We start from the raw sequence: 103,714 nt of genomic DNA, 5'->3' as shown, positions 1-103,714 counted from the left end.
TACATTCATTCCTAGTTTTTGCTCTGTCTATTTATTTCTTGCTTCACACAACCTTATACACACCAGTTAACTCCGTTGATCATGGAGAGGTGAGGAAGAAATTCCACCTCTCTCTAGGGAGTTAGATATAATTATTTAGAATATATTTTTCTCTATCTACTATCTGATTCTGGCTTTTTTCTGAGGTGGGACACTGCCCTAGATGCCTCCTGGCTTTGCAGTGGTGTGGGGAATCCTTACATGGCCCAGGCCTGGGTGAGTGTTTAGGAGCTGAGCTTGGATTGTGCAATATTCCTTGAAAGTAGAGGTCTGGATCTAGGGAGGTTCAGTTTGGGCATTCACCTGGAAGAGAACCTAGTCCATGAATGACCAACACGAGGCCTTTCAACTCTGTAAAGCATTCTAGGCCCAAGATGGTCTTGAAAACCTCTGTTTTCTGTTTGTTTATACCTTCAGTCCTCTGATCTCCCCGAACATGTCAATGCTGACAGCTGGAGACCTGGCACTTGATGCAAACACAGTGCTGTAGTGGGATTAAGACTATTTACAATAACTGGTTACTTGCTTTATATTTGAAGCAGATGGAAAGTGCACTGATGAAAATGTCATTTGTAAGCGGATTAAGAATAATCGCAGTGCATACTTCTCAAGACTGTAGTGAAACGTCTAAGAAAAACAACCATCCAAAAAAACTATCCCAGCACATCCCCCACCCCCTTCTTCTCCAAGCATCATGGTCATAGTTCTTTTAAAGGTGGGAATAGAAAGAAGAGAAAAATAGTCTTCTATGTTCAGATTGTTATTAAACCTTCAAACCTCTGTATGCATTTGCACTCACCCTAATACATCTCTGATGGAGGTCAGTGAATAGCATGATAATTAATAACTGTTCAAGATCTTCATGGATGCAAACAACCTCAGTGTATTTCTAAAGACTCGGGGGAGCCCTGTACTCCCTTCTTCTGTTCTGCACTGTGCAGAAGTTGTTGCCTCTCCACTGCAGAAAGAGCCTCTTTGGAGGCAGAGACCAAGGTTTGCTTCCAGGCTATTCCAGTACCAGCAATATCCTGAAGAGAAACTCAAATTTGTAATATTAATTTAACAATATAATTATGAATGAACTTAAGGAAACAGTGCATCTTCTTCCTACATAAACAGTATAAATAAAGCTTCTGTTAAGCACTTTACTACATGGAATTTCTCATTCTTTTTTTTGAGAATGTTCCAAAATTTAGTGTGTGGCTTAATCAACTTCATACGTGCTTGAGTTGGGCAAGTCAAAACTAACATGACCCTGCGTAAGGAAAAGCATCCCTTGCACGAGAAATCACATTCTGCTTATTTACTATATATGAAAACAGCCTCAATCATTCCTTCCCTGAGGCAACAGGAACATTTCCATGTTTCCTTAACCACCGTCACCCTTCAACACTTTCCAGGATGCAAGCAGTGTTCTCAGGATCACCCTGGTTGCATGGTCATTAAAGCTGAGATGAAGCCGATGCAGCAAAATGACCAAATCCTCAATGTTAATATATTCAAATGCAATAGAGTTACCAACTGCAAAGTGTGGTGCTGTTTAACCTCTCTTTTCTGTCAGCTATTGATCACACTGAAATTCTTTTGGATATAAAAATTTTTGCCCTTTTTGGCAAAAATTGAGCACAGGATTAGCTTCATCTGTAGGTTACAATTTTTAAATTAATGAGGCTGTTTGCATGGGTTAAATAAATACATATGTAAATTGATATAATATTTTTAATTAAAAAGATAGCAGTGTGTTGAGATGGTGCTCTGGGGGTGGCAGGCATTAAATCAAAGGCAGGGAGATGAGTTAAGCAATTCAGGTAGTGAATCAGATCTGCACTTAGTGACAAAAGTTTTGGAAATAAACCACCTTTTTGGAAGCATACTTATGAAAAAAATCCAAGTCCCTCTGAAGTCATGACACTTGGGCCTGGGTTGGAAATCCTCCTAAGGATTTCAGCATTGTGGTCAGGTATGATCCAATTTCTTTTAAAAAATGGAGCTTTTTGGGAGGGACTGTGATCACTTCTGGAATGTGTTAAATTAAATCCTTTGTTATCTATAGACAGACATCACAGGGGTTACAGCAGTGCAAACCACTCTTCATTTCAGACCTTGTCACTGGATACTTTCTGCTTGAAGCAGGAGGGTAAGGAGCATGATGTGGAGACAGGTGTCCTGAGCTCTTGGGTCCAAACACCGAGGTCTTGTTTTTGTTCCTATTATCTCTAAACAGGGAAAGGCTGTCTGGGAGAGATGAGGGCTTAGGCCGGTGAGAAAGACCTACAGTTTTCACCAGCTTCGAGACTTCGAGTCCTGTCTTTGCTTACTCATTATTTGTATAGAGGAAAATAGAAGTAATTCTGACAGAATAAACATCAAAAACATCCTCTCAAGACCAAAAGCCAAAATAACGAGGGGGTGGGGTGTGGGAGGGGTGGGGTGGGAATTCTGCCTTGCGGCGCTCCTTTTCTTAACTGAGAACAAGAGTAGAGACAGTATGCAGTTATGTAGAGGAGTTACCTTCAAGCTGGCAGTTCACAGCAGATGCTGTGTAAGTGAAGGAAAATTTCTGACAAGTCCCAGAGTTTCCCAAGAGTTCGTCTATCATTAGCCTTCTTCTGGGTACCGGACAACATACCACAGGGATTAACAGCTTAATCATAGCTGATTCATATATGGGGATCTGTGTTGCTTGTTTATTTATTTTGCTATTAGGGTCTTCCTGTTAGAGACAAGGGAAATTGAGGCACAGAATGGTGGAGTGACTTGGTTAAATGTTACCTGTGGCAGGACAAAAAATAGAAGTGTATTGCTGAAGTCTCCTTATACCCCTTTATTACTTCCGTGCTGGTTTAACAGAGGAGTTAGTTTTTTACTTACATATCTCTGACTTCTGGCTGCACTAATATAGGAGTAATCTGTTGCTCACTCTTCCCTGATTTTTCTGGCTGCAAAATGAGGTCATTTATACTGCAGGTGAAAGTGCTAGTAAGCCTAATTTGCACACTGTCATTTCCCTGTAGCTTTTCGTACTTGAAGGAAGTTGTGTGGTGATCAAAGCCAATGCATCGGCCAAACCCTTTGCAATGGCACGGTCATTTTGCAGGTTTGCTCCTCTGGTCCCAGGCAGTTTAACCGTGAAAACAGGACTTGGTACAACGGACCAGACCTGATGCGCTACTTTATCACAGTCTGTTGTCGTTAATCTTCTTTGTGAATGGTGGGGAAGTGGCAGCCGTACACAAGGATAAACAGCCGTCACAGCAGAGATGCTTTGAACTGCTGTGTTCCTTTGGGAAAGATATTTGAGATAAAGACGAATCTGGAAAGGATCAGTGATGGTGCATCGAGAGCCGCTGATCATCCCCACCGTTTCGGATCTTTCCACCACGTTCCTCCCCGCTCATCCCGGGGTGGGCACCCTCCTCTCCCGCCTTCCTTGTGCTCTCCGCAGCCCGGGGGACGGGAGAGGACCAGAGAGGGTGAAGTGGGGATGTTGATGTCCTCTCACTCCCAAAGCACATCTGCCGCGACCCTGCCACATCTGGCCACCGCCCCGCCGTGGGGCAGCATCTGCCGGCACATCTGGGCGGGCGAGGCCCCTCCCCGCGGGTACATCTGGCGGCGGCGGGGGGCGGCCCCGCGGCGGGGCGGGAGGAGCGGCGGGTCGGCGCAGCCCCGCCGCCGGCCGGGGCGGGCAGAGCCGGCGCGGCGCGGAGGTGAGCGGCGGCCCGATGGGGCGGCGGGCCGGCAGACTGGCCCCGCTCTGGCTGCTGCTGCTCCTGGCGCTGGGGCACGCCTGGACCTACCGGGAGGAGCCGCAAGACGGCGACAGGTGGGTGTCGCGACAGCGCGGCAGTTTCCGTGCGTTACCTCCCCACCCACCACCCTGTTTTTCTTTTTCTTTCATTTTTTTAATTAAATACTACGACTCCACGCCTTGTAGGGAGGTTTGCTCCGAGAACAAAATCGCCACCACCCGCTACCCCTGCCTGAAGCCCACGGGCGAGCTCACCACCTGCTTCAGGTGAGCGCCGCGGCCGCGGAGGACGGTGGGGAAAGGGGACGCGGGGCACACGCGTGTGCGCGGCTCGGGGCTCGCTGCCCGCGGAGAAGGCAGCGAGGGACACACACGTGTTGGTGTCAGGCGCAGGGGCGGCACCGGGGGCTGCTGCTGTTTGACTCCTCCGCTGCCCTGTGCTGACCCAGTCCGGCATTCCGGCCACGCCGCGCACCGGGGAGCCAGGTAACGTGGTCGCATCCCTCTCTCGTTCGGCATCTCCCTTGGCAAGTCCAGCGGTTGTCCCAGGTTTTAGTAACTCGTTGCAAACGTCATCCCCGAGACATCGCTGGAGTGGGCACGTGTGGTTCCTATTACCGTATGCTGGCCGCTGGCAGTCTCTGATACTGTGAGAGGACTTCCCCTGACCTGGGTGTCCTCGAGCATAGTGGAGCTACAGCTGCATCAGTTGCAAGATTCAGTGAAGTCAACTGGATTCGTGCCACAAGAAAGATATTTTCAGTTAGGTAGGTGAATCATACCCTCAGAATGAGTAACTTCTTCAGCAACCAGCTCTGAGGGAGAAACTCGGCAGAGGCCTCACAAATCTTACTGAATTTTCAGTTTTCAGCTGTGTATTTGAGAAGAATCATCGGATTTAATGATGACAGCTGTCCAGAACTGTTGACAGTAGATGTGCTTTTGAAGAAATGTACACAAAGTATGAGCACACACGTATCCCTTTACTGATGCCCTCTGGTTAGTCCCCACAGATGAGACGTGTCACGCATGGAAGCTCCTTTTTGTCAGCAGTTGCATTGTAGAGGCAACTGTGCTCTGCCTGTGTGTGTGTGCTTGTGTGTGGTAAGGAGCCACTTATGTATACCAAAAATATGACAAGGCACATGAACGCATGTGAAAAGTGTTACAGAGATTGGCCATTTCTTCCTGGCGTGTTTTCTGTTTGGCATAAATTCCAAAAAGCTGCAGGCACATGGTGCAGCAGCATTGTTTGTCCCTCTCATGCTCTCAGGACTGGTTCCTGCCCTTTGGCAGCCATGGCCACCTGGAATAGTGTCCTGCCACTGCCTAGTTCTTAGCAGCACTAGCTTCCTCACAGTCCCTGGGAAGGGCTCTGCAAGGAATGGAGAACACCCTTCCCTGTGTTCCTTATCTTCCTTCTCCTCTCCCTGTGAAGGTGAGGCAGAGCCCAATTACAAGCAGCTCTGTAGCACCCAGCAGCGCACAACACCTTGTGGAGAGGGACAGTGTGTAGGATTTTCAGGAAAAGCAGGTACTTTGTTGAACCTGCGGCGTTTCTCTGGTTTGGGAGCAGAGCACTGGGGTGGACAAGGTTGTCCTGAGTGGGGAGTTAGTAAATGAAAAACCCCGAGTAGGAGCTGCATAAAGCAGCATGCACATGACCATTCTACCCCTTACCCAGCTGAGGAAAGTGGTTCTGCTTTGTGTGTGATGGATGAGAAGACTCCACGAACTGCTGTGGACCACTATGCAAAGAAAGGTAGGGATATTCAGCTGCCAAGTCCCACTTGTATTTTCATTCTTCCTTGCTGAGGTATTTCTGACCTTTGGGCTGTAATTGTGCCGAGCCCTTCCTTGCTCCTCAGCTCTTCCTCTACACAATCCCAAGTGGTCTTCACCATTTGAAATCAGCGCAGTCTGTGAATGAGCACTTCCAAATTGCTGCATTGAACTCTCAGTTGGTTCAGTTCATGTTTTCAAACCTTTTAGGTATCTATGATTTCTATGTCTGCCTTGCTTTAAGAAGGAAAAAATTTGATTTCCAAGTAATCATGTATTTTCAAGGTCTAATGTTTAGGATCAAGTGGGTGCTCTATTCCCCACCCTGCAAGCTCTCTTTCTTGATGTCCATATGCAGAAGAGCAGGGTAGCAAATCTGAAGCAGAGGTGTGTGGCTTAGCAGAGAAGCTCTGCACAGAGTACTTACCTGTGCTGCTGAGTGCTGCCAGTCCTGCCCCTCGGACCTGTGCCATGCTCTGACATGGACGAGCAGGATCACCCACCTGTAGTGGTGAACCTCAAGGAAGAGCAACATCCCCATTGCTCCTTATACCCAGGTATGCTTCCAGCAGGCATGTGGGATTACCCTTGGCATAACACATTTTAATATAAGATTCATTAGTATTTTGAGGTTGAGGTTGTTAGCAAGATGACAAGAAGCTTGCAAGTGTTGACTAATCCTCTGGTGCCTCAAGGCACGTTTTGTTTCGTAGGACATTTAGGAACTTTAGAATTCAGTTTTCATTTCTGTAATGACAACTAACACTTAAAGAGCTTCAGCTTGATAGAAACTCAGCTGTGGTTTAAGGAGCTTTTCCTCCAGGCTCCAGATAAGCTTGATTTCGATGTTCTAGCAATTTTTCTTACAACATTGCATTTTTTATCTTCCTAGACAGCTTTTTCGCAGTATTTCACAATGACAATAGTTATGTAACTTATTTACATCGTTAGAGGTAGATAAAAAGATAGTTAATGTCAGCTTCTGTTTACTATTAGCATGCACACCTAACTTCTTTTCTAGGTCAAAGTACCCGTTGTGTAGAAATTAAGCAATCTGACACAAAATTTATCTCATGTCATAACACATGAGGCGTAAGGCAACATGAACCACTACTGATGATCTGCTGTGCAATTAGTTAAATAAAAAAAAAAAGAAATAAATATGAAGTCGGATGTCAGAATTCCTGAGCAAAATTCTTGACAGAGAGCAATTTAATCCTTTTGTTCCTCCTCCTGGAATTTGTCATGAAAATCTGAAAATCAGTATGTTTTCAGAGCACTTCAATAAAAATAGCATCTTTTCATCACAAAAAATATTTCTTGATTTTAGGGTTTTTTTAACCACATTTACTTATGAATAAAGATGAGCCAAACTGGAGGGCCAAGTCAAAAGTGGGACCAAACACAGAATATATTGGCATCTTTCCCTGCAGACATAGGAACCTTGTTCGCAATAGGATGTATTTTTTGTTTTGAATGTGTGCAGTCTGGCCCTTGGTTTAGTATGATTTCTATTTGATGTCCTCTATTTATTTTCACAAGAGTACAGAGGAACAGATGCAAAAAGCAGTGTGAGGTTATACGCAATCTTTCCAATGGAAATCTCATTTGAACTCTTGTATGTAACTGCACCAGGTACCCAATACTAGTGTCCCCATCCAGTAGGTACAGAAAAGAATTTCTGCAGATTTGTTGATAATGGAATGGTCCAGTAAGACTTTGAATTCCTACTGTATGGAAAAATTAATCAAATTTGATGAAATATGGGCAGCATGAGAGTATGGGGCCCCCCCGTCCCTTGTTACTGTCTTCTCCAGCTGTTTGGATGTGATGTTTACCTGTTTCACTCTCAGACAGACTTCTAAACAACTTGTTGGCATGATAAATTACATATGTTGTAGTTTTCTCCAATGCTTCTTGGGTTATCACTTGTCTGTGACAATTCAGTTTGTATATCTTAGCAGCAGTCCTTTTCATTATGGTCCTTCCTTCATTTTCATTTTAAATAGTGCTACTGTACCTTGTTGCTGTGGTCCAGAAGGAATAGCAGCATCTGGGACACGCATCCCCTTGCTTTGTCCTGATTGTGTAGCTGTGTTCCCATAAAGGAATGGTAGTGGTTGTGTTGCTTCCAAGTTCAGGAGGATCAACATCTAATCTGGTACAATATATTAATTGGAGTTGCTCCCTTTTTAAAAAGCAGCTTAGGAGAGCTAAATACTATATTCAGTTAGAATTCAGAGAGTGTATTGAAAATGATTCAGGAGAGCAATATACAGACTTAACAGAAATATTTGAAATGGAAAGCTGTTTTCCCATCACCAGTTGTAAGAAGATTCAAGCATGAAACAGATGGAAAAATGACTGTGCAAATCCCTTTGCCTACTAGACACTTAAATATTGTTGCTAGTTGGAGTGAAAGAAATAGTTTTGCTCCTTTTCAGAAAATTTTTATAAAAATAAAGTGTTGAATTAAGGAAACCATGCATGATTCAAACAGATGAAAATTTGAACCTGGATCTGCATAGCCTGGAAGAACACTTTAGCTGTTTGTTTCATGGGCTAAGGGAAGGTTTGGGGTTTTTCTTTTATTCAAATGAAACCATTAGTCTAAATTAGTTGACAAAACTAAGCAGACTATTGACATGGTGAGAGAAATTACCCATCTTTCTCTGATGTCACCATAAGCACTCTCTTTCCTGCATTTTTTGCTGAACATGAAGCGTGCAAGGAACATGTTATATGCTAATTCTGTGTGTGTACTAATGGAAACTGCTCCTGGTCCTTCCTTCCGTGGGACCAGCAGGGAGTAGGAGGTTTAGAAGTGGAGTGCTTGGCAGAACAGTCCTAGCTAATGATGGTAAAATCTTTGTAAAGATAGCACAAATCTTTATATATCATATCTACAAATAATCCCCATGTTGTCAGACTTAAATCTTGGCTTAGAACTTGATCAGTAACTTTTTTTTTCTTTTGGTAGGATTTTTGGAAGGAAAAGGTCTTTTAAATAGAGTGAATACATTTCAGTGTAGGTTGTCAGTGTCTTCATCTGATAATTAGAAGCTACAAGTATTTTACGGAGGCCCTCCCTGCATTCCGGGTTTTAAATTCTGCTGTAAAAATTTGTTCTACACTTCATAACAAAAAGACAATTCAAATGTATTGCGGAAGAGAATGCATGTATACCTACACCCTGCTTAGTTCTGATGCTAACCAGAGATTGCATGCCTCAAAAAGCATTTCTTTTTACCCTCGTGAATGCTGATACTGCTAGTGAAGCCTACCATTTTTATAGACTGTATCACTGCACATTCTTAAAAGATAAAAGTAATTGCAAGTATGTTGAATTGTAGCTGTTTCACAAAGAGCAGCACTTTCACTAATATGCCCTTGGGGACAATATGCAATTCCTGGTTCCTAGATACTTGATGAGCATGTTGCAGAGCTTTCCAACATGAGAAAAAATTTCTGTAAACAATTTTTGAGCTTACAGCTGGAGTAAGCAAGGATAACATTTGATCCTCTTATCTTCTGACTTTTCTTTTTATAAAAATTTCTCTCTTATATTTGCTATTGCATTTCCTCTCTCAAGTTTTGCTGACCATTCCAGTTTTTTAGTAGCATTGAAAGAGCATCAACTGATACATTGTAATATTACAGTTAAACAGGAAACTTACCTGATTAGAGCAAACTACTGCTTAATAATCTACAACTATCTTGCAGGGAAATGCACTGCATGGTAGAGTTTTGCTGAAAATTTAAGAGAGCATATGATTTCAAATTTTGTTTTTGTTTTAGAAAGCTAAACATACACAACCACTGAATTCAACATCTGCCAGAAAAGTTTCTCTACGTTTCAACACAAGCAAATCTTCTTTTGCACATAGCTCTGTGGTGAAGTGCCACGAGCTGTTACCCCTGTGCATCACACAGGGTAGACTCATTTGAAACATGCCCTTCTAGACTGTGAGCAATATTGAAAAGAGCTGCAGGTACTTGGGTGATCGGATTGAAAAATCAATAATGTCAGAACTTACGAATTTATTCATCCTGTGAAGAAGCCTGTGAAAGTGTTTATACTATCTGGCCTTTTAAATTCCATATCAAACCATCACCATGAAAACTATGTGTTCAGCTGTTCTACAATGTGGTACATCCGTGAAGGAGTGCTCTCCAAGTCTCACTTGGACTTGCTCTCCAAGTCTCATTAATACTAATTCTACTAGCTCATTCACTAGTATGGTGTTTATGGAGAAATGCAGGAAACTTAAGTGTTCCCCACATTATTTGTTGTCTTATATATAATGTTTTTTAAATCTTCCAGGAAATTGTCATCATAGGTAAAATTTCACATGTATCAATAAATAAAATTTTGCTTCAGTGCACCACTTTTTTACAAAACAGTATATGCTACAATGGTGCCAAGACATTTTTCCTAGCTTTCTTTGTTCCACTCCTGCCCCCCTCACTATTGCTTTGGAAGTAGCACATACATGATTGTGACTGTAGTTTTGTTTGTTTTCTTTTGCTGTGATTGCCAAAGGAGCAGATTGGTCACAGCCACTGGAAACGTTGTGAATATGTGCTGGTTAAGAGTACCACATGCTGCTTAAAAGTAACACAATGACACACAGGTATCTCTAGGTTTCCATACAACATTTGGGTGGCTGTCACTTTCTGGGTATCTCTTCTGTCTCAGACGCTAAGGCTAGGAAACTTAATTACCGCTGAATTTTGGTGAGGTTAGGGAGACTTGAGATCTCAGTAGATGTGGATGCTACTGAGTGCAGCAGAGATTCCTGCAGTAAAACACAGTGCTGCTGCAGGTTTCCTGTGCAGTCTCTCCTGCGCAGCCAGTTCACTCCAGATTGAAACGATGTCATTAATGGTCTTCAAGAATATTGCCTGATTACTGTAAGTGGTGCTCTCAGGTAGGATGTGCTAATTAAAGGATGAGGTCAGGCAAGTGGTCACTGATGTAGTTCTGAAGTTTTTGATGTTCACATCAAAGCAGTTTGGAGAATTTCAAAACTGGCAAGCCAAGAGCTTTATGATAAGTGCCCTCCCTGGCGGCTTGATTAATAATGAAATCCAGGTGCATTGTATTATGGTTTTCATCTACAGAATATAGGGTTAAATATGAACTGACTTTCCTGGCCATGTCGTCTAGTTCAGAGATTCCAGACAAACAAAATAGTAGCCCCAGGGCCTCCCATGGCTGGTACGAAATATGTAATAAAAATAGGCCGCCAAAGGGAACATGACTTCTGTAATTATCCTAAGTATTGTATATACTCCCTAAGGTCAGGCTATTTTGTCCTTAAAAAAGTGATTGAGGTCTCTCTTGGTAACAGGAGGATATTATTAATACTTGTATTACTGCTCCCATTGTGATAGAGACATGTTTAGCAGGGTTGTTCTATAGTGATTGCGGTCAAAACACGCAGGACAGAAAAAGCAGGAGTGAAAGGATAAAGATAAGGAACTGCAAGGAAGAAAAAGAACAAAAAAACCTGAGGGGCGTGGAGCTGGCAGAAAAAATAATACAGTCATAAACAGAGAAAAAATCCATCTTGTTTGTGGTTTGTGTGACAGATATGTGTATGACAGAAAGGAGGTAGTCAGTCCCCAAAGACATATAATTAAAATGTTTCCAGGCTTCTATTTAAGTAGAACCCAGGAAAACAAAACATCAGCCAAAATCAGTCAAAAACCCACACACATGCACCCCAGGGAGGATTCCTGTTCTCCCAACTTGGAGATTTGGAGCTAAGCTACAGGCGCTGTTGCATCTTCCCTTGACAGCCTCTCCCCTTCCTTCCTTCCTCAGTCTGGGAAATCTCTCTCCCTCTCTGTCTCTCTCTATAAACTGCAAGTCTGTGCAGAGGCAGGAGGAACAACTTACAGGCAGATATTTAAATTGCCCATTCAGTCTTTACTCAGTTCTGATTGCCTGTGCTCCTCCTCATAGCACAGAGTTAATGGGAAGTAGCTGAGCATGAAATATTTAAACTACTTGTGGAAAAGTAGATCAGGCTTGCTAAACATCCCAGGTAAGATGGGATTGCCCGTATTCTGCTGTGAAAGCCATTGCCCAGTGCAAAGGGCAGCAGGTTTTCTGAGACCTCTGCTATGCTGACCTGTTTTATTTTGCCACTACATGTTTGGGAGAGAACTTGCTGTATGTGCACAACAAGGTCACACAAAGCAGGTAAGTACGAGATGGTGTGGTCTGTACCACTGATTTACCAATGTGCAGTTACACTCTACCTGAGATATATCTCATTTCTGATTGCACTCGCTCTTGTGCAATGCTGGTTATTTGGGGCATGTGTTATTTTGGGTTTCATTGAGATTGTGCTGAATTCTCACAATCCTGAGTTTGTTTAATCTTTTGGTTTTGCCTTCGTTGCGGTGCCCCAAGTCCTGAGATGACTTGTCTCTCAATGTGTGAGTCACTGCTGAGTGTTAGATACCCGTGTCACTTCAGCTGGAGCTATTGGGATGGGACAGGGCTTTGTAGTGGATCAGTGACAGAGAGATCAATTTTGGAGACCTTGTCTTGTGTTGCTCTCATCCCCTACAGACCCACATGGGTCACTCCAGGGTTCCTGTTTTTAAATGTGCCTACCATCCAAACAAGCAAAACTGACTTTGATTAACAGTAAAAGAAAAAATCCTTGCCCCAAAGTCTGCCCACAATTTTTTTCTCTGTATTGTTCATTTTCTGCTTGCCTGGTTTCAGTTTTCGGACTAATAGTGGCTTCTTTTGTAAACTAACAGTAGCAAATGTCACTCTGCTGTTCTACTTTGTCATTTCTTCCATGTGGTTCCCAATGTAAGCAGAAACAATGGAAAGCAGAATCCATGCAATGCTGACTTGATTACTTCTTGGCCTAGTGAAAGAAAGCAATGAGGAGAAAAACAATTTCAGTTTTAGACAATAATCTCAGAGCTTAGCTGTGTTTGGAAAATCCTTCTCACTTAAAGAGTGTTTTCCATCATTTTGTGTTGATTTCATTGTTGATCCTGGTTCAAAAAATGAAATACAAGACTGTCAAGCATTTAGTGTACATCCAGCTCTTAAAAATATGTTCTTCTGAGTTTTTTGTTAAATATGAGTTCTAATCACATTCATTTTAATTGATGAGTTGTGCTGGAATTTAAATAAGGTGAAATACACAGTGGTTGTACTAACTGTATTAATTTTAGCAGCCACACATGTAGTAAACATGCCGCAAGCAAAATTTTTCTGCATCCTTTTCAAGGGATCTGGGAGATAAAGTGGTACATGCACAGTGTGTATGTGGAAAAGAGAGGCAAAATCAAAGCTATAATCTGTTTTTAAATGGATTGTTCTTGGAAAATGAATAAGCTTATTATAGGTCAAACGCAAGTTATGCTAGAGTGAGAGTTTGGAGAAAAATAGGACAGTATTCATCAGGGCTAGCAAGGGTATTACAGACAATAGTCTTTCTATGGAGAAATTACTGGTGCACAGCTTCCAATGTAAAACAGCAGTGTTCGTGTTGGCTTCACTGAGTCACTATCATCCCTCGAGGGGGAAGGTCAACCACCTAATTCTCCATAAAAAGGCAAGTAAGTCCAAGAAGTTAGATGGTACAGTCTGCAAAATGGCTGAAGACATACATTAAATATTATCATAATTTGTCATGAGCAAGGGCAATATGCTGCAAATACAGACATTTGTGATAATACCCCAAAAAAGCATGCTCAGAATCCTATTCATAAGAGAGAGCAAATAACTTTATCGGATGCATTTTTTCATTGTAAATAACTTCCTACCCAGAGCTCCATTGTCCCAGTGGAATGTTAATAACTCTATGATCACATTCAGCACATTCAATATACGTTGTAAATCTGACATCTTGCCTATTTAACAAGATGTTATTATCATACTCAATTTTCATTATAGAGTTTGTTATCATAGCTGCACCAAAATAGTGATGTTGTTTCCTAAAGATTACACTCTGGAATTCTGACAAAACCCCTTAGTTTAGAGATTATTGCCTGTGAGAGTTGAAATGAGTTGTAATTCAAGCAAAAATAGCCAAAGGGAAAATTATTTAATCTCTAAAATAGTATCTGTGGGAAAGGAAAAAAATGGGTGAAAATGGGGTTGAGAATCTTTGGCAGATCTAAGTGGTTGAGAAGTGTCAAGTGAGAAAGAGACTTGAGGGACCATGGGCTACTGTTTGGTAAATGCTTAATCCTACTGGGAATATGTACTTTTAACTGCAGCTTCTTAGGGCAGGAGCAAGGAGCAGTGGCACAGACACACTGGCAGTCTCGGCTGGGTTGTGGATGCTGCTTGGGAATCTGTTGCATGATGAACCCAACTGTGGTCAGTCTGTTGGTCTATACAATGGCCTGGGCAGTCTACAGGCAAGTGTTGCCTCAGACTGTGGCTCTCATGCTACCTTGTTTGTTGGCTTCTTCCAATCCCATCAGATCTTGGAAGCTAAGCAGGGTCAGGCCTGGTTAGTATTTGGATGGGAGACCTCCTGGGAATACCAGGGGCTGTAGGTTCTAGTCCTGAGGACTTCACTGTCACCATCCAAGCTCTCTCTGCCATGGCAGATGAACCTTTGGAATGAAGGGTGGGGTGGGGCCAGTTCTGTGCACACTGTGCCTCACCTAAAAAATGCACTGCTCGAAGAACACACCCACATGGGTAGAGCCCTTCCCAAATCTTCATTCATAATGCCTAGCCATATATACACTTAATGTGATGCCTGTATGGAAAGTGGTATGTTTGCTAGGGAGATGTGTAAAAGTTGTTTTGATTTTAAAAGCTTATTAGAGGTTTTTTCTTTGCTTCTTTTGCTTTTTGCCTGAAGAAAGTATGTCTGCTCCACTGGGCTTTCTACTCCCTGGAGGCCCGGAGAGATGCGGAGTCTATAGCAAATAGGTCATTTTCTTTAAAATGAAGAAACGCCAAATGGAATGTGATTAGAAATGGAGAACGTAGGATGCATTTTTATTCTGCCTTATCCTGCTTGCCTTCTAGCTTATCTAGTAGCAGAGCAGAATTTACTACACAAGTAACTTCTGAGAGTATTTCCCTGTTCAGAGTGACAATTCAGTTCCCCACATTTATATCAAAACAAAATGCAGTAAGTTTGGGATGACAGAGGGAAATGGGGACACCCTGACACCTCCCAGTTTTCAGGCATTACTGTTAAGAGTCTGTTTTAGCAATCCAGGTTCAGATTCCTCTTTCTTTATGGGGTCAGTGAGGAAAAAGGGAAAGTGTTAGCCTTCAGACCAAGCTAAAACATCCTATTTCCTCTTAGTTTTAAAACTACCTAAAAGAAAATGGAAATTTTGCTCTGATGTGACCTCAGTGAAGAGCTTTACCTACAAAAGTTTTATAAGGACAGACCTGCATACCTGTCACCTTCTCTGGGTTTGAGATTCAAAGTGCAGTCAAACTTTCTCCTTGTATTTGATCTTAAATTAGGTCCTTTTCCTGCAGAAATTTCTCTGTGTGGCACAGGAGTTTAAGAAAACGACTTGCATGAATGTGTCTGTAGGACCTGTCCCTTTTTGAATTTTCTTATAAGCTTACCTCTGTTAAACAAGGGCTGTCTTGGACCCTGCATGGGCACTAAAGAGGCTGTATGAAAAGATTTGCAGTGGTTTGCAATTCCATAGTTCTGCTGGCTTCCCTGGACCTACACCAAAGTGTGTCAGTTTGGGAATTCTTCATAATTATTCTTAGCATTCCATGAAAAAAAAAAAAAGAATGCAAAAAGATGTTAAGGCAGATTGAATGCATCTTACCAATGAAGCAAGTTCTCTGCCTGGTTTTCCAAGTTAAGATTCTTGGCCAGAGTCTTGTTTGTGCTGTTTGTTGTCCTCACACTGACCCACACTTGAGTTGTGGTTTTATTGACTGTGCCTGGAAAGGTCCTGGAAGGTGCCCCTCCAGATTTACATCAGTGGGAGCACTGCAATCTGGAGAGGAGTTGTGCTTTAACCTTAGGATGGACTTGTCAGCAGTTCAGTTGTAGTTCTAGATCCTGGGGTAAATTTCTGTGCTCCTCAAGGAGCTGTGTCATGCCACATTCTGCTTTCAGTTACTGACTAAGGTTTTCTATAGGATGTCAGTATTAGGTCTTTCTCCAGCTATGAAATGGAGAAAAAAAAAAGACTAATTTGTGCCTCACAGGGAAAAAAAGAACCTGATAGCTGACATTGAAGATGCAGCATTTCTATTATAGCAAAGAAGATTGCCGTAAATTAAATGTTCCAATAACTCCCTGGACTTTGTTTACTTTGGTGATTTGCTGTCATTCCAGTTCAACAAAATACTACTGTTTGAGATAAGAAGAAAAAATGCTCATTTTTAAAAATACTTTTTTTTCATATCCACCAAGAGACAAATTAGATTTGTGTGATGTTTTCTTATGTTTCTAAAGTATCCAGAGTATTTCCACAGTGGGAGTAAGCTTATGGTGCATCACTGGAACATCTCCAGTGAAAATAACTGTGGCAGAGTGAAAAGAGCAGTAGAAGACAAGCAGTCAGGACCAAGACTGGCTAACATACACATATATTTATTTACACATCCATGTTTGCAATACAGACTGCTGGATATTTTTAAGTACCAGGAAAAGTAGACTTCAAACATTTTCATTGACCTTACAGCCATTACAGTTATAAGTAGTTCCAATAAAAAGAAAACTCTTCCAAGAAATTTTCCTTAAGGACTTGACAAAATTTTCAGTCGGGACAAATGTATCTTCAGGATGGAAGCAGAGGGGAAACTTTCCTGTGTTCAGATTCTTCTTCATTGTGTATTAGGTCTTAAAACTCTGGCTGTATTCCATATTGTCCCATTTGTTGCCTTGCTCTGTAGGGCTTCTCTTTTGGAAGAAAGAAACAAAGATATCTAACAACACTTTTATTAAATGCCATCTTGACCTTCCTTCTTGTAAATATAATGGCCCTCCCTGCTGCAATGGGATGCATCTGGAAAAGAGCTGCAAAGTCATGGAGAACTGGAAAAGGCTGTGTAATATCTTGCTCTGTAAGCATGTGATTGGTATTTATGGGAAATGCTGGAGCACATGAATTTCAGAAGTCATCCTGACCAAATGCCACTATCCCTGATTGCCCTGTCAGCTAAACAGGGCTGCTGTGGGGAAGACTTGGACCATGCATCCTTATGTTATCCCAAACTGCCCAATGATACTGGCAGAGAAGCCAAAGATGGGTTTGAAAGTGTTTTGGTTTGAATACACCTACTTAAACCCAGGACAGGAAGTCAAATGGAAAGTTGGTGTTCTGCAGCTAGGTAGCAATATCGGAATGAAAAGCTACTTTACCCCTGATTTTTTTGTATGAAAACTGTAGTCCCTAAGCATATTTTATTTGAGGAAGGGTTTTTTGGAGGAGAGCTTCTTGATAAATACAGAAGTAGATGCTAGCTAAAATAGTATTTATTTTTTAAATGGTTAAATTGCAGTCTTTAAATAATTCCAAGCATTTTTTTTGTTCTTGGAGATAAGTTGGTTTGTCTTTTAAGATGCTTTTCCATCATTTACTCTAAAGCTGGAAAACATTCCCATTTGAAAGACTCCCTAAAACCTTTCATGATACCTTTATGAAATGTAACTTAGTTTATTGAACAGATTATATATTTTTGTAGCCCTTCATACTGAAATACGAGTTTTACAATAAATGCAAGATGTTTTTTATTATTTGGCAACAGACATGTAGAGCATGACAGCTTATTTGCCTGCTTTATTGTGACCAAATGCATATTTTTAAATGACTTTGAGAGGCACAGACACCTGCTGCTTTTTGGGTTTTTTTTTCCATATTGAGTTTTTTCATACAGGTTTTTTTTTTAATTTTCTTCTTGAGGAGTAAATTTTCCACAATATACTTTTCTGTTAACTGCTCTGAGGTAGTTCATAGACTACAGTTTGATGGCCAGTCATTCACTTCATAAAGTCAATGTTCAGATGGAAGATTAGCCATGAAGCCTTTAGTTTTTCCTTTTACAGCGTACAGATGAAAATCATAACAGAAGGAAATTATTTATAAACTTACCATCTCAGCTGCTGAAGTTAGAAAGGTTCTGGCACTCTCTTAGCTGTCTATAATGGATTCTTTTGGAAGAAATTTTTAGGTTGAGATATGACAGCATATACACCTGAAAATGTTCCATAAATTACTGTCCGATCCAAGACAGTAAGAGTATTTCACATTTGTCTTTTAGGGCCTGTAAACAAAAAAATTATGTAGAGTCAAAACTTGGTTTGCACCACCAGTGCAAGTTGGATGTAGCTCCTTTGGCTTTGATTGAACTTCTCTAGACTTATGCTGCTTGAAGTGATGATGAAAATAAGATTTAGCTCCTGGAACTCAGCTTTTGTGAAATGTCTCCCAGTTCCCATTAGGATGAAATAATTTGATTGTATTTTACAAGGAAACACCTAACTCAGCAGTTGTTGTGTATGAGCAATTAAGTTTTGTTTTTATAGCACTCTTCTGTTGCACCATAGATTTTTAAAGTTATTTTTGATTGTGGGTTATACAGGATTTAAAAACTAAAAAAAACCCCACAAAAACAGCAGCAGAAAAAACCCTAACAAAACCCCAACAAATCCCAGCTTTCTTACATAATTTGTTTGGCTAGTCAGCAGTTCTGCGCTGCTTCAAAATAAATAAATAAAAGATGTGTAGGGGATTTTTTAAAAAATTGAAAATCTTCAGTGGGCTGAGATGTCTTCAGAAAAGGCTACAAGATTTTGTGGGTTTGGCCCTGTCTTGTCAAGATCATCATTAATTTGTTCTCAGCCCTGTGATGCCCAAAGTCATGAATAATCAAACCATTTCAGTGCTTCACTCTATTGACTTAGGTGGGAGTCAGATGCCTACTTATTATCTGAGGACTTGTGCTCAAGTAGACAGCATATGGAATAAAAAGATTAGGAAGGATCAGGTAATTCTGTTATGTGGTAGCACTTTGTAACTTACTGATGTGAAAACCACAACAAAACAGGTCACAAATGCCATTTTAGAATATGATTGATGTCTGCGTTCAGTATCTTTGTCAAGCCAACTAGGATTCCCTCATCTTCAGATCACTTTCACAGTTTCCTGAATTTTCCTACATTTATCAGCATCCCTGAACTGCAGAGAGCAAAGATGCTTAATTTTAAGGTTTTGCCTGGTCCTTCCAAGTGCCAAGGCAGAACATACTCTCTCTTTCTCCTTATTAATTATCCAAGAGTCTCAGCAGTGGTTTTTTGTTACAGATTGCATTTTTGACTTCCTAAGTATGTGACTTTAAGTCATGCAGTTCTATACAGATCACTGCAAAGCTGCCCCCAAGTTTTCTTTTTATTTGCTTGCAAATACTGTACCTTTGTTAAAACACTGCTGCAAGTAAGAAAAGAGATGAAAAACCTGTGAGGAGGTGCTCTGAAGAACTCCTTGTTCTGTAATCTGAGAAGAGCCAAAGTCTTGGGAGAAAACATAATTTTCTGTCTGCTTTAAAGATTTCATTCTGCTCAGACTTTTTCCAGTGTTTTCCTAGAGAAATATATGCAATCCCTAGAATGTTTGTGCTTTTCTAACACTCTTGCTTGGTGGATAATCACCTCTGGTACTTATATGTCTGGAAATGAGAGAAAATACATAGTGGGCTAAACTTGTCAGGAATTGATCCCCAGTAGGGATTACCTAAAACCTTTGCTGTTCCATGTATCCTTCAAAGAGGCAGCTCGTTGTAGGTAAATTTATGTGGCCTAGTGGGAGGATTGGGGCAATTGTCTCTACCAGGAGATGATGCTGCAAGTGAGAAGCTCACCAGCTGGCCAAAGCTCAGGAGGAAAGGTCTGTTTACTGGGCAACCAGGAACTGGAAAATGTGGTGCCACAGTATATGTGGTGGAGTATTTTCAGTAGTGCTGAGAAGTTTGTAATATTACTGTGCAAACCCTTGGTAAGACCTCAGCTGGGACAGCCTGAGCAATCCTGGTTGGTAACTTGCAAGGATGAGGAGGCACACCTGCCACAAGGCTTTCAGAAACGATGATAGCCCATGTGATGGAAGAGGAAAGTGGTTTGGAGATGGAAAGAAACATCCCTCTTGCAAGGGTACAAGCCAGTCCTAGTTAACAAGTTTTATAGCTGTTTGACTGATGAAGAGTACCAAGCTTTGAGACATGGGTCTTGTTAGGTGTAGTGTCATATTCTTGTGAAAATCAGCTTCTAGATTTGCAGCTGGTTTGCACTGGGAATTCTAGACGTGATGATGGCACCTTGCAGGCATCTACATGCAAGTACCTAACTTGGAGTTGTCTTCCCTGGGCTGCATAGCTCAGATGCTTTCACTTTGCTGCAAAACTGTGTATAGAGTAATTTTCTTCCTTATATATGTCATGTAACCAACTGTCTAGTGGCTAGGCTGAGCCAGTGTATTCCTAGTTCATGTGGGAAGTGCCATTGCCACACTCACATCTAAGAAATCATCAAACCCCAGACTGTGGTCATGCTCACTGCAGCCTGGAGGTGTTTCTGTCAGTATCAAGGAGGACACCAGCTCTATCCCTCACACATGCACTGGTGCCTTTGATTTTACCTCTGATGACTTCAGCTGGATGGAAATCCTCAGACTCACACATCATGGCCTGGTGCCTTAAAATGGGGTGCTCCTTCCTTTTTGGTGTTTTTTGTCAGGGCTTTTAGCTTTGTTATTGAAAGTGGTGAATGTGGGAAATCTTATCTCTTGTCTGAATGACTTCCATGGCTGTGGTCAACATCCTGTGGTGGTGTTGTCTCTTTATGAACATCTCCTTTGTCATTGTTACCCTGGAACAAATACTCCTGGAAATAAACAAAACAAGGAAATATAGAAAATATTTGCTATGAAACAGAATTGTGTTTAAATTGAAGGTTTCCCCATGAAGCTTACTGATACACACTTAGAGCAGAGCATGCTTTGTCTAGCCCTGAATGTTGACTTTTCCTTTTGGATCCTAGAGGATAACATTGGGCATTTTAAATGTCAGTCTCTTTCATGGAGCTAAATCATGACAAGTCTTTGATACAGAATGTTTTAAAAGCTGAAATGGAGTTAGAGCCTTAATGTCATGAAAGTACTATTGAAAAATTATGTTTTTAACTAGTTAACAGTATGGTATTGCACTAATTTTGAGAGTGGGGAGAAATGTTTGGGTACGTTTTTCTCAGTACCTGATCCACAGATCTAAACATAAATCATACTGTGTCTCCTGGGACACAGTTTTAAATAATAGCCATGATGTCATTCAAAGAACAGAACTTTTGCTCTTTATGAAGTTGTTCCAAGTGGCAATTTCAGGATTAAATATCTCAAGACACATGTAAAAAGAGAATCTTTTGTATGACTGCTCAAATCCATTCTGGAGGCTGCTGGACAGGTTGGGATAATTTGGCTTTGCTTTCTTTCATTGGGAAAGTGAAGAGGTGGTTGTCTTGTTCAGGTGATTTTCACAGCTGCTTGTTACCAGATAGTAAGAGAGCAAAGACTTAATCTGGAGGTTGACTTTCCAGTGACCCGTAAAGTTGGAATAACTGAGAAAGCAGCAGTTGCACCAGTAAAAGCTGAAAATTAGTTGAGGGCTAAGAAAAGGGAGATTGTTTCTGTAAGAACTGAACCAATGCCAGCAGAAAGCTGATACAGGAGCGACATGAGTGATACTATCTCACCAACAGTCGTGAATGTGTTCCAGAGGCTGCAAGGTCAGACCCCGGGTTTGCTTAAAGCCACATGGAGACAAAATACATCCTTTCTGTACTACTGTAAACTGGGATCTACTGTAAACAGGATAATTAACATTATTATAATGAGCTCTCTGCTTTGTGGAACTTCTCGGTATATTTCTCAGCCAAGAAGGACAGAGAGTCTTTGAAAATTGTTTTCCACCAAGTCTGACATGACACATTGGCCAGAAGAAATGTTTTCTGCCATTTGTAGAAATTGCTCCATCTAGATGATTTTTACCATGAGTAGAATTTTACTATGGAATGAGGATGAAGTCAATTCGAACATATCCCAGATGTCCACTTAACTTCCAACCCAACATTTAGAGCATCTTTCTCCTGATCTTCTGTATTTAAGGGTCATTACCACAAATACCAGAGATTTAGGGGCAGATTCTGCACTTTTTATTCTCTCTTAGACCCTTGGGACGTGAATGAAGGACAGTTGAACCACAAGTCATGGCAGCAAACCATCACCAAAGGCATTATGATCACTTAACAGAAAGAAGCCCAAGCTTGCCAAGTATTTGCAAGCTACTGACACATTTTGTGATAGTTACAGCTATGAATAACTCTTTAGAAATAGCCACCATATAAGCTGGTATCTAATTGTAAGGAGGGATCACAATACTGGAAGGTACTGGAAGAATAATGCAGTCTCACAGGTACTTGATTTTGGCACATGGTGACAGTCCTGTAGCGTCACATATAAAACAAACAGAATGGAAAAAGTAAAAGTAAATAAACAATACTGGTTACTTTTCAATGAAGTTATTAAGTGAAATGTAATACTCTGTGTCAATTTAACAACCTGACAAGTCTGAGACTAGGAGTAAAATGAGCTAATTTTAGAGAAAAGTGATGTATTCAACTTAAGCTTCTGGGGTTTTGTTTGTTTGTTTTCAGGTGGGTTTTTTTCGTTTTTTTTGTTTGTTTGTTTGTTTGTTTTAATAAGAATGTTCATGTGATGAAGTTACTTGTTGTAGGTCAATGTGTTCCAAAATGCAATGCGGAACTAAAGCAAATTCCCCACCTAAACTCCCTGAGTTTGGATACCAGCAGGCAGAAGCTGAAACTTCTATGCCACTGAGGAGCCAAGCCACCTTTTCAGATGGATCAGGTGGCTTGAAACACTTCCCACACCTGTATCCTGTCTCCGGTTTTTCTTTTTGTTTGGTTGGCTGTTTTGTTTATTTTTTGTTTTGTTTTTTGGGGGCTTGGTTTGGTCTTTTTTTTCATTATTTCCCAGCACAGAGAGGAATATTATAGGGGGTTTTTTTATTGTGGCACCTACCAAAGGAAACTAGATATAAGCCAAATATTTTTACTGTAATTACTTGTTACAGACTAAGAGCAGTTATTGTGTCTAGTTCTCTATTTGAAAATACAGTTCCATTTCTAAAGCCAATAGCTATATCTCATGCTGTTACTTTGGCAGGGATCTCCAGAGGGGGTGCAGTTGAGCAAAGGTGGGTGGAGACCTCAAGAAACATTAACTTACTTGGAAAAGGCTAAAATGACCAAATACTATGGAGACATTTGAATAACACAAATTCTCATCTCTGGAGAGGTATCAGAAATAAGGCTTTCTCAGGCAATATGTGATCTCTTGTGTCTATAAACTGAAATGAAAATCCAAAGGTAAAATCAGGGCTGGGAATCACTTTGTAGACTCTGACAAGCCCTTATATCCATAATTTATACCTGGGCTACAGGGAAATGTGAAACAGTATTTTAAGCTGTGACAGCTGAAACTTGCTGTAATTTTTAAGAAAAGGCAAAGTGAGGAAGTGCTGTAATTTTAGTAGGTTTTAGGATCTTTGTTTCACTTGTCTTGAATGTGATCTTAATGCATGGTGCTGAGTGAAATCAGCACAGGAAACTGTGCTTTAAATAGAAACTAGGTACATTTTCTTACATCCCTAAGCCATGCAGGATTTGGAGGGCTCGGGGGGTGGGAGGCAAGAAATTACTGTTGCTAACTTGTGTAAAATATTGTTTTTTCCTCCAGTATAGATTAGTTTTTACCACGTCACAAACTGGTCCATGCAGAAGATTTTTAGGCACTCATACGGCATTCATTCATTTGTTGAGTTGGTTTGTTGTTTGGTGGGGTTTTTCCCCCAAACTTGGCTGGTATTTTTATGTGCTGTTACATAGCACTAATAAAATAAATGAAGCACCCTGAGGACAAACTGGTGTTTTGTATTCAGGGGAAGCTGGGGAAGCTCTAAATCCTCTAAGGACATTTGTAGTCTGAGGAAAATGGTTTTGAACCTCCCTAAATACAGCCTCTGGTCTGAGTGTGCAGAGCCTGCATCCTTCTGCGTGCTTCCCAAGAGAAGGAGCTATGGGCTGTTCCCAAGTGGGCACAGTGGGTATGGGATGCATCTCACTGAGGACACTATTTCACAAGAAACAAGTCCAAAACATATATGTGCCTAGTAAAATGAGCCACCTCATGCTAACATCAGCATCTCCCACCAGCTGACATTAAAACTGACTGGGTAGGAAGTTTTGTGAAGTGCTCTGGAAGCCTTAACAGTGATCTGTTTTCAGGGGCAACAGGATACAGGCTGTGGGATAGAAACCTAAATCGCTTGCATTTTCGCTGACATTTTGCCAGTGGTGTTTAAGAGCTCAGACCACACAAGGAAAATGGGTTCCAGGATATATCGCCTCCTTAAAGAGAGGCTGAGAGACTATGACCTAATGTTTATAATTGTAAGAGTTATTGAGAGTCAATTGAAAATGCAAAATTCCCAAGTGACTGCATTTATCACTTGTGTGATTAGCACGCTTATGGAGTATAAACAGCTGAACAAATCCAAATGGTTGATGAAGTTCGTCAAGGGAAAGAACATTTAAAATGTCAGAAATTGTTGAAAATTTAGGTAAAGTCATGATTTTAACCCCTGCTCAGAGAGGATGATCAAAGGGGTTTGTAAGGAGCTTTGCAACATTGCTGTTCCCCATAAATGTCTGAGCAAATAGAATTTACTTGGAAACTGATAGGAATATTGATAACATCACTGTACTTGGCAGGATTTTACATGTTCAGATATGAAAACTTGTTATGAATTAGTCCTGAGAAGGTCTGGTTTTTGCAAAATGCTACTAAGACAAGCTTTACTTTTAGCATAAATACACTAAAAAAGGTAGGATAACCTTTATAATGTCTATAATACATATTTAATACTAAATATTTATGGGTTTGTATGTATATTACTTTTATATATATAACTAAAATATCTGTATCATCCCCTAAGGCACCATTTATAGCATTGTATTTGTGCAAGTGTAGCAAAGGTTTCTTTAGGTGAGATTACAGTTTGACATCTGTAGCAATTTAAAAATTAATTTTTAATTTAGATTTCAGAGTATGTAATTGAAATCATCGTGTCTTAGATGACAGAAGATCAGATATTTAATGCTACTCTGTAAAACCTGGAAGACCTGTTTTGTTGTAAATGAAACACAGCAATTTTTGCATTCTAGTTGTGTCTTAATTTTACGTCTTCTTTGGCTCAAGGAAGAACACAAAATTATTTTTATTTTTGTTGAGTTTCCTTTAAAATGATTTATTATTTTTAGGCTTTGGCTAAGGTTGAAGTTAAGGATTTTTCCCAGCTTTCTCCATTTCCGTATGCCTGCAACCTGGAGAAGGAATCTCAGAAAAGTGGCAAGAAAGTAAAAGTATGGTTACTGAAAGTACATAAGTACAGTTACTGAAAGTACAAAAACTGAAAATTGCAAGCAAGTTCACTGACTCCATAACAAATTTTACTTTGTGCTGTTTTATCCCTTCTTGTTTATATGTTTTTATAGTATGTCAATGATAATTAAAAACTAAAATCCTCTTTTTCAAATAATAAGGTGAATGGGGACGTTCTTTTTCTAAAGCATTTATCCGTAAAAGAGTACTTTGCAAGTTGAATTATTGGTGGTAACTGCTGCCAAAGTTATTATCCATACAGCTATGACTGTATTTCACAAGCAGTGCCTTCTATATCTTTGTTCATTTATGAACGTAAATTCTGCTGATCCAGAAACTGCGGAGATGTCTACAAGGCCTTTACTGGAAACCCAGTCTGGAAGATGCTGGCTGAGGGGACAGCTTCAAAACAGATTTATGTAGCCTTCTGTTTGCGTGCAGATGGAGTGTGCTGAGAGGTTGGGAACACTGTTTTTATTGGTTTTGTTCTACTTTTTCTTTTGGCTGACTTTGCCAGTCTTTTTTTTTTTTCTCGGTCCCGGGAGTGTGCTTTGGTTGGGACCTTGCACTTAATTCACATGAGCAGCTTCAATAAACACATAGTAAGTAACACATCATGCTTTAAAATAAAAAAAGTTTTGGGATGCATTTTTTAACAGCATTTTACACCTGTATTAGTAGCATTATTTAAAGATGCTATCTGTCACATGACCATAATCCAAGAATAGTCACACATAGATTTTTGAGAAATAAACACTCACAGGCCAAGGGGATCTTCTCTGTCTGCTCCTTTCTACAAGGCATCAGATCTGCCCATTGTAATCTCTTATGGTTTGGATGACTTTGAGTGACGGGGAGTCAAACATCTCATGTGCACATGGCATGTCTAACTCCCTTGGTTGTGGTGGCTCGAGGTGTGGGGACTGCCTTAAAGCCACCCTCTTCTCCTGCCAGCCAGGTGTCTCAGCTGCTTTCTGCAACACTGGTGGTTTTCTCAGAAAAATCCATGACTAACATTTTCTCTGCTTAGTTTATGATTTATTTCTCAAAATGGCCCTAACACACATTTCTTGTAAATGGCCTGTTGCCTTGTGAGAGTGCCTTGGCTCATCTGCTGTGGCTTTTGAAATCCTAATGATCATTTAATCAAGTAAATGTGAGATAAGTTGTGAGCTAGAGCTGTTTTCATGGCTCTGCTTGCATTTAACAGTGTCATGGTCTTCAAACAATACATATCCTGAAGCATTAAACCACCCCAGGCTCTGATAGCATTAAGCTATTTTCCATACCTGCAGTCTAGCTGTGCATCTGCTACTCAGTGTGAGTTGCCCCACAGTTGAAGAAGTCACAAATACCCATGTACACTGTCTCTTTCGTTACACAGCTTAATGAGATTTCCACATCCCCTGGGAAACCAGCTTGGTCCACAGATGGGTAATAACCACAGTAGCTTGTTCTACAGCTGCCACATCTCCCTACTCCTGAAATCCTCTCCATAGGAAAGGCATGGTTATATGTAAAAGATTTTAAAAAAGGAAGTTACAACACATGCCAATATTTCAACTTCATATTGCTAAAATGTATTCTAAACAATAGAGGGGAGGAATATATTACAATCTTTTTTGTCTATCTGTTTGTTTCTGCATGAACCTCCAGGTAGTGTTGAGAGGCTGGTTTGTAGTTTCCATGCTCATGGCAGGTACCCAGAAGGAAATAATTACCTTTCAAGAGTGCCTGGTTCTTTTTTAGGGACTCAAAATAACTGGCCAGCAGAGAATAAATTGCTCCAAAGTTTCATGCTTGGGAAGAGATTTTCCAAACGACAAAGTTTTATCAAGAACAAATGAGATATTAAATGACTGTACAGGCAACTGCTTAAGATCTGACTAAAGGAAAATTCTGCTCCAAACAACACAAAACTACAGGAATGTGTTTTGTCAAGGTCACAATTAATTGAATTAAAATTTCTCAGATCTGACTGCTCTCTTCTCTTAGGAGACATATTTTTCCATTTTTAAACCTTCTGTGTCTGGAGTTGACACAGCCATCGGAGAGAGAGGAGCTTACTTGTGTACTGTGTTGGGGAATGTAAATATTCTATTAAAGTTCATGTTAATTTACATGTGCATTGTGAAAAATGCTGGGATATCAAATTTGATAAAACAGAGCATCAACAAGTCATAGAAATTACAAGTGACTTTTCTCCTCATATTTACAAGATGTGAATTTGTCCTTCTGCTGTCACTAGACTGAAGTCTGTATTTTACCTGTCTTAACAGAGTTCTTTCTACTTCCTTGCTTATAAAGCTAATGTAGTATCTAATATTACTAGATCTTGCTATGTATTTTGTGTAATCTCTTTTCAGTAATGTTGCAAAAACATTAGTTACTAAAAAACATTAGTTTGCCAAAACCTTAGATACTGAACTAAATCATAGAAAGGTAAATTTCATTAAACTCACTAAGAATGACAAAATTGTGCTATTAAACACACATTTTCTTGTTTGATTGATAAGAAAGCTTAGGCTTCTTTCTTCTAAAATCATGATCTGAAGTTGTGTAATTTCCAATTATTTTCAAGTGAAGAATTGTTTAGAGTATTTTTCTGTTTACATAGGATGCCATGCCCAGAAACAGGGGAGTAAATCTGTTTCTCTGCTTGTACTGTGCACATCCAGAGAATATCCCCAGACAGCCAAACACTGTCCTAGGCTGTAACTAAAATGAGATTGAGTGCTAGAACAAGTCTAACCTACTGGATGTGTTTTAAATGTCAGTAATGCAACAGCATTTTCTCCAGATAGGAATAGGGCTTGCTATACATGAGATTTTCTATGGAATTGTGTACTTTTTAGGGTAAGGTTCCAGTATTGTTAAAGTCGGCATGGTATTTTGAATTTAAGAGTGTAAAGGGTGTGTGATTTGATTATTTATTTCTGTCTTAATCACAGTGGGTGTTTTGTAACACCTGTTTTTGATTTTGTAGTGATAAATGAATGCCTGACAGACATATGTGATAGGAAATAAGGTTGTGTTCCAGACAAGACAGGACATCCTTTCCTTGGGCAAAACCAAGAGTCTGATCTTTTCCTGGTTGTGCTGAATTAATACTGAGTTATGTTCTTGACTAGGGGATTTTTGTACGTGGAATAACTTTGTGGTTTTAAACGCAGGCACAGGAAATGGAGCAGTCATTAATGAATTTTGAGTAGATGAGTTTGCAAACTGGAAACCAAAGAGGACTACCTGTGTTGAAACTGTTAGCAAATACTGAGTGAAAAACCTGTTTTGTGAAATCTTCAGTCATACTGTGTGCTGCTACCTCAACTTTCAGCTGCTGTATTGTTTCTCAAAAGGCTTGCCGTTCCCACATAATTAGAGACTACAAATAGATTCACAACCCTCCTGGCAGAAGCGCTGCTTTTTCAAATTTTGCCTCATATGAATGATGTTAGCTTTTCCATTTTTGGACAAGATTATGTCCATTACACAGTCTATTAATACTTCTCCTGCGGGGAGCAAATCCTTACACCCCAGTGATCTTTTGGGTGTAATTTCTCATGCAAATTCAGATTACATATTTAAAGACATTTTTAGCCTCTGATGCTGATGATGTTTGGCAAAATGACACTGCAGTGAGGAATACAGCCCATTCAGTGCCTCCCCTAAGCCTGCAGAGATGCCTACAAGCTGTTTTCTTATATACTTCTCTTGCCCAGGGCCTGTCTTTCATCTGTGAGCTAATTGATCCAGTATTTTCTGAGATAATTATCTTAAGCTTGACAATTCAGTTAGGAAAGCGTTTGAGCATGTTAATGAAAAATAAACCCCATATGCTTTCAGCAGTCTTGCAATTAGACACTAGTACTAATGGTTGGCTTATCAGGAACAACAGTGGCATTTTTTCCTTCTGTAATTGAGGATGAGGTTGACCTTCTGGAAGCTCAAAGCTCTAAGAGAGAGACCTCAACTATCACTCGTGCTGTGATCATTTGCTGTTTCTCAGTGATGGCAAATGCACTTCCAAATTTAACTGGTTCCTCAAGGCTTTATGTGATGCTGAGAGAAAGGCTTGTTATGAAGTTCAAACCAGGACTTTAACTTGTTTGGTGGGACAGCTCAGAATCTTTGACCTCAGCAATGTTTTAGTCTCTTTTTCATGTTGATTTGCTGTAAGGCTGCATATTTGATGGAGTCAGAATGAAGGTTGCATTCTGCCTTCAGAAGAGAGAGCTGCAAGTGCAGCACCCTCATTTCCATTTTATACTCACCAAAAAGTAAATTCATCAAAAGAACAATAAATCAGTAATTGCTGTAAAGTAGAAACTTCACTTTGGTTATGTCTCAACAGTGGTATTTCCACCAGAGGCTTTTATCAGCCTTCGGTGGCAGTGTGGATAGCCATCAGAGTATAATTAAACTCCATTTAGAGGGTTTAATTTGTACTTTGGTGCTGAGGGAGTAATTCCAAAGCTTGGAGTAATAAATGGGACTTAATCACAAAAGATTAAATAAATCCCAGCTACCTTTGACAAGCATTTCACTCTTCAGTAAGTCATATGATCCATAATAATTCTCCAAAAGCCTAATTAGCTCTGTTTCTTATTTAAATCATATTTCTTCCACAGGACTCTTCTGGCTCTGGTGGATCTGTGTTGCCTTTTTGATGCATGTTTTGCTAATCAGGCTTTTCATCCATCCAGTTAATCATCCCTTCCCTGCTGTGAAGCCTGGCTGCTGTTCTCCCTCCCCACTCACCAAGATGCTTTAGATGTCTCATAACCCAGCCTCAGAAAGCCTGTGTGGCCAAGTGCCCCAGGGCAGATGATAGCAAGAGTCAAAGGCCAGTGTGATAGAGAGCAGCGTGATTTAAACCTGTCTAAAGAAACCTCTGAAGACATTTTTGCTGGAGGCCTTCATTCCACCTATGACCTCCTTCACCAGGACAGACACACACTTTGTCCTCTTCATGGAAGCTTTTATTCTCCCATTTCTCTTTGGCGGTCATGTCCTTTTTTCAAGTGGGGTTTCTAGAAGGAAACGCTTGGGGTGTATTGCCTCAAGGTTAATACAGTTTCGGTATAGCACTGGGCATGTGTCACTCTGCCAGTGTACACACTTGGCTCAGAAAAAAAACCCAAATCTTTTACCTAATCAAAAATTCCTCAGAGTGCATGAACTTTTCCAAATACTTGAAATTATTAATGGAGATGCCTTCTGAAGTGTAATAGCAAACCTGCATTTTCCTGTAAGCAGATATGTAATCTGTTCACATCTGTTGTGCCAGGGAACATTTGTCAAGGTTCATTTATCTACAGTTATCCCTCATTTTTCCCCTTTAAATCTCAGTTGCAGAACTTCCAAACTGCTTTCTGTTGAACAATAACAAAGAAATGAGGGAGCTCTCATGCATACTAATCACTTGCATGTTTTGCCTGAAATCTTTACTGGGTGGCTGTGCAAACTTTCTTCTGCATCAAGGTCTGCTTTGGAGCTGGAGGCTAGATCTCTGGAGAATGGTGTAACACAGCCATATTTTCTATGGCTAAATTCCTTAAAAAGAGGCTTAAACCTGCCCATATGTATGTGTTTATTACCTGCCTTAAAGCTGAGTTATGTGACAGGACTGCCTGGAGCACAGGTGTGTAAACCCTGACACACATATCAGAGCAATGCTTTGCAAATACATCTCAATTTCACAGATCAGTCATGCTGCCCTGGTTTTTATTATTTTTTTTTTTTTATTCTGTGATGCTCCACATAGACAACAAAAAATGTAGATATCTAGAAAACCAACATAAACCTTTCTGTGAGGAGGAGGAAACCTAAGGAATCAATTTGTTTGGCTAATATTGGGATGACTTTTTTTCCATTTTGTTTCATAAGATTGCTTATTGAGGTGAAGCAAAAGCCTGGGCAAGGTGTGCGATCCCGCTCATGCTCACGCAGTGATGTGCAACCTGCCTCTCTCTGCTGATGTGTGGGCTCTGAAGTGAATTAATGAGCCATGCTTAAGAGAGGCAGCAGATTTTTGGTTCAGATTCCATGGTCTCTGCACCAGAGATTGTGAGATACCTGTGGCCAGCAACCACTTTGGGATTTGTTACATTGCCAGAGGTGGTGCAGATTCAGGCATGGGGTCTCTGGCCTGTCTGCAGCTGTGTACAAGTCTCCAAGGGAAGGAGCGATCCCTGTGACATGGCAAATCACCATGGTTAGGACCAAAGGAGTAAAGCTTACTAGCAAAGCCTTGGGCAGAATGACCCTCTGGCAGCAGTGGTTTGGCAATTCAGAGCTGTGTGGCTAATGGACTGCTTCAATCGCTTTTCAGAGTATCAGATCCTGATGTTTCTGTCCTAGTCTCTCCACAATGACATAAACTCTGCCAGAAAAAATCTCGTTCAGTATAAACAAATCATCTAACACTTGAAAAATTCCTTAAAATCTGTGCTCTCAGAATTTGCATAAAGAGATTTCACAAGAGGTCAAAGCAAATGTCAGATGTTCTGCTTCTAGCATCTTCCCAGTTTCACCCTTTCTTCAAACAGAGGGATACATTGAGGTATTTCTTAAATTGCAACCCATAGGAGATGGAAATTATATTGCTACATTTCTGCAGCTGGAATGTTCTTCTGTGAAGGTATGGTATGAAATCGCTTATAAATTTTAAAAAAATATAAATTCAGAAATAAGAAAGTCTGACTTCTGAACCTGAACAGTCAATGAATGACATGTGGACTTTTATTCCCCTTACTCAGGCTCTCCTTGTTATCCTGTGGATATCCTGGAGAGCTGGGTCTGAAAACAACAAATTCTATGGCCAGAGCTGAAGATGAGATATATCACAGAGGAAGAAATAACATTGGCTAATTTATCTGAGGATAACCTGTTACAGGCTTTTCTAACATCAGCTTTAAGCACCTAAATCAAAACCTAAAACTCAATTTGATTTTTCAGAGGGATTAAAAAAAAAAGAGGGAAAGAAAATAATTGTCCAAGGAAACATTCTATGTTTATAAAAAATCACATTACTGCAGAGTGCACCTCTAGCTGTGCCAGGTCCAATTCCCTTTGGCACAGGTGAGAGGCAATGCCATTCATGTATATACTTCTCGTCTGTCCTGTGGATTGGGACATTGTATCACTCCTATTGGTCCCTGCCACTCTGGCTCTGTGGACCATCTTCTTTCTTCCCCTGCACCCTGATCTGTCCTTTGTCCCCAGAAATGATAATTCTTTTATCCAGCCTGAATTAATGCACCCTGGTCAAGTGTGTCCCTCTCACTCCCACCATGTTGCCACTACTGTATGTGTGGCAGGATCATATGATTAAGGTATAACCTTACAAAGAAGGATGGAGAGAATAGGGACATTGTATGAGGAAGCAGGATAGTGTGGAGCTTAAGAGACAGAAGAATTGGTAGTAGAAAATAAAAATTCCCAGCTCTGTAGAGGCATCCTCATGAGAGGCACTTTGCTCTCTGGCACACTGTGACTTTACAGCTGCAGTTTAGACCCAAATCATGGATAAAACTGTTAATAAACTTGAGGTCTTTCCAAAATTTCAGACTGGCTTTGTAAATGCACCAAAGTCTTTGTTTGACCTTTTCCTGTAATCTCCTGAGTGCAGCATTGTTTAATAAAAAAATAATAATAATGTCAATATTTTGTGAATAATTATAACAATAGTAATAATTGCTATGTGATTTCTTTTTCACAATTTTTTTACCAGCAGTCACTTACCAAAAATAGCTGAGGTATTTACATAACTGAGAGCTTTAAAAAAGATACTGTCTACTACGTTGTCCTGGTTCAATTAAATCTTGAATAAATCCTGTGCCAGGGAAAGCTATAAGATGTTTTAAGTTGTTTGTGGGGGTAAAAGGCTTTAGTTAAGCCAAGATTTTCAAAGGCAATTTAAGTCTGTTTACTTAATTTTTTGGGTCAGGATTTTGGCTCTTCTGGGATGAACTGGGGAGTATTTTGCAACTCAAACCAGTGGAGCCAAGACAAAAAGATATCTCAGTTCCCCAGCCAGACTCTTTGTCTGAGCAGGTGAAGGACTGCCCAGGTGCTGGACACTCTGAGGGGCAGTTGTTTTGCTTCACTGAGCACAGATGATGGGTTTATGGGTGACCATGTGGGTTAACTTTTCATAGACCATCAGCACAGTTTAGGGTTCTTCAGGCACACAGGGATGCAGCTCCCTAGAGAGCAATTCTGGCTCTGAGCATGGTATTCAGGGTTGCACATTGGGCTGGAGCAGAGCTTACCGCAACTCTATGTATTTTGCCGTCTTAAAACACCCATATGGCAGAAACACAGCTCCAGTGGTAGCTGTTAGATTCCACATTCTGTGTGCCACCTCCTTGAGATGCCACCTACTTATTGCTGGGAGAGGGGTGCAGGAGGAAAACCCTGCAGTTCTTGGCCATTTTTAATACCCTTTCCCTAAGTTATCACTTAAGATTGGGTTGGGATAGGTGAACTTTTGTTTTGACCTACCTATAGTAGTTTTCTGGTGTTATCATCACTGGTTATTTATGCTGCTCTTGTGTCTATTAATATGAAAGTAGTCTTGTTTTAGGGTGTTTCATCTTTCTGGGCATTTGGAGAACACATGCATCTACGTAGTGAAGTGACAGACTGATTTAGTTTCTCAATAACTTGAAAATAAAATATGTCTCTTAAAACACCATGAAAGATTTGAAGAGCCAAAGTGCTACATTTAAAAATGGCAAAACACTCTGAAACTTGTTTTAACAGTTTGGATGCACTAATACATTCCTTTTATCCCTCCTAAACTTCTTGGCTTACTAGAAAGATTCCTATCCAGATTGTCTTTAATAAATTCATCCTACAGATGGGTTGCACAACTAAAACCAATCTTATTGGTCATTCCTAGGCCTTCAATGGCATTATCAAATTCTGGACTGATTGTTGTTTTCTAATCTTAATTATAGTGTCATTTTAATTGCACAGAGGGGTTTTAAAAATAATTTGAGCTGGAATCATGCCAAAAGCTGCATCTGGATTCCTGGAGGATGAGGGAAGCTTTGAAGCAAACAACTGGCCAGCTTGCTGGATAGAGGCAGGCCAGCATAGCACTCTCAACCTGTGTAGTTATCAACAGAAACTCTTGGCTCCTATTACAGAGTTGCTCAACCTTTCCGTTTCATTGGGAATTTTGTGTCCAAGGTTTTGTGTAACACCTGAACTGCTGACTCCAGATTATCCTGAGAAAAAGTTCTGCTTGGGGGTAAAGGGATGGATTTCTTGTGGGCAGTGGTGACTAGTTTTTAAGCTGTTGTCTGTAGAGGGACTCGAGAAGGTAAACCCAAAAGGCAAAAACATCAAATGAAGAAGCCCCCAGCTGTGCAGTATCCCTGTGCCTGCTGCAGGCTGCCTTCCTCAGCACCTTATACTGGTGGGATCCCCCTCTTGTGGTACTACATCCCTATGAGCCCAGGTCACCCCTTGCAGCTTTAGGGTCAAACAAACAGCTGTGGCTAAAAGATCATTTCCCTCCCTATACCTCTTATTGGACCTCCTTGATATGACATAAAGAATGGCCTTACTTCACACTAGAAAAAATGGGGATGGCATCATCCAAAGTGTCCCATTGGAAATGGCATGTTTGTTGTTCTGCTTTGTACAAACTGATGTTTTTTAAAGCAGGGATTCATCTGTAGTTCCAAGGTGCAGAGCACTTGCTGGTACTGCAAGTTTCTCATGTCTCCCCATCCCATGGTGCTTGTCCCTGCACTGCTCTGCCTGCATGGCAGATTTAGGCTGACACCAAGTGTGTTTACAAGCAAACCTGTACTTCCAACCACTCACCAGCAAGTGCTTTTTGTTTGTGAGCAACCAGAGTGTTGCAGGGAGCACACCGAAAGTTCACAGGTTGCAACTGAGTCCCACGGCTTTGTGAATTTTCCCCTAAATTATGCATGTCCAGTTCTACCCTTCACATCCTAGTGTTGATGTGAACAGCATGAGACAACTAAGTTAGTTCCAATTATTAGCATAAAGGTGAATGTTATCTTTCATGACCTTCCAAAGTTACATATGTTTGTGTGTGTGTGTGTGTGAGTGTGCGCGAACATTTAGCTCTTTGTTTGCAAGTGCCAGAAGGTGGATGAACTTGTCACTCCTTGTGTCTCTAAACTTAATATGAAGTATTCTTTCTTAAACCCTAGTAGCAGAAATGTGTATTTAATTTATTTGTTTTTATCCTCAGAAGCAAATTTAACTTCAGATTTCTGATTTTCATGCAAAAGTTGGATCTGTGAAACTTTTCAAGCTCAAGAAATCATTTTAAGGTCTAGAAATAAGAGCTGAAATAGCTTGTGTCCAATGATGCTTATTTATAAAGACTTTAAAAGGGAGGCAAAGGAAGAAACAATGTAGTTTATGTGACCTGAGCCTTTGGCACCCACCCAAACCCGTTTGCATGCTGAGTCTGTCCATTATGCACTTTGTCATATCTTTCATATAATCCCACTGTCTCTGGCCTTAATCTTAAAAAAATAGGCCTTTGTTTTGTATTTGACTCTAGAGGATAAAGAACAGGAGACTGTCTGCAGTGTTGTCAAACCTGGGTGGGCATTTTAATGTGGCTTATATATTTTTCTATTGTGTAAGGGCATTTCACTCCATGTGTGCGAGTCTGCTGGGTGTCCATTGTTTATATCCTATGCTGGTGTTATCTCCAAATTCCTCTTCTTCTCCAAGGGAGTAGATTTCTTCACAACAACTTCTGCTCCAGGCTCAGAAATCTGTCTTTGTGGGGCCACTGGCAAGGCACACAGCTCTGCTCGTGGGTTGCCAGAGGGGCAAGTGCTCCTGCAGGGAAACAGCCTATATTAAGATTTTTTTGAAAAATAATAGAAAAATTGCAATACCTCAGGAGTCAGGGGGATACTGAGTTGCTCTGACAAGGGCCAATTACACACTCTAGGCTGTGCAATTGGGAACTGAATCTGCAGCCTCCTTTTCCACTATGATTTTAGCCAATACTTTGTGAATTTCCCTGTTTTCTGTAAATGAGCACTTTGGTTGCAATAGCGACAGGAGACATTGTCTGCAGCTGTTTATTGCTTTGCATGATGCAATTGGTGATGTAAAGTCCCAGTCTGTATCTTTGCATCTCTCGGGAGAGCAAGACACATTCAGCTGTCAAAATACCATGTTCTGGTGAGAAGGGAAAATGAAGGCAGCTTTTAGTCTCAAAACTGCTGAAACTCTTTGTTACCTATGCCCTCCATTTTAGCTCACAGTCCGAACAGCATCCCTGTGCTCCCTGTGGTGCTGAAAAAAATGCAAGACCTTAGATGCTGTGTTGTTTTAAGATTAAAACAACATTGAACTCAGCCACATGTGTTAGTTTGAGGGAAACCGAAATGTTTACCAAGACAGAGGAGAGGATTCCTCCTCAATATCCACATCACCCCTTACTAAATTTAGGGAAAAAAACACTTTAATTAGAAAATGTATATAAGAAGGATAACTGTTCTTAACTACTATATGTAGAAATAACTATGAACAGACCAGAGAAAACCACTTCCTCAGCACTAACACCCCTCCCCCCCCCAAAAAAAAAAAACAACACAAAAAAACCCCAAAACACCTGTAGATTCCTTCTGGTGCAATTATATTTATGGACAGTGTCAGTGTCACACCTCAGCTGGCTGCAAGGTGAATTCTCAGTCTTTTCCCAGCAAGGCAGACACAAGGAAGTGTGTGACTCACTTGGTGCAGGATGGAGCCTTTTCAGTGCAGGGAGGAAGAGGACACTCTCTCTCTCCTTGATCTCTGTTGGTGCAGATGATGGTCGCAGTCTAGCGAAGAGTGGTAGGAAAGAAAATATTGAGGGATGCACTTCCACTCAGGACACTGAATGCAGAAGCAGGGAGGAATTGTGGCCTGATTTAGCATAGGCAGATCTGCACTTACAAAATTTGGGGGTTTTATATGCTGGCACAGGTTTGGTTGCTTCTCGGTAACCCCTTTAGCCATCTGCTGTGGCATTGTTATGGCTTTGTGGCAGATTTCCAGGTTCATTCTGGCCACCTTACATCACTAATGTAATGCACTTCTTTCCTACAGCTGGTCCTCCAGCCACGCTGCTGGTTTCTGTGCAAGGGTTTTAACCTGTCCTTGCTCTCCAAAGTGCCTCACCTGCTTTGGACTGACATGTGCAATGACCACCCCTGGGACAGATTCACATGGAGGCTTGGAATGAGGAGGAGAGCCTGAGAGTGCTGTGACCTCTCCAGAGATGTGGACTCTGCCACAGGCGTTTTCTATAGGTGACTTATTTACACAGAACAGGGATCATGGGATTTACTGATAAACCATAGGAAAAGGAAGAGCTGGTGAAATGAAGGCTTATCTCTGCATGATGTGGCATACAATCCAGGATATAAATTACAGTTTTCACCAAGTGCTAATGGAAAAGCTGTTCCTGAAAAGCAAAGGTAAAACCCATGAAGCATGCTAGGCAGCTGTGTGCTTTTTAGCCAAACTCAGGATAAATGACTCCTCAGATAACTACTTAGCTTGAGTATCTGTCAGCTGTGGGCGTCATTTGGGTGGGAGACATTGGAGGCTGAGAAAAAGGCTTATTTCTGTACTTTCTGGGATGTCCTCAGGGTGGCTGTGAAAGGCTGGATGCTAATGAGTTCAGCAGCTGCTGGGACTGATGTTATTTTCCCACTGTCAGCACAGATGCTGCATTACCAGTCTGGGTGTCTTTAAGATGAAGGATGCCTACAATGGATACCAAAATTCCTTCAACCTTTGTTGGGTTTTTTTCTTTGCCCCTTCTAAGATTTAAACCAGCTCTGCTCTTACCAAATCTCTCAATTTTGCATTATTATTCAACTACATAGGCATAAATTGCTTATTTTCTAAGCTCTTGACAACATTTCTTAAATTCTGCTAATGCTCAATATTGACCTTGCCAATGGGTTGTATTCCCAGTCCCTGTTATCCTGGGGTGCCAAGAGAGATCTGCAGAGCAATTCTCACCAAGTGCCCAGGTATCAGAGATCTCTCTCTCACATGGCCATCCTCTCTTGTGATTACAAAGGATAAATATCACTCTGCACACCAAATTTTTTTGAGAGGTTCAGAGTTAGGTTGTATCATGTTTTCCCCTAAACAAGAGTTAGCTTGTATTATTTCTAGAGATTTGTGCCTATTCCTAGAATATTAATGCTACTGGTTTATCTTTCTTGAGGCAATGTAATATTTTCTTGGCTATGTAACCCATCTTCCTGTGCAGCGAACAGATGTTCTCACTGGATTCTTCACATCTCTGAGGTCTCTTTCCTGGATGTTTTACATTCAGTTAGAATTTATGAATGTGTAGAAGCTCCTTCTGGGATGTACTGTGTTTCTTCCCAGGAAGTTTCCCAGGGTGCTGGGGTGTCTGTTGGCTTTCTGGTGTCTCTCAGATTTGTATGAGGGCAACTTTCCAGAATGGCTTGTCAGACAAGTATCTTCCCACCTGATAATTAACAGGCATTAATCATTATTAACAGCAAAGGCAGGTCATTACCCTACTATTTCACTTGATGTTGGAAAATGTCAGCATTTTCATCTGGAACTTTCCTCTCTGCTTTTTAACTTCTCAGCCCATAACGTAGCATCAGTAATGACAACAAATCATTAATTTTAACATGTGTGATAAAGAGAGGGAATGGTTTCCTAGTCCTTGGTCTTTCAGATTTGCAATGCCAAGGCCTATGTTTTTTTGTAGGCATAAGTATATGGCTGTCCCTCTGGGTCAGTTTTGGGTTTCTAGCTTTTACTTAAAGGTACTTGTAGATGAGCATCTGCCATCTGTACTGTGCAAGGCCTGGCACGTCTGTGCTACTCCATGAGTAACAGTAAGTACAGCTAATCCATGCCATTCCTCATACACTTTTCCAGTTGAACATACGCAAACAATTTGAGCTGAAAGTTCAGCTTGGCAATATTTGGGACGAAGTCTCCTGCTATGGGATGACCTCGTGGGAGATGTCCTTTGTTTTCTTCCAGTTTGGCCTTAAACATACATTTTGGTTTAGTTGGTGAATTTCTAAAAACGAAGTTAAGACAAGTAGGGCAATGGTTTAAACAAATGAGCTGTAGCTGGTCCAGTTATAGCTATTCCATGCAGAATCTTCATTATCCTAGCTATGGAATAAAAATAAAACCCAACTCCTTTTTTTCTTTTTTTTTCTTTTTTTTTTTTTACAACACATGCCCAGAACAAATTCTTAAACTTACTGGTTTAAAAATAAGTGTTAAGCTCATGTGCTTGCATTCAAATTTATCTTTTTAAATTGTGAGGGTTTTGCATATCTTCTCTGTCTTTTTTTTTTTTTTACCCTCCCCTCACATTATCTGGAGAAGAGTGTGATATGTGTATGGAGATCATTTATCTATTCTAACACATTAAGCAAACTTGGCCAAGGAAAACATGAATTGCCTGCACTGACTGCATACAGAGGATGCACTTTGGGCTGTCCCAGATCTCCATCTTGTATCTCCCCTGGTTATGCTGTGCTGGCCCCTAGCTATCATATCATGAGCTTTAAAGCTGTCAGCTTGGAGGTTTTTCAGGCTCAGACTTCGCATTTCAGTTTTCAAAACTTCTCAGCACTCCTAAATCCCAGTTTGGAGTCAAAAAGAAATGTGTGTGCTCAGTACTGAGAAGATGAGATGCATCTGTGTCTTGCTTAGGAAAATGCTGAGTATGTCCTAAGAAAGGAGACTATTTGTGTCAGGACTGGATCCTTCAATCACATTTGACAATCTTGAATCCTTCTAGAGCTAACTACAGCTGCTGGGTGTCATTAGGCTTGTTGCTGTGGGCTAATCCCAAAGGGATTTTAATATTGCAGTGGCTGACTTCTAGGCACCCGGCTACCTAATGAATTCCAGATCCTCAAGTCAGACATCCAGACACATCCAGGGAAAACAAAGGGCCTGCATGAGAGAGCACCACAAAAGCCCATGAGGTGGAGGAGGCTGTCTGAGCAAGCCATTGGGATTTTTGTGTAAAGATGTTGCTCAGTGCTACAATGTCTACCTGGAGCCCTTTCCTGGGGCTGGGTGCTCCAGGCATTGCAGGAACTGTTTTTTAATGAAGAAAGTTGAAGGATCCTTGTGATGAGCCCTGTGTGACTGTGGGAGTGTCTACTCAGGTGCTGGGTGTGCGGGGACTTGATCATGCCAGGAGTAACCTGCTGGTGCCCTTCTGCTTCATGCCTCTAGAAGCAAATGGCAGGGCTGCCAACACCAGAATTGGTGCTGGACTTGCACACTTAATCCTTAAATTTATCTTTGGTGGGAAGATTTGTCCCACTGGTGCTCAAAGGACTGAGCTGGGTGAAAAAAACCACATGGAAGCTGCATATTGGCAAGTCAACATTTAGATACTTGGCCTGTGAGGCTGTTTTAACAAAATGGTCCCTAACGTGTAATACAGTCCGGTCAGTTCACAGGGCTGAAATACCTCTGCAAATAAAAAGCAGCCATGCTGGCAAACAGTCTTCAAAGGTAGTGAAATAATCCCTAAGGGGAGATCTGCTTTTGTGTGGAATTCCCCAGCAGACGGCTGGCAGATCTTAACAAACAAGTCCTTTTAAACTGCCATGTACTTTGAAGCCTGAGTGAGCATTCATTCATTTAGCACACAAAGCAACAGTGAATGGGGGGGGCAAGGGGGTGGAAGGGCTTAGTCAAGGTGAAAATGAAGTTGATTTTTCCCCAAAGCCATTGTGGGTACAAATGAATTGCTTCAGTGGAGGTAATAAAAGATATGTTATCCCACATTTAATAAAAAGCAACAGTGAAAATACAAAGAGCTCATTTCAGTCTTCAGTTATCTGATGTTTATTGCCCATAGCCCTTTCTCCAGGACAGAGACCCAAGAAGTGTATTGCCCTTTGAAGTGTGGGCTGTGTGGCCACTTGACTATTTTCTGGTTTATGGCTAAATCTCCTTGATATGATCTACTTTCATGCTTCCAGTAGTGGCAGAGGCTGTGCAGAGGAGAGAAGACAGGCAGGGTTGTGGATATACAGTGAGAACAGGGACCACCAGAGAGTATTTCACCCTGGTGTGCAGGTAAAAAAGGAGGCTGCAAAGTGAAGCAGAAGCTGGGCTGGTGAAACACAGAACACACAGAGTTTTGAGCAGAAGAGCACCACTTGGCAGGACAGGGGGGCCAGCAGGTTTGCCAACAGTGAAAAGTGCTGGGCAGAACTATTACATAGTGAGTTTCTGTTCCCTTTGAGTAGGAGTAACACAAACTGGTCCTAAATTTTGCCTCCCCTGCTAGTATTTTCAGCTCTTGTTTGAAACTATTGAGGTATCTCTCTTGGCTAGATCTGGGTACTTGGAAAAGTAAGCTTCTTGGCAGTGCATTTCCTGCTAACCAAGATATTAAACTCTGTTTAAGAATCCCCACTAACATCAACAAACTTTGAACTGGGGCCATAGTCCACTTCCAGGCAGCAATAGGCCCTGCACTTTTTTATATCAAAACAAATTATTTTATAGATAAGCTGCAGTAAACTGGCTGCGAAATTTACCTTTGTAATGCCATATAGGAAAAAACCCATCAGTGGACATGAATCACCATCATGTTTAAGTTCTGTTGTATGAAACAGTAACATACTTGTAAAGCTTATCTTACAAAGTACTTTTCCTTATGCTAAAGCTTTTTGCACCATCCTCATGTTTGCAAGCAAGCCCAAAAATTTCAAGCAAATGGAATGGATTAAGATAGGCTTTTTCAAAGAATTGGGTTGTGAATGTTCTTAAAATAACATCTTTCTTTCCTCAAAGAGTAGATTGGTGTGCTGTGATATCATTGTGCAGTCATGACTTTGAGAAACACACTTATTTATATTAATGAAAAATATTTCAGTTGAAAGCACTGTCAAAACAATCTCCAGGAAAGTCATTGTTGTGGACTGGAAAGAATGCTACTTCACATGTGTTTAATTATTGGGGGAAAAAAATGAGTCTTGCCTTGCATCACAAAAATCAAACTGCAATAACAGGAAATCCTGAGCCATTTCTGTAGAGGTTCCTCTTTCATTGTAACTGGCAATTGGTTCCAGCTTCTAAAGCCTGTCTAATTCTCATCTGCTAAAAGCATACTGCCTCAGCTGAACTATACACAGCAATGCTTTGATTGTGAGTCTGGTTTAATGCTGTAAATCCAAAAAAACCAGTGGGAATAACTTGGTGTCCAGGGATGCTCTGTTACTTTTTACTTATGATCACACAGGTCAGTAGAAATAGTAAAGTATTCAAATCCATGAGTAAGCGCATGATTATTATCCTACCTTCCTCAACCTGTGCATGCCTGTGTTTACACAAGCTAAGGAAATAAAAAGTGAGGTCTGGATTGCTGTTATTTGTGCCATCCCAGAGCCCTGCATTCCCAGCCCCAGAGGAGGACACTATTGCTTTAGTTACTGCACAACAAAGAGCAAGAGGAACATCTTTGTCTTTCGGGGTCCAGATTGAAAGGCTGCAAGCTGAGGATGGAAATAGTGCAGAGAAGCCACGCAACAGTGTTGGTGGCATATCCCCAGTGAGCCCTTTCAAAGTTTTTAGTGCACACAACAGGAAAGGAACGAACCAGAGAACTACACAGCAGCTCATGTTTCCCAAGTGTAAGACAGAGGGATTTCAACCAAGACTCTGAAGGGTCTCTGGGCTAGTGAGTAGCATCAGGTCTCTGATCTGTGAGAGCCAGTGCTATATGACACTTTATTTAATACTAATTTATACAGTGTCTGTATGACACCTTTTTGCCATCTGTCGATCAGTAAACTAGGAAGTAATTTCACCAGCTCTCACGTGATGTTCAGTGGTTCTTCTGTATATAATGGAAGTCTAACTTTGCTGCATATATCTTGACATCAATGCTTTGAATCTTGTCGGTGGATTTACAGTGTATTCTGTTTGCATTCTTCTTTCTCTTTATGTTCCTTGGTTTTAACTTCCTGATCAATTCTCTATAACAAGTGAAGGTTTCTCTTCCTCTAATTTGTTTTTCCACCTGTCACACACACACTTTCAGATAGAATACTTGCTTAAAAGGATCAACAAAACTAAATTATTGGAGTCCTGACATAGTGTAAAACTTGCACAAGGAATCTGGTCTCTCAAGCAGAACACTCATTTGCTGCCCAAATGGTGGCAGGAGGCACCATTGCAGGGGTCGCTGTTGGCCATGCTCCATTGCATCCGTTATCCATTGCTACCATTATCATAAAACTGTGTACAAAACATTTCCTCGCTTAAAAATATACCAAAGATGACCATTCATGACCATTTCTACATCTTCAAGAGCAATTTCTACTGTCTGTTTGTGAGTGTCTTTTCAGAATTCAGCTTTGGCTGCACTGGGGAGCCTTTGGAGCAACCAGTTTCTCCACCCTGGTGTTAATCAGCACATTGAAGCATACAAGTGCTGTCTTTCAGGTAGCCTGTGCACGGTAGGTACAGCCTGGGAGAATGTCTGGGCTGTCCAGAAACCCCTTCTGAAGTCCCTCTGCAGCTGTCAAATGCTGCACTGTGAAGCCAGCTAGCAGGTGGGTCAGTCTCCAGGTCTCTTTCTGAGCTTTTGCTCCACCATGCAGAGACATGGTGGGGGGATCCTTGACCACCCTGGAAATTAATGACAGAGCATGGTGGGTGTGTGAACAGGCACAGTCCCAATGTTCAGCTGTACCACAGCTGCAGCTATTAGATGAGCTTGTATTTTACCCTTATATCACAATTACAATTTAAATTCTATAGCTCTTATCATCTGCTTTGCAGCCTCTAAATTGAAAGGTTAAGCACTGGCTGCTGCCTTGCAGAACCAAGGCAGATGTCTACTTTATCACTGTTGATTGAAAGTTACATGAGAAAGTAAAGTCACCCCCATGGGTACCCAAAGTGGTTTCAAGAGAGAATGCTATCTGACTATTTTCAGATTCCTTATGAAAGACTTGCACATGCCCACACTGCTGTATGCTCTTCCACAGTCTATAAAGATCATGCTCTGCATCAGCTGCTGTTTAGCTGATCTTGAAGGATCATTTTCCCAGCTGTGCCATGACTCGTGTACAATTTCTCTTACCTTTGCCTGACCCAATTCCTCAAGTTTAGTGTTTGCTGTTCATTTCCTCTGGTGATGCTGGTACTGTGTATTTAGAGAATATGACTGTCTCTTCTCTGTCTACATGTCAAGACATTCTCCTTCTGCAAGGATTTTGTGAGGAGCAATCTTCTGCTTACAGGGGACATCTCTTCCTACACTTTGCCAAGGACCTAACAGACTGGTGTCCAAGTGCCATCCTGCAAATCCAGTATCAGAAACCACCACATCCACAGGCAGATCAAACTGCTGACTGGCATGACTTGGAGAGTTAGACTGCATCTGTAATGAGATCACAGCAGGGTTTGCTCGATGTCTTTATTCATTATTAGACTACTGAGCTCCCTTTCTAATATTTGGATTCTGAGCCTGTTTACCCAGGGGTTTATTGGCTTATCTGCACTGTAAGTCACTGCCCTCTGTTTGGAGATGTGTGGTGCTGCCCTGCAGTGCACTCAGAGCTGGACACAGTGAGCTGCGCTGGGATGATGGGGCATCTCAACACTGCACCAGCAGCTGGAAGCACTACTTAATCCTTAATGTTTTCATAATGCAAATGTTCACAAAACTGCTTAACTTCAGGTCTCAGATTGCATACATGGTATCTGTCCATATTTACATATGTCCAAAAGCATGGGATGGCCTAGACTGTTGTCACAAGAACATACACAAATTATCCTTTTGTGAGCTAGATTGAAAGCTGAAGGATGTTTTCAGTATCATCAGTTTATCTAGTTGATGTCCCTAATAAGCAGCATTTTGGGGGAATTCACTCTTGCTGTTTTGCCACATCTGAAAATAGAGTCAGGAGTATAAGCATGGAGTAAAATGGATGACTGCGGTGTGTAAATGAAGCATCACTAGGTCAAAAATAACCCATGGAAACCCATGGACACTGTTACTTTCAGAGTATGTAAAAGTAAATCATACCGAACAAGCTGGCTAAATCAGTAGAGAATGCTTTCTCTGGAGAATAGTTTCTCTGTTGAAATCAGTGGATGAGCTCACGGGTAAGTTATAGGCACTGAGAGCAACAGGAAAACAGAGTTAAGTGGATTGTTTGTAGAAAATAAATCTTCAGCCTACTCCTTGCAAGTGAAAGATTCTCATTTTTAAATGTAAAGATTTGACTTTCAAGTGTAAACCAATCTCTTAACCATTGCCACCAAAATTACCTGAGTTATTTGGCAACACCACGAGTCTGGCTGCAGTGGGCAACACTTGTACATTCTCAGTCCTTTGGAGAGCAAGACTTGTCATTCATCCAAGGGATTTGAGGACTGGTTGTGCACCTCAGGTCAGGAGAAGAGACTAATTATATCAAAGAGTTCCCAAACAAATGTGTCAAAAAGCAGGAAATAACAACACTTGGGGTATACTTTCTCGTGATTTAAGGGCTAAAATAAGAATTTTAAAGAATTTTGTTGCCTGAAACATTTCTGTGTATGAAAACTTGAAATGCTTTTAAAATCATCTGGGATTTTTTTCTGTTGTAAATATCAGCAAAATTGACACACTCATAGAAAACACTTCAAATATGATTAATCAGCAGTTTTCCTTACTGGATGGGTCTGCCTGGGTTTTTTGACCTGGCCTGTTCAAGTCAGGGACAAGCCACTTAGTAGGGAGCTCCTGAGAAATAGTTAAAAAAATGGGATTTTGTTTTCACACCCTGTAGCTTACATGTGATGCTGGAAAAGCAAAATTCATCTGATAACCTGTTCAGAGTTAATAGTTTAAAAATTTCAATGGATATACACATATATAGATTTATTTATATGTCACTGGGATGAGATTACTTTGAAAATTAGTAGAGCTGAATTAATTTCCTTCACATTACAGCATAGAATAAAGTCTCACTTCTTTGAGGAGCACAATTACAGCAAGTAGTTCAAGCAACTAGACTTTTAAGTTATTGTCTGTGACCCCGTTCATGACATGAGTGTGCACACACCATTCATTTTGAGTGGAGTAACCTCATTGGGATTAAGAAAGAGATAACACAATGGTGAGAGGAGGCTCTGGAAGATGGCAGGGAAGGATACTTTGTAATAAAGAAAATGGTACAGCACCACTGCAAAGCTGTCAGGGCAGAAGCCTGTGACTGCACCCCGCCTGCTCCACACAGTGTATTCCACGATCTCAGCATCAACAAAGTGCTATTAATAATTTTCCTGGGTTCCTGAAACACAGCATTGTTCTACATAAAGAAAAGAAAACAAAATAAATCCTATTGTAGCTATTTTAAAATGCTCAATCTAGAATGCTGCTTTTTAAAAATACTCTGGTTTGGATTCTTCCCTCCATGTGAACCAATTCCAGCACTTCTTTAGTTAGTGCTGTTCAATCAAAAATTTGGTAAGGTATTAGGGGTAAACTCTCCCCTGCTATAACTCCACTGGTAATAATTTAATTATGTCAAGAATACCTGTTTTAATTATTGTATAGCAAATGAAGCATTAATAGGTCCTTAAACATCTTGCTCGGTTGTGAACTTGCACAGTGTGTGTAGTGGGTTTTTTTCCCCCTCTTTTTTAGTGGTAATACATTTTTGGATGCAGTTGTGATTCTGACACCTGTGTTAAGAATTCTTCACATGAGATAGAGAGGTATATTAAAAATGCACCCTACAGTCTTTGACAACAAAGATCGTCCATGGCATCACTGGCCTGTATCACACTTCTTAGTCTTTGAGGTGTTTATGAAACTCTGGATGCCTGGCAGCTACAGTGGGACAAGAAAATAGCATTTTTGGCAACCTCCAACAAGTTTGAAACAGTGTGTGTGATCACCAGAAGTCCAGTCTTTTTTTATTTACTATGTTTCCTCTGTTATTTATAAAACATCGCAGCAACATAAATATCCTTACATGAAAAGCTTATTGCATCCTGTTTAAAATAGTTATTTTGTTGTGTACAAGCTATATTTCCTGGATACTTAAAACCAAGTTTACTGGCCAGATTTGCCTCAGTGCTTATAGGAAGATTTATACTGACAAACGCAAATAAATGAGTGTCTCTTAAGTGCTTGTAGTGCTTGACCCTGGACAGTAAAATACCTTTGCTGGGGATTCCCGCAGGGATGCTGCTATATGTGACTTCTGATTGACATTGCTAAATTTTACAAAATTGAAGTATCTCCATCATGAGTGGTGCAATAAAGCTGCCACAGAACTTGTGATATTAAATGGATTACCAAAGAGCTTTCCTGCTGGCTGTGGTGTTTGCCTGCCTACCTCCTGGAAACAAGCACGAGAACATTTTTTTGGGAAGGGAAAAGAACAGAGTGTTTCCAGTGAAGTATCATAATTTGTCCCCTAAGGGTTCATAGAAGAATATCCTTTAGAGTAATTATTTTTCACTGGGATAAGAAAGCCTGTAGGATTTTAGATGTTGTGTGGGTTCTGGAAAAACCCCAGCTAGCGAACAAACTTTCTTTTCTCTTTGTGGTAAAAGCTTATTATTCACAGCAAAAAGAATTCAGCCTGACAAGAAGTTCAGATCTGACCTCCATTTTAATAGCCTTCCTCCTCCTACTGCCCTCTGCTCTCCTCCGGCAGACTTTTGTGTTTCTTGCAAAGGTTTTCATTTTACCACAAGTGTAATTCCAAGATGCAACAACATTGTTCTCTTTATTGGGTTGTTTTTAGTTGTTGCTTAGCTAGTAACCTTGGTCCATGCTGTGACTCAGCTCAGAGGAATGTCTCAATCTTAGATTTGCCCCACAAGGGCAGGGGCTTTGCAGACTTTCCAGGTCAGTGCAAGGTGTATTATTTTTCCATTGCATTGCCTCTGCTGCTGAGCTGGTGTATCAGTATTGAGACTTTCATCTATAAAGAACAACAGGAGAAAAACACCTCCAGTGCTAGAGGGTCACCTAACCCTTTTGATCGGAAAATAAGGTTGAAGGCAAAAAAAAGAGTGTTTCTGTCTTGCATTTCCGTGGGAGTGATGTAAACCAAGCTGAAGTGGGCAACCTGGCAGTGCCAGAACGCTGAGCATCCAAAGGGCAGGCACATGCCTCTGCCTTCCTGCCTACCCGTGGCTCCCCTTCACTCCTCCTCCATTCAAGTGGCTTTGGCTGCCTCCACCCTTGCGCAAACACAAGGCCTGGCTGTCATGTCATCCACAATTATGGCCATGCAGCCAATGGTCTGCACTCATTAATCATCACTGGGGAGGAATGCCGGGGAGGGAGCTGTTGTGCAGTTCGCTCTTTCGTGTCCTTGCTGATACAAGGTCTTCTCACATTCTGGTATTAAAAACATGACTCCCTCTTTATCACTGTCTGCAGATAGGGTACAGCTGTGTCCAGCAGCACCAGCCATCCTGAGGCCCAAATAACCATAGCCCTTTGCTACCCTGGTTTCATGTTTGTGGGTGCAGAAGACAACCCCACTAGTGGTTCCACAAGGGGAGACATGTCTCCTACACCAGATCAGTCACAGTCATCCTGTCCTAGTGGGACAGGCACAGGAAAAGGCAGGGTAAAATCTTCAGAGAAGATGCAGGGTTTTGTGATTTAATAAAAACAAGCAAAGGGTGAGCTCTGTGTGGGTCACCAAAGGTGGATGAGCAACAGGGTGTCCTCTCCACCCCACCGGGGCTTGACACACTCAGCTCCCTGCAGGATCGGGCCCTGAAGTTAGTAAACACAGACAGTAAGTCTTGGGTTTCCCCCCTCTAGTGTGTTCTCTGCCAAACCCAAACTTTATGTGTAACAGATGGAGCCAGTCTGCAAACTCAGAGCGCCTGCTCATCTCCCAGGCTTGACCTTTGCATGTAGAAAATGGCAGGGAATTCATACTGGCTATTTTAGCAATCTCTGGCAGTTTGATTGATTTTTAAGTGCTGTAAAACATGTTTTGCATTTAAAACAGAGTTCATTAGAAACTCTGGGGTTGCTTAGCATTACAGTAATGTGTTTAAAAAGAAAACTAAAGAGAAAACTAAAGAGAAGCCCAATAGTATAGCTGACTTTCTGGCCTTGCCAAAGATTTGAGAAGTATGAAATTAAATAGTATTTCAGCACAGAGTCAACTATAGGACCTTATTTAAATTCACTTTGCAGTACTGACTGTTTTATTGAGTTTTAAAGCTAAAAGAAAAACATGGGTAGTGGCTGACTTGCAGTACACTCCACCGATGTGAGAAGTTCCTCTTCTGTGGTTTGTGCTTCCCCTATGTCCAACACCATGAAGGGAAGGGGCGATGTTTCTCAGTCCTTTGCATGCAACTGAGGAAGAGAGGGAGGAAAAGGCACCGTCATATGCTCTGCAATGTACCAGAAGGCACCCAGTGCTGTGGACCCTGCACATAATGGTTGCACAGGAAAGTCCTTTATGGAGGTGGTGGGCAGATGAGGTCATGCCAGGACATCTCTGCACCCAGCCAGTATCCTGATTAGAGCTGTCTGCCCAGGGGTGAAGGTGAGGTGAAAGGTGAAATCTTTCATCTGCACCTTCAGCACCTCCTTCCCTCCTGTTCTCTGCTCTTGAGGAAAAGATCAAGACGCTTTTTCTGTACAACCCTTTGCTTCCGGCAATCCTGGAGGAGAACATGTGAAAATGAAGCAGTGGCTGCAGAAAGGGTAGCTTGGGAAGAGTTAGAGCTCATCTTCCAACCACTTCTCATTCAGAAAATGTTTTGAGCCCTTTTCTCAGCTATCACCAGGCTTGGGACTTCTGTTTGCATTTCTAGTAGAAGGAGCACTCACAGCTTGACCCAGAGCCTGTGGGAAACAGGCTTCAAACAAACAACAGTGCAAAAACTCTGAAAAAGCAGCCTTTTGTGAGCACAAATTGCTCCAGAGTAAGTGGGGATTTTTTTTTCTTAATCTCCCTGTGTTTCAGCTCCCTACACGGCAAAGAAAGGCAGAAACTGTCCACAAACTTCACAGAAATTCCTTATTTCTGTATGTATCTAGAAGAGCTTGTCCTGGGTCATTAGGACATGGACAATGCATTCATCTTTTCAAACCTGATTATGACTGAGTAGTCATGTTTTGACTTTTGGACTCAATATAGGGGTTTTAATCCTGTAATCTTTCCTCTTGGCTTCAGTTGCTGACCTCCAATCTGAATAGTATAAAATGGTTTTTGGAAATGTATGCATGCTTGTAAATTTTCTTTATCTTTCATAGCAGTAATACTTTCAGAAAATGCCATAGCACAGATAAGCACGTGCTGCACATGAATCTGTCCTTAGCTGACATGTGGGTTTGAAGTGTTTTCTTAGCCCCTCAGTAAGATCACTTCCAGTGTTTCCTTTGCATCTCTTTGTGCTTGCATCAAGAATTTATTGCAAAAGGTGAAACGTTTCTTCCAAAAATGCAAATCTACAGATCTCCAATCAAATGCTCAGAGAAGTTTGCAAGTACCATGCAGATCATATAACTGAAGAAGTGAATGAATCATTTAAGCTTCAGTGAGTGCATTTGCTGGTGTCTCCTGTGGTTCTTCTCATCTGGACAGGGTTACTTCATGTGAATTCTTCCCATCTCCTTTCTGATGCTGTTGTTGTCACAAAGGTGCAGCAGCAAGACAGCTGCCTGTCTGAGCACCCAGTAGTGACTGACAGCACTCCGACCTCCCTTTTTCCTCCTGCAAATCAATCCTGTCTTGTTTGTCCTGATCCTCTCCAAGCTTTACTTTCATCTTGAAGAACAGACAGAACAACCTTGCAAAATATTTTCCATTTTGAGAAAAAAACAGCAGTGTTCCTGTCCCTGTCTTGTGCAGTGCTTTCAACATACCTCATGGTGCAGATGTCACTGTGTCTCCTGCAAGCTGCTAGGATATCTAAAGGTGCTTTAACCTCTTGGAGGAAACAAAATAATAAACACCACCTGGAACCAGAAACATACTAGTTGTGGCACAGCTGCTACCTGTGGGCTTAATATTTTTTATCTGTTTTTTTCATCTGCACAAGGGAGAGCCTCAGAGCAGCCCTGTTTTCTTTGGCTGCCGCGCTATCATGAAGCTGTGCCTCTCACCAGCGCTCTTCCATGATGCAGCCCTTCTCATCTTTTAGGTCTAATGCTTTTGTTAAATGGTTTTTCACTGCTAATATTTATGTGGGGCAGAATGTACTTAGGAGAGGCCCACCAAGATTTATATCCTGTCATCCAAAGCATGTTTTTGGAAATAATGGCATAATTGACAAAGAAAACAACTCCCTTTTGCAACAAGCCAGCCTGTCATGATGGTTAGTGCAGTGACCAGCAGCCCCTGGTGAAATTTCAGCTCTTGAAAAATGACTGCTATACTTGTGATGTCGGGAAAGCTTGGCATGTGCCTTTGTTCAATGAACAGAAATATGTTGGGGCATAACCAGTGTTCAGCTAGAAAAGGGTGTCAGTACAGCCATTAGTTCCTTCAATTATTTGCTTTTGGGTGATGCTTTAAGGATCATTTCTTCATTTTTGTTTCTAAGCACGATGCTGCTAAAAATACCAGCAGTTTTCTTGGAATTTGCAAATGTGTTGAGTTCTCAAGTGAAAGCTGAAAGTTGCAAATTACTTGAGAAAAACAGCAGTAGCTTGGGGATCTGAGCTGACTGGAATCTGGAGCTGGGCAAGTACTGATTGCAGTGGTTTCTCAGACACTTTAATGTGTGCATTTGCCACACAAAGTGCTGGTCAGGGAGAGTGCTGTGAATTGCAGGCAGCACTGCCTCTGTCTCCACCTCAGTGCTCAGCAGTGTGTGGTTACTGACTTGCTGGACTGTTCTGTTTCCTCGCATACTGAGAGCAGTGACTGTGGGTGTCAGGAAGGGATGGCTGTGTTTGGGGGCAAAAACTTCATGCAAGTGCCTACTTTTTTTGCGTGTATTGATCTGGAGTAGGGAAGATCCCTGCTGCTGTGATGGCTTTGCAGTGAGCCCTTTCATCATGCTCACTGTGTGAAAACCCGTGAGAATCATGTTGCAGGGCTGTGCAATAGGATGCTTAAACAGTGTGGGTACAAGAATTACTATGTCCTGAGTTTTCCCAAGGAGAACAAGGGCTTGCCTGTTTTCTTATACATTTATCTATGCCTCTGACTGAATGTCCTGTGTCACTGCACACTGCTGCCTCCTTTTCAGAGCTGATGAGAACAGCCTTCTAACCAAGACCTTGAGATCTTTAGAGGCTGTCTCATTCCCTGTTAACATTACTCAGTGCTAGCAAAACCAGTACCCGTTAAATTTTTTGTGGCTGCATTGGCATCTCTGGCTGGTTTTTAGGCTTTCTGCCAGCCCCTACATTTCTACAAATGCCTTGTCAGAGACAAGATAGGGTTTTGGAGGTTTTGGAGGAGCTCAGCCCGGGAGTTGTTTTCACATTGCAATGGCCACAATGGAGGTTCAGAAGCCCTTGGATGGAGTCTTCTTGCTGTAACTCTAAGGCATCAAAATCCATGGTATAAAGTCTTGTTTCTTGTAGAAGGGCTGGTTTATGCATCTGTATCTGTCCAAGTGCATATACTGGCCCACTGTGAGTCCCTTCTTGCAGTGTTTCAGAGCAAATCCAAACCTAGCCCATTGTTCAGCTGGAGTGAAGTGCACACCAAAGTGCAGTCTTTTCATGGAGAGAAGAATTTTTTTTCTCCCTTTGCTGGGAGAATAAATACTGGAACAGCCATCTAAATCCACACTTACCTTGCAGCTCTAAGCTGAATTATGAAATACAGTCAATCCCATCACACATTTCACACATTTCCTCCTGACAGTGAGGCAGTGCATGCAGACTGGTTTCCATCCCCACTGAAAACATTCATGTCAAGGTTTCATTCCAGGAAAATCATTTGGATTGTTCTGTAAATTTAGCTGAGCTGATCTGTAACCTTTTTTCCAGCTGCGCCGGGGACATGTAACTCAGCTAAGGGGGAGGCCTTTTCCCCTCCCCACACTTCAGAGCTCTCTCCAAGTTAGGTATGATCCAGGAATGCAGTTGTAATCTCCTCCTTTGGTTAGAGAAGACCATTTAGCTTGCTGGGTGACTTTGTAATTACTGCTCCTTTCACGGGGAGAGATTATGGCCATGTGGTTTTCCTTTCAAATTTGGGTCTTGGTTTCCATTTACAAGCAGTTCTTGTAAACAGAGCCTCTCTGCTTCACTTTTGCTGAAAAGCTTCTTGTCATAACACTTGGGGACTGCTTTATCTTGCTTTTGAACTAGCCCAGGTAGCAGGGTATTCTGAGAGTAAGCTGCTCTTCCTCAGCATTCCCATTTGCGAAAAGAGCTTCAAAGATTAGGACCAAAGGAAATGGCCTCAAGTTGCATCAAGGGAGGATTAGGTTGGATGTTATGAAAAATTTCTTCACTAGAAGGTTTGTCAAACACTGGAATAAGCTGCCCAGGGAAGTGGTGGAGTCACCACCCCTGGAGGTGTTTAAAAAACACATGTATGTGGCACTCAAGGACATGGTTTAGTGGTGGGCTTGGCAGTGCTGGGTTAACAGTTGGACTCAATGATCTTAGAGGTCTTTTCCAATCTAAATGATTCCACGATGCTATAAAAGCAGATGACAAAGCTGAGATCCACCAGTGTTCAGATGACAGCAGTTTCAAAGAGGCTGAGATAATCTGGCAAGGGGTGACTTGGTACAAACTTAGATAAAATGCTCGCAGGTGGCAGCACAAAGGGAGCTCTGGACAGGACTGCTGTTGTGCCTAGCAACCATCTGCAGCTGGCAGCATTGCTGTGCCTGTCTGTGCCAAGGGGACAAGCAGGATTCTACCTGTGGTGCTCACCTGGACCCTATCCTCGTGAATATGTCTGAGTCCTGCGTGAACCTCCTTAATCTTCTAGACTCCAGCTCACCCCAAATAGTCCAGTTTAGTGTTGCATGAAAAAGCATTTGTTATTTGGTGTGTTTAACTCTACTGCTTCACCATTTCCTTGGATTTTATGAAGTGTGACACAGCACAGCAGTGTCTCTTATCTGCCTGCTCGCCACCATGCTGGAGTTTCAGCCAGTTGTTCCACCTCCCTTTCCCTGTCCTCTTTTTATTTATTTCCCCACTGAAATGTTCTTACCTTATTTATGAGTTTCATTTGCACTACTGTTCCATGCTTCGGAACATTCCTGTCCTTTTTCCCTAGACATCTGAAGATCTGCTCCCAGCTCCTGGGTCTGCCTGTATGGGTGTCTGCTGACAAGCTACTTGAGAGCTGGGAATGCAATTCACTTCATGTCTGTGGTTGCTTTCAGGGCTTTTGTCCCAAGACTGTAGAATCTGGGAGCCCCTATCACCTGCCTGCAAGCCGGTGGGTTACAGACCATCAACCCCATGATGTGTTCAGGGGCAGCAGGGCAGAAAGGGCTGCTGGAGTCTGAGTTTCCCAGGCAATGCTGTGTACAGGACATGAAGCAGCTAAAGGGTGAGGAAGGGTTACCCAGGCTCAGCCCATCTCTTTGGGTATGCTCATATAATGTCCCCCAGTGTTGGCTGGGAGCAGGACTGCAGGGGAGATGAATCAGTGCAGAAAGGGAGCAGTTCTATGATGTCACCCTACCCACAGGACTGCCTCATTGCTGTCCTGCTTTTGTAAAGAAGTACCACACATTTTAGAAATGCTGAAGTGAAGAAAGTAGGTTATTGCCTTTCAGGGCCCTTGTGTGGTCATTCAGCAGGAAGATGCTGAGTTTCCCTGCAGAACAAAACCTGCCTTTTCAGCTCATCCTGCATGTGTTCTCTGGCTTTCAGTGCAACAGGAAACTTAAATATTGCCTTCTTTTTCAGTACTATTTCCCCCACACCAGACCTCATTTCCTCCTTTTCCTTTCTGCCTGCTGGTCCACAGGGACAAATCCAGGCAGGCTGAGGTGGGGAAAGCAGACAGGGCCATCAAGCAGGTACTCATCTTGGTCCCTCCACGTCCAAAGTGCATTGGCTAACCCAGGCTCTGAAGAGTGGTGGGATTCTGGCCATGATTCCTCATCCATTTAATAAATATCCCAGCTATTTGTACACTCTGCTGAATTCAGGACCAGTGGGTCTCTAGGACACCGTGCATAGAGCAGTCCAACGCCATAGTGATCACTTTGTTTTTAACCACATTGATGATTCCATTGTGTTGTATAAGAGTTTTGGCCACCTCTGTGTGCTTTCATGTGAAATGATGCCATTCTCTCTGCTTCCTTTTCTGAACTAGACATGCCTACATCAAAATCTGTTTGCTGAGGGAGAAGCCATTAGCATTTCCAGAGGCAATCCTCAGTGTGTTGCTGGCTGATGCACTTTTTCTCTCCTGTGTTTCTAAGTAGCAAAGAATGTATAAATAAATAATTATTTGAGGGGGAGAAATTGGTAATGGAAAAAATAACTTGGACAAGATTTGATAAAAATGCACTATTTTGATTCAAACCCATGGGTTACAAGCATTTCCTGCAGGCCAGTGGGAATTGGAAGACTGTCTTTGTGGGTCTTTGAAGTCTTAGACATTTCAAAAGTGAGAGAATCTCTGTGCCTGTTAGAGAGGATCAGACAGCAATTGAGTTGTACCTTAGCAAACAGCTCTTTTAGGTAATACAACCAGCAGAACAAAATCCAGCCTTCAGCTTACAGATAGACCACAGCGTAAGTATAATTTCTTTTAACTTTCCATCATGGTACATCTTCAACTTGTCAATTTTGAACCTGTAGAGGGATAACTGTGATCTCTTAATAAGCCAGCTGACTAGAGGAGATCAGCCCCTGTTATTAGCAGCTGAGTTAAATCTGTGGTGAAGGCAATAAGCTGAACCAAAAATCTGTGCCACTCTCAAAGTCTGTCGTTAACTCTCTAACCAGCAAAATACTTCATCTTGCTTGGATTTAAAACAGACCTGCTCTGATGAGGGTAGCTTATCAGTCCTGTTTTCCCCTCACTGGTTGAATGACAGACAGCTGCTGAGTCCAGGACCCTGGTGTGCTGGGATGGGAGGGATGAGCCAGGCAAAAGTGGGTGTGAGCCCCCAGCCCCAGCAGCTGAGCCAAAACTAAGCTGCCATCTTGCTCTGGAGCTCTTAGATGCAGATGGTAAGGCTGTGAGCATTGCTGGGTGCTCCTGCCTGGGCTCTGAGCTCGCTGCACCCTCCCATCATCATGGAGGTTGAGATCAAAGCAAGGACAAACTGAAATTCAAAGACTGAACTGCAAAAAAAGAAAAAAAACCCAAGCAATGCAGTTGTGTACAAAGGAGGGCAGTGAAAATGGTGAAGGGTCTTGAAAGGAAGCCATATGGGGACTGGCTGAAGGCACTTGGTTCTGTTCAGCCCTTTCTTAAAATCAGTCATTTCCTGAAACAGCACTGTAGCTAGGTTTCCCCTCTGAGCTCCAGTTTGTCACTCTAATAAAAAAGAAGAAATTTCTCCACCTCAAAGCCTGGATGTCCTTGAGGCCAGAGAAAGAGTCATGAAGTTTGCTGTAGCTCTTCAGGCTGGAAGATGCACTCACAGATTGGCTGGATCCAACCTGGCACTTCCAGGCTGCCCGATCAGTCATGCTTAGTTGCTAATTAGCTCCTCTAGACCTTTCTCTGGGAATCACGATAATAAACATAAAGAACTGTTTATTCTAAATGAGACTTCCCAAGGGTAGCAGCCTCCTCAGTGGCTGCAGAAATGGAAGGCAGGCCTGAGGAAACACCAGGGTGCTGTGGTTTTTGGCAGCCATTGATAAACATTTCTTTGTGGATGGAGCAGAGCATGAAATTTACTGCCCTGCTCTAATAAGAGCAGACTTGACCATTTTGCTGTTCTTTTCCATCGCTGTCAAAATGCAACAGCTACATTGCAGTGAGAAACTCTGCAGTTGACATTTTTGTAGGTAGCAGCATAAAACTTACTGGACTATCTGTGGAAAGTTAATTCATCATTTTTATAAAATCTCAGACGTTCTCTTAGTTGCTTTATTACTTGTGGAGGGGCAAACCAGTCCTGCACAGCCTTCTGTAGAGAATAATGGTGGTGGGATCAGATAGCACTCAGACAGTTGTGCATGTGTGTTCAAGAACAGGAGGCTTCTTCTGGACTCCCTGCTGGTTTCACATTCCACAGGTAAAAAAGAGTGATCTAAAGCCACTGAGCTTGCTTCTCAAGTAAAATCATCAGCCATTTTTTTCAGTCCCTGGCAGCTTTACTCCAAAGATCATTCCCTGACAAAAATTGATCAAAGGGTTACTTTACTGGAACTGTGGTGACATCACAGTGGGCAACAAAAATCTAGTTTTCCCTATTTTATCCCCAAAGTTAAAGGACAGGGGACTATATCAACATGGAGCAGTGCCTGGGCAGAGTGATGCATACAGGCAGCTGTCCCACTGCCAAGCACACATTAGCACACTCACACCTGGCGAGCATTAGGCTAGTCAGGGTCCATGCTCTGTGATGGGTCATCCTCAGCTGGTTCCTCAAGGTGGGTTAAATCGTGGACCCTAAAGCAGGTGTATGCACTGCACACTGGGCTAAAAAAAGATCCAGACAGAGACTGAAGTGCCCATTCTCATGATTTTTCACCCCAGCCTGTGTTTTACAGTTGTCCCCCCATAGACATCCACCAGCACTCCCTGATGGTGTGCAGTCCCTGGGCTGGCACTTCAGCAGTCCACAGTGTTGCACTGTGATGCTCTGAACTCCATCTTCTGCAGGGCTGCATCATTAAAGCATTCTGGCAGATTAAGCAGTAAGTTCCACATTAACTGGAAAAGTACAGGGAGAAAAGCATAATCTCTGATGTCTTCAAGGAGTGCTGGAAAGGAGTTTGGTGTTGGAAACAGTGATCAAAAAAAGTTGCCATTGCACACAACAGTGACCTTGTGAACACGCAAAGGCTTTTCACATTCACAAATTAAGAAAAGCCAGCATTAACCACATGCCAGCATAATTTTCACTAGACTTCTATGGTTTCCTATTGTGATTCAGCACTTAAATACATGATTGTAGTCTTGGGATTTTTCTAGTTCCATTTTGGGAAGCATTTCCTAAGAGGTCTATATGCAATGATGTTTTAGTATTTCACTCTCCCTGGCTTAAGAAACAGCCAAATCCACAGGGAGGGTCCATGGAGCTGTGAGGCTGAGGAGGCAGCTGCCCTTGTCTCCAACTCTGCAAACAGAGTCCCCCTCAGAGCTCCCTCAAGGCTGACCCCTCTCTCAAGGAGCTCTGGGTTCACAACACTTGGCTGTCAAACCACGGGCACACACGCAGCCTCCCACACAGGGTGATGCATTTGCACGTGGGTGTGTTTGAGTTTGAGGAGGTACTTCTGCAGGGTCACCCAGCCCCAGAAGGGCTGTGGCTGGAGACTCGGCAAAGTGAGCAAGGAGATGACTTCCTCCTCTTGATTTTAGTGCAAAATTCACTATTTCATGGCCTTTGACCACCTCACATAGGAGTGAAGCTCTGAAAGAGTTTAAAAAATTGGATAACTCTGCTGAAAATTAGGACATTAAACCACAAGTTTCCTCAACTTGCATACCTCAAACAAGGCAGTGGCATTAGGAGTTTGCCATGCCACTGTCAGGCTGAGCTGCTCTCCAAAACCATCTGTACACCTGTGTTGAAGGTAGAGACATCTGTACTTCACCAGATCCTTCAAGGTGCACACTGACAGGTCACTTTTGAGATATAATTCAGCTACAGAAAATTGTGTACAGTTATAATGAGAAATGTATGAAGTTACAATAAGGAATGTGGTGGCATTGATTTTCCTGCACTCACAATGTGCTAATATGGGGAACTCTGTCCTGGTCATTGTGTATCTGCCTTCTGCACCCTGTCATTGGTGCAGGTTGAAAATATATTTGGTCAGGGTTTGCATAAGGACTTGGAGTTCTGGTCAATGAGAGGCACACTTTGGTGTCAGTCTAGTGTTAATACCAATATTTTTCTTTTGTGAAAGCTAAAGGGTAGTGTTCCTTTGGTAGTAAGTCTATAAAACTAGAACCATAGAATCCACAAAAAGGGCTGCAAGGCTGACTCTGGCAACTACAGGCCTGTCAGCCTGACTTCCGTGCCTGGCAGGGTTATGGAGCAGTTCATCCTGAGTGCAATCACACAGCACCTTCAGGATGGACAAGGGATTAGACCCAGCCAGCATAGGTTAGGGAGGGGCAGATCCTGCCTGACCAACCTGATTTCTTTTTACAATCAGGTGACCCACCTGGTAGATGAGGGGAAGGCTGTGTAGACTTCAGCAAGGTCTTTGACACTGTCTCCCATAATATACTCCTGGAAAAGCTGGTAGCCCATGGCCTGGACAAGTGTACCCTCTGCTGGGTTAGGAGCTGGCTGGAGGGTTGGGCCCAGAGAGTGATGGTGAACGGAGCTGCATCCAGCTGGCGGCCGGTCGCTAGTGGTGTTCCCCAGAGGTCTGTATTGGGTCCAGTCCTGTTTAACATCTTTATTGATGATTTAGATGAGGGGATTGAGTCCATCATCAGCAAATTTGCTGATGACACCAAGCTGGGAGGGAGTGTCGACCTGCTGAAAGGCAGGAGGGCTCTGCAGAGAGATCTGGATAGACTTGAGAGATGGGCTGATTCCAATGGGATGAAGTTCAATAAGGCCAAGTGCCGGGTCCTGCACTTTGGCCACAACAACCCCCTGCAGCGCTACAGGCTGGGCACAGAGTGGCTGGAGAGCAGCCAGGCAGAAAGGGACCTGGGGAGATTGATTGACAGGAAGCTCAACATGAACTAACAGTGTGCCCAGGTGGCCAAGAAGGCCAATGGGATCCTGGCCTGAATCAAAAATAGCGTGGCCAGCAGGACCAGGAAAGTGATCCTTCCCCTGTACTCTGCATTGGTGAGGCCACACCTTGAGTGTTGTGTTCAGTTCTGGGCCCCTCAGTTCAGGAAAGATATTGAGGGGCTGGAGCAGGTCCAGAGAAGAGCAACAAGGCTGGGGAAGGGACTGGAGCAAAAGTCCTATGGGGAGGGGGTGAGGGAGCTGGGGTTGTTTAGCCTGGAGAAGGGGAGGATTAGAGGTGACCTCATCACTGTCTAGAATTACCTGAAGGGAAGTTCTGGCCAGGTGGGGGCTGGTCTCTTCTCCCAGGCACTCAGCAATAGGACAAGGGGGCACGGGCTTAAGCTCTGCCAGGGGAAATTTAAGTTGGATATCAGAAAAAAATTCTTTCCAGAGAGAGTCATCAGACATTGAACTGGCCTGCCCAGAGAGGTGGTGGATTCTCCATCCCTGGAGGTTTTTAAACTGATATTGGACATGGCACTGAGTGCCATGATCTGGTAAATGGACTGGAGTTGGACCAAGGGTTGGACTTGATGATCTCGGAGGTCTTTTCCAACCCAATCAATTCTATGATTCTGTGATTATATGATCAAAGTGGGGAGATGAAGAAATCTAAGTAAGGAACTATCAGGTTTTTTTATGTTGAACTTAGTTTCTATTTGCAGCACTCATACTCTAGTGGTTAACATTATGGAGGTAAAAACATATTATTACCACTACCAGTACTAATTAAGAGTGTGGAAATGTTCAGAAATCCAAGTCAGAGCAAAACATGTAATATAACCCATTTCCAAATGAAGGTGTACTTTTTATTTCAAGCTGGGGGTCTGTGCCAGCAAACACCACACGAGTTCTCAGTAGAAGCTTGAAGTGTCTGTTTAAGCACGAGACTGTGATGTTTTCAGTTTATGGACCCCTCTGCACATGGGGACAATCACTACTGCTGAGCACCACTGCTGTGAATTTTGCTGCATCCTTCAAAGAATTAACAGAAATATGGATTTGAGGTTTCATATTACCCTGGCATTGAATTGTTTCTCAGTGTCATGAATTGCTTCAGGATTTCCATGTTACTAAGGTCTGCACATTTTTCTTCTGCTTGCTATTCAATCTACAATCTTCATCTATAAGGAAGTACTCTGATTAACATCCTGCCTTACCTTTCATTTGATTTTTATTGTTGCACTTTAGGAGGTTCATCCACAAACTGTCTGTGTGGGCAATAGTAAAAAGCCAAAGATAAATTTATTCTGAATTATTATCTGCAATTGTGATATGTAATAGATACTGGATTTCTGTTAGTATTGTGATTCTTAAATAAAAACCATATGCCCAAAGTCAGCGCCTTGGAGAGAAGTCAGATATCTGGCTGAGATTCCACATTTGGGAATGTAAATGATGCAAATGGTGTGATTATAATACACATTGTGCCCATCAGGTTGTAACAGTGATGAACAAGCACTTCATTAGGTAGAAAAGATGGGGAAAAAATTCAAACTGTGATGAAATTTCTTGAGGAATGCACGCACTATTAATTTCAGTTTGCTGCTTGCACTCATGCATTTGAGGGAGTCTGCTTTACACCACATGCCAAAGCGTTATTCAAAATATATTAGAGTACGCCAGTTATAATATAGTGCCTCCAAACAACTTTGGAGAATCTGATTAGTAACTCAGGCTATAAAAATGTTGGGTTTTCTTCCTTGGAGTGTCTTGAGAATAAAAACCAACTTGTGAACAGAGTAGGAAAGAAAAGAGCCAGTTTCTTTTATTCTGCATAAAATATTACCTCCACAAAAATGTTGTGGTGTGAACGGTGAAGTTGCATGTTGTAGCAGTCATTTAACCTTCATGTTAACAACACCAAATTTGTCAGGTTCATGATGCATTTCAGTGATGGCTGTACAGTCAGGTTCAGGTCCCTCCAGGAAGACCATCCTCTGACATATATCCTGGGTATCAACAGACATTATGATAGCGAGATATTTTGGGCATAATACCTTAAATGTGCTAATGATAAAGGAAAAACCAGAAGTGTGGCACTGACCATTGTCAAGAAACAGCATCCTGAGCTGTTCAGAAAGGAGGTTTGCTGAAACCACCAAAATTAGCCAACAAAAAAGTGACAAGGTGAGACAAATGCCAAAAGCAGAGTGATGGCAGAGTTGATGGGGAGAGATGAGTTCCCACAGGCAAACAAGTACTTGACCAGCAGTTAGCACATCTGAAAACTGACACCCAGCAGGATGCTTGCCCTCATTGTGGGTCACGGAAATAAGGCAGACAAAGCAAAATCCAATTGCTAGAAGAAAACAAACATTTGCAAGTAAGTTGAGTTTTGTCTGTGCAGTCACAGACAAAGCCATTGAATGCCATGGCTGACCTGGTGCACAGGATAGTTGTTCAGGATGATCTGCAGGGAGAGAAAATCTGATGAAGTGAGACAAACTGAGGGACCTTCATTGAGAAAACCATCATTGGATGCAAGGAAAAATTCTGATCCTGTACAGCTAAGCTCTTACAGAGTACCTGTGAAGGCAGGCTGCAAAGATCTGAAGTAATAATCCTCTGTGCATGCCTTTGAGGCATAATGTTACCTCTAGGCAGCAGCACTACCCAACCCCCTGGGTATCTTGGTCATTAACCCTGATTCTTTTCTTACTCTGGTCTTGTGGGCATTTTTGCTTCTGAGCCCAAATTTTGAGCCCATTTTGATGCTTCAAACACCAGAGTTGCTCCAGTGTTTGCAGCTCTGAATTGCTGTCTGGAACTGTAACTCTGCATCAACCCCAGCAGAGTGAACCCTTGTTTGCATTGATTTTAGGAAAGAGTGTAGTAATATGAATTTGATGCATACCAGCTGGCACTAGTACTGGAAAACACAACTCCATTCTATTATGAAGTGCAATTAGTACAAGGAGAATTGCACAATACTGCAAGCCAACAGACTTTCTCTCAGAAGTCATCATGCTTGAGGTTCCCCATATACTGTTGCAGGTCATCCCTACCTGCTCAGGACCATATCTTCTCCAGCCAGCTGAGGATAGGAGGGTCCAGGTTTAGCTTTGTGACTTTTTCTCTCAGCTCCCTGGTGCATCCCAAATGTTTTTGCCTTCAGATCTCTGTTGAAGCAACAGGGGTTTTCCCCACAGCAGGTCCACTTTGCCCTTGGCTCATTTACACCTCTTTGCTCTCAGTGTTTCACAGCTGTCCAACACAAAGTGCTTTTTCATACTATATCAGACTGTCCAGGTGTCATGGTGGTAGCTGACCTCATCCTTATTTTTGAGGCAGTAGGTTAGAGAAGGGCTAGGGGTGGAAGAGAGCCTCTCTTTCAACTGGAGCATGGTTGCAAATATCAAGCATGGAGAGTTGAAACGGGGTGTGAGTTGTCTCAATAGCATTTCAACATCTCATAAAAGCCTGGTGTTCAACCTCAGTAGGTTATTCAGAGCTAAAGCCACATTCCAGCAGCATGGTGAGAGAGAAGAGCAGCAGCCAATGCCAGATCTATTAAATTAGGTAATAGGAAATGGGACAGGAGCTGTGGTTTGATCTGTTAGGGCATCGTGTGATCACTCCTGCAATTAGTGCTTGGCTAATGGGTGGTTGGTACCAAGTTCTGGTTCTGACTTGATAGAAAGCTGAGCCCTGTGCAGGACACGGCATGGTGCGGAAGTGGAAGAAAGTTTCTGAAAACAGATTTGCTTCTTATTTTTAAAACTGGCCTTGTGCCACCCATTTGCTTATAAATTAAAGAGTGGGATGCACTTTGAGAGGGCATCGCCAGTCTGGCACACTCTGTGCTAAAATTACTGTGGTCCATTCATTGGTGGATGGTATTCCTGCTGCTGACATTTTTAACAGAGGAGCTGATTGCCACATCAGAAAGCTGTTTTGTGAACTTTCCATGATATGCTGACTACAGTATAAGTGGAGTAGCCTCAGTTACCCAGGCAGCTCAGACACCACTGCCACATCCCAAATACTAAGCCTTCCAGTGACACCAAATAAATAACCACTCGTTCCAGTAATGCTTCCCTGCTTAGAGAGTTGTTTTGGGATTCACTCTGTCCACCCTACCCTGCAACGAATAACCTGCAGATGTGTGGCCCTAAAAATAATCCTTGGCCCAGGGGCCAGGGTACAGCCTCACTACATAATTCAACAAACTTTTGTATTGCGTTGTCTTGAAAATTAATCTTTTCTGTATGCTGTGCGTGGTTCATGGAGACAGATTCCATCCTAAAAAGGACTACTCTGTATATAAAGAGTATTTTGCTATCATCTCTGTGGACAATAAACATGAGTCTGACTTGTGAACGTTATGTTAAGAATTATTTCTTCCTGGTCCAATTCATTAAGTCTGTATACTTTATAAGCAGTTTCAGCGTTTATAAGGTCTTCTCTGGGAACAATAAAAGAGAGGGGGAAAGGAGAGAAACATCTGGATCAGTGAAATACTCTTGAAATATTATCTTTTTTAGTGTCTTTATAGAGATTTCCAAGGGTTTACGTTAAGAAGTTAATTCGATTGCTGCTATTGATGTTGAAATTATATTAAAAGTACAATTTTAACTTGGTCTTGTTGCTTAGATAGTGGTCATAGCTGGCCAACTCTTTTGTTTGAAAATACTTTCATGAAAAAATAGCAATGTTTGTATTTCATTCAAGATTCAGTACTTCTTTTTCAGTTTTTTGCCTTTTAAACTTTTATTGTGAAATGAAGAGGGGAGAGAAAACAGTGGGTGGGGACCAAAACTGCAATTTAACAAATTTTTTAATTGTTTTTTTGTTTGTTTCCAATTTCTTTGATACTTTTAGAGAATATCTGCTAGTGTTACTTTTTGATTTGGTAATGTAAAGTTGTATACTCTTACCAAAAAACTGGAGCTAAGATGCTCAGGGGCTGGCGCCCATTTTATTCAAGGGGAGCCCAAGGGATCTGTATTTGCTCAGTCTGGAGAAGAGGGAGGCAAGAGGCTGTGCTGGTTTAAAGGTAAACCAGCAGGAGAAGTGAATCCAGCACAAAAGAGATTATAAATCAGAGTTACAATTTAATAAAAATACTACAATGACTGCAATGATACAAAGAGAAATTGGTTTTAACCCACAAAATCCAGAAGCATAACCCAGCACCCTGGGGCACAAACAGAATGGTGTTCGTTAGCCCCTGTGCTGAGACCACTCTTGTGGTTTTCCCGAGTCCAAAGAAAAAGGAAGGGAAAAAACTTGTTGGTGCAGATGATGATCGTAGTCCTGTCGACATCCTCCTCTGGATCTGATGAGTGGTCCCAGAAATCCCCAAACCCCAAGATTATATACCCTCAGGTTCAGGTGGGAACATCCAGTACCCCCCACACCATGGGGAGTTCCACAATAGATGATCTGACTCTGAGAGTCATGGGGTGTTTTGGAATCATTGATGGCCCATTAGCAGACATGACCCCTAAGGCTGGGTGTGGAGGTGCTAACAACTTCCTGGAATCTCAGCTCCTTTTTCACTGGCTTCTTTCACACCCAGCTCCCAGCCTGAGGGGTTGGGTGTGCCCTGGGCAGCTGCTGCAAATGGTCCATTGTTAACAGTTCATGAGAAATGACTTAGCAGGTTTAGAATACACAGCTCTGGTAACACCCACACAGTGATAAACTGATCTGGGCTTGCTGAACTAGGACAGGGGCAAATTTAATTGGTGCTTCCCACTACCTGATGAGGAGTTACAGAGAAGACATAGGGGTTATAGAGAAGGCCAAGCCAAACCTTTGTCAGAAGTGCACTGTAAAATGACTTGATACAAGAGCCAGGGGTTGCTGCATGGACATTTGAAGTAGATATGAAGGGGGAACTGGACAGTGAAGTGGTTAAACACTTGGAAGAGGATCCCAGAGAGGTAAGGTAATCGCCATCCCTGAGGACATTGAACACTCATCTGGGCGAAGCTCTGAGCAGTTAACACTGCTGTCAGGTGCACTTGGATCACAGGCTTTCCAAAGGTCCCTTGCAGCTCAAATTATGCTGTGAGTCTCTTTTTCTGAAAGTATGGTGTTGTTTTCCTCAGATTTGTTTCTGCTGCATGGCTGAAACCTTGCCCTAAAAAATTCCCACAGCTGTGCTGAAACAGGATCATGGCCCAGTGACTCTAAACCAGTTCTGGAAGGATAAAAATCCTTAAGCATAAGTATCTGTTAAGCACCCTTATGTGATCCATAATATATAAAATTAGATTGCTACGCTTTTTGCACAGGGTGTGCTCTGAAGATAGGAATCATCACATACTTTTTGTCTGTAGATGGTGAAGAGAGTGACCATTGTGATTGTCACATTGTCCTAGTAATTGGGGACAATTCACATAAACATCCCTATGGGTCCCTTGTCATTTCTCTGTGAGTTTTCTGCAGAGAGGGCGAGTATCGAAATGCGGACATCCATCTCATGCTGTTACTTTCCAGCTCAGTCCTGGAAATCAAGATGTCATCTGGACATCAAGGGTAGCCAGTGTAGAGAGTGAGGTGCTCAAAGATGTATATGTCTTCAAGTATTTTTCTATGATATTTGAGTTCCTTAAAAGCTGATGGCTCTGTGTTTGGCTCTCCCAACTTCAGGTGATTTAAATTGGAAGTGCCAGCCTGGTTGGACTTATATATTTGCTTTCTTCCTGGAGTGAAATTTCAAAAACCATCACAAATTAAAGTGTTTTCTTCCTGGAGTGAAATTTCAAAAACCATCACAAATTAAAGTATCTGTTAAATATCTGGATTAAATATCTGTGTCTAGGATGTAGACAGATGGTTTAAAATACAGATGGATGTCATGCCTTATGGAGGAAGTACAGGAGCAGTGGTATGTGTCAAATCCTGAACCATCAAAACCAAGAAGAGTTTCGCAACAGTTTCCAATGACAAAAGTCAGCAAGACTTGATCAAGTGTCTGTCAGGAGTGATTTTCTGAAACTACTTTTTCAAAGAAGCCCAATTGTAGCACTCCCTCAGAGCTGAGCACCTCCTCACCCACCATCCTGAGTTGATCTGAGCCTGTTCCCAACCTGACACTTCTTCCTGGCAAAGCTGCCAGCGATTGCAGCAGTACCAGGATCAGGCCCTGTAATGTCAGCTCACCAGTAAGTGAACATAGACAGAGTGACTTAACTTCTCTGGAGGTTAACTGGGATTTATGTCCTATTTGGAGATCTAGCTTTAGAGATCTGACTGCCTGGCATAGTTTCCATGGTGTGTTTTTCTGTGCATGCCTGTGTAAAAGGCACTTGGTTTTTGTTGTTTATCGAAAGGAGTTTATTAAACATTGCTTATGCAGCTTCTTTGTGATCTTGTTAATGAAAGATGCTATATAAACAGGGCTGGATTGGACTGGATTCAGTAAATCTGAGAGCTTGCCAGCAGCTTATTGCTGTTTGACTCCAGTGACCGAGAACCAGTATGGCAGCCAGCCCACAAGTGCAGCTCCTCACAGAACTGCTCTGGCTCTGCCTTCCCTCCTGAAATGGAATTTATTACTGTCTATCTCACATGGATATTTGGTAGGAAATTAGAGCTAGAAAATGAAGAGTCATGGAAGTTTAAAAAAATCTAAGAGACAGGACAGATGTGCAGTGATTAGTCCTGTACTCTGGCTCACCTTGGGTTAGATAAATAATTGAATGTGTGCCGTCAGCAAAACATACTACTTACAGACTTCTAAGGAAATTTGGCTTGCAGTCGTCTAATTGGAAGTCAGAGGTGGTGGGAAAAAAGACTTTTGCTCACTTTTTGTACTTTAGATCTCAAAGCAATGAGTTATTTTAAAACACAAGCAAAATCTTGGATAATTTAAATTGAGATTAAGAAGACAGCTTTTTCTTAAAAATGACAATATATTTATGAGGATGCACTATATTTTGCCAGTTCATTAGACTTCATATTAGATACAAGCAGTGCTATCTTTGTATCAAATACATTTTTGTTTCCCCTTAAATTTCACACCTGTCAAATATTGATTTGATTCTGTGTAATCCATACCAACTTCACCTGCAAAACTAAATAAAATAATTGTCTTGGTACAATGCCAGAAAATAAAAGAAATCTGTAAGAAAAGAGAGTAAGACAAAGTTGACAGTATGTATATAAAGCTGAGTCTAAGCAGATGAAAACAGTCAAAAGCCTTTTATTTAATCATTCTGCTATTTTTGACATCTTGTCTAGTGATAAACCACATGAGCATTCCCTTGTGTTAGGAAAAAAAACCCAAAACAACAATGAAATAAAATTCCAAGAAAGGGGTGAAGAAAGTACAGTCCAGCAGTGAAGGAATCACATATGCAATTTTTAGGATGATGTTCACATGCATGTAAAATATCCAACTAATGGCTTTTTCAGTGGCAACAGGGGTCATTACTTCTTTGAATTTGTCTAACGTTTTCCTTCTGAGAGTTTCCTTCTTTGCTTAGAGCATATCCACTGGCAGACCTTCATTTAGTCGTTTTGGACTTTGGTATGCTAAGTGAGATACAAGCACTGATGGTTACCAGTGCTGCCAGTTGGTCTGTGCTACAGAAAAAGGTACTGATTATCCTATGTTTAGACAATGTGTTTGCAGTCTCAAGGCTCTGGGTGGGCCAGGGACTGACAAGGGCCAAGGTTGGTTCTGGCCCTCTCACAGTGTCATGGCTTCCTCGAAAATATGAAGCCCTAGTCCATGTGGTTCATGTGGAAAACCCGAAATGATCCTCTTGCTTCACTACATGGTGGAAAAGAGGATCACAGGAAATGTTTTCAAAGGTCATTATTCTGCCAAAAAGAGGGACAGAAAGCTGGGGTTTAGTTGCCACTTCTTTCTGCAGCGAGCAGAGGTTCATGAGAAATTTCTTCTAGTGTGGCTGCCTGCAGGGTTTTCACTTCAACCCTTCTCTCTGCATCCCAAAGCCCTAAAATAGTCCAAAAGCAATGGTCCCCTGGGACGGCCAATCTGCTGACACAGGGGGATGGATTGGGGAACTGGTCTTTTTGGCCAGATGTTGTTTGAAATCTCCACTGAACACCACACTGCATCTCTTTTACTTAAACAAAACTGCAAACCCCATCATGAAGAGGTGTCCTACACTGTGTCCACGAAGAACAGAGGCCCAGCATTCTGCAAAAAAGAAGAGACTATTTTTTGGCTAAATTTGCCAGGACTGTGAAGATTTGCTTTTTGTGCATCTTTCAGTTTCGTGCAGGTCAGTGCCTCCAAGACCCACTGATATCCACACATGGTGGAGGTTTTCTTCCACCTCTCAAAGTATTTTTATTCTCTTCTACAGAGGAATGAGCTTCAAGCATTCACAAATGCTGTGCTCTGCAAGGGCTGCAAACCATCACATTGGTTTGGAAAGTCTCTTGTGAGAAGAAGGAACCACAGTTTATGCTCCTGCACCATAAAACTCCCTTTGACTGTAAAAAGATGACATGAAACAGCATTTTGAGGAGAGGAGGAGTCACTTAGCAGTCAGGAGCAGCCAAGGAGAGTGTCTGAAAGCTTTCAAGAGCATCAATCAGGGTCTCCCAGGGTGAGTGCTGGCACACTTCCCTAAAGTCAAGATAGGTATGTGGTTTTTGCCAGGGGAGGATCTGGTCCTTGGCTTGCATTCATGGAAGAGGAGCCCAGGAACTGTGAATCTTATCATAACCTTCCCATTAACAATGACTGGAATGTGATTTCATTTCTGGTATCTGTCTTAGTAGCTGGAGTTGAGCAAAATTGCAGATAGCAGGGCTTTGCTTTTTTTTCCCCCGTAAGAGAAAGAAAAATATTATATGTGCGTAAAATTATTTGACTTAAGTAGCTAACAAAAGCCAAAGCGTAGATTCAGGCAACAGGTTAATCACTTAAAATTTGACTTCCACAAAAATCCGCTAATAGGTTGCAGTGATTTGTTCTCAGAAGTCTGAGTTCCATGTTTGGGTTGTCTTCATGGTTGTTTAAGCAAATCCAGCTCTATTCAGTCAGTTGAGAGAAATAAAAGAGCACAGATATACACACAGCATTTGTAGGTGCTGAAGCATTGGAAGGCATCACTGTGCTTGTGTCACTTGCTTTCAGCTGAGACAGAGACTGGAAGGACTCAGGCTGGCCTTGGACCTTGTGCTACATCCAACATGAACATAAATTATCTCTTTACAAAACTGTGAAAAAGGACTAAGTCTGGAAATCATGGCAAAGTGTATGCTGAGCAAGTGTCTGCAGGAAGGCCATCCCCTCTTACTCAAGATTTCGGTATGTGTCCCAGGGAAAGGCAAACAAAAATAAAGTGCATTGCTTCAAACAAAAATAAAGTGCATTGCTTCAGTTTTACACTGTGTTGGCATAAATCTTCTCTCCATGTGAATTATGGTGAAACCCTGCACAGCTACTGAGCTGCTTCCTTAATACAGTGGTGCTGCAGACAGGCTTTGTCTGTGCATGCTTTGGCATACAAACCTGTCCCTCATTTGGATTTTAAACAGGGTATGATAAAAATAAGGATGGTGGGGGTTTTGTTAGGTTTCTTTTTGGCTTGCATTTACAGCTGTCTAGTTATTTTTTGTAAGTTAATTGCTCTATTTTATATTTGCATTTTTTCTACACTGTGTATTTCTCAAAGCCAGGTTGATCAAAAAAGAAGCATTGGGCAGGCACAATAAGGAGGATTTCTAACAAAGACTCCTTTGTGCAATTTAAAACACCATGCTATAGCCTTTGCTGACTCAAGTATTCAAAACATGGCACAAGTTCTTCTGAGTTCATGTTATGACATAGGCTGAAGAACTCTGGTATAAAAAGAAATGTTCCCAATAGGAAACTTATTTTTTATTAAAGACATTTTCTTGAGTATATTATCATTAATTTCTATCAGCACCAACTTGGGGGAGAGAACAGTGTTGATGTATTTAAACCTATATTAAACCTTAAGCATCTTTTATGTCCCCTGAACTGTGGCTGATCTGACACTCACTGGTCAGAATGAGCATTTCGGAGAGGGGGGATTTGACTTGCCTGACCACCTGCTGGGTTGTTGCACCAGTGGAGCCCCCTTGGGCCCAGGCTGAGCTCTAGAAACTGTCCGTGTGTATGCTTCTAGGCCTAGTGAGTGGGAGGTAAAGTGCCTCCACTTGAACTACCTCTGTCTGAGAGGAGTCAGCCTGGAGGCTGGTTGCCTGTCAGCATTTTAGGGATAAAGGAAGAACAATATTTTATCCTAAGAACTTGCTTTCTGACTCATCATAGAGATTTTGGTGTCTGCTTTGCTCTCAGGAGGCAAATATTTCCAAGAGCAGACTCTTTCTACTTTTGACATCTTTAGTAAGAGTTTCCTTAACACATTCTATCTGAAACCAGTTTAAAACCTTTTTCTTTCCTTTTCTCTTTGCTTTTCCCCTTTGCTTTCCTTTTTGTCAACCACTATAAGGTCATCGCGTACCTTTTTCAAAGTAACTCATGACAGAGTTTGAGTTGCCTCTTTGCTGACATTATCCAAAACCTTAATAATGCATCAAGGAGCTGTTGTTACAGCCCAAGTCATTGCCATGTTACTGTAGACAGATGCAGGTTAATTATCACTTTAAATGTTTATCCTGTTATTGTTTGTATTTCAGAAGCATTTCAGCAGCTGTGGGACTCTGAGTGACTCCTTTCCTTCTCACACAGAGTATTCCCTGGGTTCAGCATGCTCTGGTTGGTCTCTCTGGGATGGTTGCAGTGTTCCATGCAGAGCAGGAGGTGGGCTGGATGAGATGGCAGCTCTGCACCAGGTGGAAACAATTATGAGAAAAAACATGGTCTGCCCTGGATGAGTTACTGCTGATAGCTGCCAGATAAGCTAACTTAATAAAGTGGTGGCTTAATTAAGCTGCATTCCTTGCATCCTGCCTTTCGTCCTGCCTGTCTGAGGCGATGCTATCAAGCAGCTACTGCTTTGCAGAATGGGGCAGGGGTGTTGTGCTGGCACACTGTGTGTGTTGGGTACTCTGGGAGACCTGTGGGTGATGGAATGTGTGGGAGCTCCTGAAAAGCTCAGCTCCCCTCTCAGTTTTCAAGGTAATGGGCCACAAAAGCCTGCAAGAAAGGCAGATCTGCTGCTTGCCATGTCACAGAGGTGTTTATTGTATCAAACATTTGACCCTAAATCCCATATTATGGCATTCAGTGATCGAAAAGCATCTTGACCTTCAGAGCAGAGGGGAGTAGCTCAACACCTCTTTGCATTTCCTGCAGCCTTTTTTGTCAGAAAAACTAAGGGTGGATTTGCTTTGAGAGAGTCCTTATTGCTTTGGATTTTCGTACAGATAACACAAAAGCTGAACATTGTGGTGATTGAAATAGGGGTGCCCAAAACCCTCTCTGAATTTGGGCTTGTGCATGTTCCTGAGTGAAGACTGCATGGGAATCAGAAGTTGCTGTGTTTTTAATTGATGAAGGACCCCATTAAAAGCTGTAACACATAAGTCTGCCACAAGTTTCTTCTTTTGTAAACAAGATTTAAAGTTAATGAATCAACTTAATTTCCCTACAGATCCAGATTTTAGTGGTGAAGCTTCTTACGTAGCCCTGTGTTTCTTCTTTGTGCGTGCTTACATGTACAGCTGCGTAGCAACCATCTTGCTGAAAGATACTCAGTAGCTAAAATTATCAGTAGGAACCCCCTCTTACCTCTCATTACATACAACAAGATTGCTGCTGTGCAACGTTGATTAGACATGTCAGCCTGGACCTGGATATAGAAAAATGAATGTTGCCATTAAAATGCCTTTGCTAATGCTCATGTGTCCATCATCTTGACAGATTTCTCTTTAAGAATGAAGAAAGTTAAAGCATGCAGGAATCCCAGGGTTGCAATGTAATGTTCAGAGAAACAGGTATTGTTGTATTGTATTTCCTGTGCATTAACCCTAAAGCAGCAGTTTCCCTGGCATAACTGTGCTGATGGCTCAAATTTGCTGTTGAGTATGGGCTGCACTAACACAGATCTGTAATCTTCAGCTGGGAACAGATTATCATGGGGGACTGTTTCTGAAGTGTGGTCCTGAAAACAGGACATCCCTCCTCTAAAGCACTTCTTTAAGTGCGATTTTAAACTTTCATGATGCAGAAAAATCTTCAGGTATTTAGAGACAATACTTCCAAATCTTATCTGTAAGCCCTGGGGAAATTCAACAAAAAATTGAAAGGGAGACTGAAAATGAGGAAACAGTTTCTCAAAAACATCTCATGCCCCTGTGGAACTCATTGCTGCAAGAAGTCCTTGAAGAGAGGGATTTCAGCAAGGACTTGGATATCTGCCAGTGGAGCATGATTTTCTAGTTGTGTGAAGTAGGGCAATCCTGGACAAGGCCATGCAAGGCTGGTCATGCTTTGGGGCAGTATCAGGGTGCCAGGGCAGTGTTGAACGGCTGTAACTTGGCATGTGGTGGACTCTTAATGTGTGGCTGTGGGAAAAGTGTTTGATTGAGGCAATTGTTTTGGCTTTCAGAAGAATCCAATAAGGTAGATAAAACCTCAGTTCAGCCACAAGACAGCCAACAAGCCAACAAATCCAGCCAAAAGCCATCGCTGTCCTAGTTGAGAGAGGCTGCAAGGTTCTCAGCAGGTGAGCACTTACTCAAGTGCCACAAGCCGCTTCCAGGGTTGGAGTCCTAAGGGTCCTAAGGCTGAAAATCTTCCATGGAGAAAAGAATAGACATTATGGAAGCTGCTGCTCGCTATTTCTCATTGGTTCTGGCTGGCACAACCCCACAGGTCAGCAGGTCATGGCATGGATGTCCTCCTCTCCTTTCTCATCTCCCAGTTCTCTCAAGTCAGGCTGTGTCTTCCTCTGAAGAGCAGCAACAGGCAAACCTTTATTGGCCTCTCTTCTTCCGCAGACAGGAGGAGATGAATGTGCACTTGGAAAGGCAACAGCATGGCTTGCAGCATATGAATGGCCTCCTCAATGGACCTTTGAACTTATTCCTCCTGCGTTTGTTTGTCTTGCAGATAAAACTTCACAGCAATGTTTGGAGAGAAGTCTAATGAGGGAACAGTGTTTGCATAACAAAGCAAGGCTTCCTCTTCTGATGTTCAACCTTCATTAAGCATAATTTATATTCCAGCTAATCTTTGAAAGAGGGTAAAATATGGAGCAAAAGTTTGTTTTTACATAGTTTGGAGTAATGCATTGTTTGTTTTAGGTGGTCAGTTGCAACTGATAGTTGATTTAAATTCAACATAATGATGATTTGTGATGGTTGCGTGTTGTCTAGGGGAGTGTTGTGTCATTGTCTGACATGGCTTTAGCACTCTTCGGTATCATTTACTGAATTAAAGAAAAAGACCAAATGAATGGCTTACCAGTTTTCAAGATATTTCAGCATGTCCACAAGGCATAGAAAGCTGTGAATTTGTAAAATATGGGATTTTTTCGCCCTCAGACTCATGTATACTTGACATCAAGTAGTTCCCAAAAACCCTGCTCACTTGTGTTGACAGGATGTAGCACACCTCTGTGCTGTCCATATACACAACTGAGGTCATCATTTTCATGGAACAGTGAAGGGTGTTTTCAAACATCCTTTATTGCAACATAAACTTCCAGAAAGAGCTAAGTCTCGTGAGTAGTACACAAGTGAGCAGGGTTTTTGGGAACTACTTGGGATGTTGAGGAGGTTGGTGTTGGGGTACCCAGGCCTGGGCTTCTGAGGTGCCCAGACATGCTGGCAATTTAAATGCCTCAAGGACCAAGTGGTGTGTTTCCATGTTGCATTCTTTAATGCTGAGGTACCTCCAACTTCAGTGCTTAGGATCCTCATCTTGTTTGGTTCATCACATCCAAGATCTGCCTATAACTTTTTTAAAGGCAGCACCAACCTTTAGAGAATAGGTTTATTTATTAATTTTTTATTTTTTTTTTTCAGGAAAAAATGCTGTAAGGGTTATAAGTTTGTTCTTGGACAGTGCATCCCTGAAGGTATGTGATTTCACTGTTCTTACCCATCATTCCCCACACATTTGTCTTTCCTCATTTACCCTGTTTCCCACACTGCCAGTTTGGAAGAGCAACTTGATCTTACCCGCTGGCTCAGCTGTATCTCTTGTGTCGGTGTGGAGCGGGAAAGTGTTTCCAAGAAATTTTTGAAAAATAAAAAGATCAGCAACTTCCAAAAGTTTTGCTCTAGGATGCCAAGGGTTGATTCTCCTCTAAGTACATGTGACTGGTACATGTGGTTGCACAGATCATGTGCCTTGACCTGCTGCAAACAAAGGGACATGTTCTTCCCTTGGCTGGGTAGGCAGAAGTGCTCTGTGCACCCAGAAGCACACGTTTCCTGGATATTGTTTTTCCCCATTTATCCCTTGGATTTGGTACAGCTAATTTGGCTAGTCAGTGCACAAGGAGCAGGTGAGTAGGTGAGTTAGTCCTGCCTTTAGTTACCTATTTCTCCAAGACATCACACAGGGGAGAGCATCACCAAATGCTGTTTCTCTTCTGCCACCTCTCTTGGTCATGGGCATGGCTTCCTTGTCACCAGGGACTGAGGAAGATGCAGATTTATTCAGAGGAGCTTATGCAGTATTAGAAAGGGAACTGATTTGAATGAAATTGGCTCTGAAGTTGTAGGAGCAGAGAATTGTCAGGCAGGATCATATGTCTACAGATAATAAACCAATAAACCTTGTCTGCTCCCATAAGCAGGTTGAAAAGTTGGTTTATAGCAAAACAGCATTCTATTTGATGACATATGAAAAGGGAAAAAAAAGAAACATGAGATATGAAGATGGAGCGAGTTGTCTGTTTTTTGAGTTGCAGTGTCCAGTCAACAGAGATTATAACCCAAACTCTAATCCTGCTGGTTTCATTTTTTATTTTTTGCTTGTTTTGTTTTAATTTGTGTCTTCTTTGCTGCTGGGTGGAAACACTGAAAAACTGGTTGAAAAAAAGCCAAAAAACAGAAATAAAAAACAACCAACCAAGCAAACCCCCAAAACAAAAAAATAACAAACCCCAAGCCAATCAAACAGAAAAACAATGAAAAAAAGGAACACCACCACCCCCAGCATCTCCCTGATCTTCTCAAAACAAGAATTTTGTATTTGCTACTTCCTTGGAAAGAAACAGCTCATGGGACCAGCCTGAGGCCTGAGAAGATGGTTAGAGTTTGGCTGAAATATGTACTCATACTGAGTTCTTTGTCCCATAGTTTTGCAGTGAATTTTGTCTCACTATGTGTGGCATGAGGTGACAGCTCCAGTGTGAGACTGACACTTGGAGAAGGTGGTTGTGTGTGTTTGGAGGTGGAAGTCCTGACTCCTTTTACGGTGGAGAAAAGCCAGGACTCTGCAGTCTGGCCTCCAATTTTCCTATGGAATTAACAATTTTATAGACTGTTTATTCACTAAATATAATGGATACAGCAGGAGAAGTAACAGGAACAAAAATAAAATGAAAGTCATAGCAATACATTATTTTGGCTTCTGATTTTCAGTTTGTGAGATTTTAGGTGATTATGAAAGCAGCTTTTATTATGTACCCACTGACTTCACTTAATCCTGTCATTAACTGAATCAGTAATCTGAGGGTTCCTGCCACTAATTCAATTTCTCTACTGGTTATGGCTTCTCTCTCTTTGTTTCGCCCTTCCCCCCTTTTAAGTTCCATCTGTATTTTGCCTTGAACTTCAGAGGCCACAGCAATTGCTGTAACATCCAAAACGATCTTGAGCTATTGGAATAGGGATGAGAAACTTGATTCACTGAAGTATTCATTTCACTTACTCTGTTACAAGACATCACTTGGCTCTTCACACATTGTTTTGGCATAATCTTGACAGAGTAGCTGTATGAAATTCATATCTCAACACAGGCACATAAATGCATTACAGATGTGAGTTTATTAGAGCACATCTGCACCTTTTAATCCAGTACTGGCATGTCTTAACTGTGAGAAGTATTTCCATCCCTGTCTTCTCCATGATTTAGCAGTGGCTGTAGGGAGGAGGGTCAGAAAAGGGATAGAACCTCCCTTGTCCACCCTTTTACAGCTGCCTCTGGAAAACACCGATCTCTTTCTGGGACAGCTGTTATTTAAACAGACTCTTTCCCAAACGGTTGTGTCTTCATCCATGTGCATTATTGGTTTCTATCCTGTTATTTCTCATCTGCCCTTGAAAAGGAACAGAAATCAGTGCAGTCGAGTATAAGTCCATGCCCCCATGTTCCACATTTCACTTGTTTTGTACTCACCTTCTTGTTCTGGTTTTCGGCTGCTGGAGCAGGGAGCCATAGTCTCCAGGGAATATCACGTGGAGTTGCCTCTGTGTGTCTGGTTCTCTCTTTAGCATCTCTTCCTGCTCCACCTAATCAACAAAGCAGGTCAGAAAACATCTCATCTTTTTGTCCCAGATGATTTCTTTCTTTGCTTTGGAGACTCAAAGCTCCAATCAAATCCTATCTCAAGTGCTGTCACATGGCATGATAGAGTGAAGAAGAAAGAAATGTAGTATGAAACACTTTATTTAGGAGAGCACAGTCCCTACTGCTGGTTTGTTACCTGAGTTTCTTTGCTGTGGATGAGCACAGGGAAACATAGTCTACTACAGGCAAGCTACAATTAGGTCTGCTCTTTCATCACTAAAGCTGTTTCAAAAATTTCTTTGGTGCAACTTTCCTGTTCCCAGAGATGACTGCCTTGTCATTTCTGAGGTCACTGAAATACACATAGCGACGTTTCTTATTCTGCTTTCGATTTTACATTGTTCCTTCCTGAAACAACCTGATCTTTCCTGTGTGGTTTAGATGTGTCCTCAAATCACATTTCTTAGGTGGGACTGGCAGACAGGGGGTTTGAACATCACGGGACATGTGCATCCTCAGTTCTGCAGAGCACACAGAGATGGTGCAGTAGCTTTTGCTTAATTTTATCCCAGTTGTGAGGGCTGTTTCTAGACAAGTCATGCTACCTGGCACTAAAGCCCTGGGGGTGCATAGCTCAGTGACATGGGACCTGTCTGGAAATACTGTGTGATCTGGGTTAACTGTGTGGGACCACCAGGAGGGGTATTTGTACCTCCTGGATCCTTCTCCAGCTTGGTATGAAAGTAAATGAGGCAATGGTCATGATGGAGCTGTGCTGAGGTGGACATGAAAGCCATATTTAAAGTCTGGTTACATGAAATATGGTGAAATAGACTGATAAAAAGAACTGGTGCTGTTTAGTCTAGAGAAAAAGAGGCTGAGGGGAAACATGATAACAGTTTTTAGGTATGTGAAAACTTGCTGCAAGGGTCAAAATAAACTGTTCTTTATGGCCAAGAAGAAGAGGATAAAAATAATGGACCTATGTGGCTATAAGGGAAGTTTGGATTTGATAGGAGTAAAAACCTTTCTGTCTACAAGGATATTTCATCTTGAAAACAGACTACATGGTGGGCCATATCCATCCCTCAGGGAAAAAGAAAACTAGGAAAAGTTTACACGTAGCTAATCCTGCTGTGGTGGGAGATGATCCCTTCCAGCACTGATTTTTATGATTTTGTTAGGGCACATCTATTCATGGAAGCACAGGAAGTCCAGAGCTTGTTTTAGCTCTGCTCCAAATAGCTGAATGTGGCACAGGCCAAATTCAGCATCTGTGTAGGTACACTGGCTGAGGAGCAGGAATCACCTCTGTGCTGGGCACATTAGTCTGTTCTTGCTCTGATTTAATTTCAATGGAAAATTGCAACTGTGTCCAGAAATATCAACAGCAATGCTTTATATTTGGGACTCTTTAGGAGTGCCAAACGTAACAGGAGTTTACAACCCCAGCATCACCTAAAAAGCCCAAAGTAGCCCTCAGACTGACCATTTTGAAAGTGAGAGCCATGTTTTCCTTCCATGGCTCTGCACTGTTTGACCCTGGCTACTACTGGGTGTCCTGGCACTGCCACTCACCACTACAGCACTTCAAGAGTTCAAGAACTCAGACATCAAGAGGTAAAGTCAATACAGGGCTGAAGAAGGAAAGAAAGGATGCCTGCTATTCAAAAGGTGACAAGCAGAAGGAAGAAAAAGCTTGGCACCATTACAATAGTATGTTTTTGTCTGTGGGGCTCTGGTGTGAGAAACAGCAGCTTTTAAAATCTCATCTCGTGTTTTTCTGTACCTTAGCACACTGTCACTTTTAACCCCAGTGCTACACATGTGCACTATATGCTTCATACAGAAAAAATGGTTTCATTTGCTTTACCATCTATTAGCTCAGTTTAATTGTTTGGAATAATCACTGGTATCCAGAGATGTCTGTTAGTTATTAGGGTGAGTCAATAATGTATTTTTATTGTGTATGTGGAAACACAGTGCATTGCTGAGAACTCAGTTAAACCACTTAGGTTTGGTTTAGGTAAGTTTGGTCTGGAGCACAAGGGGATATTTGCTGTGGCCCCAGTCACTGGAGCGTCACAGCCACATGGATGCTCTGTGCAGAATGATGTTTTCTGACATGGCTACAGGAACTGCCACTTGCTTTAGTGTTAAACCTGACCTTTAGCAGAGTGTGCTTGAGCTGGTTTTGAAACCAGAGGCTGCTTCATCTCCTGGCTTTTCCTGAAGGATGTTCCCAATGACACTGCAAAGCCCTTGCACACACAGCCAGGAGCTGCCCTTCTACCCCCAGCCCTGCCATAAGCATGATGCCAGGGGCCAAATCCAACCTCTAGCAGGGGAGAGATGCAGGTTAGACTGTGTTGTGCTCTGGTGTCCATTCCACTGACTTCAGCTCTGGTGCAACATAGCAGTGAAATCAGAAACAGATTTGCCTTCCTTCAGGTTTCAAACAGGGACTTAGGTCTTTTGGGATTTCACTGACAAAGCCAGGCAGCGATTTTACCATGCCATTGCTGTTACTGAGTGATGACGGTTTTGTAACACAGCATTCTTTTCTAAGGGGGTTATATCTGGCTTTGAACAATTACTGTGCGATTTAATTAACTTTTCCTTATGATATACTTTCTGCTTGGATTTGGCAATTAGCCTTGTGGTTTTTCACAGTATTCTGCATGGGAAATGTTGCTAACTGCACTCAAAAATTTGTGGAAGAAAACAACAGAAAAAGTTTTAGGTAATTTAATATTTCTGTGAAAAGAATTCTTAAATTCTGCCAACTGCAAAAGTGACCCTTGCTTAAAATCCAACTTTAAGAAACAGTGTAACAACCCTAAAGATGAGATTAGCAATTACAATTTTAATATAATTCTTTGCTTATGTCTCATAAACATTTTGTATCTAGGTTCCTCAGTCCTTCAAAACTTTATATTAACTAGCAGAGAAGTGAAATATTCGGTGTTGAAGTATTATCCAGCTAACTGCCATTGGAATTTTTCCTAATGATGTTTTCCTCTCTCTAGACTATGATGTCTGTGCTGAAGCTCCCTGTGAACAGCAGTGCACAGATAATTTTGGGCGAGTCTTATGCACTTGCTATCCTGGATACCGCTATGATCGGGAGAGGCACAGAAACAGAGAGAAGCCTTATTGCCTGGGTGGGTAGAAGTGCATGTTGAGCTCATCCCTGGTTAATGACGTATCCTGCTCCCTTGGATCTTTTAGGAATCAGTTTTGATGTGAAACCTTACTCTCATAATAATGATTATTAAAGAAGAAATGAGTTTCTAATTGTGATTAGGATTTTTTACCAGAAGAGGTCTAGACAGAACATACACACTCAAACACCTTGAAGTGTTGGGCTGATGTAATTTTTCCTTTGATTTCTCCTACAGGTTGTGAGCCATGTTTGTGGAATATTGAAGCATTATAACCAGGCCTAATTATGAAAACTGATCACTGGGGTTAGATTCAGATGGGCAGTGTCTAATTCAGGACTGATCATTTACATGTGGTCCTTTTAGTGGCTAGTCCTGCCCTGGTTTCCTCAGCGTGGTTTGCCAGGCCAGGGAGTCAAGGTTTGCAAGACCGAGCTTTGCTTGTAGGCTTTTCTGTGCAAGGAAATGGTCAAGCAATGTTCACTGATAAAATACCAGGTGTGTTAATAATAATAGTGCAGCTTGCACAGAGCTCCAGCTCAAAGCACCAGTGATGCTGCAATTACTCTTTTAACCTCAAAATCTCTTTATACCTTTAAAGGAAGTTTTTATTGTATTTGAGATCTGAAACATCCAGCTATGGGACATTTTTAACTTTTGCTGCTCTCCAGACATTGATGAGTGTGCCACGAGCAATGGGACTCTGTGCTCTCAAATCTGTGTCAACACCATGGGCAGCTACAGGTGCGAATGTCACGAAGGCTATATCCGGGAAGAGGATGGCAAGACATGCACCAAAGGAGATAAAGGTAGGGGCTAGGGGAGGTTAAATGTCCTGGGCCTAAGGAACGTCTAAAGTATTGGTCTTTGATGAATAAGAACTGCTCCCTGTGCTACACTTAAAGCTGGATATCCAAAGCTGGGATGTGGCTCATTCTCCTGGAGCACCCAGGCTGCTCACTGGGCACCTGTGGAGCCCTGCCACACATGCTGCTCCAATGCGTAAGTGCATTAAAGGATGTGGAAAGCATCTTGCTCTGGAGAATCAGAATGGCTGAACAGTGAAATTTACCATTACAAACTTCATTTAGACCATTTATGCTGGATCCAACGGCTAAAAGCCATGTTTTGCTTCCATACCAGCTTGAATTATACCTATTTTTGGTCCAGATCTCAGAAGACACAGGAAAAAAAATTGCCAGATGGTGACCCTTACAAACCTTCCTTAATTTCACCTATTCATTAAATATTTTCAATAACATTAATTTGTATTTACATGCCTATATTTGAGATTAGCAAATGGCCCTGGGTTGGGTGGTTCTTGCCCCTTGGCACTCAGAGGCTCAGAAAAGGTTTGTCTGGAAGTTCAGTGCACATTTCAAGAATTGCTCAGATCAGTTTCTAAATTACATTGAGTAACACTGAATTCTGCTGACCTGCAATTAGTTTGTGTGTCTCATGACTGCAGTCAGATTTTTATTTTTCTTCTTTTTAATGAAAATAAAATGTAATGGGAAAGGGATAGAAGTGAGGGCTTGCTTTTCACTGTTGGCTTCAAAGTACATGCATGTGCTGTGTATAAATTATTTTAAAGGTTTTGACCTCATCCCAGTTATTAAATTACAGCATTGAGAGTACTGAAGATTAAATACTGATATGGAAATTTAAAAAGAAAGGAAGCAAACAGCCTGTGCTTTGGAAAGAAAACCTCCAACATTTTTTGGTGAATGGTGACTTACCATAGGTTCATCAATCAGTGCTTGAATACAATATCATAGGGTGCTCCAAATCCCAATGGATGGCAAGAGCAATTTATAATTGTGATTTTCCTCTGAAAGTGTGTAACTGGAGCCACTCCATTAACTGCAGTAGTTCCTTGTAATTTTCAAATGCTTCTTTTTTCCTTATAAGTGTGTGTGTGTGATAAAGAAAAGAGATATAACTTCTGTAATCCACTTAAAAATATGTTTTTGTTAACTTTTCCTCTGAATAGTTTGAATTTCTTGATAGAGTAATGTCCAAAGCATTCAGGATAACCAACCATTCAAAATATTCAAGACTGTGGAAATAATCCTAATATTTGAAAAACACTAATTTTACATTGAATGCACATGGCACATAAAAACGTCAGTTCCAGTAGTTAATCTGGATCTAAATACCTATCATCTTTTGAGCCAGTTCCCAAATCAGCTGAGTGAAGCAGAGAAGGACCTTTCTGCTCAGTTACCCCACTGTATTCCACCTTAAAGTCACTAATTTTCAGACCTCTTGTGAAAATGTGAGAGGAGTTTGAATGGCTATTTCTCAGGGCTTGTGTCCCTAACTCATTCCAAAGGAAAGGGTTTCGTAAGGAACCAGCTGTAGTGACACACCACCCCGTGGTGAATCCCAGCCCTGCACCTCATCTGTGCCTGAACGACTTCCAAATGAGCAGATGATTTGCTTTTCATGGTAGCTGGAACACTTAAATTTTATTTTAAAATTTAACGTGGGAGACAAAAGCACATGTACCCCTCTCCATCTCTAACGATGTTGCGTGTTTCCTGGGAGATCATATTCATATTTTCATTGTTCTATTCCTGAAGGCTGCAATTCGGACACTTTTTTGGCTCTGTAAGTGGCTTGACTGAGAGCTCAGGGCTGGTTGGTGGGCACAAGAACAGGAAGCATTTTTCCTGCATTCACAGCCATGTTGCTTTTGACAGAGACAATACAGCTGTCCACGCAGAAGTAGGCAAATGAAACCATCTCAGCAGTCTGAGCCCAGATAATACAACACAGATGACTGACTCAACAGCCTCCATGCAAAGACTACCCACAGCAGAGCTCCTGCAGAGCTCTCCTCTGCCAGCATCTGCTTCTCTTCCAGCATCAGCAAGGCAGAGTCTCCGGCACACACAAAGCAAACACACCACTTCCCTGAGTGGATCTCTCAGCTATAGGTGCCACAGGGCTCACCAGTGCCTCTGCAAGATTAAAGGACCCCCATCAGTACAGCAACGTCACGTGTGAGCTCAACTTCATGCTTTGGAAAGCCTTCATAAAATGGGGCTGGTTTAAGCCTTCTCCAAAATAATTTTAGCCTCCTAGTACAGGTCTGTGCAATGGAAACAGGCTCTGTAACTACCTTGCTCATGCTGGCCTAGCTGATCTCTGTTTCTGCACTGTGCATAGGTGGCTCCATCTAATGGCTTCCTGTGCCTTCTGGCCTGTCCTAGGTGGCTTCTGGCTTTATGCATGCTTTATGCTGGCTTTACTCATAGTTTGGTCCTGATACAGGATTGGATGGGGGTAGAGTGAATGTTTGATGAATGACTCCTTCTCTGGGCATATCATCACCTCTGTCTGGTATGAGCTAGGGGGATTCCACCTCTCTCCTGGGATGCAGCTCATGCTTGCTTACATGAGGATGTTGGAGTTCTTCTTCTGACAAGTCAATCCAACTGGATTTGCAGAAATCTCACTGGTATGTTTCCCAAACATTAGCTGATCCCCCCCAGCATTCATCTCCATGGATTGTTACAGCCCTTTTTTTATCTGTACTTGTCAGCTTCGTGTGCCACATCCTTCTGGAAGATAAACTGGATTTTATAATGAAACTCAAGGCCAAATCGACTGCTTCTTAATCTGCTCATAATTCCACTGATTCTGGTGGGATTGCATTAAGTTTCAAATAGCAGAAACTCTGGCAATTTCTCCCTTGCTTTCAGCAACATTTCTTAAGAGTATGATAGAACTCATTTTGGTGAGATGGCTATTAAAAGAAATTTTGGTTGAGGCTATTACCAAAGACAGACTTTATTGGTGTTTGAAAAAGAAATAAAAAAAGGGGGGGCTTTTTTTTTTCTAACTGCTTTGTATACACGCATCTGAAATCCTACACAGGTCCAAAAATGGACATGTAAAGACACTGGGGTTTTTTCCAAAGGATGATTTAAAATTGGAGAGAGAGGAAGAACTCCATGGAACTGACTTGTGGTCAAGAGAAAGTCTATTTTATAGAAATGTCAATAGGTTCCTTGATTACAACGCATCTATTCCTTGTCAAGGGGGGAAAAAAGCCCTACATAGTTTATTTAATCTACCAGAAAAAGGTTTATGTGCAAAGAGTCTTTGAAGGGAGTCAAAGGCAAAATGGCATAAGAAATACAGCAGAGAGGAAGAAAGCAGCAAATGTTGTGGATTCAGGTATCTTCATACAAATGCTAGAGTTTTTCTGGGAGGTCTTGTAGCCAAATAGTCCTGGATTCAATGTAGATTCTATTCTACACTATGTAGAGTTCATCAGAAAACACCAAGTAGAACCTTCTAGCCTTAAATCTTTGAGCTACCTGCACAGAAAGCTATCAGAAAGGACCAGGAAGCTCAAACAGCAGGATGTGCTTGCTGCCATAAAAATGGTAAATGATATATTGTAGTTCTGTTGGAGTGCAGCTGTGGGAACAGGCAGTTGATGAGTGGGGAAAATCCTCAAGCCTTTACCTCCTAATTTTCTGGTAAATTCAGTACTAATACCAGTCTTAATGCTCCTGGTCATTCCAGCAACTTGCCCTTACAGCCCTCTCCTACCTGATTAGGAGAGAAGGGAAATAAATTTCTGTCTTCTAAAAGCAAGCATACCTGATGCGTCAATACATCCAATGGACTCAATGTACTGAAAAAAATGTTCCCTAAATTTATGTATAGGTGGTCTATAGACAACCATGAGATTCTTCCTTATTGGACCCTGTAAACATTTAAAGTCAAGGACCACATAACTGTGTTTATTTTAAAAGATGCAGATGTTTCCAAAATCACATTTCTGAAAAGATGAAGACCATTTAAGAGTGTGTCCAAGTGGGGAGTATAACACAACAGCTTTTGGAAGATATTGGAGATTTTGTGGCTTTCACCAGAAGCACCTGCAGAGTTTTTCCATGCAGGACGTCTTCTGAAAGGTCAAAGTTCAAACATGCTCAATAACCCTGCCAGGTAACATCATACAAGGCCACACACATAAATGCAGATCCTCATAACACTTGATGCTTCTCAGCAACTGAATGAGGGAAAGGAAAAAGCTCACCTAGAGTTTGCCAGTATGTGTCACCCTGTGGTTTGGAAACCAGATTCCTGTTTAAGCAGACATCTGTTACAACATTGTTTGTTTGTTTGCAGTGGAGAAGTGTTTGACTGTGTATGAGACTGGGATAGGACAAAAATAACATTTGCAATAACAGTTTGAATCATTGAATGGATTCCTGAAAAGATCCTATTCATGCATAATATCAACAGATGTGACCCTTTCTCTTGTGTGGATTTAAATCCCTGTCATTAATCTCAATCCCCATCTCTGCGCAGACTGATTCCATGCATGGAGAATAACTTACAATGATAAAGAACAGTTTGTGCAAAGTGAATGAAATGACCATATTGTGAGGGGTTTTACTGTAATTTATAGCATATGAAAATATGCCCTTTGAGGGACTGTAAATCGGTTCAGATCTATGGGGTTAGTCTATGCTAAACACAAAGATAAAAGAAGGGGTGTAAACTTTTCCAGATATTAAAAAAATTAATACTTTGGGGACTGTTAACTGAAAACAGCTGCTTTAAAAATTAGCTTAGAGCTTTCCCTGCAAAGTTTCTCAGCCTGCCATAGAAATTCACAGTCAAGGATTGAGTAATGGCGAGATCCTCTTCTCTTTTCACAGACTGGGGAAATGTAACAAACTTCAAGTTGCTTTTACAATCACTTTATGAACTTCTTTCCTTTGGATCTTTTTATTTGAAACTGCTTTCTTTCAGCTGGGCTTCCAGAGAAATCTGAAAATGTGGCAAAACCGGGAACATGCTGTGCCTCTTGTAAGGAATTTTATCAAATAAAGCAGACGGTTTTACAGCTGAAGCAAAAGGTATGAACACTGATCAGCCATGTCTCTATAGACCTGCATGTTTTACAACAATGGAGGTGAAATTTAAGTGTTTGGGCTTGTCACTGACATGTGATCCTTGTACCCATAAAAAAGATGACAATATATTTTAAAATCTTGTAGGAATGGCATACCTTACTTATGCTTCTGTGTGGCTTGTAGGCAGATTGGAAACCAAGTTCATTGAGATGAGTTACCAAGCTCGTGATAACAGTCTGGCAAACACCCATCCCAGTCTGAGCCCAGGTTTCTTGGCAATCTGCACTGGACTCAGCTTTTCATTCACTCTGAATGCACAGGATTTTGGACTTGATCCACCGTCAGAGTCAGCAAGTGCAAGACATTCCATAGATGCAGGAACATGATTTTGCATTAACAGGGTGCTGATACAGGATTATTGCTAAATAGGTGTGGGGCTAAACAAAAACATCACTAGCTTTAAACATCACTCTTCTTTCAATAAAATCCCTCAGTTGCAAATCCTTTTTGGTTTCACCTCTATCCTTACGAGTAGAGAATGGTGCATTTAGAAATTTCCCCTGGCCTGTAATTGCTCCTATATGTAGCTTCCTTTTGCATTTGAGTTAGGATTGAAATAACCCAAAGACCGAGCCTTAGATTTGGAGAGCCAAGTGCAGGAATGCAGGTGTAATGCCTTTTCTGGTGACATCTCCTTTGAACATTCAGGTTCTTTCAAATTGAAATGCTCTGCATTCAATGTTCTTGGCTGCTGACAAACTGTAATTATTTCACCCAAGGTACTCCATTTCATTTCATTTCATTATTTCATTTCATTTCATTGTGTCATAAAAGTTTCAGGTATTCCCTTGTTGCATTTAATGTTACTCCTTCAATTTTAGGAAGAAAGAAATCATCACTACAATGAAATTCACTGATGTTAGAGATACTCTTCATCTCAAAAATTTCAAAATGTTATGTTTTTCTACTGAATCAGCATGAAGACAAATGTGGAAGTGACAGAATTTCATGTGTGATGGAAATTCTGGTTTTCAAACAAATGGTAGCAGAGAGGTTAAAAAAGGATACATGTTTTTGAGAGACTTTTTCTCCAGCCACTCTCCTTGATGCTGAGCAGACTTGCACTGACCTCCAGGGAGGGATCTGGGATCACACTGTTGGCCACATTGTTTGCTGCAAGAATTGATTGATTGAATTAATGGGAAGTTTTCTATGTCTAACTTTCACTGTTAGATGCCTGTGTTCAAAACTCACTCCTGGAAAACTGAGGCCATTGATACCTGTCACTGTAGGCATTTGTACAGTAGTTGTCGCCAAACTAAGCAGCTCACTCTTACTTCATAGCTGTGCTGTCATAGCCTATAGCTTAACTTTTCCTCCAATACCTTCCTGCTGAGACTTGATCTATTTGGCATTCTCAGAGGGAGCCCTCTGGGTTGTGCCACACACAGACAGAGCTGGAAGAGAAAGTCCCTGTTACTCTCAGTAGCTTTTACTGCACAGAAAGGAGAGCTTTTGTCCATGCTGAGAAGAGATCTGACCCCATGCTGCTTCTCTGCCCAGGGAGACATCAACCCTTGTAATTCATCAGCTGCTCCCCCATGATCAAGTTCTTCTGGGGCGGACATCTCTCAGTATCCATGGTTGAAGCTGTTCTGTTTTGCACAGAAAAATTCATTTCTGTCTGCCAGGGAGACAGTTTATAAAATGAGTCTTCAGTCTTGTGGTCAAGATTGTCAGATTTTATGAACTGTATTCAAAATTGTATTTGGCAGAAAAGCCTGTAAGATGCTCTGTCCTGATATACTAGAGGTCTGTGAGCAATCCTACATTGATCTCAGACCTCTGTGGAAGGAAGAAGAGTGGAAAGCTGAAAAACTGGGGGAAAGATATCTGACATCCTGACACACAGCCAAGAATTTTTTTTTAAAAAGCAAGTAAGCTGGATCCTATTGCACAGATGTGTTTAAACATTTTAGTTAGAAAGCCATGTTCCATATCACTTCTGACAAGCACTGTCAAAATTTGCCTAAACCACAGATTCCTAGAAACTACCCAAAGCTCCAGATGCAGCATGCAACACAACATATGGGTGTCTTGTTTCTAGAACACTCTTTCCTGAAAAATTTACCCTCATTAATATTTGAATGCACATGGAAAAAAATATTTTCCAAGGGCCATTCAGATTTTAAGCTGTGTATGGAGAAATCCAAGGTCATCCTGGACTAGGATCCTGGCTCAGTTAAAAGATGAAACAAATTAGGGCAGTGAGTATAGCCAATCCCTAAGAGGATGTGAGTCAACTTTAAAAAACACATGGTTTGGCTTCAATGCATCTAGCAACCATTTTCTGTCCAGAAGATATCAAAAAACAGTGAGCTAGACCAGAGCCTGGGTATTTTGGCACTCCTAGTGTATACCTCAAATCCAGCTGACTCAGTGGGGAAGCATGTGTAGATCCTTTCACAGCAGCTATGTGATTTTTTTTTTTACTTACTCAGTTGTTAAAACAGCCTTACTGACAGGAACAAGTCAATATTTAAGCAACAGAAAAGAATACACTTTCAAATCCTCTTCATGATGAGCCTTTGCCACTAAATACACCTTTTTACTCCAGCCCACCTATTTGCAATAGAACCTGGAGAGTATTCATGGCAGAGTCTGTGTACTAAGTAACACCTATTTATCTGCTGAGATAGATCCCCAGAATGAGATCTATTGAGAAATTTAGGCACAAGCTCTAAAGAGGACTTCAATGAGCCTATCATTCAACAGCAGCCACCCCCAAGGAGAAACACCCACTGATGACACTGAAAATATTCTCACAAAAACTATCTGGAAAATACAATGTTCTCTGGTAGTCACAGAATTTATCTCTGTGTCTCAGTTTTAGGTGGACAGCATCAGCACTGCTGAGCTCTTGCTTTATTTGTGTCATGTAGTAAAAGTTTTGCAACCCTTCCATTCGTATCTAGCCTTCTTTGATAGGGTGGACATACCTCTGAGAAACAAAACTTTGCTGACCAGAGGCAGCCACTGGACCTCCCCATGCCATTCCATGGCCAGTGTGGCTGTGACAGCCCCCAGCTACTGTGTTTTCAGTCCCATGTGTAGGATCCTGTGACCAATGGAGTAACCCTTTATTGTCAGTAGCCCCACATTTTGGTCTGTGCTGCAGTGGCTGGGATGTTGGCTGGGAAAGCTGCAGGGTCACTGGTAAAGAAAGCAGATATTTGTCTTTGGAAAACCAAAGATGACAGCTCACACCAGAGCTGTAGGTGTGCTGGATCCCTATTTTCTGTATGAGCAGATTCATAGAGTTAGCATCTAAGAAAAACCCTGTGGTATTTCTGTGAAGTGTTGACCTCATCCACACACTAATTTCTGTGGGGGTGGAATGACACTACCAAATTCTTGTAAGACTGATATCATGATGCTTAATTTGCCTATAGTGCAATCATCTTGTCTTTGGAACTGCAATGCTTTCTAAAAGCTAAGTCACAAATGGCTGATAAATCCTCATATTCCTGTCATCGCATTTTGAATTCCAGCCTCAAAATCCAAGCTGGTGTTTCGGAAAGGCCACCAGGAACATCAGCATTCTCAACTACTTTCTTCCTGATTTTTTTTGCTTCAGAACTGTTCTGTTCATCCAACCTCAAACTGCAAGCAGCACTGGCTGCTCTTATATTGCCTTCTGTAAGTAATAACTTGTTTGCCAAAGGAAATTTGCTCAGTTATGGTAGGTACTGCAAGTGAATAGCATTGGGTTTTGTTCTTGTACATTAAAAACCTTAAGTTTGCAGTAAAGGCAGGAGAACATAAATAAAAACAGAAACAAGTAGGAGTCTTGAGAACCGCCCAGTTCAGAGAATTCCAGATAGCTGATGAAAAGCATTGTCAGGTAGCAGGATTTATCATGTACTTTATGTAATATAGTTCTTCCAGGCAAATGTTGCAGAATTCAGCATCAAATTATCCAGTGAGCCAAATTCCTTCATAGAGCAACAAAGCTCACCCAGGGATAGGTCTGCTCTCATGTTGCTGAAATAGCTATTCAGTTCCATTTGGCAGAGCACAATCCCAACTCTACATGCAGCCACTCACCACTAATAAACTTGTTTCCTTGCTGCAGACCAGCCTCCTGGCTTGTCAGCTCCCTTCAGCTGTGTCTGGAGAGACTAAACATTTGCAGAATATTTCTAAATACATTTAATTATTAAATATGTTCAATCTGGACAGATTAATGTTTAATGGGTAATGAAAAGTGTAATGGATAATTACACTTCGAACTGTAGTGTGAAATTTTTGTTATATTCTCACTTGCTTTATCTTGTATCTCCATGCAGAGAAGATCCAGACATCTGTTGGATTAAATAGTATGGTTACAAGGCCAGATCCACAAAGGATTTGGGATTCTCATTGAAAACAGTGGAAAGTTAGTGGCTTGTGCAGGGCTTGAGAACTTAAATGTCTGAGCAAATATTGCTCTAAGAAAAGGGCGGTAAATGAATAGAGAAAACTTCAAATAAGGAAAAACAGATTTCCTGAGAAGATCCAAGCAGTTTTGAGATTTAAGTTTTTCAGAATTTTTGCTGTATCTCTCCTGAATTTCTCCTGTCCTCCATTGGATTTGCTCACAGTATTTCCACAGTGACTCAAAAAGTGAACAGACTCACAAAGTAACCTTTTTTATAATGATGATTTCAGTGAAGTATATGAGTCAACACTTCATATTTTCCTGAAATATTTAAATAGGCTGTTTGTTCACATGAAAGCTTAACTAAGGATATCATTTATCCAGCTGAACAATGAAGATCTTACAGTGATTTTTGGTTTTGGCAGGTTGCTTTGCTACCAAATAATGCTGCTGATCTTAGCAAGCAAATCACTGGTGAAAAAGTGCTTGCATCTAATGCATATATCCCTGGCCCCCCAGGCCAGCCTGGTCAACAAGGCCCTCCAGGTAAGATATAGACCAGAGGGATATGAGTATCCAATAGTGCTAGGAATGACAATTATAAGCTTCAGTCTTTCAGTGTGATAGGATTTTATGTGTTTCACAATTTGCTTGATACTATTTTATTTGCATTTGTGCTAAATTTTAAAAGAAAAACTTCTTGGTTGTTAACAGTCGGGCTCTGGCAACTGTCTAACATCATCCATTGTGTCTCCATGTGTTTCTTGGCGTGCAAGCTGTGATTGTCCTGTATGTGTTAAATGTCTTTCTCTCACTGGGATATCTCACCTGCTTCAGTTATCATTTCCTGTATTTTTAACCCTGTCTTAAAACAGTCTCTATTTTATTTCAGGAATATCTATCACTTTAAGCTCACTGTCAGTAGTAGAGCAGAAAATATGCTTTCAGTTTGTGGGAGTTTGTGCCAAATGTTTCATTTTTCCTCATCTGGTTTTGCAAGGTTTTATGTGTGTTCCAGATTCAAATGAATCTGAAAAGTATAACTCCACTCACACCTTCTTTGCTAAGGTATAGATTGAAACAATGTGGAAAAACAGAGAGTTCCTAAAGCTCTAACTTAAGCCAGACACCTTGCAACTGGCAAGTGGTGATATTAAAAATTTTGGAAATCCTTTGAATGAAGATCTAATTTGGGCTTAGCAGTAAATCCAAGGAATTTTAGCATTGTGCTAGATTTCAGAAACATTCTTACAGAGAACAAGCAAATATTCTTTACAAGGATTTTACTCACTATTAAAGTGCCTCTTCCCCCAACTCCCTCCCCCACCATTTATATCCCTTTTTGCAGTCTTGCCTTATTTTTTGAGTCTTTATCTCATTTTCTTGGAGGATGAGTATCTTCAGTCTCCAGTATATCGTAAGTGCAAGGACAGTATGATTAGAGGTTCTGCGTCAGACTCTGAAGGGTACAGTGCCTTGCAAAGATAGGCCTGACCCTGCAGGTCTCCCACCCACCAGCTTTTCCCATGAATGAGCTGTCCGAGGTACTGTAGAACTCTGCTCCCCCATAAAATCATCCCTCCTCACCTACTCTGCAGTCCAAATGAGAGGAATCCCAGAGAGTCATTGTGAACTTGAGTTGTCCTCTTTTGAAAATGCTAACTGTACGTATTCTGTCCTGTTGAACCCTTTTTTATTCTGTGCCTTTCATTTTCTATGTCTTTCATGTGCCCTCTGTACGAAGAAAAGTGCTTCAGTGGTCTTTATTTTGTGCAAATGTTGTTTCAGGTGTCTGATTTTCTGGTTTTCATTTCATAGAGTTTCTCTTGAGCTAAACATATGCTTTGTTGCCTGTGTGCTTCCCAAAAACTAACATGGTCTGCTGAGCCAGCAGAGGCTGAAAAGGATATCAAGCAAAATAGAAGAACAGAGCCCCTTTTGTCCCTTTGACATTGGCTACTGTACTGGGCAAAAGAGAGGTGCAGCCCACCACTGGAAAGGGCTTGCTTGTGCCAGTCATATAAATGCAATTGACTCAAAATTCTCATGAGATTTCTGAAGCTTTCTTTTTATATGTTCCTCAAATGTGACATGTTCTTCTTTGTGTGAAAATGAAGCATTTCTGCTTTTCTTTTCATTCCCAGTTTGTGTCCCTAACCATCCGGCAGTGGCAGACTTGGATTCTTTCTCTACACAATATTGAATAGTTTAATTGATATCTCTTGTAGCCACTGTGACAAGCAGTAATGTCTCAGAAGGCTCCTGGTGTGCAGATGCAGATGTATTGGTTGTATTGTTATGGATTTGGGATTTGTGTGTGTTAAGGTCAATTGGGTCATTGAAAAAATGGTCATTACACACTGTTTGCACTGATGAAGTGTCCTGAAGGCTTTTCCTGGAAGGTAATTTTTTCTGTTGATTACAGGGGCTCCAGGACCGAAAGGGAGTCAAGGAGTTCCAGGGTTACCTGGCCCTCCTGGACAGCCAGGCCCTCGTGGATCCATGGGACCTATGGGCCCGTCTCCAGACATATCACACATTAAGCAGGGCAGACGGGGCCCCGTGGTCAGTATTCTTGTCTCCTGTCCTGCACTGCACTGTCAGCCTTTGCCCACAACTTCTTGCATTCTTGTGAACACTTTCTTTTCTCTTGCAGGGCCCACCTGGAGCCCCAGGGAGAGATGGTAGCAAGGTGAGGAGAGATACTCATCTCCATAAGATGAACACATGCATATGTGAAGTGCAGTCTTGCTAGAGAGTCCCTCTGTGCACTTGTAGTCAAACCCTTTCACCATCTCATTTCCTTTGCTAAGGTGAAAATATTCCGTTATCCCACCCTTTCATGTTACACATCTGCTATTTTATGTTTGCCATTCCTAAAGTCTTTCAAATAGTCCTGACTGGCTGTTAAGCAGCCTTCTTTTCTTTTCCTGCAGAACTTTTGGCTTTTCCTGGAAGAAATGTTTCTGCTTTTCACTAGATGGTTCTTTTGTGAATTCCTCTTATTCATTGCTTTGCTTCTTACTGTCCAGGACAAATATCAGAAGTGCCTCACTCTGCTCCCACTAGAATCAGTAACAATTTCATTCCTTCTTCACTTTCTTTTCTTTTTCCAAACAAGAATAAAAATTTCCAAACAAAATTGGCATAGTCAGCAGGATACATAACGGAATAAAGTAGTATTGTGCAGTTGTGTCCCTATATGAGTGATTATAAGGGGACTTCTTCGCTGGTGAAGTCCCTGGCCAGTGCAGTTGTTCCCAGTATGTTTGATTCTTGATCTGGGGACAGCAAATAAGGGAGACTGCAGGGGAAAACCGTGATTTTTTGTTTGTTTGTTTCCTTTAATCAGAGCAAACTAACTGTGGTTGTATTGATTACAGGGGGAGCGAGGTGCACCAGGACCAAAGGGGATACCTGTAAGTATTCCTCACAGGAGGAATTTACACGATAGAGTGATGTTGATTACAGGTCAGCCAAATTTTTTTTTTAAAGTCTTGTGTCAAGAGTAGAGATACTTTACATACACAGAAAATATTATTGGAAACAAAGTAATCGCCTGTTTTCATCCAGCTTTTTTTGCCTACACACCTCTTCCCTTTCTGGGTATGAGACTGGAGGTAGTAGGTGCACCTCTGCTCTGCAATATGCTGGAATATCCGCAGAAGGCAGTAGCATGACATCCCATGCAGAGTGATAGTATGGTTCAACCTCCACTCCTTACAGGATTTTGATCCCCAGAACCTTTTAAATTCCTGCTCCTCATCTCAGTGGGATATGGGAAGCTCTAGTCTTTGAGTCAGACATCAGAAGGATGAGTATTGACAATCTGTTTCCAGGTGAAATTGTTTAAAAACCTCTGGGGTCTCCAGTACACAAAGGACAGTGACCTGTTGGAACAAGTCCAGAGGAGGCCACCAAGATGATTTGGGGGATGGAGCACCTCTCCTATGAGGAAAGGCTGAGAAAATTTGAATTTTTCAGCCTGGAAAAAAAGAAATCTTTGGAATAACTTAATGGAAGCTTTCCAGTATCTGAAGGATCCTAAAAGAAAGATGGAGAGGGACTTTTTACAAAAGCATGTCATGACAGGACAAGGGGGAATGGCTTCAAATTGGACAATGGGTTTCAATTAGGTATTAGGAAGAAATTCTTTACTGTGAGGGTGGTGAGACACAGGCAAAGGTTGCCCAGAGGAGCTGTGGATGCCCCATCTCTGAAAGTGTTCAAGACCAGGTTACATGGGGCTTTTAACAACCTGGTCTAGTGAAGGTGTCCCTGGCCATGGCATGGTGGTTGGATCTAGACAGTTATTCTATGATTCTATGAATTTATTTCTTACGGTATTATCTCACAGGTGGAGTGGATTTTTAACAGTGTGCCCATCAATGTGTCCTCAGTTTACTTTAATGTGTGAAGTCAGCTAAATGGAAATAATGGTTTTCTAAAATCAGACACTCTCTGCATTGCAATTACTAGTATATTTAGTAAGTGATGGATGGCAGTGAGATTACCATATTGAAAAGATACTTTCCAAAGAACAGCAGTCTTAAATAACATGTATTGTTTAATCATTCTAAGAATGTAATTTCTGACAGGGAAGCAAGATTTATCTCCTTTATTCCTATGAGTTGTCAGGGTACTCTTAGTAAGCAGATACAGCAAAGGAATTGTTGTGACAAAAAGACAAGCATCTTGTAAATGTAGGCTCTGTCTGCAAAAGCATTTGATTCTTTTGAAAATTGTTTCCTGAGCAAGCTGGTGAAAAAACAGACCATTAACTTCTGGCAATTGATATGAAGCAGTATTTTACTGAATGACCCCTGCAAGAGTAATTCTATCAACCAGTTTGAAAACTGTAAGAGCAAGGTGGATTGTTATTAATGACTGTGCCTTGTGACTTTAGGGCCCACCAGGTTCATTTGATTTCCTATTGCTGATGATGGCAGACATCAGAAATGACATCGCTGAGCTGCAAGAGAGAGTGTTTGGACACAGGACTCACTCATCAACAGAGGAGTTTCCATTACCTCAGGAATTTACAAACTATCATGACACAGTAGATTTTGGATCTGGAGAAGACTATAAACCACGGGCAGCACCCAGAAACTCCAGAATACAGAAGGCAGACCATCCTTAGCTATGCCTACTGATAAATAAAGTCCCTTTAGAATTCTTCAATGTAAAAGATGCACTGACAATATAATATATATATATATATATATATATATATATATATATATATATATATATTTATATATACATATATATATATAAATAATTTCCCAGTTTTCTTTCAGCTTTTTCTGAACCATGCTGCCTGTACTGTAGCTTTCCTGGTTCATGGTAGCCCCCTTGCAGTAATTCCATACCATCAAGCCTGCACTGTGCATTGTACCTATTCTATCAAGAAAACCTTCTTAGTATATAATACGAGTAAGGCATGCTCTAGCTACTAAAGCAGACCACAGCATTCCATCTGCCTACCTTTCATTCTATTTCCAAATGACCCAGTACTGAAATTTTGCTAGGGACAGAGGGGTAGCTGAACATCATACCTGAATGAAACCAATAATGAAAACCTTGGTCCATGGTTACTTGATAAATGCAAATATATCACTAAGCTCAAATCTCCAGCTACTGTCCCCAGGCCTAGGAGATTGTGAGAAGTAGATCCCTGTTTCACAGTGGAGTAACTGAGATATTGTCTTCTATTATACCCCATTGTGGCAGAAAAAGGCAAAAAAATGTGGTGAAGCAGTGATACAAGGGTGCTGCTGCTCAATCTGGAAATTACTAGGCTTTGTGTTGCTAGAGTATCATTCAAAGACAGTCAAAAGATGTTTGTCCTAAACCAACACTACTTTTTCCTTACAATTGTCACACTGCTCGGTGTGAAGGCCAGTTTCCTTTCTCAACAGATTCATGTTGAATACATTACACAAAGATGAGCAAGATAAAAGGGGATGTTTAAAACAGGAAAACCAATCATAAGTGAATCTGGCAGACTTATTGGCAAGCACAAAATCAATCCCAGCCTTGCAGAAAGAGTCAGATTCTGACCTCCTGCAGGTTCGTGTCTTCCTTGGTGAAATTCTGAAGTTTGAGTGAAATCAACACCAGAGAGAAGCCTCATGTTTGCAAAGAGCTTCCATCTGTTTTGTTCCTCTGCTGCATGAGATCAGACTAAATGCCCTTCGCCAAACAGGAACACAGAGTGGCAGCATATTTGGCTGGGTATATGAGGAATATGAGTAGGTTCAGGAGTGCACATGACGAAACATTTCAACTGGTACGAGGACGGCTAAGGTGAGGTACTGCACATGGGATCCTGTATTTGTGAATGGGGATAAAAGGGAGTGCCCTTTATTTACACTGGAAAATTGGACGCACAAGTTAGACCATACCTCACGGATGATGTATGTTACCATTTCTTTTGGATTACCACAGCTGCTGTGGATTTTGCCATGCTTGGAATACAAAGGAGTATGTTAAGCACAAAAATTTCAATGTTGTATCTGTGTAGCTGCTACTTCTACAGTATGTTTAGTGCTCAATGGTGTCCATGTTACAAATGCAAAGAAAAACTTGTTACTTTGTGATGTTTTCCTGGGCTTGAATGTTCTAATAGAATAAATACAGGTGCAAATATAAGCAAGGCCTTTTCAGGTAATACGTAAAGGTTTGGATTCCCTTCCATATTCTCTGGGCCAAAAGATAGTTGGTGTAATCCTGACACCACCAGTACAGGCCATGCTGTATAAACAGTGGGCTGCCTAGACCTTTCACATCTTTTGTGTATTGTCTTAAGAGGATGTCTTCATTCCTTTAGCTGTTTCCCAACTTCTCACTATCACTAAGCCACAAGCAAGGGCATTAACTTTTAATAACATGAATATTCTGTATTCCTCTTCACGTTATGTCTGCATCAGTATTTACAAAGTAATGTTTAAATCATGGGGATAGCTGAAAAAATAGAAAGTGGTCTCACCCTGTGGTTCTTGGGCTTCTCCTCTGTCTGGGAGGCTCTGCCAGGAGCTGCAGATCCAAGTAGACTTATGAACGACATAATAAGGGAGACTTGAGGAAGGAACTTGTTGCCAAAAGAGGGATGGTCTTATATGCAGCAGGCTGAGAGAAACCTCAAAGACAGGAAACTGAGTATAAATTACATTGTTTATTAATATGCAATTTTAATTAAATTTGTTAAATGTCAAATGTATTTTTAAATCTTGCAAATTATGTAACTCTTGCATATGTTTACCACTGCACCCCATCACCTGCTGGGTCAGGTTGGTTCTCAGAGAATTATTAGCTGCAGGGTTTTGACCATCACATACAAAATGATCTAACTTACTTAACTTAAAGTCGCTTCCTACATATCAACTAAATTGTATTGCCCACAAGATGATGCATTCTTTTAAAAAAAGGCACTTATTTTAGTTTTGAACTCTTTTTTTCCAAATATAGACCATACCAAGTAAGAAATTCCCACAGTTTGACTGTCAAATTTGGGAGGAGGTGACAACTGCCCTACTGTGTCTTCCAGGGATGGAAAACTCTGAGGCTGGATCAGAAAAGTAGATAAAATACATGCTTTGCTGAAGTTGTCCTAGCAATTCTTGAATATTAACATAGCACAAGTTTACATGTCTTTTTGAATGGATACCTCACTTTTCTGGAGTTGGTGTCATTGGCTTTCCAGCCTAGAGCTCTGTTTCCCACAGATGAGTTTACTCCATAAAAAAATCAATGACAGAAAGTGCTCCTTGGGTTTATCCTTTTCCTTCACTCTCCTCTGTCAAGATGTCCTGCCCCAAAGCTGTTCTACTCCCAGCAGCAAGGAGGGGACATTATGGCAAAGACAAGTCCACTCAGCATGGCATAGAAATTCCTGTAGCAGGGACACCCCTCTGAGCAGAGCTGGCAGGAAGGGTCAGCCTTCAGTCTGCGTCCAGCTATGATCTTTGCATAGACCTTTCTCATTTCTGATTAACTGTATGATAACTTTCATAACACATTGTATCAGCAACATTTTATTAAGATTTCTGGATAAACACGTAAAGATGCTCAGAAAAGTCATTTTCTTCAGCATACCCTATGTTTTATAAAGACAGCACAGAGGAATCGTTTCCAATTTCAAGTTTCATCATGGGGTAACCAGAGAAGTCATTATCTTGCAAATTATTTATTACTCTGTGGCTCCAAAAATAACAAACTTGCCCAAGAATCCAAAAGAAGAAACTTCTACACTCATGTCTTATTACTAGGCTAATGCACATGACAACTTTGTTTCATATAAATACTATGTATAATTTTATTAGAAAGAAATATTATTTTGATGTTAAGACATCAAGTTATAAGGAGAAGGATAATAAAGAATTTGTTATTTTATTAATATTAGAAATATATTTAATGGAAACATTTGCAAGAGTGTGTAGTGATGGTAAAATGTTGATTGTTAATGGGTTTAACAAAATCATGAATCTTGAAAAATATTTTCTTTAACACTGTGCCAAGTACATACAGGTTTAGTCTTTCTTGCAAAGCTATAATTCTGACACAGAAGAATTTCTATATAGTCACGCTAAATCAGGAAAAAGGAGAGGAAAATTGATTGTAAATGGAATTAGGATAATGCCTGGAGTTATTATTGGCATCACAGCTTACATAGCCTTCTTCTTAGAAGTATTTAAGAGTTAATGTGCCAAGCCCCAGAGCAGCAATAAAATATGGGAATGGGGTCCAAGTCACTTAATTTCATGGTAAAATCTGTATGTTTGTTCCTATTACACATTCCAGTAACTATGCTGTTCACTTTATTTATGTATGAAATACTAAAATGCGTATGACTGTGATTTTATGATGTATTCATAATAACAAAGATATTTTTTCTTACACTGTTTGTAGCTACTTTTGTTACACATTACTCTTTCTCTGAAACACAACAATGTTGGCTGGAAGAAACAAATGGCAGGAAACCTCCTTATGCTGCCTTCTGGCAGTTTTATTGAAACGGAACTACACATAACTGCCATAGTCATCCAAATATGGGGGATGAGCTCTTGCAGACCAGGGAGGGCTTCAGTCTCTGTGGGAATGAAGCACACAGGCAGCTCCACTATATGGATGGTGGCTCCTGTGCCACATGAGGCTGGATCCAGCAGTCTTACCCTACGTTGTTGGTGTGCACAGCTTCTGCATAGCCTGGGAATATGTGGGGGAGTCTGAAGCCCTCTGGCATCCTGCCACCAGTCCTGGAAAAACCAGAGAATAAGACACAGGTTCCATCAGGCCTCTCCTGCCCCTCACACCTGGCTGAGCAGCTCCCTGCAGCCCCAGGAGCATCGTGTGGGCTCTGTCCCACAGCTGTGGTGAGGGGCAGGGGGGATCCTGCTTGCAGTCCTTCCTCTCCACAGAGCCCACCCTGCCTGCCTGCCAATGCCACAGGGACAGCAGCAGTGCTGGCAGTCGTTCCTGGTAGGATCCAGCTCTACTGCTGGAACCTGGGACTGTCAGGACATGGGTAAATATGCAGTCAAGACAAAATGAAAAGCATCTACAAACCATAGTGAAACTTAAAACAAAAACAAAGTACTAAAAAAAGCTGGAACAGTCATAGTAACAAGTGTATTTAGAAAGTAGTGGAAGCAAAATGTTAAAGATGAAAATTTAAAGTTAGCAGAACTAAGAATGAAAAGGTAGACAAAGAAGTTCTCAGCCATACTGGGAATCCCACTAGTTTTATTGTTCCATGACTGGATGATGATAACAGAACTGACAAAATTCATGAAAAGCCAAGTCTCAGTCATTTAGTGTCTGCATTTGGAGACAGACAGATGGTAGAGTCATATGACATGACGATACAGTTCCTTTTTCTAACCAGTTACTCAGCAGTTTATTAGACATTTTAAAATCTGCGTGTCTAACTAACTTGCATCCGATAGTTTTAAAAGAAGTAGCAAAACACCGCCGGAACGGAGGATCGCCGACAAGGCGACCCGGAGGCAGCGCAGCAGGGGCTCTGTGTTCTGGGAGCCTCAGGACGAGACAGATGTGGAGGTCTTGGAGCGGTTCCAGTGGAGGGGTACGAAGATGACTAAAAGACTGGAGCACGTCTCCCACGGGGAAAGGCTGAGGGAGCTGGGCGTGTTCAGCCGGGGGAAGGGGCGACTGAGAGAGGGCCTCTTCAGTGTGTCCAAGGAGGGTGTCAGGGGGACAGACCCAGGCTCTTCTCGGTGGTACCGAAGCACAGGGCAAACGGCAGCAGGTAGAAACTGATGCACAGGAAGTTCCACCAGAAAATGAGGAAGAACTTCAGTGTGCGGGTGACCGACCACTGGAACAGATTTCCCAGAGAGGTTGTGGAGTTTCCCTCACTGGAGACATTCAGGAACCGCCTGGACGCAACCTTGTGCCATGTGCTCTGGGATGATCCTGTCTGAGCAGGGAGCTTGGCCCAGATAATATCACAGCTGTTCCTTCTAGCCCGGCACAGCTCCGGTACCCCGTGACCCTGTGACTACATCTCCCGGCGCGCCGCGCGGGCTCTGCCGGGAGTGGAAGGGCGGCCGGGAGGGCAGGGAAGGGCGGCGGGATGCGGCTGTCGGTGCCGGCGCTCATCTCGCACGGCCACGTCTACCGGCGGCTCGGGGGCGGCCAGCGGCAGCGCCTGGACCTGCTGCGGAACCTAGTGACGGCGCTGGTGCGGTATGAGCGCATCGAGACGCCTTGGGCGCGGGCCGACGAGATGCGCGGCTATGCCGAGCGGGTAAGCCGGGCCGGGCCGGGCCGGGACGGGAGGGGACGGGACCGGGAGGGAGCGCGGGGCCGGCGGGCGGCCGAGGGGCCCTGACCCGCCGACTCCTCGCTGCCCGCAGCTCATCGACTACGCCAAGCGGGGGGACACGGACGAGCGCGCCATGCGCATGGCGGATTTCTGGCTGACGGTAAGTACCGCCCCGAGACCCACGGCCCGCGTGTCCACCCCGCCGCTGAGCGTCCCGCCCCGCAGGAAAAGGACCTCATCCACAAGCTCTTCAAAGTGCTGGCGCCCCGGTTCCAGCCGCACCCAGGCAGCTACACCCGCCTGCTGCAGATCCCCAACCGGGACAAGCTGGACCGCGCTAAGATGGCGGTGATCGAGCTGAAGGGGAACCCGCTCCCGCCGCTGCTCCGCCCGCGCCGCGACTCTGAGAAGACGCTGCTGAACCAGCTGCTCAAGGGCTACCGCGAGGACGTGCAGAGGGGGGCGGCCACACCGGGCACCGCTGAATAGGGCCCGGCCCCGAGGGGCTCCGGGAGAGCTGCCCACGCTCCTGTGCTGCCCTGGAGCGCGGCAGAGGAAGGTGTGCCGGGAGTGATGGAGGCTGGGCACTGAGCCCAGGGTGCCGTGGCAAGCACGCAGGTTGCTTGCTGCTTCTGTGATTTGAGTAGACTCAGCAGGAGGAGGAGATCAAGCTGGGAGCCGTGGTGGTTGATGTTCTCTGTGTAAATAAACTTTGTTCAAAGTCCTGTTTGGTTCTACTTGAATTATGCTTACAGAATCAGTTAGGTTGGAAAAGAGCTCTGAGATTATCAAGTAAGGCCTGTGACTGAACACCACCATGTCACCGAGACCATGGCACTAAGTGCCATGTCCAGGCAGACTTCTTTAAACACCTTCAGGGATAGTGACCCCACCACCTCCCTGGGCAGCCCATTCCAATGTCTAATCATCCCTTCTGTGAATAAATTCTTCCTCATGTCCAACCTAAACGTTCCCTAGCACAGCTTAATTCCTGTGCATATGATTTAGTAACAGTCCAGCAAACCTGTGTTTGTTACAGCTTCTGGTCCCACAGACCAGCTCTGCAGCAGCACCTGCACTGTGACAGAGCTACTTTGTTTTCTAGGAGCCGGTGTGCAGCATTTCAGGGCAGGAAGTTCACTAAAAAATAGATGCTGTTTCAGAAGCACTGAATACAGCTTGGGTGAACACTGAGATAAGTCCTATAAAGAGACAGTACCAAAAGAACTTGTCTTCTAATGCAGTAATGTAGGCAGGAGTCCTAGTCATCTCTAGCAAGAGTTGACAAACATCCCAGCTTCAGGTGCAGGATTGCAGGAAATCTGTATTCCTGTTAGAACAAAAAGGAAGAGTAGCAGAAATTTTTCATAGTGATTTAATTATTGAGCAATAAAAATAAATTGTTAGCTTTGTCTTTGATTTCAAGCATAGCTAGAACTCGAAATTCCTAGCTGTAACTTTGAAGTGAAAAGAAAAAAGGCATAAAACCAACCCAGACATGGTATCACAGCATATAATACCAGGTTGGAAGGGACTTCAAGGATATCTGGTCCAACCTTTCTTGGCAAAACACAGTGGAACTGATGTGGCTTCGAAAACCTTGCTGTATTCCTTCCTCCCTCCCAGGTTTCACATGCTTCAGACTTCTAAATGAGTCATCCCATGTAGCAAGTTAATGGTATGAAAAGACAAAAAGTTACATATTCTTCAGAACACATCTCATGGAGTAACCAGTTCTGTTAGTGAACACCAGTGTGAAATTAAAGGGTAGTACTGCTTAAGGAAGAGGAAAAAACAGTCAAAATGCTCAAAAGTTAGTGTTCAGACAGATCTTAATCTTTGTTTCTAATGACCTTAAAATTGCCCTCCTTGTGGTTGACCATGTTCAAACATGTAGAGAGAGTAGAGAGATGAACCAAACTGCTGTTGCTGCAGAGGTGCCACATTATTAAAAGTCCATGCTGAGGCTTTAACAAAATACTCATGAATAATACCTTGTGTATATTTATTCCTTAAGTTGGTCCTTTGTCCTGGTAAACTGAAGCCTAGAACATAGCCAGAGATTGATGACTAGTTCCTTGCGATTTTTCCTGTGCATCAGGAGCAGAGATCTGCCCAGGCTTTTCCCCGCAGGATTTCAAACCAAAAAGGCACTGCACACTGTAGGC

The 103,714-nt window shown here is 41.9% G+C and overlaps 2 protein-coding genes and 1 long non-coding RNA gene across 3 annotated transcripts; 2 read left to right on the top strand and 1 right to left on the bottom strand.

The window, feature by feature from the left end:
• Positions 1–3,368: 3,368 nt before the first annotated feature.
• CCBE1 (collagen and calcium binding EGF domains 1) lies at positions 3,369–95,950 on the top strand. The gene is given in 13 exon segments (XM_071580364.1): positions 3,369–3,458; positions 3,460–3,681; positions 3,684–3,865; positions 3,977–4,057; positions 74,849–74,901; positions 80,315–80,449; positions 81,121–81,258; positions 86,234–86,340; positions 91,183–91,303; positions 93,183–93,322; positions 93,414–93,449; positions 94,141–94,176; positions 95,664–95,950. Coding segments are annotated over 13 exon segments (1,575 nt in total). The 3' UTR covers positions 95,898–95,950.
• On the bottom strand, positions 76,848–77,576 carry LOC139684216 (uncharacterized). The gene is made up of 3 exons (XR_011699883.1): positions 77,482–77,576; positions 77,175–77,287; positions 76,848–77,089 (listed from the first exon to the last, which is right to left on the bottom strand). It is a non-coding gene; the product is annotated as an uncharacterized lncRNA (long non-coding RNA).
• Positions 95,951–101,109: 5,159 nt separating the features above from the next.
• On the top strand, positions 101,110–102,271 carry MRPL17 (mitochondrial ribosomal protein L17). The gene is made up of 3 exons (XM_071580492.1): positions 101,110–101,528; positions 101,638–101,706; positions 101,772–102,271. Exons 1-3 carry the CDS (start codon positions 101,355–101,357, stop codon positions 102,033–102,035), a joined length of 507 nt encoding a protein of 168 aa, XP_071436593.1. The 5' UTR covers positions 101,110–101,354; the 3' UTR covers positions 102,036–102,271.
• The last annotated feature ends 1,443 nt before the right edge of the window (positions 102,272–103,714 follow it).

Source organism: Pithys albifrons, chromosome Z (assembly GCF_047495875.1).
Source record: "Pithys albifrons albifrons isolate INPA30051 chromosome Z, PitAlb_v1, whole genome shotgun sequence".
Lineage (NCBI taxonomy): Eukaryota > Metazoa > Chordata > Aves > Passeriformes > Thamnophilidae > Pithys > Pithys albifrons.
Note: the sequence above shows the minus strand (reverse complement) of the source record. Positions and strands in the feature narration are given on the sequence as shown.

What these genes read in the sequence shown, in the direction of transcription:
- MRPL17 (XM_071580492.1), top strand. Translation starts at nt 101,355, where the DNA reads ATGCGGCTGTCGGTGCCGGCGCTCATCTCGCACGGCCACGTCTACCGG. An exon ending in TGCGCGGCTATGCCGAGCGG is followed by an intron (nt 101,529 to 101,637) that starts GTAAGCCGGGCC and finishes CGCTGCCCGCAG; the next exon opens with CTCATCGACTACGCCAAGCG. An exon ending in TGGCGGATTTCTGGCTGACG is followed by an intron (nt 101,707 to 101,771) that starts GTAAGTACCGCC and finishes CCCGCCCCGCAG; the next exon opens with GAAAAGGACCTCATCCACAA.